Source organism: Hypanus sabinus, chromosome 5 (assembly GCF_030144855.1).
Source record: "Hypanus sabinus isolate sHypSab1 chromosome 5, sHypSab1.hap1, whole genome shotgun sequence".
Classification (NCBI taxonomy): Eukaryota; Metazoa; Chordata; class Chondrichthyes; order Myliobatiformes; family Dasyatidae; genus Hypanus; species Hypanus sabinus.
Window position 1 is genome coordinate 126,607,531 of NC_082710.1, and position 144,179 is coordinate 126,751,709.

Here is a 144,179-nt window from a genome sequence, read left to right on the forward strand (position 1 = left end):
AAGCAGTGGATGTTGTCTATATGGACTTCAGTAAGGCCTTTGACAAGTTTCCGCACGGAAGGTTATTTAGGAAAGTTCAATCAGCAGGTATTGATATTGAATTTGTAAAATGGATTCAACAGTGGCTGGAGATGCCAGAGAGTAGTGGTGGATAACTGTTTGTCAGGTTGGAGGCCAGTGACTAGTGGTGTGCCTCAGGGTTCTATACTGGGTCCAATGTTGTTTGTTATATACATTAATGATCTGGATGATGGGTTGGTAAATTTGATTAGTAAGTATGCAGATGATAATAAGGTATGTGGTGTTGTGGATAATGAAGTAGGTTTTCAAAGTCTGCAGAGAGATTTAGGCCAGTTAGAAGAGTGAGCTGAATGATGGCAGATGGAGTTTAATGCTAATAAGTGTGAGGTGCTACATTTTGGTAGGAATAATCCAAATAGGACATACATGGTAAATGCTAGGGCATTGAAGAATGCAGTAGAACAGAGTGACCTAGGAATAATGGTGCATAATTCCCTGAAGGTGGAATCTCAAATGGACAGGGTGATGAAGAAAGCTTTTGGTATGCAGACCTTTATAAATCAGAGCATTGAGTATAGGAGTTGGGATGTAATATTAAAATTGTCCAAGGTATTGGTAAGGCCAAATTTGGATTATTATATACAGTTCTGGTCACTGAATTATAGGAAAGATGTCAATAAAATAGAGAGAGTACAAAGAAGATTTACTAGAATGTTACCTCGGTTTCAGCACCTAAGTTACAGGGAAAGATTGAACAAGTTAGGTCTTTATTCTTTGGAGCGTAAAAGGTTGATAGGGGTCTTGATAGAGGTATTTAATATTATGAGGGGGTTAGATAGAGTTGACGTGGATAGGCTTTTTCCATTGAGAGCAGGGGAGATTCAAACAAGAGGACATGAGTTGAGACTTAGGGGGCAAAAGTTTAAGGGTAACATGAGTGGGAATTTCTTTACTCCGAGAGTGATTGCTGTGTGGAATGAGCTTCCAATAGAAGTGGTAGAGGCAGGTTTGGTATTGTCATTAAAAGCAAAATTGGATAGGTATACAGACAGGAAAGGAATGGAGGGTTATGGGCTGAGTGTGGGTCAGTGGGATTAGGTGAGAGTAAGTGTTTGGCATGGACTAGAAGGGCCAAGATGGTCTGTTTTCATGCTCTAATTGTTATATGGTTATATGGTTATAAATGTCTCATCGAGCAGCGATCTGAACTGGCCCATACCTCACGTCAGGCCTTCATATCTGACCTTTTCACTCTGACCTGGTGCTTAAATCTCCATCTGAACAACAAGTTCTGCCACATAGATAAGTCACCTCGATCCGGCCCATAAAGCTCTATCTGCAGATCATGTTCAGTCATGTCAATACAATCTGGGGCTTTGATTCAACCAATGCCCAGCCTTTCACACTCTTCCACACTCTTGAAGACAGGCCAACTGCCCTGCCTTACCTCAGTTCTACCACATCGAATTGCCTCCAAGTCCAAAAGGATGTTACAGATTATTACTGGAGATAATCGTTTGCCAGAAAAATGTATGGCTTACAAAGCATTTAGTTGCTATCTTTGTTTTGTTAGCCACCAGCCAGATGTCACTGAGGGTCACCAGTACCATCTTCAAACGGTATTCTACCAAATACTATAATTTAACAATTTAACAATGTAATCTCCATTATCTACTTAAAATTCCATATAGAAATGTGTGTTTGTTTAGTATTTGTGCTTATACATTTTTTCAGATTCATTTAAATTCCTCTCACTACCCTTTTATTGGGTCTTGAAGGTTTTTATAATCATTCAGAGTTTTTCTTATTTTCTGTGAGATTTGTAGGTTACAATAGAAAAAATTGTAAAGAAGTTAATGTTGCATGAAAAGATTCCATTATATCAATTTAATTTTGACGATTATTTCCAATGTTAAAATCTTAGAATTATTAGACTGTAAAAGGAACTGTTGAACATAGGTTAGTTGCAAGAATTAAAGTTACAGGTTGTTAACATCAAGCTTTGGCTTACTGCTCTAAACTGGAGACTTATTCATCTCGTAGTCATCCAATTCAACATTTAACACCAATGTTTTCTGTCTGATTTCAGGGATAAAATGCAGTGGAATAGAGAAACGTATTTAAGTCCATCTTGACAAATGCAAGACTATGTAAAAGGATAGAGCAATATCAGCCTCTGGATTCATGCAATTAGAAAAGGATTAGAATGAAATTCTAGCCCAGGAATGGCCAACCTATGGCGCATGTGCCAAAAGTGGCACTTTGGGTGATTAGAAGTGGCACATTGCACCCCAGTGATAATAATAAAAAAGTAAGCCCACTCATGCAAAAAGTATTAATCAGAAATCAATCTGTAGAAAAAAAATCTATAACAGGAATCCAAGTAGCTTTGAGCTAGAAATGGGTTTTACTGAGAATAAATCTAAAACTTAGCAATTATTTTTAGAAAATGTATTATTTCGTACACATCTTTTGGCAATGTTATCTTCTTTCACATTAACCTGTTTTCAATTAAAAAATGTTCAATGAGTCAAACTAGGAAAGAAGGACATTTGTTCTGCAGTTGTTCCATAACTGTTCAATACATGTTTGATACTTGTTTGATCCTGAGGCGCCAGACATCTGCAACAGCGGTGTGTCGCAGGTTTTTGCCAGTCAGTTTGCAATTGACACTCGTGTGCTACAGAGTTGTGTTTTGTTCGTCCTTTGCGAATATTTGCAGTTTTGTACTTTTTCGAAAATTAAGCCTTGTTTTAACACTCAGTTACCCATCACAGTGCAAAAGAAAACAAACAAAATAAAAGTAGAAAGTGATAGTAAGTGTGAAATCAATGAACAGTAGGAAAATGAGTTCTTATTTATAGCAGGTCCATCAAGAAAACTGTTATGCATTATTTGAGGAAACACTTTCTCACATAATAGAAGATGTGATCTTAATAGACAATACAAAACACAACATCAAACCGAAATAGAAGAAAAACCGAAGCTAGTATTTGGGTCTGAGTTATGGAAAGAATATGTGATCAAGAAAAATGTTTATCTTGTTTTTATATTAATTCAATATATCATGTAAAAATGCTAGATATTTTGCAAGAATTGCAAAATATTTAACATATTTTGCAAGAATTGAATGGTGGTACAAAAGTTGGATGGTGCATCTGAACTCGTGTGTGAAAATAGCCAAACAAAAAGAAAGACATTAGAGGGAGAGAAACATGATTCTACTCTAATAGACTAATGCTCTACTCTACTACAACAATATATTATGGATATAGTTAGGGATGTGGCTGATCATTTGAGCATTAAGTGACATTTGATACTTGACAATGTTATAGGCTCATATAAAAATGAGTCAGTAACCCCCATCTGGTCTGCTCCATTGTTCACTTAGATCACTTTGAATTCATGCCAAAATCCATTTTCCCGATTTTGTTTAAAATTGCAGAAATTGCTGTCCTAGGAAAAAAACGTCCTGTCTTATAAACCTTTATCAACTTACTTATAGAACTTTGTATAAAAATTAAACCTATAAAAACTAAAAGAAACTATCTATTTACTTCTTTCAGTTTTTAAGGCTCCAATTGTCCCAATGATCATAAAGTTTTAGGGAAGGTGGTACCACATTTCCCTAAATTTATACAAGTGTTCTACTTCGAATACAATAAAGAATCCAGCAGAAAGTGGTCTCAGGAATGGCCTTCAAGTACTTCAGTTTAATTGGTTTAAGTATCTATTTTTTAGGTATCTATGAAGCCTACGTGTGTATTAGCAAATGTAAAATTAAAATGTCTCTCTCTGCAGATATGCCATCGGACCTGCTGAGCAGTTTATTTTTACATTAATACAGCATAACCCCGCCATGGAGAGTACCAATCCAGGCTGTAAAAGGAGGAGGGTTGGGCATGAGGCTAGCAACCCCATCCTAAAAAAACAAAGCTGCAGAAACAGCAACAGAAGCTCCAGTGACCTCATCCCTGGAAGAGGAAGGATACACCAAGAAGATAGGCTAAACATGGAGATAACTTAAAAACTGGCCCAGGAGCGAGGACTCTGGTGATCAACTGTCCACAGCCTATGCCGCAGTCGTGGTGTTTGGGCATATTGATGCAGCATAGTAGGTTTCATTGTCAGCTAAAACCTAGTTCACAAAAAACATTATGTTCTAATTAGTGTTTCATGAATTACCTGACAATAGACAAGCCATAACTGGTTTTAAAAAGATAATAGAGGAAACAATTTACTAATTTCTTCATAGAAAAGAAACTTTTGAAAATATTGTTATTCATATCCCTCTGCTTGAATAGGGAGTTTAAATGCAAGTGCTTCATCCAAGGCTCACAGGAGGCACATTGAGTGGAAACTCATTATGATGATTCATTTGGTCTGAGTGTGATTAGAGGCAGCTCTTAGCAGAGGTGATATTTAAACTAGCACAGACATTTGTGGAAATTTAATTTCCAATGCATGAACATTCCCAGTTATTTGCACTGGTTTGGTCTGGTCTGTTGAAAATAGTTCTTTCTTCAGTCATGAAGATGACCAACTAATACTAAAATCAGATTTGGTTAATCTTGCTAGAGGAAAACATCCTCAGAAGTCTGCACTAAACGCATTGTACTCAATTTCTGAAAGTTGATCCAATTGACTAAAACAAATACTACATTTCTGAGCTAATAACTTGTGCATTTTATGGTTGTGATGTAGGATGAGCCAGCCTCCTTTCATCTCCATGCCTGTGCATTAATTCTTCCACACAGACAGGGTGAAAGTACATAGTGTTATTCCTGGGGGTGGTTGTTGTTGTATGAGTGAAGTCACCACAGAAAAGCACTGGTAGATGCAAAGCAGTTTCTTTATTTGACCACCACTGCAAAGAGGTCTGAGTGTAACTCAAGGTTAGGGTCTTCAACAGAACCCCCTTCACACTGAAAAGGAAAAAGAGAGGCATCAAAGATATAAATTAAGCTGCTTCTGCAGATGAGCTTGAAGGAGTTGCTGTTAAGCACCATTGTAGTTCTGCCCATTCAGGGGTAGCTTCTTCATACAAAGGTTGATGTATATTTGGAATAAGCTAACAGAAATAGTGGTTAAATGAGCACATTGCTAACTCTCGAAAAATACATGGTTAGGATTGATTTTGAGGAAACGTTGCTGGGTGTCCAGTTTATTTGTTCTTCGCAATCTTATACACTTCTAATAAGTCAACTCTCATCCTCTGTTACTCCAAAGAGAAAAGCCTTAGCTCGCTCAATCTTCTCTCATAAATCATATTTGTTAATTCAAGTAGCAGCCTGGTAAACCTCTTCAGCACCTTCTCTAAAGTTTCCCCATTCTCCCCTAAAACTTCCCTATATTCACCTTAAATGCTTGTACTCTCGAGACATGGAATCGTTACACTCTGACACTTCTTGCTCAAAGTTCCATCTCCCTGTCAGTAAAACTCATCCATTGTTCCCAAGCACTTCGTTTTTGTGACTGCAACATTTAGATTCCATAAATTCTCCCTCCACTGAACTCTGTACCTATCCAATTAAAAATATTGTATTACATATGGGCTGTGTTGCAACCTTTGTTTATTCATTATTACAATAATATAATTTCAATGTTGGTGTGAGCCTATTGTCCATACAGGAGGAGCACAACTTTGTCATTGGGTTTAGAGGGTTGCATGCCTCAATGACCCAGAGACCAACGTTGGCTGTATCTGGGATTTACGCTTGGGCTCTTGGTAGGGTCACCCATGCCAAACATTCATTGCTGCCTTAAATGCTAATGGTTTAATGGACAGTAAGTAAGTTCATCATATTTTCACTTTGTTGATTGAGATCACAATAGGGAATTCTCTGCACATAAATTGCAACCTTAAATATTTTCAATTTCTCCTCAATTAAGATATTAGAAAACAATTAATTCCAAAATTTCCCTGTAGCTAGTTCTATAGTCGTGTGTTATTCAGTTTTTTTGAAAAAACATTCAGTGAAAATGTACTGATGTTTAGTATTGCTGTAAGGAAATTAGTGTCAACTGTTGTATTTTATTGCTTCAAGTTTTACAGATATAATAAAGCAATCAAAATGATTGACACCATTATTAATGTGCACATCAATGGAAGGAAAGTGTATCCCCAAATTTACAATTTTCATACTTTGATGGATAATCTAGTTGTCTCTGCCATGGAAACTATAAAACTTCAACTGGGTGTCAACATCCCCAAACACGGTTTCCATGACACTGAAAACATCCTCAGACCAGGAATAAACAATAGATATTTAATCAATGTCATACTTATTCTGGCATTTCCCTCATTTTCCCAATCTTTTCTCTTTATACTGTTGATTTGACATCAAATACATTGTTCAGTCTGTTGTCTGTTTGTTTCTAATCTCAATAAATAAACATCTTGATTTGTTTACAGATGAATCTGAGTCCATCACAGAGCATTTAAGCTCAAACTTCATGAACAGGGCAACTTCCAGAGATGTGTTTTGGGGAGTATACTGAATGTTTGCATTATGGTGCGTTATAGAAACCAACATTCCCTCATTGCTCTGAGCAAGAACTATTCCTACAGCCTGGAAACTTTGCAGCACTTAATTTTTGAAAAATAATATGCATATGATAAATGTTTAGAATGAAAATGAAAAAAAAATCACTTTCATTGATTTTATTTATTAATTGAAGATATGATAAAATACAGTTCAACAAAGAAAGTCTTTCATGTTTTGCAAACTTTTGCTCATCTCTCATTATTACAAATCCATTGTCTATAACCACTTTCCAGATTAATTTCACATCCAGATAAAAGATAACATCTTAATCCTCATTAAATCATTTAAACGTTCCACTTCTAGTCTGTTTTTGGATTTCAATTTTATTGAATTCATAAGATTGAATCCACCTTCACAGTCAGCACTAGAAGCTTGAAATTTCCTAACAATGTCAACAAGAGCTGACAGTTCTTCAAATTTTTGTTTTTTAAGTAAGTAGTTCAACATAGCAGTGAACGTCTTAATTGAACCAATCTTAACTTTCTCAGAAATGACAAATTTGAAATCTAAATATTGCTGCAATATTCTTGAGGCATCACTTTTTTCATAGTTTGTGATAGTAGATGATAAAGGCAAGGCAATGGATGTTACCTACATGGACTTCAGCAAACATTTGACAAGGTCCCTCATGGGAGTTTGGTGAAGAAGATTTAATCACTCGGCATTCAGAATGAGGTAGTAAATTTGGCTTTGTGGGAGAAGTCAGAGAGTGGTAATAGATAATTACCTCTCTGACTAGAAGCTAGTGACTAGTGGCGTGCCACAGAGATTGGTATTGGGTCCATTGTTCCTTGTAATCAATATCAATGATTTGAATGATAATGAGTTTAACTGGATTAATAAATGTGCGAATGACACCAAGATTGGGAGTGTAGTGGACAGTGAGGTAAACTAACAGAGTGGGATCGGATTCAACTAATGGGCTGAGATACTGCGGATGGAATTTAGTGCAGAGAATTGAGACATGTTGGACTCCAGTAGGACTAACCAAGGTAGGTAAAACACAGTGAATGGTAAGGCACTGAGGAATGTGGTAGAACAAAGGTATCTGGGAATAAAGGTCCATGATTCATTAAAAGTGGTAGCACAGGTAGATAGGCTCATAAAGAAAGCTCATTGCATACTGACCTTTATAAATTACAGTACTGAGTACAGGAAATGGGATGTTATGTGAGGGAGAGACTGAATAGGTTAGGAATTCATTCCTTTGAATGTGGAAGACTGAGTGGAGATATGCTGGAAGCATACAAAATTATGATGGGAATAGATAGGGTAAATACATGCAGGCTTTTCCACTGAGATTGGGGAGGACTATATCTACAGATGATGGGTTAAAGGTGAAAGGCGAAAGTTTATGGGGAACATGAGGGGAACCTCTTCACTCAGGGAGCTGTGAGAGTGTGGAGTGAGCTTCCAATGTAAGTGAAGTATGTGAGCTTGATTTCAACATCGAAGAGAAGTTTGAAGAGGTACATGGATGGCAGGGGTATGGTCCAGTGCAGGTTGATGGGAGTATACTGCTTAAATGATTTTGGCATAGAAAGGGCCTGTTTCTGTACTGTACTTTTTTATTACTCTATGACTTAATGCGTACTTTTTCATCAATTCTACAATGTTCTCTTTCCCAACGTCAGAATTGGTTGTGTTTCCAACTGCAACAAGGACTAGAGCTTGCTATCCTCTTAACTTAATGTCCAGAGATACTAAATTCCTATTGAAACCTATCAAATGGTGCAAGGCATTGATAGAGTGGATGAGGAGAGGACATGGAGAGGATGTTTCCTATGATGGGAGCGTCTAAGACCAGAAGGGACAGTTTCAAAATAGAGGGGTGTCATTTTAGAATAGAGATTAGGAGGAATTTCCTTAGCCAGAGGGTGGTAAATCTGTGGAAATCTTTGCTACAGGCAGCTGTGGAGACTAAGTCTTTATTGACATTTGAGGCAGAGTTTGATAGATTCTTTGATTGGTCGGTGTACGAAGGAATATGGGGAGAAGGCAGGGGACTGAGGCTGAGAAGGAATTTGGATCAGCCATGACGAAATGGTAGAGCAGACTCGTTGGGCCAAATAGCCAAATTCTGCTCCTATATCTTCTGGTCTCATGGTCTTAACACATTGTTAAGAAATCTATTATCCAATGATTATACAGTAATTCTTCTAATGAATCAAATAATAGGTGCAGTATCGGCATCGAAATGAACAGATGCAAGCAGATCTTTCAATTTGTTGCTCCAATAAATGGTGTCGCCAAGATACTTTAAACTTGGTGTTATCTTTTGCTGTTGTATACTGCAATGCTTCAATTGAATTCAGACAGCTTTTATGAAGGAACTTACAAAGGGATCCCAGATCTTCTAAAACATCATTAAGGACAGTTAATGCTACTCTATATTGTGGATTGGCCAAAATCTTCAGGCAGTAGTTGCTGGTTGAATCATTACATTCAATAACTTGCTCTTTGCTGTACTAGATCAAAATTCCATAATCCCTCATTAAAGCAGTAACGACAACATGTCTTGACTGCCATCTTATTTCGTTTAGCGGTCTAAATTACATTAACATTTGTGACATTAGCTAATTCTGCTAGCTTTCCTTTTTTAATCAACAACCTACTGAATGATATAAATACTGTTTGTAGTAGTATTTCTATATCCTGCATAATTGATACTTTATTCTAATTATTTGCACAATTTCAAAATTATATTAACATTTTATGAAAGAAAATTCCAATTGCACTGTAACAAAAGCTTTGTACATAGGAGCATTTGAATTACTGTGTAGCTATGCACCCAATGATAGTGATGGAAACACCCTGAAGGGAAAATTCTACAAAAAAAAGCAGTGGATATCACCCTGTCTATTATGAGTAATATCCTCTCCACCGTTGAGCACATCTACATGGAGCGATGTTGCAAGAAAACTGTATCCATTATTAAGGACCACCAACATACAGGCCATGCTCTCTCCTCAGTGCTGCCATCAGGCAAGTTCAGGAACAGTTTTTACCCCTCAACAATCAGCGTATTGAACCAGAGGGAATAACTTCACTCAGCCCTGAGCTGTTCCCACAACATATGGACTCACCTTCCATGACTCTTCATCTCATGTTATCAATATTTATTTATTTATCTATCCATCTATTTATTTATTTATGTATGTATGTGTGTATTTATTTGTCTGTTTATTTATTTATTTTTGTTTGTTTATTTGTTTACTTGTTGTTAATTTGCACAGTTTATTGTCTTTTGCATAGTGGTTGTTTGCCTGTCCTGCAGGGTACGGTCTTTCATTTATTCTATTTTGTTTCTTATGTTTACTATTAATGCCTGCAAGAAACTGAATCTCATAGTTGTATCGTGGTGACATATACAGTGTGTATTTTGATAATAAATTTACTTCGAGTGTTAACAACTCCAATAAATAGAAGTTAATAGTTCTAAGAATCAAGTTAATATGACTGGCATATGCAGTGAAATTTGTGTATTGCAACAGCAGTACATTGCATTACATAACATATTTTTTAAAATATATAATTTTCATTAAGACATATTAAAAATAAATTTAATAATGATTGAGATTATATTCCTGCCAGTGACTACACAGAGTTTGTTATCCCTGTGAATGTGTGGGATTCCCATAGGTTCTCTGGTTTCTTCCCACATGGTCAGTTGGGGTTAGTGAGTTGTGGACATAATACGTTGGCGCCAGAATGATACTTGTGGGTTGCCACCTGCACAAACTTTCGTGTTAATCATTGGTGAAAAATGGCCCTTTTCACCATACATTTCATAGTGTTGATGCACATGTGACAAATAAAACTAATCTTTAACTTTGTCTTTTTATCCTTATAACCTCAAAGATTTTCTCTTTGTCTTTAATATACCAACATAGTTTTGGTACATGATTTTTTATGTATTACACAGGAGTATAATAAATTCTCCAGTGATCCAGGTGAGTGGTGGGAAGTAAGCAAGTGGAAAAAAATCAGGAAAAGATGATATTTTTTTTCTCCAATGTGTTTGAGAGGACAGTGGGAATGAGTTCTTGCGGACTTCAAGTTCAAAGTTCAAAGTAAATTTATTGTTAAAGTATATGTCACCATATACAACCCAAGATCCATTTCTTTATGGGCAATCACAGATAACACAAAGAAGCACAATAGAATCAATGAAAGACTGCACCCACCAGGATGGACAACCAATGTGCAAAAAAAACTGTGTAAATAGAAAAAGAAATAGAAAGTAATAATAATAATATTAAATAAGCAATAAATATTGAGAACATGAGAGGAAAAGCTGAAGAATTCTTGAAAGTGAGTCCATATGTTATGGGAACAGCTTAGTGTTGGGGTGAGTGAAGTAGTCCCCTTTGGTTCAAGAACTGAATGCCTGAGGCATAATAACTGTCCCCGAACCTACTGGTACCAGGCCTGATGACAGCAACACAAAGAGAGCATGGCCTAGAGGGAGGGTTGAGCGGTGGGAGGGGTGGAGTTTGGTGGGGTTCTTGATGATGGCTGAATGCAAGTGTTGGCCTCAATGGGTGTAAAGTGGATGTGGGAAACAGAACCAAGTGTTTCAGCAGCCAAACATTGGAATTTCTGGATGATCAAATGGTGGATTATCAGAAACGTGTTGCTTTGCTACAACTCTTAAGTGCCATGTCATTAATGAAATCAATAAGAGCAGGAATTTAAATTTTCTTAACGTTCTGTCAAATCATTTTTATCTTGGCACTTGGTAAGAATCCTATGACAAAAGACGTCTGCCGCATGAAATTGCATTGTGTTCCTGTGTCATTCTTTTAATACAATCTCACTAATTTTTACATGACAAATAAATTATAGGTAATAAGAAGATAGAAAAAGATGTAACTTCATAGCGTTATCTAAGCCAAGAGTATATTACAACCTTCATAAATATTGTCAAGCATCAATTTTTAATAGCTTATATATGAAACACTGCCAAAGAAAGTCTGAAACATACCATATGCAATAAAAAAATCAATCATAATGTTAGTTCCCTCACAGTCTTCATGAGTAGCATTATGCTAATGATCCCAATTGAGAGCAAAGCTTGTTTGAATATTATTTCCAAAATATAGAGGAAGGCTACCAGTGGAACATACAGTATAAAAGGAAGGTAGCAGTGTGATTGTAACAAAGCACAGAATTGCAAAAATTCATGATCAGATTCTTTTATCTCTTCTGTGTTAAACAGGTGTCAGTTACTTATCCCTCAAAGGGTCATCTGCTTATATCAACCACAATATGGCATATGCACAGCTGTTGTTGTTACTATAAGCTGTTTTGAAGCCTCATTATTGAAAGGACTTCAAAACAGTAGAAGGAACATTAGAATAATTCACCAGAATAATGCAAGCTGTGAAAATCCAAATGACTGTTGAATACCCATATCAGATTAAACCATTCTTGTAATCTCTTGGTTTGTTTTCAGATAGATAACGTAGATCAACTATTATGAGAGGTGTCAATCAATTAACATAAATGATATGTAGAATTAGTCCAGAATGGAATTATCAGTAGAATGGCTTCCAAGAAGCACATTCTGGGGATATGAGTTTCAGCTATCATTTTGTTTAAGCAATGGATGAAAAATACCCAGTAACAACAAATAAAATCCAACAGAGGTAGCAATCCAAACAATCTATAAAACAGAAGTGATATTGGAATGATAAATGCTTTTAGCCTCTTAATAAAAGTTAATGGAAAACTTAGCTTTTAGACAAGGCTGTGCAGTGTGCAAATGATAAAAATGATGGAAAAGTGCTCACATATTTGATGTTCCATCCCCTACAGAAAATGCTTTCTATTAGACCCAGATGAATTAATTCCCAAAACAGAAGTATTTTCAGCTGGGACTAGACAAGCAGGGCAATGGCACAAGTAATGGACTGTGCACCATTCATGAAGAATGGGGAAATAATCTCCTGAATCAATAAAAGTGAAATGACAGAAATATTAAATAATCAATCATGAGGATCATATGGTGGCACCAACAGGGCAGATGCTGTTAAAATGTCAGAAAAAAAATTGTACCTGCAGGCAAAGCACATTTAAAATCATTGGAGGAAATAGGCAAATTCATCGCTGCTTGCAACATGATAGCCTTCGGAAGCTGATGCAATAATTCAATGGTCCATGTTATGAAATAGCTTGTAAAAAGTTAGAGACAGTCATGTGAAAATGAAAGCAAAAACCCCATTTGAAAGTGTGCATTGAAGATTTGTTTTCCACTTTGGTCTTGATCGGTATTGGACAAGAAAATGCATTTACTGGTGGAAATAAATAATCATGGATAATGCAGCAATCATGACAACTAGGATGCTTTGTCATAAGAATAGGTTCATGGCAGATTCATTTGTTGGTCTAGTCTGAGATAGAAAATTGCAGCAACACTGGTTATAGTACAGTTGAATCAACACTTTTTCTCTTTTATATTAAAAAAACTAAATATAGATTGGGCAATCACTTTGAGGAACACTCCATTCAGCTTCCAGATGCCTGTTCCCTTGGCAACTTTGGTCTGCACTTCATCAAAGATGTTCTTCCTGTTTTCTCTGCAAAGCATTCTACATGCAAGTTCACAGGCCAATTTTCTCTTTTTTCCAGCCAATGACAGAAAGAGTTGGTAGTGTTTGTTTCCCACAGAATCTGCTTGACTGGTTGAAAACTTTTGGTATTTTCTGTGTTTTTTTCAAAGGGTTTGCCCACATTCCGTACTGTTCTATGCTCTATATTCTATGTCCTATGTTCTAATTTTCAGATTGCCAGCGTCTGTAGTTTTTTGCTCCAATTCATTTCACTCTCACTTGGCTCATTCACATTCACATATGTATTCTTGGTGATTCAAGTGCCTGCAGTTGGGCCATCACCTGTATTGCCCCAATTGGCTATGTAACTTGTATTTGGTGTGCTTAAAACAGAAGAAATTGGAAAAATACATGTAGGGCAGGACAGAATGATTACAGGCACATGATTAAAGTATCACATTGTCCAGTATTATTCAAAGATTCAGAGTACAATTGAAGCGAGCTACAACATTCAAACCAAATTGAGTCCTCAGGTCTGATCCTCAGAGCAGGCCAGAGTAGGCCCAAAGCCTCACTTATCAGATTAGTGGCAGTCTTCATACTCTCAGCACCATGGAGAGGGGAATGACCATCGCTAAGAATGAGCAAAATCATCTCTTACCTTGGATCCCAACACCCTGACTTTACTGTCCATGACAAAAAAAACATACAGCAAATTATTTCAATATTCTCAATGTAGCAGTTTTCCCTCTGTCCTGCTGGGAAATGTATGATGTGTAGAACAAGTAAGAACATAATTAAGTTTAGCTGCAATATATCCCATAATAGCAGAAAGTTAATCACAGCAAATACACATATTAAATAAACTTGGGCTAGTCTGGGTCAAATTTTATGATTCACCATTTTTTCTAATTACATTTACCTTGTTAAAATTCCTATGATCAGAAATGTATGCCTATAAATATATTCTGATTGTTTTCACTGATAACCTTTATACTTAGTTCAGTGCAGATTAAATAGGATTCCTACAAAGTTACCATGCTGCTCATGAAAGAGTGGAAATGCCATAACATGAGACTAGTGCATACAGCAGGAATGACATCAGCTTAATTCAGGAGTTACTTCATAGAAGGAAAGCAAAGTACTGGGTTATTTCAGTGTTTAAATATGATGAAAAAATCAGTTCCATAGGAAGTAATGAACATTTGTCTTCAAGGTGTTTCTCAGAGTAACATTAGCTACACTTCTAACAAATTATTCCTAATGCAATATAGCCCCTTTTCGATTAGTGATAGGTTTTTTATAGTCACATGTAATTCACCAAGAGAATACGAGGAGAGAGAGCCTCTAAACACCCTTCATGTATAAGTTAAGCCCTCCTGCACTTCTGCAATTTAGCAGCAATTTACCAAATAACTGGAGATGCTGCAAAATATGATTCAATATTTATTTAGTGGCCAGCAGAGCCAACGGGGCAGAGGAGAAATTGAAAGTGTCTATCTTTCTACACATCTATATCAATGATCTAGATGATCATGTGGCACATTGGATCAGTAAGTTTGCTGATGACACTAAGATTGGAAGCGTTGTGGACAGCAAGGAAGGCTTTCAAAGCTTGCAGAGGGATCGGGACCAACTGGAAAAATGGGTCAGAAAATAGCAGATGGAATTTAATGCAGACAAGTGTGAGGTGTTGCAATTTGGAAGGACAAGTCAAGGTAGGACATACACAGTAAATGGTAGGGCACCGATGAGTGCGGAGGAACAAAGGGATCTGGGAGTTCAGATACATAATTCCCTGAAAGTGGTGTCACAGGTAGACAAGGTTATCAAGAAGGCTTTTGGCATCCTGGCATTCATAAATCAAAGTATTGAGTATAGGAGTTGGGATGTTATTGTAATGTTGTATAAGACATTATTGAGGCCAAATTTGTAGTATTGTATGTAGTTCTGGTCACCTAGCTATAGGAAGGATATCAGTAAGATTGAAACAGTGCAGAGAAGATTTACTGGCTTTTCAAGAGTTGAGTTACAGGGAAAGATTGAACAGGTTAGGACTTAATTCCTTGGAGCGTAAAATAATGAGGGGGATTTGATAGAGGTTTACAAAATTATGAGGGTATAGAGAGAGTAAATGCGAGTAAGCTCTTTCCACTTAGGTTAGGAGGGATAAATATGAGAGAACATGGCTTTAGGATGAAAGAGGAAAGGTTTTGGGGAACATTAGGGGGAACTTCTTCACTCTGAGAGTGGTGGGAGTGTGGAGTGAGCTGCCATCAGACGTGGTAAATGCAGGCTCACTCTTAAATTTTAAGAATAAATTGGATAGATACATGGATGGGAGAGATCTGGAGGATTATAGACTGTGTGCAGGTCAGTGAGACTAGCGGAATAAAATTTCGGCACAGACTAGAAGCGCCGAATGGCCTGGTCCCTGTGCTGTAGTGTTCCACGGTTCTATCATTGGTAAAGATGCTTTGGACATCTACAACGTCTTCCAAACTGATGAGGCAGCTTTGACATTGAAACTCTGATGAAAAATTTGAGGAATATTTTGTTTCAAGTAAAAACATAACACTTGAAAGATCGAAATTCTTTTTTTGTGAACAGAGTCAAACTGTTAGCTTTGACCAATGATTAGTTGAGTTTCACACACTGAGTAAGTCCTGTCAATTAGGAGACAAAAATAGTTTGTGGAATCCCAGCTAGAGCGCTCCAAGAAAGATTGCTCTGAGAAAAAGATTGAACACTAGAAAAGGATGTGAATACGTGTTGTGCAGTGGAGACTGCACAATCTCAAGCCACAGAGCTGTACAGGGCAGAGGCAACAGTGCATGCTGTGAAAACAAAAGGGCAGAGCACAAGATGTTTCACAAAGCAACCACAAACCAAAGAGACAGGTTCAAACAGTAAATTCAGCAGATATGTAGGTAAGCACATGCCAAAGAAGTGTCCTGCTTATGGAAAGTCCTGCAATAATTGTGGGAAGAGGAATAATTTCACCAAGTGCTTCAAGGCTAAAAAGAGAAAGGTCTCCAGTGTTGCTTCCACATTATGTAGCCTTGGTTCAAAACCTGTCTCTAATCAACTTCCAGTTAAAGACTGGACATCAAAAAGATCTCCACAATCCTCTCCAAAGATAAAAAGCAACAATGAAAAGGAAGATAGGGAGACCACGCAGACCCTAAGTTGACAACGAAAGTAATAGGTCAGCACAGACCAACAGGTGGAGGTGCTATCTATGATACCAAGACAACAGAAGGAGCTCTGTGAATTGAGACAGATTCAGTTGGAACTTAAGAAAAGTCTCACCAATCACATGGATGCAGTTCAGGGCTACATTATGAGGTACATGGGATGAGTAATGGCCACACAGCAAGAACAAGAACAAAGACTGAGCAGATAGGATCTTGGCCAAAGGATGTGAAAGAAATGAGCATGTAGATCAGAGTTTCCAATAAGACATTAATGTTAGCACAGAAAGTGAAACAATACACTTGTGGGGACAAATAGCAAACCATAAATTTTCATCAAACCACTTCAGAGACTGATTGAGAGCGCTTGAGTGAATTATTTCAATCAATACAAATGCAAATATCTCTGTTAGAAAACATTATGAGGACATAATTGAGTTTGTTTTCTTTAAAGGGAGAAGATGTGTTATTATGTATGTACATTATAAAGAACTTCAGTTCCCACTGTGCAATGTGGATGATTCACCTCTTGGTGGGTTGAAAGTCCTTAATAAAATGTGGTCAACCTGAAGCCGTGACAGTAGTATTCTGTTAATAAAATAGTTCTAATGTTTTCACCCACACAAGTTAGTCTTTGTTAAAGAAGAAATATAACACTTCCTTGAGGGGAAATCTTGGCTGACAAATCTATTGGATTTTTTTGATTAAAAAAATGGCAGTGAAAGAGTCAGTGAATAATGTTTACTTGGATTTTCAGACAAGGTATTGTATTTGAGGCTGCTAAACAAGATAGGAGCCTATGGTATTATAGGGAAGTCACCAGCATAGATAGAAACTGGCTGACTAGCAGGAGGCAAAGAGTGGGAATAAATTGAGCTTTTTCTTGCTGGCTGCTGGTGACTAGTGGTATTCTACAGTGGCTGGTGTTGGGACTCAACATTTCATTTTATGTAGCAATGTTTTGGGTAACAGAATTGATGGCATTGTGGTTCAATTTTTTGATAATATTAAGATGAGTGGAGGGGCAGATAGTGCTGAGGAAGCAGGGGTCTGCAGAAGCACTGAGACAGATTAGCAGAATGGGCAAAGATGTGGCAGATGGAATTTAGTGTAGGGAAGTGGTAATGCACTTCGGTAGAAGCACTGACTATTTTCTAAATTGGAATAAGATTCTGATATCAGAATCAGAATCAGGTTTATTATTATTGGCATGTGTTGTGAAATTTGTTAGCTTAGCAGCAGCAGTTCAATGCGATACACAATATATAAGAAGTAAAAATTAAATAAGTAAATAAATTACAGTATATGCATATTGAATAGCTTCAAAATCACGCACAACCCATAAATAACATCGTTCAATGTCCATTTAGGAATCAGATGGCAGAGTGTAAAAGCTGTTCTTTAATTGCTGAGTGTGTGCCTTCAGGCTTCTGTACCTCCATCCTAATGGTAACAATAAGAAAACGGCATGCTCTGGGTGCTGTAGATCCTTAATGATGGACACTGACTTTCTGAGACACCGTTCCTTGAATATATCCTGGGTACTTTATAGGTTAATACCCAAGATGGAGCCAACTAAATTTACAACTCTCTGCAGCTTCTGTTGGTCCTGTGTGGTAGTCCCTCCATACCAGACAGTGATGCAGCCTCTCAGAATGCTCTCTGCGGTACATCTTTAGAATGTTTGAGTTTTTTTGTTGATGTACCAAATCTCTTCAAACTCCTAAAGAAGTATAGTCACTGTCTGGCCTTCTTTATAACTGCATCAATATGTTGGGACCAGGTTAGATTCTCAGAGTTCTTGACACCTAGGAACTTGAAACTGCTCACTCTCTCCATTTCTGATCCCTCTATAAGGATTGGTATGTGTTCCTTTGTCTTATACTTCCGGAAGTCCACAATCAGCTCTTTCATCTTACTGACGTTGAGTGCCAGGTTGTTGCTGTGACACCACTCCACTAGCTGGCATATCTCACTCCTGTACACTCTCTCGTCACTGTCAGAGATTCTACCAACAATAGTTGTATCATCAGCAAATTTATAGATGGTATTTGAGCTACACCTAGCCACACAGACATGCATATAGAGAGAGTAGAGCAGTGAGCTAAGCACACAGATCTGAGGTGCACCAGCATTGATCATCAGTGAGGAGGAAATGTTATCACCAAACCGCACAGATTGTGGTCTTCCAGTTAGAGTGGATGTGGAGAGAATGTTTCCTATCATGGGGAAGTCTAGGAACAGTAGGCACAGCCTCTGAATAGAAGGACATCCCTCTACAACTGAGATGAGGAGAAATTTCTTCAGTCAGAGGATGGTGAATCTGTGAAATTCATTTCCACAGAAGCTATGGAGGCCAAGTCACTGAGTATATTTAAAGTGGAGGTTGATAGAATCTTGATTGGTAAGGCCTTCAACGGTTATGGGGTAAGGGCATGAATATCACATTGAGGAGGATAATAAATCAGCCATGATTGAATGGTGGAACAGACTTGGTTGGTTGTATGGTCTAATTTAACTCCCGTGCCATATTGTCTAAAGCTTATGCCTGAAATTCACAGCCTTTCTCCAATCACATTTGTTAGCCAAATGTTTTGAGATACTGATCTGATTAATATAATCTTTTATGATGTAAACACCACATAGCTAATACTGTGTTTATTAATCCTTCTTAAACATAGGAAACTGATTGATAATAGTTATTTTGTTCTATCCATCCTTTCTCAACTTGCTACAGTGTGATAAAATAAACATTAGTTTTCTCAGAAAAGAAAGTACCACTTTATTGAGGCTACGTTGTACTCTTTCTGTTCCCTCAGCATCTTTCCTGTGATGCTAATCTCAAACCTGCACAAGCCTGTTCTGATCAAATTTTATTTAGATTCACCATAGCATCTCATTATTTTATTTCTTCCTATAAAATATTCCATTAGCTTTTTTTATGATCTTATCCACTTGAGGTGATGCATCGCCCCATTTCATCAATGTTGTTAAATTATTTCTGTATCACTCTTACTTTTCCTTAGCAATATCTCTTTAAATCATGCTATTTAATCACCACCTGTTTGCTACTTAAGCACCTTACAGCGCATTTTATTTCTTCCTTTGACTGCAGTCTGTGAAGTGCAGATTTTCATTCATCTTTTTCATTTTTCCTTCCTTTTGTTTATTTCTTGTTTCATTGCTATTCAGTGCCAAGGCCCAAGGCTGAAAATAATATTTTTCATGCTCCTGTCATAGAAATGAGCACATGTGATGCTCAGGATAAAACAGAGAAACATGGAAGTTCTTATCAGCATGGACAACATCTGTAAAGAAAGAGATGGAGTTATTGTTTCAGGTCACTGAAAAGTTCTGATGAAATTGGCACTGCCTACATCTAAAGTGCGTATTTTATTTTATTTCAGTTTTCAAGTCTAAGACTTGAACAACACTTAAAAAGGCCCCTTAGCGTATACTTATCTATGCTGACCAAGATGTGCGTTCAAACTAATCCCATTACCCAGCATTTGAACAAATAGCTCTAAACTTTTGTCACCTATACACCTGTCTACTTATAGTTCTATGCAAAAATCCTTAGGCTCAAATAAATAGCTCGGGTGCCTCAAAGTTATGCACAATATGGTAATAATTTTATGTATTGGTCTGTACTGTTGCCGCAAAAAAAAGAAGCAAATTTCATGATATATGTGAGTGACGATAAACATGATTTTGATATGGGTTTCCATTGTAGATTGAGAGTGGGAATGTGGCAGTGAGAGGTGTATCACGGTTGGGAAAAGGGGAAGGAAGAGGGTCAGGGAGCAGGAAGTACCGGAGAGACATTCTGTAATAATTAATAAACAATTGTTTGAAATCAAATGACCTTGCCTAGTGTTTCAGGGCTGGGTGTGTCTGCACCTGCACTACCCCACCCCTGGCACTCCTTTTTTGCCACGTGTCCCACACCCCACCTGCCGGTGCTCTACCCTCACCATTCTGAATATCTTTTGCTCCCACCATATTTACAAACTCGCTCTCTGCTCCATATTGACAAGTACAGTACTGTGCCAATGTCTTAGACACATGACCTACATTTAAGTGCCTGAGACTTTTGTACAGTTCTATATATCTTAAAAATATCTCATGTACCCACCTCAACCACCTCCTCTGTCAGCTGGTTCCATATATCTACCACCATATATGTAAAAAAATGTCCCCAGAGAACATATTTTAAGTTTAAAGGTTAAAATAGTGTCATTAGTGTTGGTGTGTGGCCTAGGGGATAAAGACATTGGTCTAGTGATTTGAAGATCACTGGTTCGAGCCTCAGCTGAGGCAGTGTGTTGTGTCCTTGAGCAAGGCACTTAACAACACATTGCTCTATGATGACACTGGTGCCAAGCTGCTTGGGTCCTATTGACATTCTCTTGGACAACATCAGTGGTGTGGAGAGGGGAAGGCTTGCAGCTTGGGCAACTGCCGGTCTCCCATACAACCCTGCCCAGCCTGCCCCCTGGAAACCTTCCAAGGAGCAAATGCATGGTCTCACAAGACTAACGGATGCCTAATAATAAAGGTGAAAAGCTTCCTATTAAACCATTCACCTTTAACCTTAAAATGATGTCATCTAGTTTTTAATTCCTCAACCCTAGAGAAAAGACCTCTCTCCTTCATTATTTTATACAACACACACACATACACACACACACACACACACACACACACACACACACACACACACACACACACACACACACACACACACACACACACACACACACACACACACACACAAAATTAACAGGTCCGGCAGCATTTCTGGAATGGAATAAGTGGTCAATGTTTACGATCAGGACCTTCTCACCCCAAAACCTCTCTCTAGATGCTGCCTGAACTGCAAAGTTCCTTCAACATTTTGGTGTATTACTCTGTATTTCCAGCATCTGCAGAACCTTTTGTAATCATGAGATTACTGTATGACAGGGTTTCACAGACAGACAGATATACAGTCTTTATTGATCCCGCAGGAAATTGGGTTTCATTACAGCTGCACCAACCAAGAATAGTGAAGAAATATTGCAATATAAAACCATAAATAATTAAATAATAATAAGTTAATCATGCCAAGTGGAAATAAGTCCAGGTCCAGCCTATTGGCTCAGGGTGTCTGACACTCTGAGGGAGGAGTTATAAAGTCTGGTGGCCACAGGTAGGAATGACGTCCTGTGACGCTCAGTGTTACATCTCAGTGGAATAAGTCTCTGGCTGAATGTACTCCTGTGCCTAACCTGTACATTATGGAGTGGATGGGAGTCATTGTCCAAGATGGCAAGCAACTTGGACAGCATCCTCTTTTCAGAAACCACCATCAGAGAGTCCAATTCCACCCCCACAACATCACTGGCCTTACAAATGAGTTTGTTGATTCTGTTGGTGTCTGCTACTCTCAGCCTGCTGCCCCAGCACACAACAGCAAACATGATAGAACTGGCCACCACAGCCTCAGAACAACCTCAGCATCGTCCGGCAGATGTTAAAGGACCTCAGTCTCCTCAGGAAGTAGAGATGGCTCTGACCCTTCTTGTCAACAGCCTCAGTGTTCTTTGACCTGTCCAGTTTATTGTCCATTCATATCCCCAGGTATTTGTAATCCTCCACTATGTCCACATGGACTCCTTGGATGGAAACAGGGGTTCACAACTTTTTTTATACCATGGACCCTTACTAACTATCACTTCACCTTGAGAACTCCGGATCTATGAGATGTTTTTTCAGTCCGCTGCACCTCAAGGTGAAAATCTCAGTCCTTCAAGTTCCAGCAACATCCTTATAAGCCTTTGTTTGAACTCTTTCCCATTTAATTACATTCTTCCCATAAGAGTGTGACCATACCCACCAACGTCTTGAACAAAGAAACATCCTTCCTCCATTACCATCCACTTTTACACCATCCAGCCAATTTTGTACCTAGCTTTCTAGCTCCCCTTGGATGCCTTTAGATCTAGTGTCATTGATCACTTGCTTTTTCAGTTCTTCACTAAAACTGGGTCATATTAAATTCTTCATTGTCTTCCACCAAAAAAAATATTCTGCATCAATAAAAACAAACTCACTTGCCCACCTGTCATGGTCCGGATCGGATCCCCTTTAAATTTAGATAAGTTGCGTTATGATTGGGACTATTGACTCTTTGTTCCCTTCTAATTCTGTTTCACATGTCCCTTGAGCTTGGCAATTAAGGTGATCTAATCTCGACCCGAACTGGCAGCTTATAAGCCCCTGGCTTTAGCCATTCGGGGTGAGAGTGTTAAGAAGCCTTAGCAAGTTGCCATCGCTATGACAAGCCAGAGTTATCCAGCCTGCATCGGAGTACCAGCAATTTGCCTTCCATCGCCAGAGTGGGTCCAGGCAATGTCAATCTGCCAGGGGTGAGTGGAAGGCGGAGTCCTGGCTCGACTTTCGTGCCCCTTGTCTGTGTCTACCCCTCGAGGAGTCCCGGCTCGATGTTCGTGCCCATTGTCCGTCTCTACCCCTCGAGGAGTCCCGGATCGGTGCCTGAGTGGAAGGCGGAGTCCTGGCTCAACGTTCATGCCCATTGTCTGTGTCTACCCCTTGAGGAGTCCTGGATCGGTGACTGAGTGGAAGGCGGAGTCCTGGCTCAACGTTCATGCCCATTGTCTGTGTCTACCCCTTGAGGAGTCCTGGATCGGTGACTGAGTAGAAGGCGGAGTCCTGGCTTGATGTTCATACCCTGTGTCTACGTCTGTCCCCTTGAAGAAGAGCCCTGGCTCAGTGCCTGATCTGAAGCAGGAGTCCTGGCTCAAGGTTCCTTGTCCTGGGTTTTGGTGTCCACATTTCTGGCTGCAGTGAATCAAGGTCCTAGTCTCCTAGTCCAGGGTCCATGACAATCCAGGTTCCACGTTGCCGGCTGCGGTGATCCATGGATCCCAGTCTCCAAGTCCAAGGGCCGTGGCGGTCCCAGTCCCCAGGGTCCCAGTCATGGCTGCGGCTGTCCATGTTCCCACTGTCCAAGGTCCGTAGCTGTCCATGTTCCCACTGTCCAAGGTCCGTAGCTGTCCATGTTCCCACTGTCCAAGGTCCGCAGCTGTCCATGTTCCCACTGTCCAAGTCATGGCCGCAGCAATCCCAGTTCCCTGTTTCCAAGTCCCAGGTCTGCGGCAATCCTAGTCCCTAGTCTCCTAGTCCGAGGTTCATGTTCCTCTTTGTCCTCCTTGATTTCCCAATTTTCTGTGTAGCGAGTAATAAACGCTATTTTATTGAACCTAAGAAAGACGTGTTTGTGTCCTGCCTGTGGGTCCTCTTCCAGCACCCTTGTCCCCACCTTGTGACACCACCAAGGCTGTGCCAACAATTGAGTATGCATTTGCACTAGACATGCATTAACCTATTGTATACTCACACCATTCCTATTGACTCCCATACAGATTCCACCATTAACGTACACATGAAGAGAAGAAAGCATTTCATTATTTAATACACAATGATATTAAAGTTATATAATCTGAGCTATAAGGATAGATTGAATAGGTTCAGACTTTATTCCTGGGAAGATGAAAGATTGAGAGGAGACTTGCTAGAGCTATACAAAAATTATGAGGGGTATAGATTTACTAGGACATTATCTCGGTTTCAGCACCTAAGTTACAGGGAAAGGTTGAACAAGTTAGGTCTTTATTCTTTGGAGCATAGAAGGTTGAGGGGGGACTTGATAGAGGTATTTAAAATTATGAGGGGGATAGATAGAGTTGACGTGGATAGGCTTTTTCCTTTGAGATTAGGGGAGATTCAAACAAGAGGACATGAGTTGAGACTTAGTGGGCATAAGTTTAAGGGTAAAAGGAGGGGGAACTTCTTTACTCAAAGAGTGGTAGCTGTGTGGAACAAGCTTCCAGTAGAAGTGGTAGAGGCAGGTTTGGTATTATCATTTAAAGCAAAATTGGGTAGGTATATGGACAGGAAAGGAATGGAGGGTTATGGGCTGAGTGCGGGTCAGTGGGATTAGGTGACAGTAAGCATTCGGCACGGACTAGGAAGGCCGAGATGGCCTGTTTCGTGCTGTAATTGTTATATGATTACATGGTTATAGATAGGCTAAGTACAAGAAGGGCAAGCTTTTTCCACTGAGATTGGATGGAGCTACAACTAAATGTCATAGGTTAAGGGTGAAAGGTGAAAAGTTTAAGGGGAACACAAGCAGAAACTTCATCATTCTGAAGGTCATGAGAATGTGGAACGAGTTGCCAGCGTAAGTGGGGCATGCAAACTCTAATGCAATATTTAAGAGAAGTTTGGATAGGTACATGGATGGCTATGGTACTAGTGCAGCTCTTTGTGAGTAGGTAGTTTAAATGGTTTGGCATGGGCTGAAGGGCCTGTTTTTGTGCTGTATTTTTCTATGACTTATGACTGTAACATGGAAACAAATACTGACCATTACACATCCGTTACACTAATGCTACACTAATCCCAAATTTCCCCACATATTCATTAACTTCCTGTTATTCAATCCCTCATGAACCCAACATGGGAAATTTACCTGTCTTCACACAGGTTTTTGAGATATGGGAAGAAACCGGAACACCTGCAGACAATCTACACCATTACAGGAAGAATGTGAAAACTCTACAGAAACTGAGCTGGAGTTCTGGGTGAACTCAGGTCACTGGTGTGATGAAGAATTCTTTCTCTGTGTGTAACTATGCCACATGAGTTGCCATTTCCGTGACCCGGTCAAACTGGCTTCCAACCAACTTCCCATTGAATTGTTCTTCCTGTCCTTAGCTGCTCCAACGGAACAGAAAATCAAAGCAATGTATGTTCTTTCAATAGAACTGTGATAATACTTTCAACAGTCTCATCGGCTTTGCTACCAGTGAGAGCACCTGAATGAGCAGAACTCCAGACCTGATGAGCAGCTGTACAGGTTTGGTTTAGTTTCTCTCAAGGTCTTAACTGAATACAGATGGTACTAAGGCATGGCAGAGTCACCAAAGAGTGTTCATAAGCCAGATGCAATCCACTGCATCTAAATGTGGCTGGTCTGCATGCAAGACAACAAGAAGTTCTAAGGAGTAACTTTTTTTGTCTGGAAAGCAAAACAATTAGTCCTCTGTTTGATGTGTTTGACCCTGTGGCTGGCCAAAGGAACCTGTAGAACTCTCTTGGGGAGATCCTGATACAGAGATTTTGACAGTGTAGACGCAACAGACTGGAATCTGGATCAACAAAAATCTGTTGGAGGAACTCAGTACTTTAATCATCATCATATGTCAACATTTTGGATTGAAACCCTGCATCCTTTCCTCCTATTCATGCCACTCGACTCGTCGAATTCCTACAGTGGAATGTTAGTTATTTTGAGAATATTGTGATTTTGACTACCATTGGCTCTGGGTTCAGCAGTACGGGATCTTGTTGAAGTAGAATGAAAATATCTGCCAATAGCAGTCATATCGGGTCCCCTCGGATGCTGGTGATGAGGAAATCCAGCCTGTGTACAGGGCATTAAGCTCCTGCCAGGTAGACTTCCATGATGACTTCTTCCTTCCCATGCATCTGCAGTTATGTCAGCAGAAGTCAGCTTCAATCTCGTGATGCTTGCTCTTGTGATCCTATAGTATTGCAACATAAGCAGTAACCACACTGGTGATGGGACAATGGCAATCTGCATGGAAAGTTAAATGTATCTCCAGAAAAGAGAGCTGAAAAGAGTAATTTTCCCATATGCAGCCTCCATTAAATTTGGAATTTGTGAGTTGGCTTTGGGATGCTGATGGCTTACCACTTTTATCCACCATGCACTTATTAAACCCACCACTCATGGGAGGCAAATTCCTCCTGGTATTGGTGTTCTAGCAAATAATATCACTGAAAGTTAATATGGACAGTATGTTAACAGTCAACCACTGCAAGCATCCAAGTGATCTTTCACATTTCAATTATATTCCAAATTAAGTTAAATGACTGCAGCCAGGCATAGCATTTTATTTAGGGCAGTGATAAATTTCAAATAAATGTGAACTTGCAAGAGTTCACTAGAAAGTCAGGTCCAACATAATGATTCACACTTCACTCTAATTGCAGCTCTGTTTCAATTTTTCCACAGCACTGTGTGACAAAAGGAAAATTGGAACTACAGACAATGAGCCAGAGGGTAACTATCTACCTGACATAACATGAGGCTCCATGAATATTGAGGAACAAAATAAGCGTTGTTTCATTTAAAGTATTTGCTTTTTAATTATACGCTTCCTATTGCAATCATTTGAGTAATTGATACATCTCAGCCTTTAAAAATGCATTTTTTCTCTAAGTAAAGGCTAGCAATGAAAAATACATTGGAAACGCAAATTGAACTCTGCAGAAAGTTTTGCTTCAAGTGTGAAGCGTTCATTTTCAGTGTATCTGAAATTAGATTCTGAAATGTGATTTCCAAACAATGTTAAAAAAAAAGTTTCTCAGATTTGGAAACCTTTCGTAATTTATGTATTCATAGATTCACATGAGATTCTACAACACCATAATGCTGCATGCATATTAATGCAATTTTCCATTGAGATTAATACGTGGATATGTTGGATCACTCTGATTAATTATTCTAATTGTAGATTTATTAATTAATAGACATAAATTTTAGTGGTTTAGCACTAAAATTAAATGTAACAGTATTACCTTACTGTTATGATGGAAACTCACTGATTTTAAACAGAAGGCTCTTCACTTTCAATGGATGTTCGATGAGCTGTTCAGTATTTCCAGTACTTACTGATTATATTTTGTACAGCTATCAAATTCAGTTTGACATGACTTTTCAAGACTGTTTAAGTACAAATATGGATAGTATGGTTTTCTTCAATGGGAACATGAATTGGTCAGAGGATCCCTATGTTATAGCATTGTCAGGCTGTAATAATTGAAATTGTTGAATTTGGTGTGAAACATGTTCATTTAAATAGTACAAAATAGCTTTTTTAATATGCTGTAATAGTAGCAATATTCAGGAAATTAATGTTGTAATAAAGTTTGAATAGTTCATTTTGAAGCAGAATTTGGCATAATTTAGTAAAAAACAATCCATTATTTTTCTCAAGAAGATTCATAGATTAAAATCAAATTATTGGTTTTAAAGTTATTTCTTTTCAAATAAATCCAATTAGCCAAATTGCAATATAATGGAAATGGTAATGAGGAGAAATAGAGTTGAAGAAAGGGGGCAAGAAGACAGATATAGGAAAAGTAATGAGGTGTAAAATAATTAGTTTCAAAGAAGACATGATGAAGTGGCAGAGGCAATAACAGAACAAGACAAAAGCAGAAAGGCTCAGAGATCTTACGAAGAATACAGGCAACTTTGCATGACCTTGAGGATGCTTGAATGGTTGAAGACATAAATCAGTTGGTGAGTATATCCTTGCGATATCCTTGGATTTATCCTTTTATTCCAGGCATGTTAAGGTAATACCATCCATTCTACAATGTAACTGAGCATGAGAGACTAGTGACTGATATAGCTTAAACATAATCTTCAAAGTTCAAAGCCCATTTATTATCGAAGTATGTATACTTTATACAACTTTGAGATTCATCTCCTTACAGGCAGCCACAAAATAAAGAAACCCAAATGAGCCCATTAACAAAAAGGCATTCAAACACCCACTGTGCCGAGAGACAATAAAAAACAAATTGTGCCAACAATAAAATCAAGCAAATAGCATTCAGAACTGAAGTCCATGAAAGAGAGTACATCCACAGCATAGCATCAGTTCAGCGCAGAGCAGAGTAAATGTCATGGAGCAGAGGACAGAACTGTCCTGCCCCTCGCCTCTGGCCCCAACTCCCTGACCTTTACAATCTGGCCCAGAACCTAAATCATCATCCAAACTTCAGGTTCTGTCACCTTGATCCTCCTAATAGCTTTAGAAGGATTCATTGCTTGGGTTTGAGGCACAGTGATCATGTGTAGATCAAGGATAGTTTGGAAGTGTCCATTGATAGCATGACCAATAAAAGCCCGCTTGGCTGACTGTTGAGACAGAGGGAATACAATGATTGATTTATGTTTGCATGGATCTTCAATTTATTTTCATTGAATACATTGAATCAAAGTGTTTAGGAAAGATAGATTATGATGAATACCTTACGTGCACTAGTCTATGGATGTGAAGTTAGTGGAGAAATTTAGCTGGTAAGCTCCTTCTGCATTTATGTTGTAGAAGTGAGGGTAGAAATCGTTATAAGTTATTAACCACTAAAATGCAATAGGTACAACTTTGGATATTGCAGTGAGACCCATAGTTTGTTGTCCAAGATTGATGATTGGATGCTTCCATGAAAAGAGTTTTCAATGATTAGGATTCAAAGTATGTATAACCATATAACAATTACAGCATGAAAAAGGCCATCTCGGCCCTTCTAGTCCATGCCGAACGTTTACTCTCACCTAGTGCCACTGACCCGCACACAGCCCATAACCCTCCATTCCTTTCCTGTCCATATACCTATCCAATTTTACTTGAAATGACAATACTGAACCTGCCTCTACCACTTCTACTGGAAGCTCGTTCCACACAGCTACCACTCTCTGAGTAAAGAAATTCCCCCTCGTGTTACCCTTAAACTTTTGTCCCCTAACTCTCAACTCATGTCCTCTTTTTTGAATCTTCCCTGCTCTCAATGGAAAAAGCATATCCACATCAACTGTATCTATCCCCTTCATAATGTTAAATATCTCTACCAAGTCCCCTCTCAACCTTCTGCGCTCCAAAAAATAAAGACCTAACTTTTTCAACCTTTCCCTGTAACTTAGGTGCTGAAACCCAGGTAATATTCCAGTAAATCTTCTCTGTACTCTCTCTATTTTGTTGACATTTTTCCTATAATTCAGTGACCAGAACTGTACTCAATACTTCAATTTCGGCTTTACCAATGTCTTGTACAATTTTAACATTACATCCCAACTCTTATACTCAATGCTCTGATTTATAAAGATCTACATACAAAAAGCTTTCTTCATCACCCTATCCATATGAGATTCCACCTTCAGGTAATTATGCACCATTATTCCTAGGTCACTCTGTTCTACTGCATTCTTCAATGCCCTACCATTTACCATGTATGTCCTATTTGGATTATTCCTACCAAAATGTAGCACCTTACACTTATCAGCATTAAACTCCATCTGCTATCTATCAGCCCACTCTTCTAACTGGACTAAATCTCTCTGCAAGCTTTGAAAACCTACTTCATTATCCACAACGCCACCTACCTCATGATCATCTGCATACTTACTAATCCAATTTACCACCCCATCATCCAGATAATTAATGTTAATGACAAACAACATTGGATCCAGTACAGATCCCTGAAGCACACCACTAGTCACCAGCTTCCAACCTGACAAACAGTTATCCACCACTGCAACACACACAAAATGCTGGTGGAACAAAGCAGGCCAGGCAGCATCAGCACTTCTCCCTATAGATGCTGCCTGGCCTATTGTGTTCCACCAGCATTTTGTGTGTGTTGCTGTTTGAATTTCCAGCATCTGCAGATTTCTTCAAGTTTGCTAGTTATCCACCACTACTCTCTGACATCTCCCATCCAGCCATTGTTGAATCCATTTTACTACTTCAGTATTAATACCTAACAATTGAACCTTCCTAACTAACCTTCCATGCGGAACCTTGTCAAAGGCCTTACTGAAGTCCATATAGTCAACATTCACTGCTTTATCCTTGTCAACTTTTCTGGTAACCTCTTCAAAAAATTCAATAAGATTTGTCAAACATGACCTTCCATGCACAAATCCATGTTGACTGTTCCTAATCAGACCGTGTCTATCCAGATAATTATATATACAATCTCTAAGAATACTTTCCATTAATTTACCCACCACTGACGTCAAACTGACAGGCCTATAATTGTTAGGTTTACTCTTAGAACCCTTTTTAAACAATGGAACCAGATGAGCAATACGCCAATCCTCTGGCACCATCCCCGTTTCTAATGACGTTTGAAATATTTCTGTCTGAGCCCCTGCTATTTCTACACTAACCACCCTCAAGGACCTAGGGAATATCCTGTCAGGACCCAAAGATTTATCCACTTTTATATTCCTTAAAACTGCCAGTACTTCCTCCTCTTTAATCATCATAGTTTCCATAACTCCCCTACTTGTTTCCCTTACCTTACACAATTCAATATCCTTCACCTTAGTGAATACCGAAGAAAAGAAATTGTTCAAAATCTCCCCCATCTCTCTCGGCTCCACACATAGCTGTCCACTCTGATTCTCTAAGGGACTAATTTAATCCCTCACTATCCTTTTCCTATTAATATAACTATAGAAACACTTTGGAATTATTTGCACCTTACTTGCCAAAGCAACCTAGTATCTTCTTTTAGCTTTTCTAATTTCTTTCTTAAGATTCTTCTTACATTCTTTATATTCCTTGAGCACCTCATTTACACCATGCTGCCTATATTTATTGTAGATATCTCTCTTTTTCCTAACCAAGTGTCCAATATCCCTTGAAAGCCATGGCTCTCTCAAACTTTTAATGTTTCCTTTCAACCTAACAGGAACATAAAGATCTGTACCCTCAAAATTTCACCTTTAAATGACCTCAATTACTCTAATACATCCTTCCCATAAAATAAATTGTCTCAATCCACTCCTTCCAAATCCTTTCACATCTCCTCAAAGTTAGCCTTTCTCCAATCAAAGATCTCAACCCTGGGTCCAGTCCTATCCTTCTCCATAATTATATTGAAACTAATGGCATTGTGATCACTGGACCCAAAGTGCTCCCCAACACATACCTCCATCACCTGACCTATTTCATTCCCTAACAGAAGATCCTTCTCTAGTCGGTACCTCTATGTATTGCTGCAAAAAACTATCCTACACACATTTCAGAAACTCTAAACCATCCATCCTTTTTACAGTATGGGCTTCCCAGTCTCTGTGTGGAAAATTAAAATCTCCCACAATCACAACCCTGTGCTTACTACAAATATTTGCTATCTCATTGCAAATTTGCTTCTCCAATTCTCGCTCCCCAGTAGGTGGTCTACAATACACCCCTATAAGTATTACTATGCCTTTCCCATTCCTCAATTCCACCCAAATGGCCGCCCTAGATGAGCCCTCTAATCTATCCTGCCAGAGCATCACTGTAATATTTTCTCTGACAAGCAATGCAACACCTCCCACTCTTGTCCCTCCAATTCTATCACACCTGAAGCAATAAAATCCAGAAATATTTAGTTGCCAATCACACCCCTCCTGCAACCATGTTTCACTAATAGCTACAACATCATATTTCCAGGTATCAATCCATGCTCTAAGCTCATCTACCTTTCTTACAATGCTCCTAGCATTAAAATAAATGCATTTACGAAATTCTCCACCTCTTCCTCTCTGTTTATCTCTAACAGTATAAAGAACTTTACTGTCTTCTTTTTCTTCCTTCTCCCATACATCTGTTCCTACACGCTGGTTCCCCTCCCCCCTCATATCTAGTTTAAATCCACTGGAGCCTATCTAGCAAACCTACCTGCAAGAATATTTGTCCCCCTCCAGTTCAGATGTAAACCGTCCCACCATAACAGGTCCCACCTTCCCTGGAAAACTGCCCAATTATCTATAAATATGAAGCCTTCCCTCCTGCACCATGTCTTCAGCCACGTGTTGATCTGCACTATCTTACTATTTCTAAACCCACCTGCACGTGGCACTGGTAGCAATCCTGAGATTGCAATCCTGCATGTCCTATCCTTTAACTTGGCACTTAGCTCCCTAAACTCACCTTTCAGGACCTCCTCACTCTTCCTACCCACGTCATTGGTCCCTACATGGACCACAACATCCGGCTGCTCACCCCCCCTCTTGAGAATACTGAGAACTCGATACAAGATATCGCGGACCCTGGCACCAGGGAGGCAACAGACCATCCGAGATTCTCGATCTCTTCCACAGAACCTCCTATCTGTCCCCCTAACTATCCAATTCCCGTTTCACTACTGCTCTCCTCTTTTCCCTCCTTCCCTTCTGAGCTGAGGGTCCAGTCTCGGTGCCAGAGACGCAACCACTGCAACTTGTTGCTGGTAAGTCATCCCCACCAACAGTATCCAAAACAGTAAACTTATTGTTGATGGGAACGCCCACAGGTGTGCTCTGTTCTTTATGTCTATTCCCCTTCCCTCTCCTGACAGTCACCCAACAATCAGTCTCCTGACAGTCACCCAACTAACTGTCTCCTGACTTCTAGGGGTGACTATCTTCCTGAAACTCCTGTCTATTTCTGCCTCTGCCTCCCGAATGATCTGAAGTTCATCCAGCTCCAGCTCCAGTTCCCTAACACGGTTTGTCAGGAGCTGCAGCTGGATGCACCTTTTGCAGGTGTAGTCATCCCACATACTGCAAACGGTTGTATACATTATACAACCCTAAGAATTGTCTCGCAGCAGGCAGCCACAAAACAGACACATGAAAAACGAACCTATATATATCCTATATATTCTTAAAATAAATAAAGTCTGTCTAACTCCCTATGTGCAGAGAATAAAAAAAACACATCATGCCCACAACAAATAAAAGAATACAATAACCCATAAAAAAAGACTGTTGAACACCCAATAAGCAATGATAAAAAATCATGCAAATAGAGTTTCTGAACTGAATTTCACGAAGAGTGTCACATAGTTCAGTGTAGAGCCAAGTAAATGCATCATGGAGCAGCAATCTGAAGTGGCCCCCAACTTAATCTCACCTTGGGCCCCTACTTCCTGACGTTTGAAATCAGGCCCTCTGCTTAACTTTCTGTCTGAGCATCGAATTCTGCCACTTCATGGAGCAACCTGAACTGGTCCCCATCTCCCCTTGGGCCTCAGCACCCTGCCCTTTCAATCTGGCCCAGTGCTTAAGTTTCCATCTGATCAAAATGTTCTGCCACTTGGAAACACTGGACTCTGCTGCCCCAATTCAGCCTGTAAATGTCCATCTGAACGGGTACTGCTGCTTGGATATGCCAGACTTGCTGCCTTGCTTTGACCTGTGAATCTCTATTTGAACATCATATTCAGTAGCATCGACATGCTCTGGAATCTGGACCCCACGGCTTTGACTTGCCCTGTGCCCGACCTTTCACGCTCTTCCACCCTCTCAGTGACGGGCCCATTGCCTCATCTTGTCTCAGTTCTGCGACATCAAATTGCCTCCACGTCCAGAGGGGTGTTACACACAATTACTTGCGATAATTGCTTGCCAGAAAAAGTGTGAGTAACAAAGTATTTAGTTACTTTCATTGTTTTTTTAGCCACCAGGCAGAAGTTGCTGAGATTCACCAGTACTGTCTTAATCGGAAGATGTACTCAGCAACTAACTAACAGGGTGCTGCCATGGTGTGGCTAATAGAGCCACTGCCTCACTGTGCCAGAGACTTGGGTTCAATCCCAATGTCGGATGTTGCCTATGAGGAATTTGCACAATCTTCCTGTGACATGCAGATTTCCTCAGGGTGGTCTAGGTTTCTGCCATGCCACAAAGATATGTAGATTGATAAGTTAATTAGGTACTGTTAAATTGTCTGTAGGTTGTGGAAGGATCTGTAGGGAGCAGAAATGTGCAGAAAATTAAAGCTACGATTTGTGTAAGTTGTTGATTGTTGATGCAAATTTGATGGTTCAAAGGGACTATTTCCATGCTGCATCTCTCTATGCATTGAAAACCAGCTGAGGGTGGAAGCTTTAATATCACAAGCAGTGCCTGCAAGAACACTTCCCGACTTGCTGACTGCTTCCAGTGCTTTATGCTCTTATTTCAATTTTGCAACCCCTGCAACTGCATTTTATTTTTTGCTTTAGCATGTTCTTATTGTTACTTTGGAAACTGCTTTCTTGGAGAGTGACAGTCGGATGACAGCAGTTAAACCGGGTCAGTCTGAGAGGTTGAAGTGATCGCAAGCTGACATTTAGCAGCTAGCAATTAGAAGTCATGCAGATGGAAAACACTTGCATTTCTTTTTGGAGTTGTTTGGCTGTATGTGGTATTTTAGGCAGGTCTTGGACAAAGAGGGAGAAATCTCCAGAGACTTTAGAGTGATGCAAAACTATAGTTGTCAATGAGAATGGTTAACATAGAGAGGACATCTTGGAAGGGGCATAGGTGAGACAACATCAGTAGAGCTCAGGAATAAGGAAGTTGCATTCACTATGATAGAGTTGTAGTACAGGTCTACTCATTGCTAGCAGGAAATAGAGGAACAAATACCTGTAGAAGCAACTGGGTTGCTTTAGTGGGTAACATTCCTAATATTTGCAAGGATTAGTCCCAAAGGCTTAGAGAGGGCAAGAATTGTTTTGTGTATCCAAGAAGAGTTCTTGGCACACTATGTAGATAATGCAACCAAGGAAGGAGCCATACTAGACCTTTTATTGGAAAATCAGCCTAAATAACTCATTAGAATTTCAGTGGAAGGGCTCTTTAGGGGCAGTAATCATAACTTTGTAAGTTTTCACATAGTTATTCATAAAAATAAGACTTGTCCTTAGATGCAATGTGCTAAAGTTGAGGCAGACTGATTGCAAGAGTAGTAGGAAGGGGCTGAGGAGGGTAGATTGAGAGCAGCTATTATTATATTTGAAATACGGGGGTCATTTAAAGATCAAATGGTCAGAATTCTGGGCAAGTATGTTCTAGTGAAGAGGAAAGACAAACATGGCAAACTTCTTGGATTAAAAGAGCTGTTGTACATTCAGTCAAAAGGAAATAAAGGAAACATAGATAAAATATAAGAAGTTGCAAACCAGCAGTTTTCTTGAGAAATAGTGAGAAAAAACAGAAATAACTTAAACTGAGAGTAAAGAAAGGTAAAATAAGTCATGAAGTGTCCTTGATGGATGAATTAATGAGAATGCCAATCATTGACGGCATACATTAAACACAAGAGAATAGGTAAGGAGAGGAAAGGACCACTCAAAGACAAAAGAGAAAAAATTATTTTTGGAGCCTGAAGAAACAGGTGAGATACTAACCGAGAACTTAGCATCAGTACTCACCAAAGAAGAAGGACTTGTAGAATAGTGAGATCAGAGAGGGTTGTACTGATATTCTAGAGTATATCGGTATCAAGACAATTGATATCAACCTGGGAATCCTGAAGAAAATAAAGGTGGATAAATCTCTAGGGCCTGATGGAATTGATCCCAGGTTACTCAGAAAGCAAGAGTGGAAAATGCTGGTGCTCTGGTAGAGATCTTTTTAGCCTCATCAGCCACAGGGAAGATTACAATGAATTGTTGCATAACCAACATTGTTCCTTTGTTTAAGAGGGGCAATAGGGGCAAAGCAGGACATTATAGGCCAATGTGCCAGTGATAGAGAAATTATTGGAAAGATTCATAGGGATAGGATTAACTCCTAGGGATAGGATGGCTTTCTGCGGGGAAGGTCATATCCTTGATCAGGCTTTTTGAGGAGGGGATAAAGATGTGGATATTGTATACAATACATGGATTTTAGTAAAGCACTCAACAATGTTCCTCATGTTGAGCTGATCCAGATGATTTATGCATGGAAATGAATAGAAACTCAGTTGCCGCATTATTAGGTACAGGAGGTACTTAATGAAGTGACCACTGAGTGTATTTCGGCACCTCTGTGGTCTTCTGCTACTGTAGCCCATCCACTTCACAGTCTAATGTGTTGTGCAATCAGAGATGCTCTTCTGCACATCACTGTTGTAACATCTGGTTATTTAAGTCAGTGTTTCCTTCCTGTCAACTTGAACCAATCTAGCTATTCACCTTTCATCTCTCTCATTAACCAGGCATTCTCAACTACAGAACTGCCGCTCACTGGATCATTTTTGTTTTTCACATCAATTTCTGTAAACTCTGAAGACTGCTGTGTGTGAAAATCCCAGAAGATCAACAGTATATGAGGTATTAAAACCTCTCCATATGGCACCAACAATCATTCCATGGTTAAAGTCACTTCGGTCGCATTTCTTCTCCATTCTGATGTTTGCTCTGAGTAACAACTGAACCCCTGGGTCATATCCACAGAGTGTGTGTGCATTTATATTTAGCAATATACTTACATATTTATTGGCCGATATACCTTTAGCTTTTAGGGCAGCAATAAATGTCCTCCATCTCTCTCTATCCTTGGTCATCTTCTCTGTTGTGTTCCAGGTATGGTTCTGAATGCTCATTTATGCCTCTATGGTCTTTGGCCTCCTGCATTTCTTCTGCTTGTCATGGGCCCAATGAAGTGCTGTCCTGATGATGGGGTTGTCCTCTCTGCTCAGCATATGCCCGATCCATCTCCAATGTTTCTTCATGATGATCGTGGCCAAGTCCTCTTGATGGCACTGAAGGAATACAATATGGTTTAAGATCTTTCTTGGCCTGAAAATAAGGAGAATCTTCCAGAGGCTCATGTTGTGGAATGGCCACAGATATATATGACTTTGTTTCACCAATTTTCATGCACTTTTTAATAATTGATTTAATAAAATAATAGTTGATTTAATAAAAGATTTTAAAAATTGCATTAAAATTGGTGGAAGTTTGGAGAGTGAAAAAGGTTGCTGAAAGGTGCACAGTATACAGATTTGGAAATTTGAGCTTGCAAATTCCAGAAAAAGTTTAATCTGAATACATTTGCATTCTTCACTTTGGGAGGTCAATTATGCAAGGAAAATATACAGTAAAAGGTATTGCCCTTTTGGAGGCCTTATATACTGTACAGAAGGATCTTGGAGTGTTAGTCCATAGCTACTGTACCTGAAAGTGGCAACACTGGTAGATAAGATGTTATGGAAGTTGCATAGCATGTTATGATGGTGACCAAGTCAGCAGAGACTAAGAACGGATAGATATGGAAGAGTTGTATTCATCACAACAAGCAGTCATTCTGGTGGAGACATTCTCAGTAGAATCTCTCCAAACTCAAAATACATCATTTTTTACGTTCTCTGCAGAACAACGGTAAAGCAGACAATTCAGTATAATTTCACTAGCTACGCTCCACATTGTTTACATCAATATTGTGGGTCTGACTAATGGATCCATTCAATTATGTACTTGTAATGGGAGCAAAATGTAAACGATGGTACATGTCTAAATGTTCAAACACACTGTCTGCTAATTCACGGGGATGGTCTAAGAGCTTCTGAGGATGAGAACACAGTCACCCAAAATTAGTGTTGTGAAGCCTGACACCGGGTCTTCAAATATCCTGATTATTGATAAGCCGAGCTAATATGCTAATGATCACATTTGATGTGCTAAATAAATCAGGTTTAGAAACTTCATTTATCTTAGTCACAATTATTCAAAATAGCTTAGTTGAAGATGTCTGCTGCCTGGTTTGATGTAGGGCAATTAACATATCCCCATTGTCTTAAGTTTGATGCATAAGGGTGGTACCCGTGTGGAACAAGCAGCCAATGGAAGTGTTAAATGCAGTTTCAATTTTAACATTACAGAGAAGTTTAGATAAATACATGAATGAGAGGGATATGGTGGAATATAGTCCAGTTGCAAGCAAATGGGACTAGGTAGAAGGTTGGGTCAGCATGAAGTTGATGGGCCAAAGGGTTGGATAGATTTTAAGAGATATTTTCCTCAGACTTAGTCACTTACAGCATCAAACATGGGTTGAAATATTAAAGAGGAAACATTAATGTACATTTGAAAGTCAAGGATTTTACGCAAGAAATGATTGGTGCCTGGAACATGCTATGAAATGTAGAAACATAATAAATCTACGGCACTATACAGGCCCTTCGGCCCACAATGCTGTGCCAAACATTTACTTACTTTAGAAATTACCTAGACTTACCCATAGCCCACCATTTTTCTAAGCTCCATGAACCTATTCAAAAGTCTCTCGAAAGACTCTATTGTATCCATCTCCACCACCATCACCGGCAGCCCATTCCATGAACTCACTACTCTCTGCATTAAAAAAAACTCCTCTGTTCCTACTTCCAAGCACTTTAAAACTGTGTCTTCTCGTGTTAGCCATTTCAGCTCTGGGGAAAAAGCCTCTGACTATCCACCCGATTAATGCCTCTCATCATCTTATACACCTATATCAGGTCACTTCTCAACTTCTGTTGCTTTAAGGAGAACAGGCCGAGTTCACTCAATCTATTCTCATAAAGCATGCTCCACAATCCAGGCAATGTCCCTGTAAATCTCCTCTGCACCCTTTTTATAATTTCCACATCCTTCCTGTAGTGAAGTGACCAGAACTGAGCACAGTACTCCAACAGCATCTCACAGCTACCTGGACAATTCCTTTTCCCACCCTGTCTCTTGAAAAAAGGTTATCCCCTTCTCACAATTCTTTCATCTCCGCCGCATCTGCTCTCAGGATGAGGTTTTTCATTCCAGGATGATGGAAATGTCTTCCTTTTTTAAACAAAGGGCTTCCCTTCGTCCGCCATCAACTCTGCTCTCAAATGCATCTCTCCCATTTCCCGCACATCTGCCTGTGGTGAACTACATATACTTGTCTGGACACGCCTCCCCCGCTGACTGCTCCTGTGGCTCCTCCCACTGACCGTGGTTCCTTCCACAGACCCCGGTATAAAGGAGACTGGGGACTTCGCCCCGGCCTCAGTCTCCAGGATGCAGTGTGGTGGTCAATTGCTGCTTGTTCTTTCTTCCAGCCAATAAAAGCTTATATCTCGCCTCACGTCTCCAAGAGTTATTGATGGTGCATCGCTGCCCTCACCCCATCCACCCGCCACCCCACTCGGGATAGGGTTCCCCTTGTCCTTACCTACCACCCCATCAACCTCCAGGTCCAACGTATAATTCTTCGTAACTTCCGCCACCTCCAACGGGATCCCACTAACAAACACGTTTTTCCCTCCCCCCCCCCTTCTGCTTTTCGCAGGGATCGTTCCCTACGCGACTCCCTTGTCCACTTGTCCCCCCCCATCCCTTCCCACTGATCTCCCTCTTGGCACTTATCCTTGTAAACAGAACAAGAGTTACACGTGCCCTTACACTTCCTTCCTCACCACCATTCAGGGCCCCAGACAGTCCTTCCAGTTGAGGCGACACTTCAGCTGTGAGTCAGCTGGTGTGGTATATTGTGTCCGGTGCTCCCGGTGTGGCCTTTTATATATTGGTGAGACCCGACGCAGACTGGGAGACCATTTCATTGAATGCTTACGCTTGGTCCGCCGGAAAAAGCAGGATCTCCCAGTGGCCACACATTTTAATTCCACGTCCCATTCCCATTCTGATATGTCTGTCCATGGCCTCCTCTATTGTCAAAATGATTTCAATCTCGGATTGGAGGAGCAACACCTTATATAACGGCTGAGTAGCCTCCAACCTGATGGCATGAACATTGACTTCTTTAACTTCTGTTAATGTCCTGCTCCCCTTCTTACCCCATCCCTGACATATTTAGTTGTTTGCCTGTTCTCCATCTCCCTCTGGTGCTCCCCCACCCCCTTCCTTTCTCCTCAGGCCTCCCATCCCATGATCCTTTTCCCTTCTCCAGCTCTGTATCACTTTCGCCAATCACTTTTCCAGCTCTTAGCTTCATCCCACCCACTCCAGTCTTCTCCTATCATTTTGCATTTCCCCCTCCCCCCCACTACTTTCAAATCTCTTACTGTCTTTCCTTTCGGTTAGTCCTGACGAAGGGTCTCGGCCCAAAACGTCAACAGCGCTTCTCCCTATAGATGCTGCCTGGCCTGCTGTGTTCTACCAGCATTTTCTGTGTGTTGTTGTCTGAATTTCTAGCAACTGCAGATTTCCTTGTGTTTGCACAGTACTCCAAGTGGGGTCTGACCAGGGTCCTATACAGCTGTAACATTACCTCTCGGCTCTTAAACTCAATCCCATGATTGGTGAAGGCCAATGCATTGTATGCCTTCTTAACCACAGAGTTAACCTGCTCAGCAGCTTTGAACGTCCTATGGACTCAGACCCCAAGATCCCTTTGATCCTCCGCACTGCCAAGAATCTTACCATTGATACTATATTCTGCCATCATATTTGAATTACCAAAATGAACCACCTCACACGTACCTGGGTTGAACTCCATCTACCACTTGTCAGCCTGGTTTTGCATCCTATCGATGTCCCACTTAACATCTGACAGCCCTCCACACTATCCACAATGCCCCCAACCTTTGTGTCATCATCAGATTTACTAACCCATCCCTCCACTTCCTCATCCGAGTCATTTATAAAAATCGCAAAGAGAACTGGTCCCAGAACAGATCCCTGAGGTACATCACTGGTCACAAACCTCCATGCAGAATATGACCTGTCAACGACCACTCTTTGCCTTCTTTGGGCAAGCCAATTCTGGATCCACAAAGAAATGTCCCCTTGGATCCCATGCCTACTTACTATCTCAATAAGCCTTGCATGGGGTACCTTATCAAATGCCTTGCTGAAATCCATGTACACTACATCTACTGCTCTACTTTCATCAATGTGTTAGTCACATTCTCAAAAAATTCAATCAGGCTCGTAATGCAAGACTTGCCTTTGACAAAGCCATGCTGACTACTCCTAATCATATTATATCTCTCCATATGTTCATAAATCCTGACTCTCAGGATCTTCTCCATCAACTTACCAACCACTGAAGTAAAACTCACTGGTCTATAATTTCCTGGGCTATCTCTACTCCCTTTCTTGAATAAGGGAACAACAGCTGCAACCCTTCAATCCTCCAGAACCTCTGCCATCCCCAATGATGATGCAAAGAACATTGCCAGAGGCTCAGCAATCTTCTCCCTCATCTCCCACAGTAGTCTGGGGTACATCTTGTCTGGTTCAGGTAACCTCTCCAACTTGATGCTTTCCAAAAGCTACTGCACATCCTCTTTCTTAATGTCTATATGCTCAAGCTCTTCAGTCCGCTGTACATCATCCATACAATTACCAAGACCATAGTGACTACTGAAGCAAAGTATTCATTAAGCATCTCTGCTTTCTCCTCTGGTTCCATACACACTTTCCCACTGTCACACTTGATTGGTCCTGTTCTCTCATGTTTTGTCCTCTTGCTCTTCACATACTTGTAGAATGCATTGGGGTTTTCCTTAATCCTGTTCAGCAAGGATATTCTCATGGCCCCTTCTGTCTCTCCTAATTTCATTCTTAAGCTCCTTCCTGCTAGCCTTATAATCTTCTAGATCTCTATCATTACTTAGTTTTATATACCTTTTGTAAACTCTTTTCTTCTGGACTAGATTTTCAACAATCTTTGTAAACTACGGTTCCTGTGCCCTACCATCCTTTCCTTGTCTCATTGGACCGTATCTATGCAGAAATGTACACAAATATATCCTGAACATTTGCCACAGAACCACATTTCTGCCATATATTTCCATGAGAATATCTATTCCCAATTTATGCTTCCAAGTTCCTGCCTAATAGCTTCATATTTCCCCTTCCTCCAATTAGATTCTTTCCTAACTTGTCTGTTCCTATCCTCCAGTGCTATGGTAAAGGAGATAGAATTGTGATCACTATCTCCAAAATGCTCTCCTATTGAGAGATCTGACAACTGACCAGGTTCATTTCCCAATACTAGATCAAATACAGCCTCTCCTCTAATAGGTTTATCGACTTATTATGTCAGGAAATCTTCCTGAACACACCTAACAAACTCCACCTTATCTAATCCGATTGATCAAGGGAGATGCCAATCAATATTTGGGAAATTAAAGTCTCCCACCATGACAACCCTGTTATTATCACAGCTTTCCAGAATCTGTCTCCCTGTCTGCTCCTCAATGTCCCTGTTACTATTGGATGGTCTATAAAAAAGCATACAGTGGAGTTATTGACCCCTACCTGTTCCCAACGTCCAACCATAGAGAATCAGTAGACAATCCCTCCATGAGTTCCTCCTTTTCTGCAGCCGTGACAGTATCTCTGATCAACAGTGTCACGCCCCCACCTCTTTTACCTCCCACCCTGTCCTTTCTGAAAGATCTAAAGCCTGGCCTTTGAAGTAACCATTCCTGCTTCTGAGCCATCCAAGTTTCTGTAATGGCCACAACATCATAGCCCCAAGTACTGATCCATGTTCTAAGCTCATCTGATTTGTTCATAATACTCCTTGCATTAAAATAGACACATCTCAAACCATCGGTCTGAGCACATCCCTTCTCTACCACCTCCTTATCCTTCCTCTCGCACTGTCTCCAAGCTTTCTCTATTTGTGAGTCAACCACCCCTTCCTCTGTTTCTTTAGTTCAGTTCCCACACCCCCAGCAATTCTAGTTTAAACTCTCGCCAAAAGCCTTTGCAAACCTCCCAACCAGGATACCAGTCCCCTCTTGGATTCAAGTGCAACCTGTCCTTTTTGTACAAATGATGCATGCCCCAAAAGAGGACCCAATGATCCAGAAATCTGAATTCATGTGCCCTGCTCCGATCTATCAGCCATGGATTTATCCTCCATCTCACTCTATTCCTATACTCACTGTCGCATGGCACAGGCTGTAATCCCGCGATTACTACCTTTGAGGTCCTGCTTTTCAGCTTCCTTCCTAACTCCCTGTAGTCTGTTTTCAGGATCACATCCCTTTTCCTACCTATGTTGTTGGTACCAATATGTACCACGACCTCTGACTGTTCTCCTACCCACTTCAGGATATCGTGGATGTAAACAGAAACATCCTGGACCTTGGCACCTGCATCCACAGAATCGCCTGTCCAACCCCCTAACTATGGACTACCCTATTACTGCTGCTATCCTCTTTCTTGCCCTTCCCTTCTGAGCTACAGGGCCAGACTCTGTGCAACTGTTGCTTCCCCCAGGTAGGTCTTTCCCTCCAGCAATACTCAAACAGGAGTACTTATTGTTAAGGGGGATAGTTATTGGGTTACTCTGTAGTATCTGACTCTTGCCCTTCCCTCTCCTGACTGTTACCCACTTATCTGACTCCCGAGGCCCTAGCGGGACTACTTGCCCATAGCTCCTCTTTATCTCCTCCTCACTTTTCCTATCAAATGAAGTTCTCAAGCTGCATCTCCAGTTCCCTAACCTGGTCCCTAAGGAGCAGCAGTTCAATGCACCTGGCGTAGAGGTGGCCATCCGGGATGCTGTGAGACTCCTGGGCATCCCAGATCTGACACCCAGTACAGAACAACTGCCTCACAGACATACTTCCTATTTCTATTCTTCACAAATTACTTACATCGCCTTGAACCATTATCGTCGAAGCCCTGTTGAGTCAAAGCCCTCCTACTCTGTCTCTCTCTTTTCTGGCACCCACTCTATAAATCTCTCTTCCTTTTAAATGCTTCCTGGCAGTCTAACTCGCTGCCGTCCATGTGCCTGCGTAATCATCATGCCTGGATCAAATCGCTGAAGAAAAAACTGGCTCCTTTTAAACTCTTCTCGGTGGTCTAACTCGCTGATAGCCATGTGCTTATGCAGTTGTGCCTTGATCAAGCAGCTGAAGAAAAAACTGTCTCCTTTTAAACTCTTCCCGCTGGTCTAACTCATTGACATCCATGTGCTTTTGCAGTCATGCCTCGATGAGTTAAGATGATGGAACCACACGGTTTCAATATTTAAGAAGCATTTACACAGACATATGAGCAGGTAAGGAATGGCCGGATATTGTTAGCGGGGATTAGTTTCAAATGGCATCATGGTCAGCATAGTCATTATGGGCTGAATGGTCTGTTCCTGTGCTATACTGTTCTATGTTCTATTAAAAATACTCTACTGTTTTCCATGGAGTAATCATCTTCATCTCTGTAAACCCTAAATCCCTCATTAATACATTCCATCAAAAAGAATCTATGAATAGCTTAAAGTCAATATCACTTCAGAGGAGTCTCATGGTGTGTAGTGGAAATTAACCTTTCATTGCTTGATTCTACATTAAGCTTGATTGCATCTGTAGAAGAGTAAGGATGAAGAGCATATAGGATGGAGAAATAATGTGTCTATTAATGAAAAAATACTGTTGTTCATCTAACCTGCTTCCTCTTTAAAGGTAGATAAAGTGTAAAGTATACAAGATTACCGTAAATCAGTGGTTTCCAACCTTTTCTATGCCTTACACCCCTAGGAAATGTTTGATTAATGTTCGCACCCACTGCAAAAGTAATATCACATTTGAAGATGAAGAAGTCTAATTTCTAATTTTTGAACCACATACAATACTGCGGATGAACAAATTGAATTTTAAAAAAAAGCTTAATTCAGTGCATAAAATGCAAATATAAACTGAGCAATTAGATTGTAATTTATTCAGAAAAAATTGTAAACAGTAAAATCAATCACAATTGTGAACATAAAATTCAATGACTTCTTTGCTTCTGCTTCTCATTCATGATTTTGTCAAAACGTGGAACTTTCTTGCTGATTGCGATCCGCAGGTCTGCCTGTGGATTCAGGTGATTCCTAGATTTTGTCTTGATTGACAAAAGCAAACTGAATCCAAATTCACACAAGTATGTTGTTGCAAATGGAATGAGGACACAGAGTGCTTTTCCACCAAGTCTTGGAAACATATCAAGTGCTGCACACCAAAACTCCTCCAAAGTCTTGCTTTCAAATTGTATTTCAAGAGCTCGATTTGTCCGCAAATCAATAAGATATACCTTCAGCTCTTCATTATCTGACATTTTCTCTAAATTGTAGGAATATGGATTCATGATCCATTCTTCTGAAATCTTCAGATCTCCAGCAGCAAAATATCCATCAAATGATTCTGACAGCATTTCCAAATGAGCCACAAATTCTTCACGCACAGTAGGAGTTATGGATCCAGCATCATCAACCATCTCTTCTAGTGAAGGAAAATTTGAGAGACTGCCTCTTTCCATCCTTCGACCCCAAAGACGTAACTTTTCTTTGAAGGCATTCAAATTTTCACAAGCCTTCAATATGTTTATCCTTTTTCCTTGAAAAGAAACACTCAGGTCATTCATACGTGTGAAAATGTCAGCTAAGTAAGGCAGCATTTGGGCGAATTTCTGTGATTCCATTGCCCCAACCAGATCACATTCACGCTCCTCCAGAAAAACTTTGGTTTCTTCCCGCAGTTCAAAGAAGCAGGTTAAAGCTTGTCCTCATGACAACCGACGGACAAAGTGTTGAAAAGCAAAACTGAATGCTCATTTCTCAGATTGTCCAAAGCACGCCCCCTGATCCAGTTGATGATCTTCACAAGGTATCAATGACTTTCTTCAAATTTGGAGGCAACGTTTTTGATGCCAAAGCATGCCGATGAAGAAAACAATGGGTAACTTGCAAGTCTGGAATCTCCTTTTTCATCAAAGCAGAAAAGCCAGCATTGCAGGTGCCCCATCAGTGCACACAGAAACAATGACTTTGATATCTAAATCATGTTTGGCAAAGACGTCTTTCACTAGCTGCATCACATACTGTAAATTCCGGACTATAAGCCGCTACTTTTTTCCCACTCTTTGAACACTGCAGCAACACTGCGGCCTATACTACGGTGCGGCTAATGCATGTTTTCTTTTCATGCCGCCAAAAACATTTTGCTTCGTAACAGTAGACCAATAAAATTGATGAGTAGTTCACAGAGGTCCAATGAAATTGTACGAGAAATCAAGCGCACTTTCACAATTAAATTATTGTAAATCAGTCATTTGTACTCACCCTCATCAACATGGAAAACACTCGAAGAAAAGCATATGATGCAGCTTTTAAGTTAAAGGCGATCAATCTGGCGGTTGAAGAAGGAAATCGAGCTGCTGCACATAATCTTGGCATAAATGAATCGATGCTGAGACGGTGGAGACGCCAGCGTGAAGAACTGAGTCAATGCAAAAAGACGACAAAAGCTTTCAGAGGTAATCATAGCAGATGGCTTGAACTTGAAAACTTTCTTGAAGACTGGGTTAACACACAGAGAGCAGGCGGCCGCGGTGTTTCCACCGTGCAGATCAGACTGAAGGCTAAAGCAATCGCCACCAAAATGAAAATCGAAGATTTTAGAGGTGGGCCATCGTGGTGTTTTAGATTTATGAGACGAAAAGGCCTGTCCGTCAGGGTACGCACGACTCTGTGTCAGCAGCTCCCTCCCGACCACCCACGAGGAAAAACTTGCTAACTTCCGCACATTCACTCAAACAAAGAAAGCGGAGAATTCCATCGGGCCAGATGATATCATAAATATGGATGAAGTACCTTTGACGTTTGACCTGCCTCTCACTCGGACTGTTAATGAAAAAGGTGACTCGTCCATCACACTGAAAACAAGTGGCCATGAGAGAACGCATTTTACTTGTGTTCTGAGCTGCACAGCATCCGGACTAAAGCTTCCACCGATGGTGATTTTTAAGCGGCTGACAATGAAAGTTCAGTGAAAGCTGCCATCAAGAGTACAAACTCAATTCCAGCTGTGATTCCTGGGGGCACCACGAAGTATTTGCAGCCACTGGACATCAGCGTGAACCGGGCATTTAAAGTGGCGCTGCGCATTGAGTGGGAGGCTTGGATGACGATCGGCGAGAAATCCTTTACCAAAACAGGACGCATGCGAAGAGCATCTTTAACTCAAGTCTGCCAGTGGATCCTAAATGCGTGGAGCCGTGTCACAACATCCACCATCACCAACAGGTTTCAAAAGGATGGACTGCTGCGTGATGAAGAGGACCGCGTGCGCTCAAGTGAGAGCGACAACGAAGAGACTGAAGTGAGTGACGAGATCCTGAGGTTGTTCAATTCGGACACTGAAGGACTTTGATGGTTTTAGTGCGCAGGAGGAAGATGAAGAAGGCGATCAATAACTTTTCCTGGTAGGCTGCAGTATATATTTTTTTTTACCAGTCTTTAGGAGATATTGGAATGTTGTTCGTGCACTGTTCAGTAAAAAAGTATACGCAATGTAATTTGTGTGTTACCGATACGTATGTATATTTAAAAGTAGCTGTGTTACAGGCACTGTTTGAAAGAAAGCATTTGCAATATGTATTTGTTTATGTTACCATACGGATTTAATTAAAAGTTAAAAAATCCTCACGTGTAATATCTTTCTGTGTAAATATCTCATATTACAACATGGGACACCTGTGAATTAAAATCCGGTGTGGCCTGTACAAGTAAAAAATTGATTTTCTTTCTAAAATTAGAGCGTGCGGCTTTTAATCAGGTGCGCTCTGTAGTCCGGAATCTACGGTACTTTGCAGTTGTGTTTGTTTTCAGATCTTTACAAAACAGGAAATCTTCCTTCACAGCACCTTCATTGACATGCCTCACTAATGTGATGAGTTGACTACAAATGGAGACATCAGTTGACTCATCCAACAGAATAGAGATTTTAAGAGGGCTAGCTCTGTCATCTGAGATGACTTGGTCCAAAATATCTTCACTCCAATCACTGATTCGGTTGTGAAGGACATTATTTGATAGGGGCACCTGTTCAAATTTTTTTCTTGCTTCTTTTCCCAGAATAATTGTTTCCATTTCCAGTGAACATGGCTTGATGAGATCTTCCACAATTGTATGGGGTTTCTTGGGTTTGGCCACTTCATTTGCCACTTGGTATGAAGCAAGAGGTAATGGTTTTTCAACAGAAATGGAACCTAATTTTGGAAGAGTTCCTTGTGAATCAAAATGAGCTCTTTTGATTTTGAATGACCCAACATCATGTCCTTCAACATCAGCTCTGCCATGCTTGTTCTTGAAGTTCTCTTGAAGCTTGGATGGCTTCAGATTTGAGTTGGAAAACACAACGCTACAAAGAATGCACTGTGTTTTTTGCAAGCCATTATTTCCTGTTGTGCAAGTGAAACCAAAGCACACATAGTCATCATTCCATTTCTCTCCGTTTGACGTGATGAAGGGTTAATGAAGGGAAAAGTATAAGCTAATATGAGAAAAACTATCTGACTAAGTCAGGGATGACCGCTTTACTCAACCAGACACGCCTATAGCAAAGTATCACGAGAAATACACTTTCGAATATTATATTACAATGTTATCTGTGGTTAAGCCAAGATAAATCATCAGGTGGAAATCTATGGGGACGCAACGCGAATTATTAGGCTACTTTCTATTGAATTTACACACCTATTTCCAATGATTACTGGAGATATGAACTCCCATCACACAATTCAAAGTCCTCGGTGCTAACCTCCTCAACTAACATAATTACCTCCTCAACTAACATAATTCAAAATTATCAACGATTCAAGAAAAAAACCTTTTAAGAGAAAAAAACACATTTGAAATTCAAAAACTTCTTTAATGCTTTGAGACAAATATGAATGAATGACTTCAGCTGCTACCTACTGTCTGCGGGTTTGGTTTTAACGCAAAGTCGTTACTTGATGGTTGATTTGGGATATATAAAGATTTCGGCATTATGAGATGACTTTTAACTCTGAGGTGTAACCTTCTAGCTAACAATGATGAGACTCCTAAATTCTGAGGTGTAACTTCCCAGGTAACACTAATGAGAATCCTCAATGCTGACTTGGGCAGTGGGAGACTGGAGTGAGTTTACGTCTCTCTCGACTCGGGCAGAGGGAGACTGGAGTGTGCTTGGGACAAACGTTACTACCACTTCTCAAGGCACACTGACAGCTGGCTGAGTGATGACTCGTGACTTGTCACTCAAGGACACAAACCACTCTCTGTCGCACCCCCTGAAATTCCATCTCGCACCCCAGGTTGGGAACCCCTGCCATAAATAATTAAAATATGTATTTATTTAAACATATCTATTTCATATAGATAATTGTGAAAAGCCTTATTGGTAATTTCAACTTCTCAGAAATTTTTGGTAACACAGAGTATTTAGGGCTTCAAAACACAACAATGGGTTGGATTCTGTGTCAGCAAAGGGTGACAGGTTATCAGCAATACTGGTTGAAATAAAGAGGAATGTAGTATTGGTTTTCTCAGCAGAAATAACTAAGCTGTTTATCTCAAAGTTCAAAGTACATTATCAAATTATGTACATATTATATAACCTTGAGGTTTATTTCCTTATAGGCAGCTACAAAGAAACTCCAAAAGAACCCATTTCAAAGACTGTCAAACACCCTGTGCACAGACAGAGAAAATAAATTGTGAAAAAACTAAAATTAGGCGGATAGCGTTCAGAAATCAAATCAAGTTTTAATTATCATTCAGACCATACATGGATACAATGGCATGAGACAGCATTCCTGTAGGGCCCCATCTGCATAACATACATTCAAAATGGCAAGAGAGAAAACACACACTAATAGACATTACATTACACAAGAAAACACAAGTATAGCCAAACATTCAAACTGATGGTACAGCTCCTGGTAATCCAGCCTGTCCTTCTGCCAACGGAACACTAGAGGACAGCACTGACGGTGAGGTTGTAGCGATGTGCTACACACAGCGCTGTTTGGGAGGTCTGTCTCTGTGCCATGGTGCTTGAACCTCGACCGGCTGCACCAAGTCCACATGGGCTGGTTTGAGTCGTTCCACCGTGAAAATCTCCTCTTTCCTCCCAACGTCCAGAACGTACATGGACCCGTTGTTGTTGATCACCTTGAACGGCCCCTCGTACAGCCGCTGTAGTGGTGCCCAGTGTCCGCCCCTTTGCACAAACACAAAGTTACAGTTCTGCAGGTCTTTGGGTACATGGGTTGGGGTCCGTCCGTGCTGTGAAGTCGGTACGGGGGCCAGGTTGCCGAGCCTCTTGCGTAGTCTGTCCAGGACTGCTGTGGATTCTTCCTCTTGCCCCCTTGGGGCTGGTATGAACTCTCCTGGGATGGCCAGGGGTCCGCCATACACCAACCTGGTCAAAGAGATGTGCAGATCCTCTTTGGGCGCTGTGCGAATTCCAAGCAGGACCCAGGGAAGCTCGTCCACCCAGTTAGGTCCTCTCAGGTGGGCCATGAGAGCCGACTTCAAGTGACAGTGGAAGCGTTCCACTAGTTCGTTCGACTGTGGGTGGTAGGCAGTAGTGTGGTGTAGCTGCATTCCCAACAGGCTGGCCATAGCCGACCACAGGCTGGAGGTGAACTGGGCACCTCTGTCGGAGGTAATGTGGGCCGGTACCCCGAAGCGTGCTACCCAGGTTGCAATCGGTGCTCGGGCGCAGGAATCGACAGATGTGTCAGTGAGCGGGACCGCCTCTGGCCACCTTGTGAACCGGTCTACCATAGTTAGGAGGTACCGTGCTCCTCGGGACACTGGTAGGGGGCCCACAATATCCACATGAATATGGTCGAACCTCCGGTGGGTGAGTTCGAACTGCTGCGGCGGGGCTTTAGTGTGCCGCTGCACATTGGCTGTTTGGCATTGCGTGCACGTTCTGGCCCATTCACTGACCTGCCTGCGAAGTCCGTGCCACGCGAATTTGCTGGAGACCAGCCGGACGGTTGTCGTGATAGATGGGTGCGCCAAACCATGTATGGAGTTGAAAACTCGCTGCCTCCAGGCTGCTGGGACGATGGGGCGAGTTTGGTCGGTAGCCACATCACACAGGAGGGTCCTCTCACCTGGGCCTACGAGAAAGTCCTGCAGCTGCAAACCCGAGACTGCGGTCCTGTACCTGGGCATCTTGTCGTCTGCCTGCTGCACCTCCGCCAGTGCTGCATAGTTCACCCACAGGGCCAGGGCCTGGACAGCTGGTCTGGAGAGTGCGTCCGCCACGACGTTGTCCTTTCCTGAGACATGCCAGATGTCCGTTGTGTACTCGAAGATGTAGGACAGATGTCGCTGCTGGCGAGCCGTCCAGGGATCGGACACCTTCGTGAACACAAAGGTCAACGGTTTGTGGGCCGTGAACGCAGTGAACAGCCTGCCTTTTAAGAAGTACCTGAAATGCCAGATTGCCAGATACTGTGCCAACAGCTCCCAGTCGAAAGCACTGTACTTGAGTTCAGGTGGTCATACGTGCTTGGTGAAGAATGCCAGGGGTTGCCAGCGCCCCTCGATGAGCTGCTCCAGCACCCCACCGACTGCTGTGTTGGATGCGTCCACCGTGAGTGCGGTCGGATCGTCTGTTCTGGGGTGCACCAGAATCGCGGCATCTGACAAGGCTTCCTTGGCTTTAACGAAAGCGGCCACGCCTCCTCGTCCCAAGTAATGTCTTTGCCTTTACCCGACATCAGGGTGTACAAAGGGTGCATGATATGGGTTGCTGAGGGGAGGAAACGGTGGTAGAAGTTCACCATACCAACGAACTCCTGCAAGCCTTTGACCGTGTTGGGCTGGGCAAAGTGGCGGATCACGTCCACCTTGGCGGGCAGAGGTGTTGCCCCGTCTTTGGTAATCCTGTGGCCCAGGAAGTCGATGGTATCGAGACCGAACTGGCACTTGGCCGGGTTGATCATGAGGCCAAAATCACGCAGGCAGGAGTAGAGCTGGCGGAGGTGGGACAGATGCTCCTGATGACTACTGTTGGCTATAAGGCTGTCGTCGAAATAGATGAACGCAAAGTCCAGGTTGCATCCCACTGCATCCATTAGCCACTGGAACATCTGTGTGGCATTCTTCAGGCCGAATGGCATTCGGAGGAACTCCAACAGGCCGAATGGGGTGATGAGAGCAGTTTTGGGGATATCTTCAGGATGCACTGGGATTTGATGGTACCCCCGGACAAGGTCTACTTTGGAAAATATTCTTGCCCTGTGCAGGTTTGCTGCAAAGTCCTGTATGTGTGGCACGGGGCAGCAGTCTGGAGTTGTAGCCTTGTTCAGTCTATGGTAGTCGTCGCATGGTCTCCAACCCCCGGCTGCTTTGGGCACCATGTGCAGGGGGGAGGCCCATGGGCTGTTGGACCTCCATACGATCCCCAATTCCTCCATTCTCTTGAACCCCTCCTTTGCCAGGCGGAGCTTTTCCGGGGGGAGCCTTTGTGCGCGGGTGTGGAGGGGTGGTCCCTGGGTCGGGATGTGGTGCTGTACCCTGTGTCTGGGTATGGCTGCCGTGAACTGCAGTGCCAGAATCGATGGAAAGTCCGCCAGGATTCTGGTGAATTTGTTGTCCAACAGTGTGATGGAGTCCATGTGTGGGGCCGGCAACTTGGCTTCACCCAGGGAGAATGTCTGGAAAGTCTCGGCATGTACCAGTCTTTTCCCTTGCAATTCGACCAGCAGGCTGTGAGCTCGCAAGAAGTCTGCCCCCAGGAGTGGTTGGGCCACGGCGGCCAGTGTGAAGTCCCATGTGAACCGGCTGGCGCCGAACTGCAGCTGCACTGTGCAGCTGCCATAGGTCCATATTGTGCTGCCGTTTGCAGCCCTCAGGGTGGGTCCTGGCTTCCTGTTGCGGTGTTGTACCCCGTTGGGGACAAGACGCTGATTTCCGCTCTGGTGTCGAACAAGAAGTGGCGTCCCGACTGTTTGTCCCAGACATACAAGAGGCTGTCCTGGTGGCCAGCTGCCATAGTCATTAGCGGCAGCTAGCCCTGGCCCTGGCAGGGCGGGCGGCAACGGCGGGCTTCTGTGCCCCACCACTGGTGGTAGAAACACCACTGTTCACTGGCCTCCTCACTCCTGCCTCTGTGCTGTGTGCGCCCCCCTGCCGGGCCTGGTCTGGTCCGCTGTTGGGCGCGTGGCCTGGTAATCTGTCCGACAGATGTCCCGCTCACCCTCTTGGCTTTCCACAGCACATCTGCCCGGGCCACCACCTTCTGGGGGTCACTGAAATCTGTGTCGGCCAGCAGTAGATGTATGTCCTTGGGCAGTTGCTCTAGGAATGCTTGCTTGAACATGAGGCAGGGCTTGTGTCCGTAAGCCAGGGCCAGCATCTCGTTCATCAATACTGACGGCAGCCTGTCTCCTAAACCTTCCAGGTGAAGCAGGTGAGCACTCCGCTCACGTCAAGAGAGGCCTGATGTCCCAATGAGCAGTGACTTGAATGCTTCATATTTGCCATCTTCCGGGGGCAACTGTATGAAATCTGCAACCTGGGTGGCCGTCTGCTGGTCAAGGGCACTCACCACGTGGTAGTAATGTGTGGAATCAGAGGATATCTGCCAAATCTGGAACTGGGCTTCTGCTTGGCTAAACCACACGCGTGGTCGCAGCGTCCAGAAAATCGGCAGTTTTAGTGAAGCTGTGTGAACAGATGAAGAGTCGGTCATCTTTGGTCCAAATCCCATTTGGACTGTCGGGGTCACCAATGTAGCGATGTGCTACACACAGCGCTGAAACAACGACACGCAGTCGGTAAGTCGTTTCGAGACTAGTTTATTCAGACTTCGCAGCGCTGGTATTTCAATCCCTAGCGCCCACCCTCTCCGGGCGGAAATGACATCAGAGGTGCATTACCAAAGTCTCTCCCCGCGCGCTGGCTATTTGTGAGCCAGTTCGCCTGCGCAGGAAGTGGGTCAGCACAAGGCCAGCTCAGAACCGGGCACAGAGTCCACACTACAGTACACCGTCTCCGGTGTCGTCTCACCTGGATGACCGGCCCACTAGAGGCCTTGTCCTCTCTGCACTCAAGGCGACGTTGTTGCTCTCCTCAAACAAGGGAAACAGGCCTGCTGCATCTCACGTTATCAACATCCAACAGGGTCTTGCAATCGCAAGAGAAACATCCAAGATAGTCACTCACGGTTACACTGCGCGCTGCGTTCATGCACCAAATCCGATGTCGTTGAGTAACCAGTAGCAGCACTGTCTGTACCCAGGTCAGCTCCTCCAAACCTTCTCCCAGCCCATACACCAGCTTCTCCTTTCCCTGCCCCCCCACTGGTTTCTCCTTCTCCTGGCACCCCGCCAGCTTCTTCTCTTGGCCAGGCACCAGGCTCTCTTTCACCTGGCCAAGCACTGACGACCCAGCGGCTTCTCCTACTCCAACTCCTCCACTGACTCCGTCGACACTCAGGCCAGTGGCTCCGAGAAACAAACCCATCACTAATGCAGTTGACCTGTCATGATCGTGGAGTGGAGTATAGTCTTACAATCATAAAATACACGTTTCAGAAAGAAAAGTGCTCCTGAGTGGCCGCTGTGTTCAAACACGTCGACATCTTACCGGAAGATGAACTGAAATTTATCAAAAGACGTGAAGGCAGGCATCTGCACAGCCGGAGCAGGCCACAGTTTTGGTTTATCACAGAGCCACGTTAATGTCACTTGACCACAGACGCGAAGCTGGGTATCACTGCAGCCAGAGCAGGACACTGCCTCAGTTCAATGCAGAGCTGTGGAAATGTCACAGAGCAGAACCAGGCTGAACCGGCCTGTCTCTAACCCCTCGGTACCAACACCCTGACTTCTTCAGTCTAGTCCAGCACTTAAATCATCCGAACATTGGGTCATTCCTCACTCTCAAACACCTCTGAGGCCTTGATCCTGCCATCACAGCCCATACTTGACCTTTTCAATTCAGTCTGGTGCTTAAATTGATCAGACTTCTGGATTTTCCTTGCAGCCGCCTCCGCTTTGCCTCCCCTTAATCCCCTCCTCCTCCTGCCTCCACTCAGTAGGCTCACCTCTGCATGCCACTGCCTTGTTAGCAGTGATTGTTATTAATAAGGTGTTATTAAAAGGTGTTTAATTGTTTTCTTTGTTTTGTGTTTTGCCACCGATAAGTAGTCTCTGGACATCTCCAACACTATTTTAAACCGAAAGGTTTATCTTCACAGCAATGCAGAGATAGGTCTTACACTTCTGTTTAGCAACAAATGTCAGAATTAATTTGAAATTATAAATAGATTTGATAAAGTATAAATACAAAATGCTATCACTGAGATTCATATACGTGTACTAAGCTCTGCAGAGCATCACTGGGGAAACAAATTGAACTATGGTTGATTATAACAAGTGTATTATTGAGATTAAAGTTCCTTTGTGATTTCAATATCAATTAGGAAGTGTTAAAATTAGGTTGCATCACCTGCTCTCCCCATAGTTTCACAAGGATGTATCTATATTACAGAGAAACCGAAATTTAAGATGTCACTCTCCTTGTTAGAGAGAATTTACTGGATATGTTGGGTAAAGCCTCTATACTCAGACATGAAACAGATCCAAATACAGAGTCCCAACAAAACCCGAATCCAAACAGGGAAACTCCAAGCATTAATCTCATTGGACTCACTCTTGTGTCATTTGATGCAGTCTTAAGTCCTGGACTTGGCAGATGATCTTATAGGAATCTAGGACTTCCTGAAACATTGACAGTGATTCTTCAGTCTGCATGCTTTCGGTGAAAACCAGCACATCAAAAACCCTTCTGATTTGGAAAAGCTTTCTAGGTCTGTAAATGAGCCCAAGCAGGGAACACATGAAGTATTTTCTTAATGTAATATTTTATTTATTTCAAGATATATATTTATTAATTTTTAATTTATTGAGATAAAGCACAGAGTTGGCCTTTCCAGCCCTTCAAGGTGCACTGCCCAACAACCCCTGAGTTAAACCTAATCTAATCTTGGGACAATTTACAATGACCAATTAACCGATCAACAGGCATGTCTTTGGACTATGAGAGGAAACTGGAGAACTGGGAGGAAACCCCCACAGTCATTGGGAGAACATACAAGCTTCTTAAAGACTCCGTCAGGAATTGAACCTGGGTTGCTGGTACTGTAAAGGGGTGTGTGTGTGTGTGTGTGTGTGTGTGTGTGTGTGTGTGTGTGTGTGTGTGTGTGTGTGTGTGTGTGTGTGTGTGTGTGTGTGTGTGTGTGTGTGTGTGTGTGTGTGTGTGTGTGTGTGTGTGTGTGTATGTGAAAGAACTATTTTAATGACAGAGATTTAATGACTTCAGATAGAAAAATCCACAAGGGATCTGAGGTTTACCTTCAGAATAAACTTTCTGTATTAAAATCTGATGTCAACAGAGGAGTCACTCATTCCCAAATTTATTGTGGTTTTATATTATTTCATACATATTCAGTGAAAGCAATGAGCCAAGTAAATGATTTACAATGCCAAACTTCAATGCTCAGTAAAGTGTGTGGGAAGATGCATTTCTGCTTTCTCTTGAAATGTGCCATGGCTAGCTGCCCTTCCCAGAGTTTACGGGATAGTTGTTATGTAGTATCTAAGCATGGGATTTCTATAGCTCATTGGAGTCAGCAACTTGCTTTTAAGGATTTGAACTGGTCCCAATCAGTTCTATCTGTCTCAGCACAGAGCCAACCCCATTGTCTTCCTATTGCAATACCATTAAAACTAAAGGTGACAAATTAAAACTGGATATGCTTCATGGATGGAAGAGTTGCATCCTCATCATTGTCAGCCATTAGGGACATTTTATTTGCGATGGAATTCCCATTCAGACCTTGGCACTGGACTTGAGGGTTTCCAGTGAATGGGAGCATAACTGGGCACAGAGCAATATCAATTTATTTCAATAAACGAATATCAATATTGGTGGGAAGACAAATTTCAGGCTTGTAAATGTATAGAAGGCATCTCAGCAAGACAGTGGTGAAGGTCAAGATGTGTGATAAACTTCCAACACACTGGCAAGTTCCTTACGTGGAACAGAAGTTACAACTCCAGCGTTTCAGCTTTTTCAAACTCTAGGTCAATAGTGGAGCACACGCTCTGCAATCACAGATCACCCAGTTTAACATGTCAGGACTCACCAAGCAGCTCAGTTCTGAGCCGTGTTGCCATCCTCCGTTCCTCCCGCCCATTTCATAGCAGTTTGCAGCAAACCTGCCTCTGCTGAGCCATTTGCTCAAATGCACGCCTGCATGTCCCACACTGCAACACCCTTTGTAAAGCAGACCGCTACTGCAGACGTAACAGAAAGAAATGTGGTTTCTGCCAAGTACACACTCTGAATTATGAACCTCAGTGAGCTTTATTCTAGATTAGGTTTGTGATATCATATAAATACTTCTGTACGATGAAAAGTCTTTGTGCAGTCAAACAGGCCCACGCTTGAGGCCGAGCCCTCAATACAACATGAGGCCACACTGCTTCCCCACCGTCTGTTCCTTCAATAAACAAGGGAAACAGACTTGCTTTCTTTTAATGTTACATATGTCCGAGAGGGTCTTGCAATCACAAGAGATGCATTCAGGACTGTCACTTGCAATTAGATTGCACTCTGCCCTTGTGCACTGATGTGGAGGCTTCCTGTAGCAGGCAGTAGCACAGTCCACACCAATTCCAGCTCCTCCAGCTCCTTCAGCTCCTCTCCCTGTGAGCTGATGGGGTAGACCTAAAGTACCTGCAGTTGTTAATGTAAATATAAGATGTATCTCCTATCACCTGAGGGAAAAAACTCATCTATCACAACAGCTGTATATTTTACCCCACTACTTGAAATTAAGTTTTAAATGGAGTTAAACTTCAGAAGTGTACCACAGCAGACAAATACCAAGGAGCAGAGAATAAATTCCAAACAGAATAAATGCATAAGTATAATTTTTTAATACCCAAATGTGTATTGTTGTCTTTGTTATAGGTAGATTGGATACAGGTAAATACAAATTACACTGCAGATGCTGTGGTCAAAGCAACACTTACAAACAAGCTGGAGGAACTCAGCAGGTTGGGCAGCATCCGTGGAAACGCGCAATGTTTCAGACTGAGACCCTTCATCAGGACTGAAGAGGGAGGGGGCAGGGGCCTTATAAAGAAGATGGGGGGAGGGTGGGAAGGAGAAGGCTGGTGGATGTCAGGTTAAAAACCTATCAGAGGAAAGATCAAGGGGTGGGGGAGGGAAAACAAGGAGGGGATAGGCAGGAAAGGTGAAGAAGGAATGTAAGGGATAAGCACTGTGGGTAGTAGAAGGAGGCAGAATCATGAAAGAGGTGATAGGCAGCTGGAGGAGGAGGCAGAGTGAAACTGGGATGGGGGAAGGGAGGGAATTACTGGAAGTTGGAGAATTCAATGTTCATGCCAAGGGGCTGAGACTACCCGGACGGTATATGAGGTGTTGCTCCTCCAACCTGAGTTTGGCCTCATCATAACAGTAGAGGAGGCCATGTATGGGTATATCCAAATGGGAATGTGAAGCAGAGTTGAAGTGGGTGGCAACCGGGAGATCCTGTCTGTTGTGGCGGACGGGGCATAGGTGCTCGACGAAGCGGTCCCCCAATCTGCATCGGGTCTCGCTGATGTAGAGGAGGCCGCACCGGGAGCACCAGATGCAATAGATTACCCCAACAGACTCATAAGTGAAGTGTTGCCTCACCTGGAAGGAGTGTTTGGGGCCCTGAATGGTGGTAAGAGAGGAGGTGTAGGGACAAGTGTAGCAATTACACTTGCAGGGATAAGTGCCAGGTAGGAGATCCATGGGGAGAGACATGTGGACCAGGGAGTCGCGGAGGGAATCCTCCCTGTGGAAAGCGGAGAGGGGTAGAGAAGAAAAATTGTGCTTAGTGGTGGGGTCGTGTTGAAGGTGGAAGAAGTTGCGTAGGATAATATGCTGGATCCAGAGCCCAGTGGGGTGGTAGGCGAGGACAACGGGAACACGGTCCCTGTTGTGGTGACGGGAGGATGGGGTGAGGTCCAAAGTGCGGGAAATGGAGGAGATGCGGTTGATGGCATCATTGATGACGGCAGAAGGGAAACCACGATTCTTAAAGAAAGGGGACATCCGAGATGTGGATACAGGTAGTTTCCATGTTAAAATGCACTGCTTATATACTGTATATCTGAACATATGAATGAACTCCCAAACCTTTATTAAATCCATAATTCTGATGAGCATACTGACAGTATGCTTGTTCATATGAACAACAGAACTAGATTTTTCCCTCCCCACTATTAGTAATTGTTCTTTCTATCAGTCTTGTGTTCTTTTGATGCCATTCAGTACATTACTATGGAGCCATGGCAATCATATTGTGAGTGACTTCTGTGGATTTTCCGAACTATAGACAAAATTGACACACGGATGTTTGTTAAAATGGAACTCATTGATTACTCTGGGAATCTCTGAACTGTTAATTTACCCTAGTGCAGGCTGATGGTAAGAAAATTGTGAATGGGGAGTTGATAGAAAATATAGGGGAAAAGAGGGGACACAGAAATGATGAGAATGTTGAGACTTAACATCATATCAATTGGCCATATGGCTTCCTTTATATAATAAGCAAACGAGAAATAGAAATATATGAGAAAATATCAGATGAGACTGAAAAGGCACGCAATGCATTTTGACTTGAGAACAAGTTTGTTTTTCAACTCCTCTTTTAACAGATCTTGTCAATTTCTGTCTCAGTCAAAATCATTACCTACTGTGTTTCCAATATTTCCATTTTTTGAGTAATGGGCACAAGGTTAGGTTTACGCTTATTAATTTGGCGAATTGTGCGACATGTGGTATTTGCACCTTTCCAATCACCCATGTTCAGTGTAACTTCCAAAGTAACTGTAATCTAGTTTTACCAATATCACCAAAATAATGTGTATGTGCTGTGCAATAACAGATGTGTCTTCATCTCTCTATCACCTTTAATCTGTTACTGAAGTCTTTTTGTATAGAACTTGAGAGTTCTTACTTACAGTGATAACCACGTAAATATTGCTAAACTTTGACTTGTGAATCTTATTAATATCCATAAATTCTGTAGAAGGAAAACATTGAGATAATTGCTGACTATAAATGTACTAGACAGGACAATAAAAATTCCATGACAGCATCTTATCAATGCATCTTTTGATTTGCATCTTGATTGAGATTCAGCCCGCTACAAAATTTCATGGATTAGATCAGTTAAGTAAATTGTGAATTATTCAATGGAAGAAAAAAATAGAGAAATTCAAACATCTAAAATTACTATTTAGATGCATCTTCTTTCTTGCTATGATCAAAGGTCCTGTCCCTGCACTGATCACAATTTATGATATACTTCACTTTGGAACTAATCAGCCTGTGAGTAACTCTATATTAATACAAATCTTCCTTCTCAAGGATCAATTGAACAAAATGCCAATGATCGTCAGCACCTTTCTGACAACCATGAGATGTATGGATCCTTCAACACTCTCAATGAACATCTACATTTCCAACATCTACTGATTGAATCCCTGAGAGCCAAGGCAAGCTGAAAGCTTGTCAAGAGCAGAGAAGTATTTAACACCTGAAAGGAATATTTCAAAGAAACATAACATTATTCTTAACGCAAGTGTCCTTGTCTTTATTTCAGACTCACTACCTCCTTTGACAGACAAGTTTAAAATAATAGTTCAGAAGCTTTTGAAGGAGGTAGAGAATGTACCTGTTGAAGCACTAAAGCTTCACAGAGAGGAGCTTCAGTCACAAGTTCACAGCCTGTTTCAACATGACTGAGAAGAAGCAAATACGCCATGAGATCTCAATGATGTTGCAATCATGACTATCTTCAATAAGGGACAGGAATTTGATGGGGCTAAATGCAGAGGAGTTTCCCATCCTGTCTGTTGTGGGAAAAGTCTTTGCCAACATCCTTCATGGTGGTTGCTGAATCATAGTGTAAACATTGTCTATTCATTAGAAAATCAGTCGACACTAGGCATCAACTCCATGAGAAATTCACAAAGCGGCATCAAATGCTATACATATTCTTTGATAACCACAGAAAAGCCTTGGTTGACTTCAGTAAAGCTAGCTGTTCGCATCAGTATTAATCACATGGACAAATAGATCATATATATTACTGATCGGAGTGACAAAGTGAATTGTGGGGAGGATGCAGAGACACTTCAAGGGCATTCTTCTCCTTGGGCCCTTAGTTCGCAATCGAGCATAAGCTGTCAGTGACCTCTCACCACCAAGGTCAATGGTAGAGTTGGAGTTCATAAATGTTTCTGTAATCCACTGTACAAAGGATTGACCTCTACAGCTTCACTACAACCCTGTTGGCCAGACTTACCTCTTTCTACCTTGCATATTGGGGACGTAGGGTTGGTCTTTGGGAGGCCTTCAAGGGAATATTGACAGGTTAAGTGAATGGGCAAAGAGTTAGCAAATGGAACATAATGTGCTTGAGAAAGAAGAAACAGAGCACTTTAAAAAAAAAGACTTAAGGGGATGGTGTTCAGAGGCATCTGGATGCCCCTGTTCACCAGTCACTGAAAAGTAACATATAGAGCCAGCACGCAGTTTATAAAAGAAATGATTTATTTATCTTTATTGCACGAGTGTCTCAGTACAGAACTGGAATTGTTTTGTTCCATTGTATGAAGTGCTTGTGAGACAGCATCAGAAATGTTGTCACAGAATCTTGGAGCATTAAAACAGGCCTCAAGCCCAATGCGCTGCTATTCATCAAGTGTCTGACTACACTAACCTTACTCTCATCTTGTCTCTCCTCTTGGTTCCCCTATCTCTTTTCTGCCACTGACCCACGCACCAGGGCAATTTACCAATAAATCTATCAACTGCCATAATTTTAGAATGTGGGAGGAAATTGAAGCATGCAGAGAAAACTTATGCAGTCTTTGGGAGAATGTGAAAAGAATACAGAAATAGCACTGTGTTAGGAAGATGCACCTGCACTTGACGGACCACAACAAAGGTTTACTACGTTGATTTCTAAGAAGGTAGGTTTGTCATATGAAAAGTGATTAAGTAGACTGTGACTGTTCTCTGCTTCATTTAGAAGAGTGAATGGTGACATCATCTAAACAAACATACTTATGAAGTGACTTTATAGGGTAGATAACAATTTCAATTTCTCCTAACTGGAATATCGTGAACCCAAGGTCATAGTCTCAAAATAATGATTTTGAGAAGAAGTTTTCAGATTATATTTCACCACCAATAAGTTTCCCTCAAAAGCTGGCCGGTGTTGTAGTGGCATCCACACTGGACTTCAAGGCAAAAGGTTCGAAGCCAGCTGGCTCCTGCATTCTTTCCGCACTGGGTTGAGCATCAAGCTAGCAAATTGGCCTCAAGAGAAGCAAAAAAAAATGCTGAAGAAACAGCAAGGTTGGCTCCTGATGTCCTATGAGGTATGGAGAGGAATAACAACAATATTTCCCACTAGATTGGTGCTATCCCAAAAGGCAAGTGGGACACTGTTCCAAACTTGTGCTCTCCACTTCGGAGGTAAGGTCACTGCAACCCCTGTCATCAAGGCTGCTATGTGAAGATCATGTTTTTGAATGTGCACATCCACAGTCTGAGCTCCAATGTGTTCAGGTGAATATGCCTCATGCACAATATTTCCAAAGCAAGGGTCCGCTTTCATCCAGTTCTTAATACACATCACCTTCAAGGGAGACTACAGCAAGACCCTGGAATATGTGGACCACCTCTCATATCTCAGAAACCACCTCTCAGTAAAAGCAGATGTCAGTAATGACATCTACATTGAGATGTCACTTTTTAAAACTCTGGAAACAGGAGGTAATTTTTATGTTGGGAACTTTGAAGTGTGCCTGAAATAAAGCTCCCATATATCAGACAGAACTTTGGATGGTTGCCTCATTCATTTAGAGCAGGACTCTTTGTTCCAACATGAACACTTGCTGCAAGACCAGAGTTGGAGGCTCCAGGCAGTTGTTGCTGTCATCATACATGACTGAAGCCAATTTAGAACACAAGAGCTTTGAGTTGTCCTCAACGTGGCAGAAAACCCTGGACAAGGCTAGCTGCCAGTATTCTACAGACTGTAACCCACGTTTGGAATAAACAGCCTAATTTAATACATTAGTTGCTCATTATTGATTGCTTCCATTCTCATTTCATACAATCCAATATTGCTCGAAAGGCAAAATTACTTACAGCCAGTTTTATCAACTCTGCCCCTAATGCTTCATAACTTTAAAAATCACTGTACTATCATACCAGGCCATGATAAAATTACTCAAATTTAGTCTGTGTCTTTCATTCTGAAATGCTCCAAACCATTACTTTGTGAAATAGTGCTTTGGCTCATCTATCTTTGCCATAATATTGCAATTCTCTGTAAATAGCACTTCCATGTTATCTTCCTTCTTTACTTTTGATGAGGTAATGCCTAGAGTTTATTTCCAAGATATAGTTAAAGTTTGTTTCACAGAATGATTTTAAAATCATGGTTATAATTGAGAAAGTGATGCTGTTCACTGCAATTATAAATGCTTTCTCAGAAATATCTTCTCTTTTTACTTGGACTGCAGTGTAAGACATCTAACATTTGGCAAGAAACACAAAATTAATAAGCTCAGCAAATATTTTAGTCAGCCATTGTCATTCTTTTTTTTTCAGAGGCTTGTTCCCTAATTAAAAAATAATTCCATTTCCATTTATATTGGTCTGCAGAGGGATAGGCCTAGAGCCTTGTACTCCCACCGTAGTTAGCATGCTGAAACAATTCATCATAACTTCTAACAGCTATATGAAAAAGCACATCTAAATTTCTTCAATGACAGACTTAAAAGCCAGTTTTCTTGGTTTTTTTTGTTTCAAGTAAGAGGTAAATTAATAAACCATTTGGTTTTATAGAAGAACATCACCAAGTGTTCCAGAAACAAAATCAAAGAATCCATTCCAATTAAAATGGAACTTGGCTGTGAGAGCTGCCATGAACGTCAACTTCTTCCAACCCTGAAATAAAAACAATAGAGATAAAATACACCTGTGACTCTAAACCAGTGTCGCTTTTGCATGGGTTTCTTTCCATTTAATTTATGTAGTGAATGTTTGAGATCAGACATGTTATGATGGATGTATTAAATGTATCCTTAGTCAACAGATTTAGGATGGGTGATTGGTAAGTTCGTGGCCCAAGGTAGAAGGAGTCAATTTTAGAAAAAAACTAGCACTTTTATTTTTCAACATAGTCCCCTCCTACATGTACACACTTAAGTCCAGCGGTCGTGGAGCATACGGATCCCTTCTTTGTAGAAGTGGTGCACAGCAGGGGTGATTGATAAGTTTGTGGCCTAAGGTAGAAGGAGATGAATTATTAACTTCAAACTTGCTGCATTTTCAGTCAAAGAGTTGAACTGCACGTGCAGGTAACAAGAGCATCTTGGACCACCAGGTGGCCCACAGCAGGGGTGATTGATAAGTTTGTGGCCTAAGGTAAAAGGGGATGAGTTATACAGCTCTCATTACATGCACATGCAGTTCAACTCTTTGAGTGAAAGTGCAGAAAGTCTGAAGTTAATAACCTCATCTCCTTCTACTTTCAGCCATGAACTTATCAATCACCCCATGCTGTGAACCACTTGTGGAGGTCCAAGATGCCATTTTCTACAAAGCAGTGATCCATATGTTCCATGGCTGCTGGACTAAGTGTGTAAATATAAGAAAAATAAAAGTGCTAGGTTTTCTAAAATTGACTCTGTCTACCTTAGGCCACAAACTTATCAATCACCCCTCGTATCATCAAGTCAGTGGATGCCATCATGAAGGACCCCCCAACATCCAGACCATGCTCTTTTCCTACTTCTACCATCGGGAAGGAGGTAGAGGAGCCTTAGGTCCTGTACCAACACATTCAGGAAAAGTTAATGTCCTTCAACTATCAAGCTCCAGTATCAGTGTGGACTACCATCTGGAATGGGGACAGGACACTGCACATGATGGAAAAAAGCTGCAGAAAGTTGTAAATGCAATTAGATTTATTAAAGCCACTGGCTTCCCCAGCATCCAGGACATCTTTGGTGAATTTTGCCTCAAAAAAGGCAGCATCCATCACCCAGGACATGCCCTCTTCTCATTGCTACCATCAGGGAGGAGGTACAGGAGCCTGAAAGCACACACTCAACAATTCAAAAACAGCTTCTTCCCCTCTGCTATCTGATATCTGAATAGATATGGAACCATGAACAGCATGTCACTACTTTTCCTCTCTCTTTGCACTACTCATTTATTGTAACATTTTAATATACTTCTTACAGTAATTGACAGGTTTTATGACTATGTATTGCCATATACTGTTGCCACATAACAAAATAAATTCATGACATATGCCAATAATATTAAACCTGATTGTGATTCTGAACTTCACTCACCACAACACTGAACTGATGACTGGAGACAACCTAGGAGAAATGAAAGAACATGAGTTCTTTCTGGAACTCATGTTGTCAGTATTATTTATTTATTATTATTATTATTATTATTATTTGTATTTATGTAGCTTGTCTACTTTCGCACATTGGTTTCTTGTTAATCTCTTGTGTGTAGTTTTTTATTGACTCTATTGTATTCCTTTGTTCTACAGTGAGCACATGCAAGAAAATGAATCCCAGGGTGATATACGGTGGCATACACATAGCTTGATAATACATTTACTCTGAATTTTAAATTTTCATTGAGAGCACTCCTGTTAATCGAGGAGGCAGAATGAAGTTAAGATGGCGCTAAATGATGACTCCTTTGCTTGCATCTTTGGAAATAGCTCTACATCCATCTTTAATATCTTTATTTTTTCTTTTCAAAGGTTCTTTTGAAGACACTGACATGGAGTTACACACTAACTTTGGTTCTTTGCAGTAATGGGACCCGTTCTCGGGGTTTCAGAACTAGCCATTGTTCGGCAAGCCAAGGGTTCATCCTGAGAGTCCGGCTCGAATTCGGAAGCCTAAGATCTCGGGGTTCTGGAGGTGGGTGGATTGAGGGCCGGTGTCATGGCAGGAGACGCGTGTGTTGTCGGTGGAATCAGGATATCTACTGTGGGCCCGAAGGACTGGAATCTTTGTGATCTTCAAGCACAGAGCTTGAAAAAAGAGACATAACGGGCTTTTAACATCATAAACCAACAAGTTGTTTGTTGTGTCTCCCGCTTGCTGGGAAAATGGAGACACCTTCTTCTCCCTTATTAGGGAGAGAGAGAATCTGTGGTATGTCAAATGCCGGGTGTAATGCGAAGTGTTTGGGGTAACTGCAAGACTGTGCCTTTGCTATTGCTTTGCTCAGGCTTGAGTGCTCAGTGGCGGTGCCAATGCTTGCTTTTTTTTGCATTTGGGGGGAGGGGGATTGTTGCACACTGCCACTTACACGCAAGAGGGAGAGGAGCGGGAGGGGTGATTTTGGGGTTCTTACATTTACTGTCGTTCATTCTTTGGGGTACTTCTCTGTTTTCATGGATGTTTGCGAAGAAAAAGTATTTCAGTATGTATATTGTATACATTTCTCTGACATTAAATTGGACCTTTGAACCTTAATCATGCGCTGTCTGTCAGATATTTGTGGCAGAAATTTCAAAGAAGATATGATTGCATCATAATTACTGGAATCTGCATACAAATTCTGTGTACTGTAAAAAGGGAGAAGATGTTTTGAACAAAATCTTCTACAATCTTCTGAACTGCTGGCCAAATGTATGAACAATATTTTCCTATCACCAAAGCCAAGACTGATGAGAATCTTTTGATTTCAATCACTCATGGTTGGAAATGGGTTGGTTTTAGGTTTTAATCCTGTTTACATTCGATCCAATTTTCTCTCCATTGAATCAGTGGATATTTGGAAATAAATATATTGTAGCGGTGTGCTACATGCAGCGCTAAAATTATGACACGGAGTCGGTAACTGCAGTCGAAGGAAAAAACTTTATTCGAAATCCTCAGCCTCACTTTTAAGCCTCTCTCAACCTGCCCCCCATGGCGCAGAGGCTCCAAAGCTCTGTGCCCGCAAACCCCCGTAGGCTATCTAATTGTGAGCCGGTTCGGATGTGCCAGGAAATGGGTCACCACATAACCCCCCTCCCCCCCAGAACTGGCGATACACCCCCCAATGTCCACAGTCTGGGCCGGAACCTGCTTGGGAGGTCGGCCTCTGCACCGTGGTGCCGGAAACTCGGCCGGTTGCGCCAGGTCCACATGAGCCGGTTTGAGGCGGTCCACCGTGAAAACCTCCTCTTTCCCCCCAACGTCCAGCACGAACGTGGACCCGTTGTTCCGGAGCACCATAAACGGCCTCTCGTATGGCCGCTGCAGCGGTGGCCGATGCCCGCCCCTTTGTACAAACACAAACTTACAGTTCTGCAGGTCTTTGGGTACGCAGGTCGGGTTCCGCCCATGCTGTGAAGTGGGTATGGAGGCCAGGTTACTGAGCTTCTCACGTAGTCTGCCCAGGACTGCTGCGGGATCTTCCTCTTGCCCCCGTGGGGCTGGTAGGAACTCCCCGGGGACGACCAGGGGCGTGCCGTATACCAACTCAGCCGACGAGGCGTGCAGGTCATCCTTGGGCGTTGTGCGGATGCCGAGTAGGACCCAGGGAAGCTCGTCCGCCCAGTTGGCTCCTCGCAGGCGGGCCATGAGGGCTGACTTCAGGTGACGGTGGAAACGCTCCACTAGCCCGTTCGACTGTGGGTGGTAGGCAGTTGTGTGGTGCAGCTGAGTCCCCAAAAGGCTGGCCATAGCTGACCACAGGCTGGAGGTGAACTGGGCGCCTCTGTCAGAGGTAATGTGGGCCAGTACGCCAAAGCGGGACACCCAGGTGGCGAGCAGTGCCCGGGCGCAAGATTCGGAGGTGGTGTTGGTGAGCGGGATTGCCTCTGGCCATCTTGTGAACCGGTCCACGATAGTCAGGAGGTGCCGCGCTCTGCGCGACACTGGCAGGGGGCCGACGATATCCACATGAATGTGGTCGAAACGCCGGTGGGCGGGATGGAACTGCTGCGGTGGGGCTTTGGTGTCTGGCCTTGGCCGTCTGGCAGCGCGTGCATGTTTTGGCCCATTCACTGACCTGTTTGTAGAGTCCGTGCCAAACGAACCTGCTGGAAACCATCCGGACAGTCGTCCGGATGGAGGGATGCACCAAGTTGTGAATGGAGTCGAAAACACGGCGCCAGAAGAGTAGGGTCCACTCACCCGGGCCTACGGGGAGGTCCTGGAGCTGCAAACCAGAGACTGTGGTTCTGTAACTCGGAATCTCCTCGTCTGCCTGCTGTGCCTCTGCCAGTGCCTCAAAGTCTACCCCTTGGGAAAGGGCATGAACGGTAGGGTGAGAGAGCGCATCCACCATGACATTGTCCTTACCCGAGACGTGCCGGACATCCGTCATGTATTCAGAGATGTAGAACAGGTGGCGTTGCTGGTGGGACGGCCAGGGGTCGGACGCTTTTGTAAACGCAAAGGTAAGCGGTTTGTGGTCCGTGAACGCGGTGAAGGGCCGACCTTCTAGGAAGTACCTGAAATGCCGGATTGCCAGGTAGAGCGCCAACATTTCCCGGTCGAAAGCACTGTACTTGAGCTCGGGTGGCCGCAGGTGTTTGCTGAAAAACGCCAGGGGTTGCCAGCGACCTGTGATGAGTTGCTCCAGCACCCCACCGACTGCCGTGTTAGATGCGTCCACTGTGAGGGCAGTAGGGGCGTCCATTCTGGGATGTACTAGCATTGCGGCGTCAGCCAAAGCTTCCTTCGTTTGAACGAAAGCGGCGGCGGACTCCTCGTCCCAGATAATGTCCTTGCTCGGACCTGACATCAGGGCGAACAGGGGGTGCATGATCCGGGCAGCTGAAGGGAGGAAGCGGTGGTAGAAATTGACCATACCTACGAATACCTGAAGGCCTTTGATCGTGGTGGGTCGGGGGAAGTGGCGGACCGCATCTACCTTAGCGGGCAGAGGGGTTGCCCCGTCTTTAGTAATCCTGCGGCCCAGGAAGTCAATGGTATCGAGTCCGAACTGGCATTTGGCGGGGTTGATTGTAAGACCGTACTCACTCAGTTGGGCGCAGAGTTGACGGAGGTGGGACAGATGCTCCTGACGACTGCCGCTGGCTATGAGGATGTCGTCCAAATAGATGAACGCGAAGTCCAGGTCCCGTCCCACCGCGTCCATTAACCGTTGGAACGTCTGTGTGGCATTCTTCAGGCCGAATGGCATGCGGAGGAACTCGAAAAGGTCAAACGGGGTGATGAGAGCCGTTTTGGGGACGTCGGCAGGATGCATCGGGATTTGATGGTACCCTCGGACGAGGTCCAGCTTGGAGAAGATCCGTGCAGGTTTGCTGCAAAGTCCTGAATATGCGGCACAGGGTAGCGGTCCGGTGTAGTAGCCTCGTTCAGCCTGCGGTAGTCGCCGCACGGTCTCCAGCCTCCCGTCGCTTTGGGCACCATGTGCAGGGGGGAGGCCCATGGGCTGTTGGACCGCCGGATGATCCCCAATTCCTCTATCCTCTGGAACTCCTCCTTCGCCAGTCAGAGCTTGTCCGGGGGAAGCCGCCGAGCGCGGGCATGGAGGGGGTGGTCCCTGGGTTGGGATGTGGTGCTGTATGCTGTGTCGGGGCATGGCCGCTGTGAACTGCGGGGGCAGAACCGATGGGAAATCCGCCAGGACCCTGGTGAAGTCATTGTCGGACAGTGTGATGGAGCCGAGGTGAGGGGCAGGCAACTGGGCTGCACCCAGGGAGAACGTCTGAAAGGTCTCGGCGTGTACCAGTCTCTTCCTGGGCAGGTCAACCAGTAGGCTGTGAGCCCGCAAAAAATCCACACCCAGAAGCGGTTGGGCTACGGCGGCCAGTGTAAAGTCCCACGTAAACTGGCTGGAGCCGAATTGTAGCTGCACCTGACGGGTGCCATAGGTCCTTCCTGTGCTGCCGTTCACGGCCCTCGGGGGGGCCCCGGTGCCCTGCTGCGGATGTTGTAACTCGTCGGAGGTAAAACGCTGATCTCGGCACCAGTGTTGACCAAAAACCGGCGTCCCGACCTTCTGTCCCACACATACAGGAGGCTATCCCGATGGCCAGCCGCCGTAGCCATCAGCGGCGGCTGGCCCTGGCCTTTCCCGGGAACTTGCAGGGCGGGCGACAATGGTGGGCTTCTGCGCCCCACCGCTGGTGGTAGAAGCACCATTGTTCGTTGGGCCCCCCACCCCTGCCCCTGGGGTTGGCGGGCTCTGCGGCCGGGCCTGGACTGGTTTGCTGCTGGGAGCGTGGCTGGGAGATCTGTGCGATGGACGCCCCGCTCACCTTTTTGGCGTTCCACAGCAAGTCTGCCCGGGCTGCCACCTTCCGGGGGTCACTGAAATCCGCGTCGGACAGCAGCAGGCGTATGTCCTCGGGCAGCTGCTCCAGGAACGCCTGCTCAAACATAAGGCAGGGTGTGTGTCCGTCGGCCAGAGACAACATCTCATTCATTAAAGCCGAAGGAGGTCTGTCGCCCAAGCCATCCAGGTGGTGCAGTAAACGGGCAGCCCGCTCGTGCCGTGAGAGTCCAAAAGTCCTGAGGAGCAGGGCTTTGAATTCCGTGTACTTGCCGTCTGCCGGGGGTGTCTGTACGAACTCCGCGACCTGGGCCGCTGTGTCCTGGTCGAGGGAGCTCACCATGTAGTAGTAGCGGATGTCTTCTGACGTGATCTGGCGAACGTGGAATTGGGCTTCGGCTTGCTGGAACCATAGGTTCGGTCGCTGTGTCCAGAAACCTGGCAGTTTCAACGAAACCGCATGAACAGAGGCGCCGTTGGTCATTTCTGGTCCAAAAATCATTTGGACCATCGGGGTCACCAATTGTAGCGGTGTGCTACATGCAGCGCTAAAATTATGACACGGAGTCGGTAACTGCAGTCGAAGGAAAAAACTTTATTCAAAATCCTCAGCCTCACTTTTAAGCCTCTCTCAACCTGCCCCCCGTGGCGCAGAGGCTCCAAAGCCCTGTGCTCGCAAACCCCCGTAGGCTATCTAATTGTGAGCTGGTTCGGATGTGCCAGGAAATGGGCCGCCACAATATATCATTATCTCATCACATGCTCTTGAAGAAGTTGTGATAAAATCGGGCTACAGGATTTAAAGCTTTCATAACAAGGAAATTTAAAAAAACATTCTGCTGAAAAAATATCTGATGAACGTTTTGACGTTTGACCAACAGATGTAGAGGTTAAACTATCAAGTGTGTTACATCCTTTAGATACAGAGATGGAACACAGATGAGGCCCTTGCCTTTGGAGGAAATGATTGATTGTAATCAAGAGATATTAATAAATACACATGAGGAATGTTTTATTACTTAAAGAATAATTCATATGAAAGGCATGTTTGCAGTGTTTGGCTCAAGGACAAAAGATTAATTAAATTTATTATGGATATCTGAACAATGACCAAATCTTATAGACCCCAAATCTCTTGCAGATAACTTTAAACATGGGAATATTTTAGTCAATATAATCAATAGACAATTTAGATCATGATTTCTAACAGAAGAAAAATGTCAAAGTCAACAGAGACAAATGATATTTGTAAGAATTTTGATATTTGAGGCCCTGGTTAAGAAAATGGAAGAGGTCATAGTAGGTACAGGTGGATCGGAACAAATGAGGTACTTGAAGAGTATGAGAAATAAAAGAAAACACTTAAGAAGGAAATCAGGAGGGCAAAAAGAAGAGATAAGATTGCTCTGGCACACAAGAATTTCTATGGATACATTACATTAAGTGCAAAAGGATAACAAGGGACAAAGTTGGTCCTCCGGCAGATCAAAGTGGTAATTTATGAGTGGAGCGGAAAAAGATGGGAGTGATTTGTAGTTACTCAGGAGCCGGACTGTATACGTGCAAGGAAATGCAGCAGTGGAGTCATGGATCCCATACCGATTATAGAGGAGGAAATGACAAGGTGTTCCATCGAACCCTCTGGGAGGTTGGTGCAGAAATTTCAGGGGCTGTAACAGAGATATTTAAAACATCCTTCGCTACAGGTGAGAAGCCACTGGATTAGAGGACAGCTATAGTGTTGCTCTATCGTTTAAGGAAGGCTCTAACAATAAGCCAGGAAATTATCAGCCAGTGAGCCTAACATCAACAATGGGAAAGTTTTTGGATGATATGCTAAGGGACTGGTTAAATGAGAATTGATTAGGGATAGTCAACATTGCTTTGTGCATGCTAAGTTGTGTCTAGCGAACTTCTAGTTTTTCAAGCATGTTACCAGGAAAGTTGCTAAAGGAAAGGCAGTCGATTTTGTCCATGTGGACATTAGCTAGGCTTTTTAGAAAGTTCCACATGGGAGGTTGGTCAAGTAGGCTCAGTTAGTTGGGATTCAAGATGAGTTTGTACATAAATTAGGTTAGAGAGTTGCGGAATTAGGCAGTGAGTAGTTGTAGATGGCTGCCTCTCTGACTGGAGGCCTATGACTAGTGATGTGCCAGAGGGATTGGTGCTGGGTTCATTGTTGTTTGACAGCTATATCAAAGATCTGCATGATAATGTGGGTAACTGGATTAACAAATTTACAAATGGCAGCAAGGTTGGGGGGTAGTGACAATCAAAGCTTGCAATGGGATCTTGACCACCTGGAAAATGGGCTGAAATTTGGAAAATGGTATTTAATGCAGACAAGTGTGAGGTGTTGCACTTTAGGAGGACCAACCAGGGTAGGTGTTACACAGTGAGCACTAAGGCACTGAGGAGTGTGAAGGTACAGAGGGATCTGGGAACAATTCTTTGAAAGTGCCTTCACTGGTAGTTAGAGTCATAAAGAAATCTTATGGAATGTTAGCCTTCATAAATCAATTTATTAAGTACAGGAATCGGGATGTTATGTTGAAATTGTGTAAGACACTGCTGAGGCCTGATTTGGAGTATTGTGTGCAGTTGGGTTACCTACCTACAGGAAAGATGTAAATGAGATAGAAAGAGTACTGAGAAAATGTACAAGGATATAGCCGGGACCTGAGGACCTGAGTGAAAGGAAAGGATGAACTGGTTAGGCTTTTATTCCCAAGAATGCAGAAGATTTAGGACAGGTGTTCCCACTCTTTTCAATGGCATGGAGTCTTACCATTAACCAAGAGATCTATGGACCAAAGTTTAAGATCCCTGATTTTTAGGGCAACTTGCATTGCATCACGAGTTTTTGAGGCAACAATGCAGCCTAATTATCTCTAAGTATTTCCTTAATTGTTTGGTATCAAATGGATAGCATATCCAATTAGATATCCAGATGATTATAGAGGAGGTACATAAAGAGAGAGAAGATATATTTTGAAAGATTGGTGAGATATATAATTATAATAAAGTATGCACAGGAACAGGCACTTCAGTGCGCATAGTCCATTCCAAAACCATTTTTAAACTGCTTACTGCCATTGACCCGCAGTAGGACCGTAGCCCTCCATACCCGTAGTATCCATGTAATTCACTTAAGCATTGAAATTGAGCTTGCATGCATCACTTGCGCTGACAGTTCATTGCAGATTCTCATGACCCTCTGAGTGAAGGTCTCCCCTCAAGTTCCTCTTAAGCTTTTCATCTTTCACCCTTATCCCATGACCCTGGTTGTATTCCCACCCTACCTTAGTGGAAAAAGCCTGCTTTCATTTACCCTATTTATATCCCTTATAATTGTGTATAACTCTATCAAATCTCCTGTCAACTTTCTATGGTCTAAGGATTAAAGTTGCAACCTATTCAATCTTTCCTTATAACTCAGGCCTGCCAAACCCAGCAACATCCTTGTAAATTTTCTCTGCACTATTTCAACCTTGTTTACATCTTTCCTGTAGGTAGGTGATCAAAACGGCGACACCTCTTTTTCCCTTATTAGGGAGAGGAGTCTGTGGAATGTCAAATTTCCAGGTGAACGAATACTCTTTGGGGTACTGCAAGTCTGTGTCTTTACTGATGCTTTGCTCATGCTTGAGTGCTCTGTGGGAGGTGCTGATGCTTTTTTTGCTGGTGGGGAGGGGGGTCGTTTCTTTGGTGCTGCTTATGTGTGGGGGGATAGCTGGAGGGGCTTTAGGGTTCTAACATTTACTGTCATTCACTCTTTGGGGCACTCCTCTGCTTTTGTATATGTTTGTGAAGGAAAAGACTTTCAGGATGTATATTGTAGACATTTCTCTGACATCAAATGCACTGACTGACCTATTGAAAACTGCACACAATACTCCAATTTAGGCCTCACCAATGTCTTATTCAACTTCAACGTAACATCCTATCTCCTGCACTCTATACTTTGATTAATGAAAGTCAATGCGTCAAAAGCTTTCTTTATGATGCTATATACCTGTGATGAAACTGTCAATGAATTATGAACCTTTATTCCCAGATCCCCTTGTTCTACCACACTTCAGTGTCCTGCCTTTCACTGTGTTAGACCTACCCTGGTTGGTCCTGCCGAGGTGCAATGCCTTGCGCTTGTCCGTATTAAATTGGGTTGAGGTGTATGGAGAAGCACAGGAGCAAGGATGAGATGAGACTTGGGCCAGATTAGTCATGATCATATTGAGCGGTACAGCAATGTAGACCGAATAGCCATTCTTGTTCTTATTTTCATATGCTCTTTTGATCTTAACCTTGACTAAGAAGCGGTAGTAAAATATATTTACTAGACTGCCAAAGATATGTAAACAACAGATCATTCAGCTCTGTATTTGTTACTCTGGCAAAGAACCACTGAGAACCAAGAGGCTCAAAGTGAGAAGCAATGGCATAGATATCGACTGTAGAAGCTGCATTTAGAAACAACTCAATATTGTGCCTGCATTACAGCATCCCATACTGACACAAAGAATAAATAGGTATAAATTCCAACTATAGTTTTGAATACAGATATAACTTACCTAGGAGATTATTGTGTTCTTTACTTTACTTTACTTTATTGTCACCAAACAATTGATACTAGAGCATACAATCATCACAGCGATATTTGATTCTGCACTTCGCACTCCATGGAGTACAAATTGAAGTAAATATAATAAAAATCTAAATTATAAATCATAATTAGAAAATAGAAAAGGGAAAGTAAGGTATTGCAAGTCAGGTCCAGATATTTGGAAGGTACGGCCCAGATCCAGGTCAGGATCCGTTCAGCAGTCTTATCACAGTTGGAAAGAAGCTGTTCCCATATCTGACCATACGAATCTTCAAGCTCCTGAACCTTCTCCCGGAGGGAAGAGGGACAAAAAGTGTGTTGGCTGGGTGAGTCGTGTCCTTGATTATCCTGGCAGCACTGCTCCGACAGCATGCAGTGTAAAGTGAGTCCAAGGATGGAAGATTGGTTTGTGTGATGCACTGGGCTGTGTTCACGATCTTCTGCAGCTTCTTCCGGTCTTGGACAGGACAACTTCCATAGCAGGTTGTGATACTATTCTATCAACAATAAAGTCAGAACTAACCACTGAACATCCCTGAAATGCAGGCAGCCTCTGTAAAGAAACATGGTTAATCTGCCTGATCCAATAACTTTACATCAAAATCTTTCATCTTTCTATTGAGTCCTTGAGTGTTTCCATCAGATTTCTTTTTGCTTTAGTTTTGATTTCTAGTATCTGTATTATGTTTTTAATGATACCTGTAATATTCTGGAAAAAGACATTGTTGAGATAGAATTAATAAATGCAAAGTGAGTCCAGAGCATCTCGAAGAGTCTGCTGAAGGTGGAACATTCTTTGTGACAGTTTCTTCTTATATTTATTCCCTGAGCACACTCTCCTGATAGTGATTCAGGTGGGGTAAAACTAGTCAGGGCTCAGAAATAGCAAGGAACTCTTAGAATATGTATTAAAGCAGAGCAGGTGAAGCTAATAAAATAAGTTATATGCAAACAATACAAATAATGTGGCACAAGATTCTGTGGGAAATTATAGAAGAGTTAAAATACCACCAATACCCTAATTCTTTACCTTTTGCAATTTTAATTGTAATTCAAGATATAAACTCAGGCGCACCTCCTACCTGTACACAGATGATCAATTCCATATGCAGCTCTATTGTATGCTAATCTTTAACTTGAAATATCACTCATTCTTAAGCTATAGATGAAATTGAATAGAACTCATCATAGTGATTATTCAACATATTGTACAGTTCTATCTAAGTTTTTTCTATGATGCCGACATCTTCTCTGAATCCTTCGTAATTTAATATCTCAAAATCATACTTGTGACAAGAGGAATGATATTCTCCTTCCTTAAGATTTCACCACCTTCATCCTGTTTTCTGCTACCAGGCCATGAACTGTCCATTACAGGTTTGCTTGGTACCCAATCTTAGGGTTTCTAATGTTTTAACTGTCACTCATTCTTTGGGGCACTCTCTGTTTTCCTGGATGTTTGCAAAGAACAAGAATTTCATGGTGCTTATTTGTATACATTTCTCTGATATTAAATGAAACTTTTTAACTCACAGAGAAAAAAATTGTTAAAAAGTCATTACGAAGCTTTTTTCCCCTTAATCTTTATTTTTTCAAATGACGTTTGAGGAAATAGCCAGGTTTACTGGAGTCATCTTGTTATTTTTGCGATAATATTTGGTGACATTGTCACAAACCAAGGAGCCCCAATGAAAAATGAATAACTTCAAGATCTCCTTTCAGCCTACATCCCAATAGAAATGTTCAACACTGGCACTTTGGTCCCCACAGCAACATATGATAGAAATTTTATTCAATTTTAATTCACAGTGAGTTATGTATTTCTGCTTAAGGCAACTGAGTACAGTAGGCATCACAATAATATCTTGTGTTTTCGAGAAACCTTAACAAATTAAAGATTTTCCACGACATTGCCACAAGAATTGGGCCAACAAGTACATGGAACATAATGAGTTAAGATTTATAGAACAGCAGAAATAATGCTGGCGGCACTCAACAGATCAAGGAGGCATCTATGGAGGGATGTGGGCAATTGTCAACTTGCATCAATCCAGATGAAGTGTCTTGACCCTAAAGGTTGAATGTGCATTTCCTTCCATAGATCCTTCCTGACCACTTGTGTCCCTTTAGCATTTTGTGTGTTGCTCCAGATTCCAGTATCTTCAAGCTCTCATGTCTCCAAGATTTAAAAGGTTTATGAGTCATTTTTAAGGAGGAAGCTGAGCCATAAGAAGAGGCTCATGATGATTCCATTTCTGCTGAAGGCAAAACTACCATCGAGGATGTGATGAAAACTGTGGTTTCGCAAGAGGCAATAAACTAGCGGTGTAGACATTTCAAGGAAGTATAAAGCCAGTGGAAATTTTAAACATGAAGGGAAATTAAACACAATTTTAAAAAGGCAAAGTATTGCTTAATTAATAATCAATGTATGCTAATAAGCATGGGTGATAGAACAATACCTGGTACAGAAACAGAATGTTCAGTGTATAATGTTGTGCTGAAATAATTAAAACCAAATGTCCAACTATAAGATATATACCTCCATAACCCTCCATTTTCTACACATTCAAGTGCTTATGTGTAGTCAAAGGCATTTGTTCCAAATGTAGACAAAGATATCTAGAGTTTTGACTATTATTGAAAGTAGAGAGAAGTTCAAACAGGAATATATTAAAAGATAAACACAAGAAAGTCTGCAAATACTGGAAATCCAAAGCAACACACACAAAATGCTACAGGAACATAGCAGGTCAGGCAGCATCTGTGGAAATGAATAAGCAATTGACTTGCGGGCCAAGCCCCTTCTTCTTCAAGACTGGAAAGGAAAGGGGAAGTGGGAAGGAGACTAGCTAGAAGATGAAGCCAAGAAAATGAGAAAGATAAAGGGACTCAGTCAGAAATGTTGGCTGTTTATTCATTTCCATGCCTGACCTTCTGAGATCCTGCAGCATTTAATGTGTAATACATTAAAATAGCCATGTTTCTTAGTAACAATGTAAAAACAAATCATTTAGCAGCTCATAAGCTATGTCAGCAGAGGCACAAGCAATATTGCAGAGATGTAAAGAAGCAACATTAATAATTTGTAAACAGACATGCAGAACTGATCTCAATACCAGGATGTCAAAAAGTTTCAATCGCTTCAATCTGAGGAAGGGTCTTTGTCTAGAAACATTAACTCAGGTTGCCTTACTGCACATGCTGAATAAATGGCTGAACATTTCCACAATTTTTTTTTCATTTCAGATTTTCAGCATCTGCAATTTTGTGTTATTTTAGTTTCATTATTAATTCACTTGATGTCAGTTGCTCAGGAGATACATGTAACACCTGTATAACACTTCTCTGATCACACCGCATCCGTTATGAGAGAAATCAAATTACATAGTACTACAACAAGTGCTAATACGCCATCAGAAGCTCTAGGTATCAGAAGGAGGCAGTGAATAGAAAATACCACTTCTGGAGGTAAGTTATGTTTATGAAAAAAACAAGATATGCTAATATTTACATGAATAAGAACAACCCAAAATTCCAACATTCTGTTCAGGTTCCAAATCTCAGGTAACCTAAAACAAAGTTCCTGCTCAGTTAGGATCAATGAGATTCATTAGAATAACCTTTATTACTCTGACTTATCTAACTAATTAGATCTTGTTTTATTCCCTATTTAAAGGTTTACGGACTAACCTTCCCTTTTTATTTATCCCTAGTTAGAAATTGAATTCCTATTCTTAAGTATTATGGTTAGACTCAGTTTCAGTTCCAGTTAGTATATCTACAAATACAAATTCAAATTCAAAAAGTATATATCTGCACAGCTTAACTCCTTTCCCAATAATTCTCCAACATCACAACTTTTATTAAAGTAAATCTCGTTCCATAACTTATTCAGTCTTTGCAAAAATAATCAGTTCTTGCAGTAACCGAATTCAGATCCTTCGAATGAAAATAACCTTATAGATCCAACTCTATTAAATCCTTTACGTTATTAAACATTTTGTTCCTGTACTGGTTCTTCATCTTGGGTTGCTCGCCGTCTTGTTTCTTGGTTCATCGGATGAAATGATTGATCATCCACGGAAAGGCGATGCATGAACATACAAAAAAAAAACCCTGACCAAACCCCTTAGTTTGATTTAACTTAACTAATTCCCATTTGCACGATAGAGATCTTGAACACTTGCATCTTCCAATATTGTCTCATTACAGCTGCTGCCTGTTATAGCCGTAGCTTCAACAAATCTTTCATCACTATTGCTTCTCCTCCAGGGGTTTCACATTGAGGTTTTCAAGATAGTAGGGTATAAATGCTCATTACTAATACCATTTTTGACAGTTTTATATCTTTAGTTTCTAACAATTTTCTGTGTTTCTCTCACTTCTCTGCACCGTGTCAGACATGCTTCATTCTTGCATAGCTTTTTTCCTTAAGTTCTTGTTTTTTTAATTCTGTAAACCTCGATTTCATCCCTCCACAGGTGAAACTTCGTAACATTGCAACTTTTGGCTTTAATTAAACTGTGTTACATACAAGTAGATGGTGTCTATGGGAACATAACTAGTTTTTCAGATGAGAGAAAATAGCTCCAACCTTGTAAAATTTTATTTGAAGAATTCCTTTATCAAATGAGTCCTAGATGCTAGATGATCAGTCAGACAGTTCAAAGCAGGGTCTAAGCTAAGATCATAGATAGGGAGAGTTGGGTATCATTTGTATTCATGAGAAATAATGTATTTTCCGAGGATGCTATTGAAGAGAGTATTAAAATTTACTTGAAACATCCTTGTAAAAGCCTTCAGAGCCTCCACCAGATGACATAGATTCATAGTTTCTTAGAATACAGGAACAGAGGAGTTTGCAAAGATTCAGCATGACATCTAAAACCTAGACAAACTTCCAGAGAAGTGTAGTGTAAAGTATATGGCCTGGCTACTTCATAGCCTAGTATGGAACCATCACTATCCCTGAATGGAAAACCCTACAAAAAGTAATAGATACACCATGGGTAAAGCCCTCCTCACCTCTGAGAACATCTACATGGAACACTGTCACAAGGAAAGTAGCATCCATCATCAGTGATCCCCACCACACAGGACGTGCTCTCTTCTTCCTGACAACAACAGGAAGAAGATACAGGAGCCTCCAAACTCACTCACATTCAGGAACGTTTATTACTCCTCAACCAACAAGCTCTTGATACAAAGGAGTAACTACACTCAACTTTACTTGCCCAACATTGAAATATTGCCATAGACTGTGGACTCACTTTCAAGGACTCTTCATCTCATGTTCTTGTTATATATTGTTTATTTATTTATTATTATGATTTCTTTCTTTTTGTATTTGTACAGTATGTTGTCTTTCGCATACAGGCTGAACGCCCAACTTGTTGCTGTTTTGCATTGATTCTTTTTATGGTTATTATTCTATGGATTTATTGAGTATGCTCACAAGACAATGAAACTCAGGATTGGATATGTGCTTTGATAATAAATTTACTTTGAGCTTTGAACTTATCATACAACTAACTGCTGACACACACAGATCCAAACCCACACAAACAACGTCATCTTTGCAAAATGCTGAGAAAAAATGCCCAGCTCTGGACCTTCAAATATCCATTCACACGCTTGTCAGCTCTGACATTTATTACTGCTCTCAACCACAGAATGGATCTAAGGCCTTCAAAGGTCACATTTAATATAATAAGCTCGTCCAAAATCTGCTGAAACCATACATAATATTCTATGCTTGAATTCATGACGATGTTAAGATATGCATCCAACTATCTAAAATTGATAGGTCTAATTCTAAACTAATATTTATTTTAGGAAGAGTTAAGTCATTATTACACTTATGGAAGAAACAGATAGACAGAAATAAAAGGGTAATGCTGATAAATATCAAAGGGATTGTAGGTTGACATTGGAGAATATATTCTGATCAATCATTGGTCTAAAATCAAACCACTGGAATCTCAGTGCACCAAGTCAATGTCAGAGATATTTCAATTTGTCATAGTTTTAATACTGCTTCACAGAAATAATTTTGAATATTAACTGTTTCCTTCCAAGTAGCCCAAAGATTGTCTTGCAGACAAACAGTAATCCCTCTTCAATGAATATAATTATGAATCATATGTGAAGAAACAATCTCAAAGAAAATATAATTAAAGAATGAAGAAATGCTTTTTGTTCAGATATGGCTCAAGTGCGAAGAGAGACATTGAAGCAGGTCGATAGTTCACAGACTTTAATGTGAATAGGATTTTAAGGGAAAGGAAAACAATAAACACTAGGCCAAACAGGGATGTTAACTGAACTCTGAAATGGAAGTGACTAGCAATGAGGCTGAAAAGACTAACTAAATATAAAACAAATATTTCTAGTCTTCAGCGTCAGTCAATTTGACAGTCCACTTTATCAGGCAATTCCAAAAGCAAGCTATCAGCATAATGTTGCTGTGCTTTGCTCAAGTCTTAACGAATGCTACAATAAAAAGAAGTGAGTTAAAAACCACCAGAATGCAATAATATTTAGCTCATGCATGCATGTTCATGAGCACAATTGTTGTATCTGCTGCGCTGCCAAATCGTGGTTGTGACAGGACACCCCTCCCTAGGCACAGCCCCTGAGGCACCACAGACCTTTGTCTGCTGGAAGTCCCGGATAAGCAATTGTCTAAGATGTCCTTCACTGGGATCCAAGAATGCTCTTCTGGACCATAGCCTTCCCAGTCCACAGTGAAGTGGATCTCCCTATGTACCTAGTAGATAGGAACTAGCTACCAAGCAGGGAGGAGGGGTGACTGGAGCCAGGGAAGAGGTAGTAACCAGCTTGAGCAGAGAAACAAGGAATACAGGGAGAATCTTCAGTGATGCTGGTAGACACAATCTATATGAGATCTGTTGACAGCCTTTTCCACTACACATGATCCCATGTAGCATGGACCAAGTTGCAGATCTTGACTTTCGGGGGAAGATCCCGTGATGCCAACCAGGCCTTCTCTCCTGCCTTGACTGGCCTTACTTGTCGGCCAAGCAAACCATGGCTTGTCTTCAGGTGTGTTTGTAGGGCTGGATCAGGAGTTCAGCAGCAGGAATTCCTACATCAATCTCCCGGTTAGGGAAGAGTAGGGGATGAAATACTTCTGGCATTCAAAGTGAGACATGACGGTGGAGGATGACTGGAGGATATTGTGGGTGACCTTTGCCCAAACCACTTGGGAGTTCCACGTTGTGGATTTGGAAGAGGCAAGGCTAGGGTCCATTTGACACAGGGTGGGATAAGTATATAGCCCCAAAATGACACCTAGTCTTTAAAGAACTCACATTTCTTGGGCGTGTCATCCACGTTATTTATGAGGAGCCATCTGAGAACTCTCCAGTCATGCTCAATGTGTTCCTGATGAGAGCGGGAGTAGATAAGGATGTTGTCTAAATATACAAAAGCAAACTGGCTCTTCATGCCTCCCGAACACATTGTTAACCAATGCCTGGAATACAGTGGGGTCATTGACCAGACCAAAAGGCATCACCAGGTACTCATAGTGGCCATTACAGGTGTTGAAAGCCATTTTCCACCTCATCCCCTTCTCTCATGAGAACAAGATTGTAAGCATTACACAGATCAATTTTGAAAAACATGGTTGCTCCCTGGAGATGTTTGAATGCAACACCAGCAGGGGCAGAGGGTAACAGTTCTTCACAGTGACGTTGTTCAGGGGGCAACTGTCGATGCAGGGATGGAGTTTGCCATTGCTCTTGCTCACAAAAAGGAAGCCTGCTCCTGCCGGTGAGGTTGATGGATGGATAAACCCCATGGTTAATGCCTCCTTGATGTATTCCTCAATGGCCAGCATCTCAGATCAAGAGAGGGAGATGAGCTGGCCCTGAGAAGGACGAGTCCCAGTAGGATGTCTATGGCACCGTCATATGGCCGGACTGGGGGCAGGGACTTGGCCTACCTTTGATGAATAGCTCAAAGAGATTCACATATTCAACCAGAAACCCAGACAGGTCCTCATCCTTAGCTGACACAGGAGGGGATTCATGGAACAGAGAGCTGGACCCAGACATGTAGACAGGCATGTCGATCCCAAATCTTGGAGTGCTTTCAGAACCCAAACAATCTATGGGTTATGTTGGGATAACTGGGGGAGATCCAGCACCAATGGCAAGTCAACCAGAGAGCAAGAGAGTTCTTCACTATGGTTGCCTTTGAAAGGTAGATCTGGCTGGTTCCCAGAGGTTAACCATCCAGGGCCTTGACATTGATCTTTTCTCTTAATTCCTGAATCGGAACTCCCCATCTTTGAGCTAAAGAGATGTCCATGAGATTCCCTGTTACACTGTTGATAAACACCTCATGTTCATAGGTCAAGAGAAAGTTGTGTGTGTTACAGTTAAGGGAAGCTGACTGCAAAGAGAACCAAACTATAAGTACTCCATCCCTGCTGCAGGTATCCTCTTTTCCTGGATGCTTGGAACATGCTGACTGGAAATGTGCTGGATCACCACAACAGAGACAGGAACCTGTTCTACATCACTCTTGCTTCTCCCTGAGACAGGCACATGCACCCCACTTGCACAGGCTCCTCTATGGACTGGGTGCTTGTGGTGAGGGAGAGGGAGAGGAATCAGGCAGTGCCTAGGAAACTTGAGGTGATCTTCCCCTGCGTTACTCAGCTACCGGGTTGTCAACTCAAATAGCCAGATTAATCAGGTCATCCAGACTACCCTGCTCGTCACAGACAGCGATCTCATGCCAGCCCCCTTTCAGTCTGCGCTGGAAGAGATCTGTGATGAGAGATCTCTCATTCTATCCCACTTCTACTGCAAGCATGTGGAATTTGACAGTGTAGGGTCTCACCTTCCCTTGGACTTGGTGGAGATCCAAGAGTTGGGCAGCCTCCTGTCACCGTAAATACAGACACAAATTACACGTTTAGTAGCACAGCAGCTTACTTTGACTGCAAGGACATGTTACCTTCTTTATCTTTGAGAGAACTTACCTTCTTTTTAGTTATCCTCTATTTCCTAATAGGACACTTATGATTCTCTATGACCCTGCTTGCCAAGGACATTAGCTGGATGAGTGGTGTCACAGCAACAACCTTATATTCAACACAAGTAAGAACAAAGAACTGATTTGGATTTCAGAAAGAATAAGATGAGGGAAGACGTACCTCTCCTTATAGGGGGATCAGTAGTAGAAAGTGGAAGAAATTTCATGTTCCTGGGTGCCAATATCTCTAAGGATCTAACCTGGTACCAACATATAAATGCAGCTACAAAGAAGGTTTGACAGGGACTTTATTTCATGAGGAATTTGTGGCGATTTGGTATGTCACCTTGCAAATTTCTACAGATGTACAGTGGTGAGCATTCTAACTGGCAGCATCACTACCTGTTATTACGTATCTCTAATATAATGTTTTGCATTTCATTGTACTGCTGCTGCAAAGTTAACAAATTCCATGACATACCGTATGCTGGTGATATTAAACTTGATTCTGATTCTGATTCTGATTTGTGGCCTCTTTTGCTCTTCCTAATCATTTGCTTGAGCTTTTCCTTGTTATCTTTATATTCCACAAAGGCCCAATACAACTTTAGCTTCCCTTTATCTTTCTGACTAAATTTTGGACATCTCTTGCCATCATCCTCCTTACGCCTTACTGGAACATATTGATCTGAATTCTCCACGTGTTCTTGTCCAATATCAGGTGGTCACAATCAATACCCTGAGATTCTGTTGTATCCTCTCATAATTTTCTCTACCAAAATTTAGTACCTTACAGCAAGGTCCATTTTTATCCTTACTCATAAGTACCTTCAAACATGAGTTGTGTTCACTATTCGCAAAATGTTCACTAACAATAAGTTGTCACCTCAACTGGCTCACTTCCCAAACCCCAGTTTAGTATGTTTTCTCTTCCAGTTGGACTCTCCACATATCCACCTTGAATGCATTAAAGAAATCTCACTGCATTTAAGCTTCACCTATTAAGGAAGATCCACTAAATACTAGGGAAGGTGAATTTCCCCACTAGGACAACACTGTTTTTTCTGCACCTGTCTACATATCTGTTCCTCACCTATAAGAGCCTATTCAGGAGCCCATGGTATAATGCATCAGTGTAATTACATCTTTATTATGTTGAACCTCCAACCAAATTGCCCTTGAGGACAAGCCTTCCAGTGTGTCCTCGGTGAGTGCTTATGTGGCATTCTCTCTTATTGGTGGTGCAACGTTTCTAAATCCTTTGCCACCCTAAGACCTCTCTATCACATCTAAAGTAACAAAACCCAGGACTACTGAGCTGCCAGTCCTGCCCTTCATGCAAGTAGGTCTCTGTAATAATAACAGCATCGTAATTCCAGGCTCTATGTTCATCTGCCTTACCCATAATACTAGCATTCAATCAAAGACATCTTAGCCCATCAGTCCCACCATGTTTATAACTATCCCCTGCTGTCTTCCTTTCATTCTCACTTGCCACACCATCTTTCTTTCTCTCAACCTTAACACATGTTGCCCTTTGTGATATTGTTTCTCTAACTTGCACAAAACTGGAAGTGAGTTATGTCACCATTCTCCCTTTTCTATTCAAAAACTCTTGGATTGAGAGTAGATGTAATAGAAAACTGGCCAATTAGTTGCTTTATATTTTAAAGATGATGGCCTCTGAAGCCATGACACACCGTTTTTGAGGGAGTGAATGCTCCGCTTAGTAGGTGCGGCGCTGGTCAATAGATGGCCTTGTTACGAATGGTGCTGAGATCTTCTCATGTTGCTGGAGCTGGCTCTCCTCACTCACAGAGATGAGCATATTCCATCACCTTGCTGGAATACTAGTGGAAAAATTGAAAATTTTGTAAACAAGGTATAAACTAAAAAAGTGGGAAAAAAGGGCTGGTCGTGAATGTTGATGAAAGAACAACAACTGCAATGTGATAAAATTTCATTTGAGTCATTAACGTTATCAGGGGAGAAAAACTGCTATCCTTATCTCAACCGTACTCTAGCCTTCAAATAGTTTGATCTAATCCACATGATTTTAAGAAATTACTAAGAGGTTTGGACACATCATAAGCTATAGGCCCAGTAAACAACACAGATGTGGAACTGAAGACTGCAGTTCATTTTGTCTCTTCACCCATCGTGCTTTCATGTCAGAATAGATTAAGTGACAACCTCAATGTAAACGAAACATTATGTTGCCTATTTAGTTGGTCTGTGTAATCTTGGTGACTACTCAAGAGTTCCCCACTGAGGTTAAAACACTTTCTGTTCAGCTAGTCAATTAGCATTATATTAATGAGACCTTCACACCATGCTATTAGTTACTTCATTTCCATTGGGAATGGTTATTTTGTGGTGAAATTGGTATGTTCTATTGCTGTAGTTTAATTTGAAAAAAGTGAGATATACATACTTCTTCATTGTATATAAACAATATGTTTCATAATAGATCACATAATTGATACTTCTCTGAGCATGAAATTAATTGGTAGCATTGTTATCCTGTGGTATTCTTCAAGATAATGACAGCATGAAAATTCAGGTTGGTGGTACTGTTCTTTTTTTCTTAAAATTGATGGAAATTTCAAGCAGATTTCAATAGCAACCTCCATGTTCTACTTGAAACAATATGCCCCTGTCATTTACCAGATGGCTGGGTCTGGAATTGTAGATATATTTAGTGAGCTACTGATGGTCAGAAATATCATGCCTCAGCAGGAAATCCATTTTATATTAAATTTATAGGCTATAAATTTGAAAACCTGTAAAAATAACTTAACAATGTAGCTTTGTATCACCAACTAATTTGCATTAAATCTGTTCTTTGAGAAGCCTGTAAAGTTTGAATTTCTTCATTGAGAATTTGACTTAAGACATGAGATCAAGAAAATTGAACAATGATTAAGGGAGGCTGGAAGGATGTTGGCTGAGTTTATAGTTCTCTAACTTCTTTGTATCCTGTTCTAGTAGATGTTAACTTTCAGGATTTTCAAGACTGGTATGTAAATGTTACTAATTTTCGCCAAATTAAGTAAGAGTATCAAACAATACAAAATTACTGTCTTTGGAAATCCTCCGGGTAAAAAAAAGTACAAATTTCATGAGGTAAAAATCAATATAGTGGTAGTTTCTGTGATGTGATTGTTGTAGAAGGATAGTACCTTTCTGGGGTAACAGGTTTGATCTCTTGGTGCATATGAGCCATTCCAATTAATCATCCTTGAAATCATTCCTCTCTACCTCATTACTTGTGAAACATTAGTGTAGGAAGTTACATGGCACTTTTCTTACTAAACAAGACCTATACTATCAATAAGAAAGGTTTAAATGGATAGGAAATGTTAAGTACACATTTATGTTCAAGTTTATTGCCTTTTCAACCACATACAATATGTATATATGTCCAACCAAGCAACATTCCTCAGGTTCAAGGTTCACAGCACAGTATGTACAACTCTCACAACATATCAAGTAATTTTCCCACAAATACATTAACAAATAATAAGGTGCAACTTAAAACATAAACCATATAAAGCTACTGATGCTTCATATGTGGCGAGATCTGGTGGTGGCAGGGAATTTGGTAGTTTTACGGCCTGAGTGAATAACAGTTCTTGCTGTAAGCAATGATATCTTTTGCCTGATTTTAGGTGGTCAAGAAGTTGTTGGATGGATGAGAGGGATCCTTGGTAATGCTAAGAGCCCTGCGTACGCAACGCTTCTGTTAAGTATCTCAGATGAATGGAAGAGAATCCTGATGATCCACTCAACAGTCCTCATAATTATTTGTAGGGTCTTCTGGTCAGATGCCTTGCAATTCCTTTAGCGGTAGTTTCAGTGCAGCTGGTCAGGACACTCCCAGTGGTGTTCCTGTAATCGGTTAGAATAGTGCTGCTCACCTCTGTCTCCTAAGCTAAAGTCACCTTTAGTGACTCTAGCCTTGACCATACTGCGACTCAAGTTGTTGTGTCTGCACCTGTATACCAGCCACTCTACCTCCTTTCTGTACACTGTCATCAATCTTGATGAGGCCATCTACTGCTGTGCCACTCATGAACTTGGTGACTCGGTTGGAACTGGAGCCATCAGCACCAACAGTGTGAACAGCATTGGGCTGTACATGCAGCCATGGGCGGGTAAGGGAGGTAGGTGAAGTGGTGGGGTGTGGTGTGGTGTGGTGCTGCTGCTCAACGTAATGGAGCTAGAGATGTTTCTGGAAACCCAGACTGACTCTGGTCTTTCAAAAAATCCATGGTATAATTACAGGGATGGGTGTAGAGACCCAATAAGAATAGTTTACCTATCGGTGTCTGAAGGATGATCATATTGAACACTGAGCTGAAGCTGATAAACAACATCCCAGAGGCTTCATTTGCCAGATGGGACAGGATGGAGTGGAAAGCAGAGGCAATGCCATCATTAGCGGACCTATTTGAGAGATAAGTGAACTAGAAGATGGAAGTTAATGTGATAACCAACCACTCAAAACACTGGTTAAGGTGGATATGGGCCAAATGTGGGTAGATGTTAGGTTAGCATGAATAAGTTCAAAGTCTTGTTTCCTTGCTGTATTTACTCTATGATTCTAAATAAATTCACAAAAGTCAAATGTTGCTTTACTTCCTGGTCAGCCTTCATGTAGTATAGTATTTGATCATTAATATCAAATGTGAAAATGAGTATCATCTGCACACAAATGATTCTGTAGATGCTGGAGCTCTTAAGCAACACACCCAAAATGCTGTAGGAACTCAGCAAGTCAGGCAGCATTTAAGGAGGGGGTACTTTATCAGCACAGGAAGTTAAGCATCATCTGTTATTTATCCTCCTCCTGGACAATTGGACAGGTGACGTCAACAAATCTGTCATGTTTAGCGTGAGCAAATGCTGCATATGAATTTATCTGCTGGACCCAAGTATGTATGATCATTTCATTCTAAATCTTTTAAAGTTTTCAAATACATATTACAAGCTATGTGAATTTTTTTTGCCACAGATTGAACCTCATGATGCATCAACCTTGAGTCCTTTGAATGTAGCTTATTTGCATCAATGCTGTTCACTTATCGCATACTTCTTTCAAGCAAGACTTCCTGACATAATAAGGTAACAGACCGATGATACCCAGATGGAGCCAGGCGAAGGAAGAGATTAGAAGGGTGGGGAAAGGGAGAGAAGAATCCAGCTGGAGCAGTATGTGGGCAATAGCAGTTGAAACCAGGGTGATGACAGTAACCGATCTAGGTAATGGGGGTGCAAGGTGGGATGGAAAAGGAGAACAAAGGGAGAGAGACCCTGGTTCGACCAAACCAGTAGGAGTGGAAAAAGAACAAATGGCTTTTGAGTTACTCGAAAATGGATAATATTGAGTTGTCCATTCCGAGAGTGTAATATGATGTGCTGTTCTTCTAGTTTGCATTTAGCCTCACTATGACCATTCTTCAGATAGGAAAAGTTAACTGATTTTCCTTCCACAGATGCTGCTGGACTTGTTGACTGCTTCCTGTATTTGCTGTGCTTTTAAAATTTTTGATTTCTAGTATTTGCAACTTTTTTAAATTTGCATTTTCTGCCACTAATCCTTACGAAATAAGCGATGCATTGTTGTATAGATTATCAAAGAAGTTCAAGTCTTAATCTTAATTCCCCAGGATGCTCAAACTAAAACTAGTGAGAATTTTCAATGGATCTAACTGACAGACATGATGAAATATTCAATGAATGTAAATAACTTCAATATGTGCATTTGGATTATTATATTGCACTGATAGAAATATTGTGATGCATAGATTTTTTAAATAATCCTTAGCCAGTGCTTTTGCATAATGTAATAGAACATTTAGACATGCACAAGAACTAATTGCAGATTAGTAAAAAATAATTATACATTTATCTATTCACATATGTATTTTGGGGACAATTTTAGGAGTGAATTACAATGGGAAAAATTCTCAGTTATTTGCACAGAGTTATGCCATTTTAGCAAACACTTCGAGTCATTTTTAATTGCGTTTAGTGGTAAATACCACTTTTATAAAAAGTGTGATCTTCTGATGCATGCTAGCCAATCCAGTCAATCATTACTGAAATCATCAATTAAAAAAAGGTCATGTGGATACTTCACATGAACGCCATTCTGATCCCAGGCTCACTGGATGTTGATAATTGAATTTAAGTTGTAAGATTAAAGAACAGTCTATTTCTACTTTTCAGCAGTTTTAACTTTCATATTTAATAATCACAAGATTTTTCTACTCTCATAAGAAGAATAAAAGTATAAAAGAGTATAGGTCTTTGGTTTAAACATATTGCTAAGCCTGATGTTAGCTTCATGACATTATGTTTGCAAAGCCGGTCAAATGTGTTCACCCTCTCAAAACAATCTCCTACTCATACATCCACGCACATTCATGCATAAAAAGAACAAAATGCTGATTCAAATTAATCATACGGAATATGTTTAAAGGTCCAAAAAGGCTTTGAAGATTAATTTATGATTTTGTTAGTTAACTTCAGGACAAGGATAATGAATGCAGCACTTTAATTATAGTTAGCAATTCATTATAAAAAAATTCTGTTGATGAGAAGCTGTTGTCGGTAAATATAACTATGGGGTGAAAAACCTAATTTCCTCATTATGCTTTCGAAGGAAGGAACTTAGCCATCTGCATCCAATCTTGCCAGCCTTTGACTTTGCCTTTACCAACGTTTCTATTTACCTATTATAAATCTCCTATAATAAAAAACGGAGCACATTTGGCCTATTGTGTCTGTATTATCTCAAAGAATAATTTCATTCCTCCATTAGATTTTCCATTTCATCTATTTTCCCTGCATTCCTTCAATGATCACAGATGCCACCACTCAGTTCAAACATTGGTGCAAGCTCGAGAGGCAAGTTAATCTGCCAACCTGCTTGTCCTATGGGTGTGGGAAGAAATATTAGTTGGTATCCAAAACATTCTGCCAGAGGGCATGGTAGAATCAAATACAGTAACAATCATTAAACGACATTTAGACAAACATTTAAATGGATAAAGCATGGAAAATAAATGCAGTAAATGAAATTTGTATAGACGGGTTGAAATGTAGACATAGATGTGGGGGCCAAGAGGGCATATTTTTATGTTATACAGGGTCTATGACTCTCCCCTGCCCTCGCAGTGTGTTTGTACAAAGCTATGTAGTGAGTTACTCTCTAAAATAATTTGATGTGGAAGCTTCTTTCAGCATTTTTAATGAGATCTTACTTGTGAACCTGCAGGAAGTTGAATAAAATATGTTTTAAATTCAATACAGAATCATTCCATGCTATATATACTAATAGTGTCAATTTTTCTCACCATGAGTGTTAACCAAGGTAATTCACATGTGATACTCCATAACTAAGCCTTTTAAACAAGGAAAAAACAAGTGTGGCACAAGAATGGTTAATAATGATAAACAATAAGCATTATGCTTCTTTCAGAATATATCTATCAAATGTTTACCGATGTTACCAAACCTTAAGACTCATAGACGTTGCTCTTTCAAGGGCAAATATCAAGAGAATGGAGATGGTTTTTTCCACCATCTATTCAAGTTGAAATCCAAGTTAACCCATGCAGGAAGTGAAGTTTAAAAAAGCTTATGTTCAGGAAGTGATATTCAATCAAAATGAACTAAACCTCCAGAGGCTAAACACTCCCTGCCTGGCATCAATAAGATTTCAGACTTAACTATTGAAATAGATGTCAAATGATAACCTCACTAACTCTTTGCTAAAGGAAGGATAGCATCAGAGACTGGTCTGGAAATAGGTCTTGCTAAACATTCACTAACCGTTCACACTTTAAAATTAACCACCTTGATAATGTTTCTGGTGGGGATCAGCAAGCAGTGCTGGGCCAGTTAATGAGGAGATGGTGAGGTGTTCAGATGGAGCCCTTTTGTGGCGTGATCAGCTGGGTTGAGATCAGAAGCAATATAGTTCGGTTGGCTCTTCTGAGTTGATCGCCAGATACGTTGGATCCAATTATGTACATAGACATAGAATATCTTTGTACTAAATATGTAACCGAATGCAACCTTGTTGGTAAGGAACTTTATATCATCTCGTTCTGTGTCCAGCTCTTCAGTTATCATCTGTGTCATCTCAGCTACTAAGCACTAAGTCCAAACTTTCATGTGGTGAGATCTAGTTGCCAGCAAGCTTTGCCTTGCCCAGAATGAATCCAACCCTCACTGTATCCAGCAGCATCTGTGACCTTCAGGTATGCAATAGCAGCAATAGCTTTAGTTGACACAGCACAGAAGATGCAGACCTTTTACTTTTGAGCTGAAGGGAGCATAATTTTTGGAATCCTGAAACTTTTAAGATCCTGAAGGGAAAAATATCGCTGCTGCCAGTGCCCACATTTCTCTTTAGGGAGTGGGACATCCCATCCTAAAGGGTCCAAGGTCTAGGCTCTTTATATGAAGCATCCCTCTATACTGACTGAAGCAACTAGTCCAAGGAGGTCAAATAAGCTGTTGATAGTTGATAGCACACCACAAAACTTAAAGAGTCTTTCAGTATCAGCGATCTGGAAAATAAGGGTTGGAAGCTGACAGTTTGGTCTATGGCATTCAGACGCCTCTTCAATCTGCATGCAATGCCCTTGAAGACAAGTTACCTTTTCACTCTCAGCGGTTCTTATATACAAAGCTGTGCAGTGAGTTAAACAACTTCTCAAAAATCAGCTGAGACGGAAATTTCCTTCTGGGTTTTTAATAAGATCTTAGTTGTGAAACGGGAGATATTTCAGTGAAATATGTATTAAGTTCAATGCAGAATCTTTGCACTAATACTGTTGACTATTCTGACAATCAGTATTCACCAAGATAATACACCATAATTAAGTCATGTAGACCAGAGTGAACTCATGGCCCAAAGATGCTTAACAACAATAACTGAAAAACATAATACTTCAAAATATATCTACTAAATGCTTACTGATATTAATAAAACTTAGGACTCACGGATATTGCTGTTTTAAAGGCAAATAGAGAGATGATGGAGATGGGTGTCTTTCCACTGTGTGCTTCAAATTGAAATCCAAATCCTCCACGGAAGAAATAATATAAAAAGCAGCTTACATAGGAAGTCATATTCATTCAAAACGAACAGCATACTCAACAAACTGCTCCTCTAGAGGCCAGAAAATACTCTATGCCACTCTGTCAAAACGTCACACAGACAGCAGCAGAGGTTAGGACTAGTCCAGGGCACTGGCAATGTGAGCAAACAACTATACTAACTGTGCAATTGTACTTTTGCAGGAGGCATATGCCACTTGAATTAGAAATGGCCATTAAAAGATGACCTTGATACTGACATTAAATATCAAGAAAAAATACCTCTTCATGCTTTTAAATTGTGAATGATGGGAATAAAATAAATGTCATGCTTCTGCTTAAAAAGCATATGTGTGCTATATATTAATGTAAAGCTAAATATTCAAGCTGTCATCTGATTATGTCAAATGCCACTTGTGATTATCATTCTGTGGGCTGCTGGTATTGAACAGTAATAATAATAGCCACTAAACAGCAGACAACATCTCTTGAATGGATGCCCCAGTTTGACTTCAGGTATCAAACTGAGAGATTGCTAGAAATGTATGGTTGAAGTAATTTTGAGATTGCACCCCAAGAGTGCAATGCTGCCTGGGCATCCTTATATAAGCAAAAGACAAGAACAGTGGCATTGTATTCCTCACAGAAGGAGAAAGCTCTCCAAGTAATATACTACTATCAGTGAGAAGAAGCATACAGTATGACAAACCAAGCAAATTGCATATAGAACTTGCCTATGATGCCAGAAATAAAAACTCACTTAACTGAAATTTCTATCATAAGTTCATTGCACAAGAGACTGCCAGGATTTCTTGGGAAACTGAGCATTTAATGCAGAACTGCAAGAGTAAGCACCAAGTGGGGCATAAACACAAGAGAATCTGTAGATGCTAGAAATCCAGAGTGACACAAACAACATGCTACAGGAACTCAGCAGGTCTGGCAGCATCTATGGTAAATAATAAGCGGACAATGTTTTGGACCAAGACTCTTTTTCAGGACTGGGTGGAACCTGTTGTAACGTTTTGTGGAGATTGAGATCATTTGGGCAATTGGACACTAGGCAAGAGCCCAATAAATAAAAATGCTAAGTTTAAGTGGAGCAGTCATTGTGGGTACAGCCAAAATTCAAGTAACCTGTGTGCGGGTGGGGAACTGAGGCTTTGGTGAGAGAAGCAGCGGCTATATTGAGATTTCTATGCAGTTTCTTTTTCACTCTTTATTATTGCTTCGCTAGAATAGTGAAAATGGATCCCAAGTTAGTGGTGTGCTCCTCATGCGAGATGTGGGAGATGCAGTAATCTCGTCTCCTTGACTACTGTATCTCTCAGAAGTGCATCTGGGTGCAGCTTCTTACAGACTGTGTTAGGGAACTGGAGCCGGTGTTGGATGACCTAAGGTTCATTCAGGAGAATGACAAAGTGATAGATGGGTACTATGGGGAGGTAGTCATATCTAAGCTGTAGGAGACCTGTAGCTGTGTGACTGTCAGCAGAGGGAGAGAAAGTAGTCAAGAGAGTGCAGAATAGTGATTGGTTCACTCAAAAACAAGTATACCAATTTGGGCAATTATGGGGGCCATGATCTACTAGGGGAAAGCTACGTTGACCATATCTTTAGCACTTTTCAATGAACCTTGCATTCTCATAGGCCACAAGAAGAGTACCAGAAAATTGAATCCAACAAATATTTTTGCCTTTATTCAGAAAATGTAATAGAGATAATCCTGCGAATTATACACCAGTAAGACTTATGTTAGTGGTAGGCAAACTTTTAGAAAGGATACTTAGAACTTTTGGAGAGAATTCCTAGCACTTATATCCACTATTGTAAAGTGCTTTGAGCAGTTGGCCACGAAGCACATTAACTTCTGCTTGAATCTGCTCCAATTTGCCAACTATCACAATAGGTTGACAGCAGATGCCATTTCATTAGCTCTCTGCTCAGCTCTGGAACGTCTGACAGTGAAGATGCATATATCATCAGGATGCTCTTCATTGACTACAGCTCAGCATTTAACACTATCATTCCCTCAAAGCTAGTTAATAACCTCTGAGACTTAGGCCTCCATTCATTCTCGTGCAACTGGACCTCCGATTTACTCATTTGCAGACATCAGTCAGTAAGGATTGGCAAGAACATCTCATCGACAATCACCATCAGCATAGGTACAGCTCAAGGTTATGTACTTAGCCTCCTGCTCCACTCACTTTATATTTATGACTTTAAGGATAAGTACAGCTTCAATGCCATATTCAAGTATGATGATGATATGACTGTTAGCCAAATGAGAGGTGGGAATGGATTGGCATATTGGATGGAGATTGAAAATCTGGATGAATGGTACCAAAGCAACCTCCCACTCCAGATCAGTGAAACCAAAGTGGAGATGAATGAATACAAGAAGAAGAAAGCCTATAAAAAGTGGTGGATACAGCCCAGTTCATCACAGAAAAAGCCCTCCTCAATACTGAGCACACCTAAAAAGAGTGTTGATATAAGAAAGCAGCATCCATCATCATTGGCCCCTCCCATCCAGACCATACTCACTTCTTGATGCTACCATCAGAAAGCAGATACAAGGGTCTTAGGTTCCACACTCTAGGTTCAGGAATAATTATTACCCTTCATCCATCAGGCTCTTGAACCAGTGTGGAGGACTTCACTTATCACAACACTGAACTAATCACTGAACACAGCCAATGGACTTATTCTCATAGACTCTACAACTCATGTCCTCAGTACTACTTATTTATTTACACAGTTTGTCTTCATTTGCAGTTTAATCACTCGTCCGTCTTTGTATGTAGCTTTTCTTTGATTCCATTGCGTTTCTTTGTTCTACTGTGAATACCTGCAAGAAAAGGAATCTCAGGGGAGTATTTGGAAACACATATGTACTTCAATAATAAACATTCTTTGAACTTTGAATGCTCAGACTGGATTTACGAGCATTTGGAGAAGCATAGTCTGATTAGGGATAATCAACATAACTTGTGAGTGTTTGGTCATGCCTTAAGAGACGGACTGAATTTCTTGAGGAAGTGACAAAGCAGTTTGACAAAGGCAGAGGAATGGATGTGGTATACAGAAAATGGATTTTAGTAAGGCAGTTGATAACAGTACAGCTGGAAGGCTCTACCAGAAATTTGGGGGGCATGGGATTTAGAATTGTATATTTACAGAACTGGCTTGCCCATAGATGGCAGAAGGTGGTAATAAATGGAGCATATTGTGCCTGGAGTTCAGCAAACAGAAAGGTTCTGTTCTGGGAACCTGCTCATTATGAGTTTTATAAATGGCTTTGGTGAGAAAGTTGAAAGGTATGTGAGTAAGTTTGCAGAGGACACAGAGGTTGTGGATAGTGTAGAAGGTTGTCCTAGTTTACAATGGGACATTGATAGGATGCAGAGCCGAGCTGAGATCTTTGGAGTGAAGGTTGAGTGGTAACTTGATACAGATTTATAAGATTATAAAACGCATTAAGGGAGTAGACAACCAGAAATTTCTCCCCAGGGCAGCGTGGCTATTAAGTAATGGCATAGTTTTAAGGTGATTGGAGGAGGAGTCCATGTTGGGTTGAGTGTTGAAGTAGCAACTTTGCTTCATTAAAAAAAATGCTAAAGAAACAGCAAGGCTGCCACCCAGTGTGCCACTAGGCACGGAAAGGAACAACAACAAACTTTATCAGATGTTCTCCATCATTGCAAGCATTGTCTTTATTAAATGTTGCCTCAGCAGTAACAATGACTGAAGTTCAAGTATTCACATATGTAAAGCACTGTGAAATACATTGAGATCTGTGTTAAACTGTTTTACAGGTGACAATACTTAATTTATAGAACAACCCTGAAACATAGTGCACATTGGGATATGGAGTCTATATGTTATTACACATAGCACTAGTATACCTCACCACTTAATTCAGTAGGTAAATAAGTTGTAAATGTGGAATTGCAGAATCTGATAGTGCAAGATCTCAAAACCAGCCCTTTTGTTTGATGAAAGAATGAACATTTTTTGTTCTTATGTTATGTTATGTTATCCTTGAATGCATCTTGCTGATTTTTTCCTTAAACAGTTCTATCCAAAGAAGTAAGATATTATACAAAATTAGATAACTACAAACCCAATATTGATATTTCTATTTACTTCAGGGAAAGTTTTAGTTCAAAGAATACAACTCTTTCATTTAAAATAATAATTTCTGTTTCTCTTTTTAAAGTCATTTTCAGGATACCCCAAAATACTTTATAAATTATAAAACTACAATTTAATTTTTTACAGAGAAAATTCTATCAGTCTTATAGATTTCAGGAACTCATAAATGTTAAATATTCAATAAGACACCAATTTTATCTGATTTTGATGCCACTACTTAATGGATGAATATTGGCTGATACAACAGTTCAACGCTGTGGGATAGCAGTGATTGATACGAATTTTTGAAATTTGAACTTTAGTTTTGTATGTGTTTGTGCATGCAAATATAGACACGTTGAATATCCTAGAGATGAAAATTTGCTCTTTTCTGTAAAGTTTTAAAGCCACTTTATTAATTCAATTGTTTTACTCATTGTTTAAACATCTTCTTTGTAAGGAATCTGCTGCAATTTCAATTAGTTTGTCATTAATGCAATATAGTTCCTGTGTGCTGCAATCCTTTAGTAACGTTCACTTTATATTTATTGAGTTATATTTCAGATTATTATGAATCATAAAGTTATGACTTGCATCTTAATCACTTCAATTATTTTCAATTTCTAGCAATGTTCAAAACAGCCAAATGCAAGAACTCAAAAGTTTTCAGGAAATTTGGCAATTTATTTTAACAATAAACATATGGAACAGATAGACAATTGAAATGTAATCAATTACTTAAACACTCTTGTTGCCCTTGCTCCTTTTTGTTTCTGGGAAAAAGCTTTATCATTTTGCATACAGAGATGTTTACAAGTCTTTTGGATTTTTATATTAATGAGAACTTTATTGGTTTTCTGATGAAAATCCACATGGAAAGCAGTTAGGTGCACTTTGAATAATTCCAAAAGCTATTAACTTTGTCCTGCAGGTGTGATTATAAAGATATTTTTGACTTTTGTGACTTAGGGACAGGCTACAGCTGTTGAATTTAAAAGATTAAACATACAAACTACAACTGTTTCAGTATTCAAGGTACTTTTCTGTTCATTTATGGAATTATCAGCACCAGTAAACATTGCATTGTAATATGATTTCATGAAGGAAATATCATCAAGAGCATATTAATCAGTGGAGCACACATTTTCAGAAACAAAGAGATTCTGAGTAATAAGAATATTGTCAATACATTAGAGACATTGGTGTACTTGAAAGAATTGGGCTTTCAAACAGACATATCCAGGCAATACAAAAACAATTAAACATCAATGAAATATTAAAACCTTGAAATGGCTGGGGAAATATGTACCAAATCAAAAGATGATAGGAGAAATGAAGATATTGTAGATAAATACTTCTGAAAAGTATAATACTGCTATAAAATGCAAGTTGACATTGTTGCTGTTGGATCTAAAACCAAATGTTGGGAATAAAGTTCTAAGAATGTTCCTCAACTCCTTGTACCCATAAGAGTAATTTTAAACCTACTTTCTCTGCACTAAAATCAACTGGATCTCAGATTTGGCATGTCAACAAATACACTCAAAAACTTCTATAGTTGTACTGTAGCGAGCATTCTATAATATACAATATTTCTTTTTTTCCATGTTATTTTACCTATTTGATATACGTATACTGTAATTGATTTCCTTATATATTATTATTTTTACTTTATTTTATTTTTCTCTTCTATATTATGATTTGTATTGAACTTTTGCTGCTAAGTTAACAAATTTCCACATCACCTGCCGATGATAATAAACCTGATCTTCATTTTAAAAAGCAAACACGAACAATAATTCAACCTCAGGATGTTCACAGTTCTGAGGATTGTAGGGGGGGAGTTATAAGCTGGGGATCAGGGATGGTGGGTTTGGGGCAGTCAGGGATGCTAATGATCCTTGCACTCCTGATGCACCATCAACAACTCACTCTGAGACGTAAAGGCGAGATATCGGCTTTTATTGACTGGAAGAAGGAACCAGCAGTGAGTGACCACCATACTACATCCTGGAGACTGAGAGGCCGGGCCCAGGCCTTGATCGCCTTTATACAGGGGTCTGTGGGAGGAGCCACAGGAGCAGTCAGCAGGGGGCGTGTCCAGACAGGTATATGTAGTTCACCACAACTCCAAAACATCCACTATACTCTTTTTCCGTAGGTGCTGCCTGGTCTGCTGAGTTCCTCCAGCATTTTGTGTGTGTTGTTTGGATCTCCAGCACCTGCAGATTTTCTTCTGTTTATGCTAATTGCAACACTGGTGTAGTGCTTGAGTGCTTGTCTTATCTTGTATGATTGGTTGCCACACTCTTTATTAGAAAAATCAAATTACATAGCACTAGCTAGTAGGCAATCAGAAGCTCTAGGTATCGGAAGGAGGCAGTGAATAGAAAACTCACACTTCTGGAAATAAATTGTGTTTATAAAAAAACAAGATAAAAATATATTTACATGAGTAAGAACAATTCAAAATTCCAGCATTATGTTTAGGTTCCAAATCTCAGATAACAAACAAATAGCAAATTAATATTTAGTTAGAGTCAGTGATATTTGTTAGAATAACACTTATTACTCCAATTTCTCTAATTAGATCTAGTGTTATTCCCTATTTAAAGGTTTACAGACTAACCTTTACTTTTTATTTATCCCCAGTACATTAGAAAACTAATTGAATTCCTACTCTTAAGTACCATGGCTAACTTCTGTTTCAGTTCAAGTCATTATGTCTACAAATTGAAATTGAAATTCAGAAATTATATACCTATACAGCTTAACTCGTTTCATGAAAATTCTCCAACATCACAACTTTTAATCAAAGTAAATCTTATTCAGTAACTTATCAAAGTATTTACAAAAGTAATCAGTTCTTGCCGAAGATCAAATTCATATCATTTGAATGAAAATAAACTTGTACATCCAAATGTATTAAACACTCTATGTCATGAAACATTTCATTCACACACTGGTTCTTCATCTTGGGTGGCTGTCCATCTTGTTTCTTGTTTCGCTGGATGAAATAGTTGATCATCCACAGAAAGTCTTACACCCTTACGCAAAAAAGACTTGACCTGTATACAACAGGAGTGCAATCTGTAAGTTTTATATACATTCTACTTTCTATTACAAATATTTCTCAGTTACAACACTACTCAACATATTTCACACATAAATTTATACACTGGAAACAATAGAAAATGCTTTAGTTCATCAAATCCCTTGCTATGACTTAACAGAACAAATTCCCAGTTACACGATAGAGATCTCGGACACTCATCTCTGCTGATATTGTCTTGTAACAGCTGCTGCCCATTATAGCCATAGCTTCAATCGATCTTTTATTGCTATTGTCTCTCCTCCAGGTGTTTCTCCCTGAGATTTTCAGGTAAGTAGGTAGAGATACTCACTTCGAAGTCCACTCTTAATAGTTTTTTTTCTTCAGTTTTTAATAGTTCTTTTTGGTAAATTCAATAAATTTCATTTTCATCCCTCCACAGGTGGAGCTTTCTAAAATTACGTCTTTGGGTTTAATTAACATGGGTTACATAATGATGATGGTTGCTTATGCTGCGGGCCTCCAAAGCTGTCTCTATAGGACTGACATCCTAAGAGTACCTTGTAAGATGAAAAGCAGTAAGATATAGAATAGGAACAGATTCAGCCCATGGAGTCTCTTCTAGATACTTTCAATTTTATTTTCCTGTTTTCTTCCTGTTATCCTTAACCTCCTTGCTATTCAAAGACCTACCAACCTCTACTTTAAATACACTCAACAATCTGGTTTCCACTGCTCTCCGTGCCCAAATATTCATCACCTTCTGGCTGAAGTATTTCTTCTCCCATCTCAGATTCAAAGGGAAATCTCTTTTTTCTGAGGCTGTGTCCCTAAATCCAAGACTCTCCTACTAATGGAAGCATTAGTCTTCCTAACTGGACTTTTCAGTGTTCCTGTGTGTCTTCCTGAGTTAATATGGGCCAACAATTCTCCAAAAAGTGCAACACATGAAGGATATCACCATGTTGTATAGCCTTAATGTGGTTTTGCAGCTTGACAGACACTGCAACTGCCTGATTGAATTTTCAGAGCTAAGTGAAATGACCCAGAAGTGGTCATTATCTTGCTTTTCTCATGGAGAAATTGATTTTCAATTGCACAACTCTCTGAAAAAGAAAACAGTGAATTGCAATTGAATTTGCAGACACAGATGCTCTCAAGTCAACTTTCGAGCGATTAAAGTGGTGTTGATCTTTCTCTATTCAACAACTAACTTTTCTATAATAATTCAACATAAAAAGTGATCCTGAAGCTCTTTATTGGAGTGTAATCAAAAACAAAACCTGATACTGAGTCAGAGAAAGTATGAAGTATTGCAAAAATATGGATCAAGACATTGGATATAAAACAGGCTTGAAGTTAGATAGTATGGAGAAGTGGACAGAAGTTTAGCTTGGAAATTTCAGAGCTGTGCAACTAAGAGTTCAGAGATTAGCTTTTATTTGTCACATGTACACAAACCAACCACATAAATAGTGAAATAGATCATTTGCGTCAAGAGGCAACACAGTCAACAAGGTGCTTCTATGCCAATGTAACTCCTCTGTCTTTGAAATGTGGAAGGAAATGTTACAGCTGGTGGAACCCCATGCAGTTACGGGGAGTACATACAAACTCTTTGAAGACAATAATGGGAATGGAACAGCAATCGATCAGTGTTGCTGTAAAGGGTTACGCTAACAGGTTGCTATTACGTACAATGTTGGAATGATTAAAACTGGAAATGTGATTTGCAACTCACCATAAGAAGTGAGCACAGATCTCAGTGAACTGTAAAATTATAGAAGATACTAATCAAATAAAATGATCTTAAACACTCGAATCAATGCAGAATCTAAAGACCATAGTGCCTATTTATATTAAGAATAGCAATCACATTGATCTCTAAACTGCTTCAAACTGTTATAAGAGAGCAAAGCATTTTCCAATGAGATAGAGTCAATAGTGGAAATATTAGGTGCTGCCACTGAAGAGTGACACATTGAAAACATCTGGGAATGGAAGTGGGTTACTAAATTGACTAAAGATGGTGAACATCACAAAGCCAAGAATATCAATTTTCATGCCCAATGGGTCAGAATGTGCAGTTGGGGAGTGAAAAATACAACCCACTGAGGAATGACTGGAAGAAGTATTTCTCTCACCTTTCTACACCTTCAGCAAAGTAAAATAAATATATGCAAAATAAAATGTTGCTGGCCATTGTTCTATCTTTGGTCCCTGACAGCTTTTATTTATACCACTGGTAAGCATCAGACACATGTTGTTTCAGCTTCTGGCTTTCATCTTTTCATTTTGTAGCAACGTTTGTGGTAGTTGAGCTTCGGCCCACAAGAAGCCATTCAGACAAACACAATGATAAGATGAAACACAGTGCTTCTAAGAACTAAGCTACATTCCAGCAGGTCAAGGAGTTTGTAACAAGAGCCAATAAGGGAGCTGAGTCTCAGGCTTTGGTGAGAATAAGATATACCCAAGCTAGCACTAAGTTTGAATCCAAAAAGAAGACATAGATCAAGAAAACTGAATCATCCAGTCTCCAACATTTATTTTAATTATACTCCTGCATTTCTGCCTATACATTCAGTTCATTGATAGGCTAAAATCAGTACAGAGAATAAATATTACTCTTAGAACTAGAAGAACAGATTTTGAGCAGGAATTGATTTTTGCTTACAGACCGCTGAACAAAGTGTGAGTTATAGAACATTAATGAATTCAAAAGCAAGCATATGACCATGTTTTTTTGCAAAACTATTTCAGGAACAGTAGGATCATTATCAGGCACATGGAATGCTTACAAATGTCATTTTAATTCTTAATATTTTACATGTTTGAATTGCAGGCATGTTTTATAATCTTCAACTCATTGCTTATATAAGACCATAAGACTATACGATAAAGCAGTAGAATTAGACTGTGGCGACCCATTTCCTGGCACATCCGAACCGGCTCACAATTAGATAGCCTACGGGGGTTTGCGAGCACAGAGCTTTGGAGCCTCTGCGCCACGGGGGGCAGGTCGAGGGAGGCTTAAAAGTGAGGCTGAGGATTTCGAATAAGGTTTTTCCTTCGACTGCAGTTACCGACTCCGTGTCATAATTTTAGCGCTGCATGTAGCACACCGCTACAATTGGTGACCCCGATGGTCCAAACGATTTTTGGACCAGAAATGACCGACGCCGCCTCTGTTCATGCGGTTTCGTTGAAACTGCCGGGTTTCTGGACACAGCGACCGAACCTATGGTTCCAGCAAGCTGAAGCCCAATTCCACGTTCGCCAGATCACCTCAGAAGACACCCGCTACTACTACGTGGTGAGCTCCCTCGACCAGGACACAGTGGCCCAGGTCGCGGAGTTCGTACAGTCGCCCCCGGCAGATGGCAAGTACACGGAATTCAAAGCCCTGCTCCTCAGGACTTTTGGACTCTCACGGCGCGAGCGGGCTGCCCGTTTACTGCACCTGGATGGCTTGGGAGACAGACCTCCATCGGCTTTAATGAATGAGATGTTGTCTCTGGCCGACGGACACACACCCTGCCTCATGTTTGAGCAGGCATTCCTGGAGCAGCTGCCCGAGGACATACGCCTGCTGCTGTCCGACGTGGATTTCAGTGACCCCCGGAAGGTGGCAGCCTGGGCGGACTTGCTGTGGAATGCCAAAAAGGTGAGTGGGGCGTCCATCGCACAAATCTCCCAGCCACGCTCCCAGCAGCAAACTAGTCCAGACCCGGCCGCAGAGCCCGCCAACCCCCGGCCCAATGAACACTGGTGCTTCTACCACCAGCGGTGGGGCGCAGAAGCCCGCCGTTGTTGCCCACCCTGCATGTTCCCGGGAAACGCCAGGGCCAGCCGCCGCTGATGGCTACGGCGGCTGGCCATCGGGATAGCCTCCTGTATGTGTGGGACAGAAGGTCGGGACGCTGGTTTTTGGTCGAGATCAGCGTTTTACCTCTGACGAGTTACAACACCCGCAGCAGGGCACCGGGGCCCCCCCTGAGGGCCATGAATGGCAGCACAGTAAGGACCTATGGCACCCGTCAGGTGCAGCTACAGTTCGGCTCCAGTCAGTTCACGTGGGACTTTACACTGGCCGCCGTAGCCCAACCGCTTCTGGGTGCGGATTTTTTGCGGGCTCACAGCCTACTGGTCGACCTGCCCAGGAAGAGACTGGTACACGCCGAGACCTTTCAGATGTTCTCCCTGGGTGCAGCCCAGTTGCCAACCCCTCACCTCGGCTCCATCACGCTGTCCGACAACGACTTCACCAGGGTCCTGGCGGATTTCCCATTGGTTGTGGCACAGCAGATCACAGCTGCCATGCCCCAACACGGCGTACAGCACCACATCCCGACCCAGGGACCACCCCCTCCACGCCCACGCTCGGCGGCTTCCCCCGGACAAGCTCTGACTGGCGAAGGAGGAGTTCCAGAGGATGGAGGAATTGGGGATCATCCGGCGGTCCAACAGCCCATGGGCCTCCCCCCTGCACATGGTGCCCAAAGCGACGGGAGACCGTACGGCGACTACCGCAGGCTGAACGAGGCTACCACACCAGACCGCTACCCTGTGCCGCACATTCAGGACTTTGCAGCAAACCTGCACGGCGCACGGATCTTCTCCAGGGTAGACCTCGTCCGAGGGTACCATCAAATCCCGATGCATCCTGACGACGTCCCCAAAATGGCTCTTATCACCCCATTTGGACTTTTCGAGTTCCTCCGCATGCCGTTCGACCTGAAGAATGCCGCACAGACGTTCCAGCGGTTAATGGACGCGGTGGGACGGGACCTAGACTTTGCGTTCATCTATTTGGACGACATCCTCATAGCCAGCGGCAGTCGTCAGGAGCATCGGTCCCACCTCCGTCAACTCTGCGCCCGACTGAGTGAGTACAGTCTTACAATCAACCCCGCCAAATGTCAGTTCGGACTCGATACCATTCACTTCCTGGGCCACAGGATTACTAAAGACGGGGCAACCCCTCTGCCCGCTAAGGTAGATGCGGTCCGCCACTTCCCCCGACCCACCACGATCAAAGCCTTCAGGAATTCGTAGGTATGGTCACTTTCTACCACCGCGTCCTTCCTTCAGCTGCCCGGATCATGCGACCCCTGTTAGCCCTAATGTTGGGTCCGAGCAAGGACATTATCTGGGACGAGGAGTCCGCCGCCGCTTTCGTTCAAACGAAGGAAGCTTTGGCGAACGCCGCAATGCTAGTACATCCCAGAATGGACACCCCTACCGCCCTCACAGTGGACGCATCTAACACGGCAGTCGGTGGGGTGCTGGAGCAACTCATCGCAGGTCGCTGGCAACCCCTGGCGTTTTTCAGCAAACACCTGCAGCCACCTGAGCTCAAGTACAGTGCTTTCGACCGGGAACTGTTGGCGCTCTACCTGGCAATCCGGCATTTCAGGTACTTCCTAGAAGGTCGGCCCTTCACCGCATTCACGGACCACAAACCGCTTACTTTTGCGTTTACGAAAGCGTCCGTGTCCCGCCAGCAACGCCACCTGTCCTACATCTCTGAATACACGACGGATGTCCGGCACGTCTCGGGTAAGGACAATGTCGTGGCGGATGCGCTCTCTCGCCCTACCGTTCATGCCCTTTCCCAAGGGGTAGACTTTGAGGCACTAGCAGAGGCACAGCAGGCAGATGAGGAGATTCAGAGTTACAGAACCACAGACTCCGGTTTGCAGCTCCAGGACCGCCCCGTAGGCCCGGGTGAGAGGACCCTACTCTGTGACGTCGCCACCGGCCAGCCCCGTCCTGTCGTCCCGACAGCCTGGCGGCGCCGTGTTTTCGACTCCATTCATAACTTGGCGCATCCCTCCATCCGGACAACTGTCTGGATGGTTTCCAGCAGGTTCGTTTGGCACGGACTCTGCAAACAGGTCAGTGAATGGGCCAAAACGTGCATGCACTGCCAGACGGCCAAGGTGCAGCGGCACACCAAAGCACCACCGCAGCAGTTCCATTCCGCCCACCGGCGTTTCAACCACATTCATGTGGATATCGTGGGCCCCCTGCCAGTGTCGCACAGAGCGCGGCACCTCCTGACTATCGTGGACCGGTTCACAAGATGGCCGGAGGCGGTCCCGCTCACCAACACCACCTCCGAATCTTGCGCTTGGGCCCTGATCACCATCTGGATATCTCGCTTTGGTGTACCGGCCCACGTTACCTCCGACAGAGGCGCCCAGTTCACCTCCAGCCTGTGGTCAGCTATGGCCAGCCTTTTGGGGACTCAGCTGCACCACACAACTGCCTACCACCCACAGTCGAACGGGCTAGTGGAGCGTTTCCACCGTCACCTGAAGTCGGCCCTCATGGCCCGCCTGCGAGGAGCCAACTGGGCGGACGAGCTTCCCTAGGTCCTATTCGGCATCCGCACAGCGCCCAAGGACGACCTGCACGCCTCGTTGGCCGAGTTGGTATACGGCGCGCCCCTGGTCGTCCCCGGGGAGTTCCTACCAGCCCCACGGGGGCAAGAGGAAGATCCCACAGCAGTCCTGGGCAGACTACGCGAGAAGCTCGGTAATCTGGCCCCCATACCCACTTCACAGCACGGGCGGAACCTGACCTGCGTACCCTAAGACCTGCAGAACTGTAAGTTTGTGTTTGTATGAAGGGGCGGGCATCGGCCACCGCTGCAGCGGCCATATGAGGGGCTGTTTATGGTGCTCCGGAACAACGGGTCCATGTTCGTGCTGGACGTTGGGGGGAAAGAGGAGGTTTTCACGGTGGACCGCCTCAAACCGGCCCATGTGGACCTGGCGCAACCGGCCGAGTTTCCGGCGCCTCGGCGCAGAGGCCGACCTCCCAAGCAGGTTCCGGCCCAGACTGTGGACATTGGGAGGTGTATCGCCGGTTCTGGTGGGGGAGGGGGGGGTTATGTGGCGACCCATTTCCTGGCACATCCGAACCGGCTCACAATTAGATAGCCTACGGGGGTTTGCAAGCACAGAGCTTTGGAGCCTCTGCGCCACGGGGGACAGGTTGAGGGAGGCTTAAAAGTGAGGCTGAGGATTTCGAATAAGGTTTTTCCTTCGACTGCAGTTACCGACTCCGTGTCGTAATTTTAGCGCTGCATGTAGCACTCCGCTACAAGACTATTCAGCTCATTAAGACTGCCGCACAATTAATGATGATTACATATTTTTCATTCCATTCTCCTGTCTTCTTTCCGTAATCTTTAACTTCTTTACCAATCAAGAACCTATTAACATCCACCTTTAATACACCCAATGACCTGGCTTGCATAGCCTGCTGTAATAATGAATTCTTCAGACTCATCAGCCCCTTGCTGACAAAGTTCCTCCTCTGGATGATATGAATTGCTCTTTGATAGAAACATGATGAAGGCTGGATTTCTGGCAACTTTAATTGTGGAGGTACAGCAATCCAGAGAAGAATTTTCATATATTTATCTGCTGGATTCAAACTGCAGTACTAACCACATTCAAATCTTTGGGCAATGCCACCAGAAACTTGTCTGAAGTTGATGGCCACAATTTTGGTAACATTAGTTAAACACATTCAATGTAATTGGACAGGCCACTCATCTTTTCAGAATCAGAATCAGAATCTGGTTTATTATCATCGGCATGTGATGTGAAATTTGTTAACTTAGCAGCAGCTTTTCAATGCAATACATAATCTAGCAGAGAAACTACTACTAATAATAAATAAAAATAATAATAATAAATAAATACATAAATCAATTATGTATATTGAATAAATTTAAAAACATGAAAAATCAGAAATACTGTATATAGCAAAAAATTATGTAGTGTCCAAAGATTCAATGTCCCTTTAGGAATCGGATGGCGGAGGGAAAGAAGGTGTTCCTGAATCGCTGATTGTGTGCCTTGAGGCTTCTGTACTTCCTACCTGATGGTAACAGTGAGAAAAAGGCATGCCCTGGGTGCTGGAGGTCTTTAATAATGGACACTGCCTTTCTGAGACACCGCTCCATAAAAATGTCCTGGGTATGTTGTAGGCTAGTACCCAAGATGCAGCTGACTAGACTTACAACCTTCTGGAGCTTCTTTCAGTCCTGTGCAGTAGCCCCTCCATATCAGATAGTGACACAGCCTGTCAGAATGCTCTCCCCAGTACAACTATAGAAGTTTTTGAGTGTATTTATTGACATGCCAAATCTCTTCAAACTCCTAATAAAGTATGGCTGCTGTCTTACCTTCTTTATAACTACATTGATATGTTAGGACCAGGTTAGATCCTCAGAGATCTTGACACCCAGGAACTTGAAACTGCTCACTCTCTCCACTTCTGTTTCCTCTATGAGGATTGGTATGTGTTTCTTCGTCTTACCCTTCCTGAAGTCCACAATCAGCTCTTTTGTCTTACTGGCCTTGAATGCCAGGTTGTTGCTGTGTCACCATGCTACTAATTGGCATATCTCATTCCTATACACCCTTTCATCACCATCTGAGATTCTACCAACAATGGTTGTATCATCAGCAAATTTATAGATGGTACTTCAGCTATGCCTAACCACACAATCATGTGTATACAGAGAGTAGAGCAGTGGGCAAACCACACACCCCTGAGGTGCACCAGTGTTGATCGTCAGTGAGGAGGACATGGTATCACCAATCTGCACAGACTGTGTTCTTCTAGTTAGGAATTCAAGGATTCAGTTGCAGAGAAAGGTACAGAGGCCTAGGTTTTGGGATCTGGATTGTGGGAATGATGGTCCAGAGCACAGGGTCCAATGCTGTCCCAGATCCTATGCTTCCAATTACTTGCTGAGTTCCTGATCAAAACCTTGCATACCCATGCTACTCCAAAGCCCATCCATTAGTCACTGCACACATACTACATCAATGACTGTTCTTTGTCATACAACATGTTCCTGCAGAAGTTCATATACACAGGGAGGATGTTGCTGCTGTGTGCAGGTAAGATGCTTTCGCACCTCACTACAATTGTCACAACTACGGATTTGGTAATGCAGCAGGTACTACAATTGCGCTTGTGAATATGCACATGTCAACTGATTACTATTTTATTGTGATGCAATTAATTCCATTCTTTTCGTCATAGCGCTTGTTGAGACTTGAGGAAATTGTGTTTTCCTTAAGGCATTCGTTTAGTTTATTATATTTTTGCTTTAGTAATTCATTTGTAATTGTTTTCTAGTTAAAGATAAGGTTGTTGAAAGTAAATTCATTGTCTGTGATATATTGTGGCATGCGATGACGTCACACCTGGTTTTGCTGTGTCTTGTGGGAAAATAACGGTTTGGAGAAACAGGAAGGAGGGGTCTTGTGTGTGCAGGATCAGCGTGAGAAAAGTTTTCTTTCTACGCACTAGTAACATCATAGAAGCAATGCCGTAAGTTCATAAGTTAATGGATATGTTGAAGTAAAAATGTTAACGCTAATTCTGTTAAAATTAATGATGGTTGATAAAGTTTATGTTCTTTGTTATTTAACGAGTTGCAGATAGTTTGTGTTGAAGTGTATTTAAAGCAGTTGATGGTGTAGGTAGATTCTGAATGTATGTTGTATTTTAATGTAATATAGTTTGTTGTAGTTTTATTTTTGCAAGTATTTATGATGTAAATGTGATGCCAAGAAGGAAACAAATACTGTATATATTTTGTATTGTTTTACCAACAGTTTTCACTATACGTTAATGTGGAAGAGTGAACAGTAAATGGTTAATCTTACTGGGAACTCGCCTCACTAACTCCGATTTATATTTGGTGTTTAGTTCAGAGCTTTTACACCTGTGCGAGAACGCTACAGTGAAAAGACACATGATCAGGTGTTTCAAGTGCTACAATGGCATCACGATCCAGTGTCAAGTTGTTGTCATCCAGCGCCAGGAGCAGTAGGGCATCAACAAATAAGACTGCCCACGCAAGAGCTAAAGCAGAAACCGCTAAGGTGCGAGCGTCATTCGCTGACCAGGAAGCAAAACTGAAAATGAAAAAGGCTGCCAGAGAAGCCGAAAACCAAAAGGAAGTGGCTGCCAGAGAAGCTGAGAACCAATTGGAAAGGGTAAGGATAGAAGCAGAGTTTGAAGTGCTGAAGCTACACCTAAAAGCCGAAGCTGCCAGGATGGAAGCAGAGATATTAGAAAATGCTGAAGAAATGCATGTTCTGGAAGAAGTAAAATCTACTTCAGAAAGGACCAGATTGGAATGCACAAGAGACTACGTCCAATCTCAAATGGACCTGAAGATTCATTCTTCCTCTCCATACTTATATGCTAACATCCCATTTCATGAGGAGTCAAAGAGAAGTCCAATTGCATCACATCCATCTGAGGAATACAATTTACCCTTGCAACTTCACGATGAATTCAAGAATGAAAGGGCTGATGAGAAATACTTCTTGACACCAACCTTAGCAGATTTGGTGAGAGGAGATGCAAAGGCTGAGTTCAGAACAGTAAATCCCATAACAAATGTACACCCTCAGTCATATACCCACCGACATATTCCCCCAGCCAACATGCCACTTGCAGTTGAACCTATGGCACAGTATTTAGCATGACGAGATCTCATCAATTCAGGAATATATCAGTTTGAAGATAAGCCTGAATATTACCATGCACGGTACTCCTTATTCGCCAACGCTATCCACGGAGTCCAGATTGGAGCAACCCAAGAGTTGGACCTTATGACAAAATGGCTGGGAAAAGAATCATGCAGCCATTAGATTGGGGAATTTGCCACAATCTTTTTATAGAGCTTCCATTTCTCTAATATTGAAGAAAGATAAAGACCCTACTAACTGTGCTTCTTATAGACCTATATCTTTATTGAATGTAGACTCCAAGATTTTTTCCAAGTTACTGGCATCTAGATTGGAGAAGGTATTACCCAAAATTATTTCAGATGATCAAACCGGTTTTATTAAAAATCGTTATTCTTTTTTTAACATTAGGAGATTGTTGAATATTGTTTATACTCCCTCACATGACACTTCAGAATGCGTGATTTCATCAGATGCTGAGAAAGCATTTGATAAAGTTGAATGGCCTTACTTATTTAATGTGTTGGAGAAGTTTAATTTTAGTCTGATATTTATATCATGGATTAAATTGATTTATCATACTCCAGTAGCCTCAGTGTTTACCAATAATCAAAGATCTCCATTTTTCACCTATTTCGGGGCACTAGACAAGGATGTCCTCTTAGTCCATTACTATTTAACATTGCCTTAGAACCTTTGGCAATTGCCATCAGACAATCACAGGATATTTTGGGTATTAATCGTGGGACAGATATTCATAAGTTATCTTTGTATGCAGATGATTTATTACTATTCATTTCTAACCCGGAGAAATCCATCCCAGCAGTTTTGTCATTATCGGCTCAATTTAGTGAGTTTTCTGGGTATAAGTTAAATCTCAAAAAAAGTGAATTATTTCCTTTGAATAAACGGGTCCCAATTTATGGAAATTTACCTTTTAAATTAGTTAATGATTCTTTTACTTATTTAGGGATCAAAATCACAAAAAACCATAAAGATTTATTTAGATTTAATTTTTTACCCTTAATTGATCAGATTAAAGGTTTGTTTACTAAGTGGTCACCTTTATCTTTATCCCTAATAGGTAGGATTAATGCTATTAAGATGGTTATTTTACCTAAGTTTTTATATATTTTTCAAGCGATACCAATTTTTATCCCGAAATCTTTTTTTACTAATGTTGACTCTAAAATTTCTTCATATATATGGCAGAATAAAAATCCCAGGTTAGGTAAAATATATTTACAGAAGACAAAAAAGGAAGGCGGGTTAGCATTACCTAATTTCAGATTTTACTATTGGGCAGTTAATATTAGATATTTGTTATGTTGGTTGAAAGATGGGGGTGGATCTTTTGGCCCTTGTTGGGTCAGTTTAGAAACTAAATCGGTATCAGCTTATGCTTTGGGTTCTATTTTAGGGACTTCCCTCCCTTTTGCTCTTTCTAAATTGCCGAAACGAATTGACAACCAGATAGTTAAACATACTTTGCGTATATGGTTTCAATTTCGGAGATTTTTTGGGTTGACTCAATTCGTTTTAAATAGTCCTATTGTATCTAATTGTTTTTTCCACCCTTCCATTATAGATCAAGCTTATTCGGCGTGGAAAACTAAGGGATTACTAAGATTTTCTGATTTATTTTTAGACAATTGTTTCATGTCTTTTGAGCAATTATCCAACAAATATAACTTGCCTAGATTTCATTTTTTTTAGATATTTACAGATTAGACATTTTTTATGTTCTGTACTCCCTACGTTTCCAAATTTTGTGCCTTCAGATATTTTGGAGAGTTTATTTGAATTAGACCCTTTTCAAAAAGGGCTTATTTCAAAACTTTATAATATAATTATGAAGATACGTTCAAAGCCTCTTTATAAGACTAAAAAGGATTGGGAAAGAGAGCTTAGTCTTAGTATTTCTAGTGAGAATTGGGATAGGATTTTTCAATTAGTTAATACATCATCGTTATGTGCCAAACATTCATTAATACAATTTAAGGTTGTACATAGGGCCCATATGTCCAAGGATAAATTAGCTCATTTTTACTCTCATATTAGTCCTATTTGTGATAGATGTCATTCTGAAGTTGCGTCTTTAACTCATATGTTTTGGTCTTGTTCATTTTTGGAGAAATATTGGAAAGATATTTTTGATATTATTTCTGTGGTTTTGAATATTGATTTACAACCTCATCCTATTATCGCAATTTTTGGTTTACCAATGTTAGACTCACTGCATTTATCTTCTTCTGCCCGTCGAATGATTGCATTTCTAACTCTGATGGCTAGAAGATCTATATTGTTGAATTGGAAGGAAATTAATCCTCCCACTGTATTTAATTGGTTCTCTCAAACTATGTTATGTTTAAATTTAGAAAAAATTAGAAGTGGTACTTTTGAGACTTCTATTAAATTTGAAAAGTTATGGAGACCATTTATTCAACATTTTCATATGATGTAATATGACCCTGCGCCAAGTTCATTTGATTTCCCAGCTTTTAGCTTATGTATGTTCAGAGGACCTGAAGTGACGGCATGGATGAATACTTATTTTTGTGAGATATTATAAACAGCCCCCTTTTTTTTCTCTCTCTCTCTTTTTTTTGCTTCTTTTTTCTTCTGTATTAGTTTTAGTTATTAGATTAGATTAGCTAGTTTTGCATTATATATATATTTTTTAATTTTTTTTCTTTCTTTTTTCTGTTTTCTTTATATCATATATTACGAATTATTTAGACTTACCATGTTCATACATATATTTTATGGCTTATGTCTTGGTAAACTCATTTATATTGTAACTATTATGTATGTTTTTTTTCATATGTAATGGAATTTGTATGTTGGTAATTTCTTTATCAATATATCATTTGTATTCTGTTCATATTGCTAATATTAATAAAAAGATTTAGAAAGAAAGAAAGAAAGAATCATGTGAACAGGTGAGACGCATACGTTCAGCGTACATCAACAACCCCAAGCTAGCTTTATGCAAAGCATGGGAGAGACTTTGGGAGTGCTATGCGGCCCCTGAAATTACTAAAACGGCACTATTTCGATGTCCTAAGTTTTCCTAAGGTGTCAGCCAAAGACCACACTAAGCTAAGAGAGCTTGGAGATCTACTCATGGAGATTGAAGGCGCTAAAGAAGACTGCTATTTAACTGGCCTGTCATATTTAGATACTTCATACAGAATTAGACCAATCACGGACAAACTTCCATTTGGGCTGCAGGAAAGGTGGGTGTCTGTTGGCTCAGAGTACAAGGAAAAGAATGATGGTCGATTTCCTCCCTTTGAGTATTTCACTAGGTTTGTGTGCAAGGAGGCGAAGAATCGAAACAACCCTAGCTTCATGAGTCCAGGTAGCAGAACAATTTACACCAAGCCAGTTAAATCCACTTTGAATAATTTCAACATTAATAAACCTGTCTCAGTGCTTAAGACTGAAGCCTTTACAACTAACAATGACCCTAGCAAGAATTGTCCATTGCATAACAAACCCCACCCTGTCAAAAAATGCAGAACGTTTAGGAAAAAAACCCTTGAAGAGAGGATGGCCCTTCTCAAGGAGAAAAAAATATGTTTTAAATGCTGTTCCTCTACCTTTCACCTTGCTAGAGAGTGTACGATCTCCGTGAAGTGCCCGGAATGTAATAGCACTAATCACGATGGGGCCATGCACTCCAGCCCGTTACCGCAAACCGACAAAGCTCCTTCACCCTCACAAGAGGGCAGCGGGGAGGGAGAGTATCACTCAAAGACAACTGTTGTCAGGTCGAGCTGCACAGAAGTTTGCAGTGAAGGTCAGTCAAGCCGTTCTTGTTCAAAGATCTGCCTCACTAATGTGTACCTTAAGGGAGCCAAAGACAAGGTCATCAAAGCCTATGTAATCCTGGATGACCAGAGCAATCGCTCACTAGAGTTCAGACTAGAGTTCTTTGGCTTGTTCAACGTAGAGAGTAATCAGTTCCCATACTACCTTAGAACTTGCTCAGGCAGCATGGAAGCTTATGGAAGGAAGGCAGAAGGCTTCCAGCTCGAGTCCCTGGATGGTAAAGTCGTCATCTGTCTCCCTCCGCTCTTAGAGTACAATGAAATTTTGAATAACCGCACTGAGATCCCGACGCCAAGTGCAGGGCGACACCAGCTGCATCTCCACCACATCACCAAGCACATCCCAGAACTGGATCCAAAAGCAGAAATACTCCTGCTACTAGGAAGAGACATTCTCCAGGTGCACAAGGTCAGGCAGCAGGTCAATGGACCACACGATGTCCCCTTTGCCCAACGCCTGGATCTGGGCTGGGTGGTGATAGGAGAGATGTGCCTTGGCAATGTACACAAACTGACAGTTAACACACTCAAGACCAATGTGCTAGAGAGTGGCCGCCATTCAATTTTTCAACCCTGCACAAGTTTCATGTGTATCAAGGAAGCACGGCAGGGTTTTAACAAGTGTACTAAAGTAACTGACAAGACACTTGGTCAGTCAGTCTTCGCTCAAACTGAGCATGATAATAATCTTGCTCCATCAGCACAAGATGCCATCTTCTTAAAAATAATGGACACCAAGGTCTTCAGAGACGAAGCAAGTAACTGGGTTACCCCACTACCTTTCAGAGAACCACGCCAGCGACAGCCAAACAGCAAAGAGCAGGCAGTCAAGCGGTTCACGTCTTTGCAAAAAACCTTGAAAAGGAAACCTGAGATGCAGCAACAATAAGTAGCATTTATAGATAAGTTCTTCGCTAATGGACATGCTGAAGTAGCACTGCCACTGAGAGGAGGTGAGGAGTGCTGGTACCTCAGAACATTTGGGGTTTGCCACCCATAAAATCCCAATCAGATCAGGGTGGTCTTTGACTCCAGTGGTCAGTGCACTGGTATCTCCCTTAATGACCCTTAATGCTCCTCACAGGGCCCGAACTTATCAATACCCTTCTCAGGGTCCTGCTGCGCTTCCGAAAGAAGAAGTTTGCAATCCTAGCGGACATCCAGCAGATGTTCCATTGCTTCTTAGTACAGGAAGACCATCGCAATTTCCTCCGTTTCTTATGGCACGAAGACAATGACATTAACAAGGAAGTCATTGAGTACCGGATGAAAGTCCACGTTTTCGGCAATAGTCCATCACCTGCCGAGGCCATCTATGGGCTGCGAAGAGCCATCAGAGAGGGCGCACAGGAGCACGGCGATGACACCGTTAAGTTTGTAGAAAGGCACTTCTATTTCGATGATGGCTTGATATCACTACAGAAAGAAGACGAAGCAATCGATCTGCTCCGAGGTACACAAGCCTCACTTGCTGAGTCAAACCTCCGCTTCCATAAGTTCGCATCAAACTGTCAGGCAGTAATGGAGGCCTTTCCACATGATGACTGTGCTCTGGTGATCAAAGACCTAGACCTAGATCTAGATGGAGAAACCATACCCACACAAAGGAGTTTGGGTCTCCTTTGGGAGATTTCGACTGACACATTCACATTCTCCGTGCCGACTGTGAACAAGCTATTTACCCGCCGTGGAGTTCTCTCCACTGTCAACAGTGTTTTTGATCCCTTTGGTCTACTGGCCCCAGTTATGATCCAGGGAAGAGTCCTTCTCAGAGAACTTACCTCCGAGCTCTCTGACTGGGATACCATCCTACCAGAAGACAAGCTAAACAGATAGGAGGCTTGAAGAGATTCACTTCAAGATCTAAAACAGCTTAGTTGCACTGCGTACGAATTGGCCCAGGTAAAGGATGTCATCCTTAAAGCAACTCAAAGAGCAGCTTTTGCAAGGGAGTTTTCGGCCTTCCAAATTAATAAACCAATACCAAAGGACAGCCCTTTGAGGAAACTCAACCCGATTCTGAAGAACAATCTCATTTGCATTGGAGGCTGGTTAATACACTCTCGGCTTTCAGCTGCAGAAAAGAGCCCAGTAATCTTACCTAAAGACAGCCATGTGTCCTTACTGCTTACTTGCCATCACCATGAACAGGTAAGGCATCAGGGCTATCACCTGACAGAGGGAGCAATCAGGGCAGCGGGACTGTGGATCTTGGGAGGCAAAACACTGATCAATTCAATACTCCACAGATGTGTAACCTGCAGGAAACTGTGAGGGAAGATGAAAGCTCAACGTATGGCGGACCTCCCACCAGACACCTCAATGCTTGTCCTCCTTTTACATATGTGGGGCTCGATGTATTTGGTCCCTGGACTATCACCAATAGACTCACTAGAGGAGGACAAGCAGAGAGCAAATGGTAGGCCATCATGTTTAGCTGCATGAGTTCGAGAGCGGTACACATTCAAGTCATCGAATCTTTGGATATATCCAGCTGCATTAATGCTCTCTGGCACTTCTTTGCACTGAGGCCCTGCAAAACAGTTAAGGTCTGATTGTGGCACGAACTTTGTTGGAGCATCCAAGGAGCTTGGGATAGACAAGACGGTGCAAAGGTACCTCAGTTATCAGGGATGCAACTGGGAGTTCAACACACCACATGCCTCTCACATGGGAGGCTCATGAGAGGGGAAGATTGGTATTGCCAGAAGGATCCTTGATTCAATGTTTCTGCAGCAATGCATCTGACTGACCCACGAAGTACTGTGCACACTAATGGCAGAGGTCACAGCTATTATAAATGCACGACCACTCCTACCTGTCTCTTCTGACCCGGAAAGTCCCATCATACTCTTGCCATTAATGCTCCTTATGCAGAAGACAGGAGCTCCCCTTCCACCTGGGGACTTCTCCGATAAGGATTTGTACACAAAGCAATGGGGACAGGTTCAGGCTCTCGCACATCAGTTCTGGACTCGTTGGAGACATGAATATCTACCTTTGTTGTAACATAGACAAAAGTGGACAGAACCTCACAGGAATCTTCAAGTTGGAGATTTAGTCCTGCTCAGGGACAAGCAGATTGCCCGCAACTGCTGGCCAATGGCCAGAATCACTGCCACATTCCCTGGTAGGGATGGACATGTCAGGAAGGTTGAGTTAAAAACTTCTGACTAAGATTATGTGAAAACTTACAAAAGGCCAGTTACAGAAGTCATTCTACTTCTGCCTAAGGACTGATTTAGAGACTGAAGTTTGTATTATGTTCATAGTGACCTTACAAAGGTCAAGCGGGGAGTGTGTTTCCCTTAAGGCATTCATTTAGTTTATTATATTTTTGCTTTAGTAATTCGTTTGTAATCATTTTCTAGTTAAAGTTAAGGTTGTTGAAAGTAAATTCGTTGTCTGTGATATATCGCAGCATGTGATGACATCACACCCAGTTTCGCTGCGTCTTGTGGGAAATACCGGTTTGGAGAAACGGGAAGGAGGGGGCTTATGTGTGCAGGATCAGCGCGAGGAAAGTTTTCTTTCTACGCACTAGTAACATCATAGAAGCAGCGACGTAAGTTCATAAGATAATCAATATGTTGAAGTAAAAATGTTAAAGCTGATTCTGTTAAAAGTAATGACGGTTGATAAAGTTTATGTTCTTTGTTATTTAAGGAGTTACGGATAGTTTGTTTTGAAGTGTATTTGAAGCAGTTGATGGCGTAGGTAGATTCTGACTGTATGCTGTCCTTTAATGTAATATAATTTGTTGTAGTTTTACCTTTGCAAGTATTTATGATGTAAATGTGATGCCAAGAAGGAAACAAATACTGTATATATTTCGTATTGTTATATCAACAGTTTTCACCATACGTTAACGCGGAAGAGTGAACAGTAAATGGTTAATCTTACTGGGATCACACCTCATTGACTCCAGTTTATACTTGGTGTTTAGTTCAGAGTTTTTACACATGTGTGAGAACACTACAGCAATGTTTTGCTGCCTGCTTGTATTCAGCCTTGGCTGAGAAATTGGACTGTTGTGTCAAATGACTTTGAAGACCAGCAGTTTTCATTTTACATTTAGTTATTGGTTTCATCCACAGTTTTGGCTTCATTTTCCATTTGACAGGTTTAGTTATGGGCCTGTATGGCCTAGCATTTATTGTTTTCATTTCCCTCTATCTCTGTTTGCATTGAAAACATAGAAACTGAGAAACGTAGAAAACCTACAGCACAATACAGACTCTTTGGCCCACAAAGCTGTGCCGATCATGTCCCTACCTTAGAACCTACCTAGGATCACCCATAGCATTTTATTTTTCTAAGCTCCATGTGACTATCCAGGAGTCTCTTAAAAGACCTTATCGAATCCGCCTCCACCACTGTTGCTGGCGGCCCATTCCATGTACTCTGAGTAAAAAACTTACTCCTGATATCTCCTCTGTACCTACTCCCCAGCACCTTAAACCTGTGTCTTCTTGTGGCAACCAGTTCAGCCCTGGGAAAAAGCCTCTGTCTATCCACACGATCAATGCCTCTCATCATCTTATACACCTTATCAGGTCACCTCTCATCCTCCTTCGCTGCAAGGAGAAAAGGCCGAGTTCACTCAATCTATTGTCATAAGGCATGTTTCCCAATGCAGTCAACATCCTTGTAAATCTCCTCTGTTGTGAACTACTGACCCCACTTCAGTGTCTCCCTCTCTCTCTACACACTTGGAGCATATCCGAACATAGTGACAACAATATAAATATATGCTCACAATCACCAAACCAACTGGCCTACTGATTGACCTTCAAACCATGTTCTCAGAATATGAGAAATGAACAGCATGTTCCTGAATTTTGAAATAATGACTAAATCATTTGTTTCCTGCAAAACTATTCCAATTCTCTGTTTGGGAGTTGTAGAGGAACTAAGCTATTGACCAAAGAAATATATTTACACATTATCCACAGCCAACTATTCTGTAGAACAGCCTTCTCACCAATACCATCATAAAATGGGGATAAAAAGATTATCGGCTTTGGGAAGTTTCTCAGTGCTGTTCGACATGCTTCAGTTTGATAAACCTAAAAATAAATTTCACACTGACATTCAATCCATGTTAACCTTACTAGATTAGCTATTTATCAACTTCTGCAGATTCTGCTGGAATTGCACAAATAACACTGTGCTCAACTTCAGACATCTTATTGACAGCAAGAAAGAAATGTGTGAAATATTTCCCTGAAATGTTGTTACTTAAAGCCTTTTGGAAGGATATTTATTCACGATTTCATTTTAGAGGTTAAAAAAAAAGAACAGTGAGGAATGGAGTTTATTTTCTATTTTGTAGCATTTTCCTATTTTGACTGATGTTAGGGTGAGACCATATTCTAGAATGAGAGAGCCTATCAAAAATTTTGAAAGCAAACTTATGTTCAAATCTGTCTATTCTCATTCCATGCATGTTCAAATATGCTGTATGTTATTATTCAAGTGCCTGAAGTAATTAGGTGTTGTCGTGAACAGTCGTTTTTCAAAGCTGTTGACATCCTCAAGGCAGCTCAGTTGTATATACTGCCGCACTTGTAATGAATGGCTTGCCAATTGGGTGTTTTGGATCCTTCCATCCCCAATGAGGTTGTTCAGTTATCAGAGCTTTTGATGTGATAGATGACAAGCCATGTATGTGGATAATAAGTATAGTTCTTTGGTCAATACTTTAGTCCCCCCAGTGAGAGTTGACAATATTGACAAATTGGATTCAGCTGAGTGATTCAGGATATTGTTTCAAAGGGAAATATGAACAGAAATCATGCTATTTATTTTTTGGAGATCTCTGATACAGCAGCAAAAATTTACAAATTCAAAGTGATTTCAGTGAGTTAGGTGCTAAGTTAAAGGACAGGATGTGATTGTAGGATTACCTCTCATGCCGCATGCTAATAACGCCAGAAGTAAGAACACCATACAGTTCATCTTGTGGCTAAGGAGATGGTGCAGGAGGAAAGTCATCAGGATTTTGGATCATTGGGCTATCGTCTAGGGAAGGAATGATTTGCAACTGAACTGGATGGGGTGGGATTAATATGCTAGTGGGAAGGTTTGCTATTGCTGAAAGTGGGGCGGGGGGCAGGAAATGGTTTAAACTAGAGTTTCAGGGGATTGGGAACCAGCGTGCCAGAACAGATAGTGGAGCAGTTATGGAGAAATATATTTTTAAGCCTACATACAAAGTCAGGAATCAAAAGGTTGAGCATGGTGGGTCCAATATTCTGAGCTGAATATCCTTCAATGCAAGGAGTAATGTAGGAAAGATGGATGAACTTGGGTCATGGATCATCACAGGGAATTATGATATTATAGCTATTAGTGAGACTTGGTTGCAGGAGGGACAAGACTGGAAGTTCATTATTCCAGACATCTATTGTTATAGGCATGATAGAGCAGGAAGTATAAAAAGGGTGAGGTGATGTTACTAGTCAGGGAAAAAGTGATGGCATTGCTCAGATGGAACAGGTTGGAGAGCTTGTCCAGTGAGGCTTTATGAGTAACACAAAGGAATAAGAAAGGTATGACCATGTTATTGAGATGGTATTAGAGAACACCCAGCTACCTGCAGGATTTAGAGGACCAAACTTGTAGAGACATTGCAGACTGTTGCAAGAAGCATAAAGTTGTAATAATAGGTGATTTTAACTTTTCACATACTGTCTTAAACTTCGAAACTCTAAAAGGGTTGAATGGGAAAGAATTTATTAAATGTGTTCAGAAAACTTTCCTTCATGAGTACATTAAGTCTCAGCTATAGAGGGCATGATGCGAGATCTCCCGAAAGGAAATGAGACAGGGTCAGTGACTGGAATTTGTGTTGGGTGACACATTGCATCCAGTGAACATAATACCACTTGATTTAAAGTAATTATGGAAAAAGATAGGTCTGGTCCTTGAGTTGAGGTTCTAGATCATAGAAAGGCCAATTTTGGTGAGATCAGAAAAGATTTGTCAAGGGTGGATTGTGCAGGTTGTTTTTTGCCAAAGGTGGACTTGGCAGGTGAGAAGGCTTCAAAAGTGAAATTTTGAGAGTTAGAATTTGAATGTTTCTGTTAGATTAAAAAGGCAAGGTTAACGGGTTTAGGGAACCTTGGATTTTGAAAGATATTAAGGCTGGTTAAGAAAAAGAAGGTGGTGCATAGCAGTTATAGGCAGGTAGGAACAAATGAGGTAATTGAGGATTATAACAAATGTAAGACTATGATTAGGAGGGTTAAAAGAAGAAATGAGGTTGCTTTAGCAGAGAAGATGAAGAAGAATCCTAAGAGTTTCTACAGATATATATATAGATCCAAAGAACAACAAGGGGAAAAGATTGGTCCTCTGAAAGATCAGAGTGGTAATCTATACATTGAGCTGAAAGAGATGGGAGAGATCTTAAATAGACTTTCTCATCTGCATTTACTTGCAAGACAGGCAGAGCCTATAGAAGTGAGGTAATGCAGCTACAAGGTCATGGACCCTACACAGATAACGGGCGACAAGGTGGATAAATTCCCAGGGCTGATGAGGTGTTCCCTCAGATCCTATGGGAGGTGAGTGAAGAAATTTCATGGGCCCTCGCAGAGATATTTTAAACACCTTCAGGTGTAGGAGGATTAGAGGATTGTTATTGCCATTCTCAGAATAAGGCAGGAAGTTATAGGCCAGTGTGCCTGACATAAGTAGCTGGAAAGTCTGTTTACAGAATTTTTCATGGAAAACATGTTTCTAGGAATTCGCTTGCATAGCACATGTTTGCTTGTGCCATGACTTTCACTGATGCCCAGTCAAATCCGAGCTCCTGTTGATCTTCATGGGAGAGGGTAGAGTTGGTCATGCCATTTGACAGACAGTTGATGTTCGTAGATCCTTGGTGGATATCTTTCTCCCAGTTATTAGCAGGTGGCTGCTTTTCTGACTGGAGGCCCGTGACACACAGTGCATCACAGGGACTGGTGCTGGGTCCGTTGTTGCTCACCATCTATATCAACGATCTGGATGATAACGTGGTAAACTGGATTAGCAAATTTGTGGATGACACTAAAACGAGGAGTGTAGTGGACAGTGAGGAAGACTCTCAAATCTTGAAGTGGGATCTGGAGCAGCTGGAGAAATGGGCTGATAAATGGCAGATGGAGTTTAATGCAGACAACTGTGAGGTGTTACCCTTTGGGAGGGTTGGTCTTTCAGTGTGAATGGTAGGGCACTAAGGAGTGCAATAGAAGAGTGGGTCATAAAGAAAGTTTTTGGCACATTGACCTTCATACATCAATAGTTGTCTACAAGAGTTGAGATGTTGTATTGAAATTGTATAAGATACTTGTGAGGCCTAATTTGGAACATTGTGTGCAGTTTTGGTCACCAGTCTACAGGAATGATGTAAACAAAATTGAAAGAGTGTACATAATATTTACAAGGATGTTGCCAGGAATTGAGGACCTGAGTTATAGGAAAAAGTTGAACAGGTTAGGACTTTATCTCCTGGAACTTAGAAGTCTGAGGGGAAATTTGGTAGAGCTATGCAAAATTATGAGGGGTATAGATAGGGTAAATACAAATAGGCTTTTTTTCCACTGAGGTTGGGTGAGAAGCAACTAGAGGTCATGGGTTAAGGGTGAAAGGTAAAATGTTTAAGTGGAACATTGGGGGAACTTCTTCACTCAGAGGGTGGTGAGAGTGTGGCGCAGGCTGCAAGCTCTAGTGGTTGATCAGGGTTCAATTTTAATATTTCAGAGAATTTTGGATAGTTATATGGATGAGAAGGTATGGAGGGCTATGGTCTGGGTGCAGGTCGATGTGACTAGGCAGTTTAATGGATTGGCATGGAAGGGCCTGTTTCTCTGATGTGGTGTTCTCTGACTCTACGACATGAAAACAAACCATACTGTCACATACAATAGTATTTTGGTTAGATGCTGTATATTCTACTTAAAATTAGGGGAAATTTGGAGACTACTTTGAAAAAGTTGATATCAAAGTATCTCCCAGTCCTCTTCAAATAACTGTTGTCAGCAGATAATAACAAAACATGAACACTTCCCGGTATTCGTCTAATAGAGTTAATAACTGAAAGTATATGGGTGGGATTTTTTGTTCTTTTGAGTCCTTTCCCACTCAGAATGCTCATCTGATTTCTTCAAAGAATTCCTTAACTCTGTTGTCTGATATGAGCAAGGGAAATCATAACTACCGAAGCTAGGATCAGTCATACAGAATCATCAGGGTTCAGCTCAAAAATCAATTTGGAAGCTGACACATTAGAGATTTCTTCAAGCCTTGTACTTCCTGCTCATTCAGAATCAGAATCAGGTTTATTATCACCAGCATGTGACATGAAGTTTGTTCTGTATTGTCACTACAAAAACATTTAAAATGTTTACATTTGTGTCCAGTATAAATGCTTACACTTTCTCCTTTTCTGCTGTGCTAAAATTTGTGTCCAAGTATATAATCTGCTAACATAGAACATGGAACAGTACCGTACTGTCCAGGTCCATCGACTCATGATACCTATATAAACCTACCCCATGATCCATCTGACTCTTCCCTCCTACACAGTCCTTAGCCTTCATTTCCTGTATCCAAGTATCTATTTAAAAGTCTCTTAAACATCTGTATTTTATCAGCTTCTACCACCACCCTGGCAGTGAATATCTGTGTAAAAAGAAAACTACCACTGACATATGTCCAAAGCTTTTCTACACTCATCTAACTGGACGTGTTTTGGTATTGGCCATTGCTGCCCTGAGTAAAGGCAGAAAATGTTTGTTTATTGAGGGAGAGAGAAGATATGTAAGTGGGATTAACCCATCAATAAGAAATGGATTAGACGAGCTAGTTCCATTTTCATCTTCTGAATTGATCCATATTTTTGATGTTTCTGCTGCAAAGTGATTATTTACCAAGTACCTCCAGCTTTGATGTTTTAATTTTTCAGCCTTTCATATTCTTCTGTCTCTGAACTCTGTGTTTTGCCAGTGTCCCATGGATGCACGTTATCTCATTAATATTGCGCTGATCTTTTCCTCTTGACTCCCTTCCCTTTTGTTTATTTCATTTAGGACTGGCCACTTTCATCAGTCTCTCTCTACCAACACAATCCTTTATGATCAGCTTTGTCTTCCCCAACTGTGCTGTTTCTTTTTATTCTTCAAATGTTTTAATTATTCTGGCAGTGCTGTTTTGATACAAGATTATCTCTCACAAACATAAATCTTTAATCTTGTTGCTCAACTCCTTTCTTTTATCAAGTGTCAGGTATATTTATATAATTTTAAATATAATGCAAATCTAGCAATTTTAATAGATTACCAATACATGGCCAGATGTTTTCTGCTTCAGCATTCAATATGCACTAATACTTCTTGCCAATGCCTGGAATTGGATAATAAAAACACTAACATTGTTGCATTCTATTTTCCTTGTATTCCATGCTGGAACCATGTCTCTAGAATACAGGTACATCATAAGGAAAGATAACTTTACATGATTTGATACTACAATTTCAATTGCACCTTTTAATATTCAACTCATTGTTGCACTAGATGGTGTGAAATTATAGATGATTTGATGACGAATTCCATAAGGATACTAGAATCTGAGGGAACAAGAATCTTTTTTGCTCCAAGGGCTGTGACTAAGGAATTTTCAAATTCGTTAGTCTAGAAAATTGGTGAGACTGAATGCTTGTGTATATTTCACACTGAGATTGGAAGACTTTTAATCAGCAAAGGAACTTAGCATTCAGGAAAAGGCAGAAAAGTGGAATGACGAATGTTGGATTAAAAATGATCTTACAGCATGACAAGGAAGCACTGCGGGATCAAATAGCTGAAACTTAGTCTTTTCTTTTTTATAATCTTATAGTCAAAGCATTTTCTTGCTTTTCATAGCTGTCTGGAAAGTGAACTGATTTTGTATGGTGATTAAGCTGCTAACCCTTTAAGCAGTTTAAACAGTTGTCCACTCTAAACTGTGGACCATAAACTATGAAGAGCAATCCAGGGTGCCATGTCTGTCACACTGCCTCTTGATTAAAAAAAAACTGTTGAAAAACACATTTCCCCTGAAATTTATCTTCAAAAATTTCAGAAATAATCTAATATCAGTGTACGTATTTACCCATCTTGCTGAATAAAGTTGACTTTTGTCAGGGTACTGACTTGGACTAAGTGAGGTTAAACATTTCCTTTCATTGATTGCTCTCTATAAATATGTGGCCTTCATACTTCTGCATGACTCTTATCTACAGGATTTTCCTTGCTCTCATTCGATGTACACCGTCATTCAGTCCTAGGATGAGGAGTTAATGCATTTGATTATGCTCCATGCTCGCTAGTAACAATCCAAGTTCGAAGCCTTCCCCTGTAATCCTCCACAACACTTCCTCTGCTACACTTTTCACTGCATTGGTGCTGCTTCATACCCCCATTCCGAGCTCATCAGTTTCATCATGTTTGCCTCTAAATTCCACAATGCCCTTAGTTCACTTTGTCCATCTCTGACACCACCCTCCCCTTTCTTGATCTCTCTGATTCCATCTCTGTAAATAAACTGTCATCTGACACCATTAATAAACCTACTGGTTCCCACAGTTATCCTGACTATACCACCCCCCTCCCCACCCATCTCCTGTAAATATGCTATTCCCATGGCGGTGTATATGGATTGAGAGCAAGAAAGATCCTGGAGATAGTAGTAGCTTCTTTTCAAAATTCCAGAGGCATAACTTAAATCTAAACAAATTCTCATCTTATACTTTGTTATCTCAAAGCACACCAATCTGTGTACACAGAGCAAGTTACGAGTGCTGAGATTATTAACCCTCTCTGTCAATTTCTCTAATTTGGTGCAAGGCATTAAATCTAACTCCTGTCACTATCAAAATATGGGTCAGCCCACTTCTTTATGGAATGTTTGCAGAAATTATTTTCAAATATGCACATTCCAATCTGCAATACTTAAAACACAAAAGCATATTGGCTGCACTTCCTCTGTGTTTTCTGTTCTTTCTGTTTGCCATACCTGATTCCTAGATTTGGAAATTCCACAGCTTTTTGCTTTGGTATGTATTTCTCCAGATTTAATTTTGCGCTACATGTTAGACTTTCTCCTGAGGGGAGAAAAATGATGTACGTCAAAGTTCGAAGTTCGAAGTAAAATTTATTATCAAAGTGCATACAGGTCACCACATATAATCCTGAGATTCTTTTTCTGCTGGTGTACTTAGCAAATCTATAGTACAGTATCTGTAAACTGTAAACAAACTGTGAAAATGCAGATATAACATTATAACAGAGTCCTTAAAAGGGTGTAGCAAACCCCTTTTGTTCAAGAGCCTGATGACTGAGGGGTAGTAACTGTTCTTGTAGTGGTGTGAGTCCTGAGGCACCTGTGCCTTCTATCTGATGACAGCAGTGAGAGAAGAGCGTGGCCTGGGTGGTGAGGATCTTTGATGATGCTTTTCCATGGCAGCATTTTATGTAAATGTGCTCATTCTCTGGGAGGGTTTTACCTGTGATGTACTGGGCTGAATCCACTAACTTTTTTTGGACTTTCCTCTCAAAGGCATTGGTGTTCCTAGACCAGCCTGTAATACCGCCAGTCAGCATATTTTCCACCACGTATCTGTAGAAGTTTGCCATGGTTTTCAATGACATACTAAACCTCCACAGACTCCTGAGGCAGCAGAGGCACTGTTGTGCTTTCTTCACAATAATATTTATATGTTGGGTCCAGGACAGGTCCTCTTAGATAGTGATACCCAAGAACTTAAAGTTACTGACCCTCTCCCACCTCTGATCCTTCGATGATTACTGGTTCATGGGCCTTTGGTTTCCTTCTCCTGAGGTCTACAATCAGTCCCTTGGATTCATTGACATTGAGTGAGATGTTGTTGCTATTACATCACTCAGCAAATTTTCACTCTGCATCCTGTTTGCTGATTCATCATCCCCTTTGATACAGCCCACAACAGTGGTGTCGTTAGTAAACTTGTATATGGTTTTGGAGCTGCACTTAGCCTCACAGTCACAGGTGTAAAGCGAGTAGTGCAGGGTGCTGTGGTGCTCCTGTGCAGAGGTCGTGGAGGAGATGTTTTTGCCAATCGGAATGGGCTGGGATCTACAAGTGAGGAAATCCAGAGATCCAATTGCCCAAGGGGGCATCGAGGACCTGGACTTGGAATTTACTGATTAGTTTTGAAGGGATGATGGTGTTAAATACTGAGTTGTAATCAATAAAGAGCACCCTGCTGTATATATCCTTGCTGTTTAGATTTTCCAGGGTTGTGTGAAGAGCCAAGGAGATAGCATCTGCTGTGGATCTGTTGTTTCAGTAGGTGAATTGGAGTGGATCCAATCACCACTCAGGAGCTGATATTCTTCAACACCAGCCTCTCAGAACTCTTCATTACTGGGGATGTAAGTGTTACTGGGTGATAGTCATTTAGACAGGTTACCAAGCTCTTCTTGGGCACCAATATGATTGAAGCCTGCTTGAACCACATGTGTATCACACACTGCCAGAGCAAAAGATTGGAGATATCCACGAATACACCAGCCATTTTGTTGTCACAGGTCTTCAGAACTCAGCCAGGTACTCTATCCAGACCAGATGCCTTCCTTGGATTCACTCTCTTGAAGGCAGCCTGCCCATCATCTTCAAATACTGGGACCAAAGGATCACCCGGAGGCATGGGGGTACACATGGTTCCTCCCTGTTCTAGTAGTCAAAGCAAGTATAGAAAGCATTGAGCTCATCTGGAAGTGAAGCTCTGCTGACCCTATGTCACAAGATTTAACTTCGTAGAGGATATAGCATTCAGACTGTACCAAAACTGTCAAGCATCCATCATTGATCCCAGTCTCATCTGGAATCTTATAGCCATATAACAAATACAGAATGGAAACAGGCCATCTCGGCCGTCTTTGTCTGTGCTGAACGCTTATGCTCACCTAATCCCACTAGCCCGCACTCAGCTAGTAACCCTCCATTCCTTTCCTGTCCATATCCAATTTTACTTTAAATGACAATACCGAACCTGCCTCTACCACTTCTACTGGAAGCTCATTCCACACAGCTATCACTCTCTGAGTAAAGAAATTCCCCCTCGTGTTACCCTTAAACTGTTGCCTCCTAACTCTCAACTCATGTCCTCTTGTTTGAATCTCCCCTACTCTCAATGGAAAAAGCCTATCCATGTCAACTCTATCTATTCCCCCCCCCCATAATTTTAAATATGTCTATCAAGTCCCCCCACAACCTGCTACGCTCCGACAAATAAAGACCTAACTTGTTCAACCTTTCCCTGTAACTTAAGTGCTGAAACCCAGGTAACAGTCTAGTAAATATTCTCTGTACTCTGTACTTCTTGTTGACATCTTTCCTACAATTCGGTGACCAAAACTGTACACAAAATTTGGCCATACTAATGCCTTGTACAATTATAACATTACATCCCCACTCCTATACTCAATGCTCTGATTTATAAAGGCCAGCATACCAAATGCTTTCTTCACCACCCTATCCATATGGGAACTATGCACCATTATTCCTAGGTTACTCTGTTCTACTGCATTCTTCAATGACCTATCATTTACTATGTATGTCCTATTTGGATTATTCCTACCAAAGTGTAGCACCTCACACTTATCAGCATTAAACTCCATCTGCCATCGTTCAGCCCACTCTTCTAACTGGCCTAAATCTCTCTGCAAGATTTGAAAACCTACTTTATTATCCACAACACCACCTAACTTAGTATCATCTGCATACTTACTAATCCAATTTACCACCCCATCATCCAGATCATTAATGTATATGACAAACAACTTTGGACCCAGTACAGATCCCTGAGGCACACCACTAGTCACTGGCCTCCAACCTGACAAATAGTTATCTGCCACTACTCTCTGGCATCTCCCATCCAGCCACTGTTGAACCCATTTTACTACTTCAATATTAATACCTAACGATTGAACCTTACTAACTAACCTTCCATGCAGAACCTTGTCAAAGGCCTTACTGAAGTCCATATAGTCAACATCCACAGCTTTATCCTCGTCAACTTTCCTTGTAACCCCTTCAAAAAATTCAATAAGATTTGTTAAACATGACCTTCCACACACAAATCCATGCTGACTGTTCCTAATCAGACCCTGTCTATTCAGATAATTATATATACCATCTCTAAGAATACTTTCCATTAATTTACCCACCACTGACATCAAACTGACAGGCCTATAATTGCTAGGTTTACTCTTAGAACTCTTTTTTAAACAATGGAGCCACATGATACGCCAATCCTCCAGCACCATCCCCGTTTCTAATGACATTTGGAATATTTCTTTCAGAGCCCCTGCTATTTCTACACTAAATTCCCTCAAGGTTCTGGGGAGTATCCTGTCAGGACCTGAAGATTTATCCACTTTTATATTCCTTAAAAGCGCCAGTACTTCCTCCTCTTTAATTGTCATTGTTTCCGTAACTTCCCTACTTATTTCCCTTACCTTACACAATTAAATATCTTTCTCCTTAGTGAATACCAAAAAAAGAAATTGTTCAACATCTCCCCTGTCTCTTTTGGCTCCACATGTAGCTGTCCACTCTGATTCTCTAAGGGACCAATTTTATCCCTCACTATCCTTTTGCTATTAATATAACTGTAGAAACCCTTCGGATTTATTTTCACCTTACTTGCCAAAGCAACCTTACATCTTCTTTTAGCTTTTCTAATTTCTTTCTTAAGATTCTTCTTACATTCTTTATATTCCTCAAGCACCTCATTTACTCTGAGCTGCCTATATTTATTCTAGATATCTCTCTTTTTGCTAACCAAGTTTCTAATATCCCTTGAAAACCATGGCTCTCTCAAACTTTTAACCTCCCCTTTCAACCTAACACAAACATAATGATTCTGTACCCTCAAAATTTCACCATTAAATGACCTCCATTTCTCTACGACACCCTTCCCATAAAACAAATTGTCCCAATCCACTCCTTCTAAATCCTTTCGTATCTCTTCAAAGTTAGCCTTTCTCCAATCAAAAATCTCTACCCTGGATCCAGTCCTATCCTTCTCCATAATTATATTGAAACCAATAGCATTGTGTTCACTGGACCCAAAGTGCTCTCCAACACATACCTACGTCACCTGACCTATTTCATTCCCTAACAGGAGATCCAACACTGCCCCTTCTCTAGTCGGTACCTCTATGTATTGCTGCAAAATACTATCCTGCATACATTTTACAAACTCTAATTCCAATCCAGTCTATAATGAACAAGTCATTCAAATCTGAGCTAGAACAATGATCTGTAAACATTATCAGCTTATGAATATACATTATAAAGATGTGTTCTGCTCCTAGTTGAATGCAAATAATCAGTAAGATTAAACAGCTTTATTCTTAGAGAGATTTCCTTTGCTTCACTATATCTTCCATTCTTCTGAGTCTCAATTTAAAGTCTTGATAATTTGGTACAATTTTCTCTCCCTGTGACCAATGAAATACAATAAGCAATTTATATACATCATTTCTGTTTTGTTGACCATACGTGAGTCAACATATGGTTCACAATGTTTCTAAAGCAATATCCAATCTTTGAACAGGTTACTTGCTTAGAACTTACTGCTTTCAACTCATTTCTCTCTCCCTCTCAACTGATGCTGCCGGAGGATGGTGCCAGAGTCTTCGGCCTTGGGCGAGGTTTCAGTTGATCAGTTTGTGGATTAATCTCCGTACTTCGTGTTATGAGGTGCTTCTAGTTTCTGGTTCCTCCTTATTTACTACAATTTTCTGCGATTTAGATTGGGTGGAGTGGATCTGCAGCGTGCAGTCAATGAATGACACAGCGCTAAATTTAACTGAATTGAACTAAGCTGGACATCCCTAGACCATTTCAATAACTTTGTGGTTTGATGTTTAATAATCTGTGTTTTTCACTCATTTTTCTGCAGTTGCATGGTATTCTTGTGGTGTTGGGGTTTTATTGTTTTTCTTTGAACGAGTTCCATTTTCTTTGTTCTGTGGATGTCTGTGGGAAGATGAATCTTAGGATTATATACTACATAGATACTTGGAAATAAATGTATTTTGAACTTGAATGTGAATCTCAGGCAATTTCTTTTACTCCATCCTGCACTCGATTAAGTTAATCATATAGTTTGACACATATCCATGTGCTGCCCTCATTGCAAATGAGACACCCCCCCCCCCCATCACTTTATACATTTACACTCAGGATTGGTCTAAATTTTATAATTCTGTCAACAACTGCATCTGACAATTTCTAAAATGCAAGAAGACAGAAATTTTGATCAAAATGACAAAAGACCATTTGGCCTGTACAGAGTAGAACTTCTTGCTGTGGTTTGTCTGCAGAGTTATAATGTCTGTAAGTTTCTCCATCAAAACAATAAATCAAATAATAGGAGAAGTGACTGGTCATATGTTAAATTAGTAATGTGTCGCCGAGAAATATATACTGTACTCTGCATAATGATCCAGTCATTTTCTAGTTACTTGTACATTGCATTTTGTTTCATCTAATTTGTTGAATTTAAGTTCAGCCACTACTGCAATTAATTTGATCTATTGATCCTAGATTACTAAAATGGGCAGGTTCATTGATCCAGTAATGATAATCATAATTGTGATCATGACAGTGCTTTGATATTCAGGGGGAGTTGGTTATACTTTGGATAAAATTATGCTTTTCACATAAACAGTCAAAAATAATATAATTGGGGAATTTTAATCACAAAAAATCTGAAAATGAAATTGAAGTTAACTTGGTTATATTTCAATAGTTTAAATAGCATTAAATGAATTGTTTATAGCAGTACCAAGAGCCAAAATTTATATAGAATCTGACATTGAGGAAATTGTAATTTAGTCATTAAATTGGTGGATTAAAATACTGAGTATTGAACTAATAACCCAGAAACATGAGGTTCAACCTCACCAACAAAACACAAAGCACTTAAGTGCTAACAAAAATAAATTCTTAGCATTTCTATGATTACCATGAAGAAAAAAGTTGAGTTAAAAAATCTGGTTCACTAATACCTTTAGCGAACCTTTAATATGCCTCTTATCTTTACCTGCTCTGCCTTATCATCCTGGCATACATAAGTCCAGAAAGCAGAGGAGCTGAATTAGGCCATTTGGCCCATCGAGTTTGCTCCGCCATTCAATCATGCCTGTTCCTTTTGTTTTTATCCTCCACAACCCCAGTTCCCAGCCTTCTCCCTATAACTTTTAATGCCACGTCCAAACAAGACATGCCAGTGTTGGGCCCACTTGATTTTATGCTGTGTATGTAACTCTCACTTCGGCGCGCAGCTAAATATAGGGGGTGATAGCCCCTGGCCCAGCCAAACTTAAGAAATCTCATTTGATTGGATGCTGCTTGATGTGTCCCTTGTTACAAATCAGCACCCCAAAATAAGAAACAGTATACAATATGTGATTAAACAATTAAGCTTTATTTGCCTTGCTGTATTCTTCGACTTCTGACTTCATTTGGGGCAGATAACTCGGGACTCTGAGCAATCCATAGGTCTTTTCCACCACCAAATGTCCAGGATCATCATGAAATGATCTCAACGCCATCCTCCAATACTTCTCGGGCAGAACCAGCTGGCAATGCTGGCGTCGGTCTGGGGGTGACGTGACCCGGTATAAGATCTAGTTCTTCAACTGCAACAGAGGCCATTCTCGCAGTAATGGAGGCACTGACGCGTCTTTGGTCCTCTCCGCCTGAGCCACGTCTCCCCTTTCGACCACCGGCCAAATGGTACCAGTGCCCGGATCATCTCGCCGAGCAGCGGCCACTTCCCCAGAGCTCAATTCCAGCAGCTGATTTGTCTTCAGAGCAGTCAGGTTACAATAAACCTGGGGGTCGGTGTCATCAGAAGACCCCAATTAATCTACCGCTCACTCCTGCCCCTCCTTTTTCTCTGCATTCACGTTGATGGCAACTGACACATGGCCTTCACCCCTGGGGCAGGAACGCTCTCCCACACCTCGTCCCTGTCCAGTCCCTCATGTGCCCGTTGAATCAAAGCATCAGCATCAATGTTTCTGCTCCCCGGCTGACAAATGCAATGGGCCTTGACCCAGAGCCCTGATCCTGATACAGGATGCCCCCCAAACACTCTCAGCTGACTTCTGTGTGCAGTACATACGGTAATTGGGGGTCCACAAAAGCCAGCACAAGTGCCTGGATCAGCAGCTCCTTCAGTGACTGAAAGGCCTCCTCACATTTTGCATCCCACTTCAGTCCAAAGGGTTCTGACAGGCTAAGATACTCTCCATTCGCCAGTCCTTTTCTCCCCTTCCCTTTCTTCCCCAAGGGAGGGTAACTGCACAGAAGCTGATTCAATGGGTAACTCACTTTTTTGTAGCCTTTCACAAACCTCCGATAGTAATCACAGAACCTGAGGAACGAGCTCACAGTCTGGGGTTTTGGCCAAGTGCTAATCGCCTCTATCTTAGCTGGGTCTGTAGCTACCCCATACCATGAGACTTTGTGCCCAACATAGCTAACAGACGTTTGGCAGAACAGTTTTAACCCTTCAGATTTCAGGCAGCCCAGCACCTTCAGCAGCCTCGCTTCATGTTCCTCCAAGGTGGATCCAAATACTATGAGGTCATCCAGATACACCAACAACTCAAGCAATTACATATCCCCCCCACCATCTTCTCCATGACTCGCTAGAAGTTTGCAGAAGCTCCCGAGATGCCCTGGGGCATCATTTCGAACTGGAAAAATCCCAGGGGACATATAAGTGCTGCTTTCTCTTTGTCAGCCTCACTCATGGGGATCTGGTAATATCCACTCCTCAAGTCAAGCACACTGAACCACTTTGCACCACTCAGACAGGCCAGCACGTCTTCGATCCTCAGGACAGTGTACCGGTCAGGGATGGTGAGCCTGTTCAGAGTCCCAGAGTCCACACACATCTGTACATTCCTATTCTTCTTTTTGGGACACTACTATTGGGGGCATCAGGACTCGGTCCTGATCCCAGCTTCCTTCAACTTACACAAATGCTGCCCAACGTCCTCCACCTCTGCAAGGGCCAGTCGCTGTGACCTTTCTCTGACGGGGCATCCTCAGTCACCCAGATTGTGTGGCACATGCTCTTGGAACAACTCATGTCAAATTCGTCAGTGGAAAAGCCACCGTCCAGTTTCAACATCTTCTCTACCAACCTCCTCTTCCAACCCGCAGGAAGTGGAGAGTCCCCGAAGTTGAATAACTCAGCGGTCAACTTTCCCCCATTTTCCAAACGTTTCTCCCCCGGCTTGTCTCACAGGGACACTAGGTATTTCCATCACCAGGAGGAAATGCACCAGGGGCATCCCTCGCTTGAAGGTGACTTCCCTCTTCGTGGTGTTCCTGACAATCACTGCCATCCTGCTTGGCTGTACAACCGAGGGCTTCTGCAGTTCGGGCCTCAGCAGGAAATCCAAACTCCCCGTCATGGTCTTCTGGAGCGTCCACTAAGGGGGCTTCTCCCTCACGCACTCCAAGAAATGTGGGGCTCCCCATCACTCTCACTACTTCCCCAGGCCGTATCGACATTGGCTTTGATTGGTGAACCACACATTCCATCTAAATTCGGTATCTGGTCTGATGCAGTCACGCACTTCCTCAAAAGCAGCTTGAAACACCGGGTTCACAGACAATGCTCCCAGAAAGCTCTCCTTGCAGGCCCCCATGAGCCTCTTTAAATGAGGGGTGTTGGTCCCCACCAGAATTGAAATGCCAACCTTCTCAACAGGGTCTGGACAAACCAGCACCAATGAATCAAGCACCTCAGACACTCCCACGTCGGCCTCCGAGAACTCGAACTTCACCCACAAAATAACCAGCATACAGATAATCACTAGCACTAAGCCCCCAGATCTCCAGTGCTCTGAATGGGGTCAATGGTTGGAAAACGAAAGATACAACAATGTGACCTGCAACCCAGTGTCAAGTATGGTTTTAGCACAAATACTCTCTAATCATAGTGACACACTGGAGCATTACCCCACTAAGCTCTCAGGAATAGGGTCTTTTGCTTTCAGTGGTTCTTTGGTACATTTCTGGGAATGTGTTCCCTCAGAGACACCAGGCTGTTCCCTCACTGGGTCTCCTCTAAGTTGTCCCAATGACTCTCCCTGCTGAGGTACCCAGGGGCTCACTCTCCTTCTTGTGTGACACCTGCTGCCAGCAGCCCTCCGCATTGTTTGTCCCCTTGGGGGAATCTGCCCCCCATCAGTTCCATCATATGCTCCATCTCTGTTCTCAACTCTGCCACAACCTCCTCTACCACACCCCGGGGTAGGCTATCTGTGGTCACTTCACCGCAGGGGACTACTACTGAGGACTGTACTCTGCTGACGGAGTCTGCCCGCACCTCCGCAGCATTCTTCTCTTCCCGTACCTCTCTGATCAGCTCAACAATAGATGGAGGGGGCGTGTCTTACGAGATTGTTGGAGACCTCACGCAATCCGGTCATGGGACTGGGCACACATGGCTATCTGGTCAATTCTCAACTGATTCACCTCAGCCGCCTGAATGACCCCTCTGCCCTGCAAGCTCTAGCCGAAAAATAAAAGCAGAACACTTCTCCTCCTTCTCCTGACGCATGTTCTGAAACCCCACCATGAGCTCCATCGGGCTTCCAGTCGATATTGTCCAGTCCATGCATGTAATTGACTGCTGTCGCTACCAGATATTTCAACCTGACAGCTCTCACAACGTCAGCGGCCCACCCATTCAAACTTTCAACCAATCTCTGTCGCTTTATGTCATCGGAGTACTGCCACTCATCTAACAACTGAGAGGTCTGCTCCACCCAAGTATCATGCTCTTCCTCTCCTTTAGGGGTGGGATTATGCCAGAGAATAGGTGGAGCCTGCCAGTGCTGGGACTTTGAACCTGATTGTTCCATTTATTCGCCAGAGAATTAAGGGCGGACACTGACTCAGAATTCACACTCTTCACCAGGGGACGTGGACTAATTAGACATTCCAAATTTGACCACTCTTACCCCTCACTCCTCAGAAACGAGAGAACTCTGTCTTTGAAATCTCCACCCCCAGCTACCGCTACCTCAGCACCAGTCTGCATTAAAATGAGAGCTGCGCCAGGCATTTTATCAAACCTCCACCCACAATCGCAGCTTCAACAGTACTTAACAGTGGAATTAACAATTCAGTAGGAGAAATATCCAGATACCGAAATATCAATGCTTGGGATAATCACACAGCATCCAACAGAATCAATCCTGAACATAGTCCCCATAATTGTAACTCTTACTTCAGCTAGCGGCTTAATATAGGGAGTGATAGCCCCCGGCCCGGTCAAAAATCTCATTTGGGTGGATGCTGCGCGATGTGTCCCCTATAATAAATAAACCCCAAAATAATAAACAGTAAACAACTGGTGATTAAACAATTAAACTTTATAATTCTTAATTGGACTGTATGTTCAGTATAGAAAACAAAAAAAGAGGGTCCAGTCTTATGAAACAGTCTATTGTGCAATGTTGGAGCTGGCTGATAAGCTGATTGTCACTGCCCTTCGGACCCTCGCTCCAAGTCCACCCCATCTGATGGTCGACTAACTCTCTCCATTCGCATCTTCTTTTCTCATCTCTCCCCGGCCAAAGACCGCAAAAATCTCTCTTCCAGACTCACAAGAAAGAATAACAGTATTCCAAAGCCCTGTTATCTCTAGTCATAACCTAAACATTGCTGCTACAGAGAAACCATTACATTATCAGTGAAATCTTACAGTGCATTACACAACAGTGAAACCCTACGGCATGTTACATGTATAAATGATTTAGATGATGGAGTAGATGGCTTTGTTGCCAAGTTTGCAGATGATACAAAGATTGGTGGAGGGGCAGGTAGTGTTGAGGAAACTGGTAGGAGCAGAAGGACCTAGACAGCTTAGAAGAATGGGCAGAATGTGGCAAATGAAGTACAGTGTAGGAAAAGGCATGATCATGTACTTTGCTAGTAGAAATAAATGTGCAGGATATTTACTAATTTCACCACCGCAGTTTGAGTCAGTGGTGAGGAAGGCAAAAGCCACGTTAGTATTCATTTCAAGAGGTCTAGAATACAAGAGCAAGGATGTGATCCTGAGGATTTATAAAACACTGGTGAGGCCTCTCCTTGAGTATTGTGAACAGTTTGGGCGCGTCATCTTAGAATAAGATGAGCTGGCATTGCAGCGGGTCCAGAGGAGGTTCACAAGGATGATTCCAGGAATGAAAGTGTTATCATACAAGGACACGTTTGATGGCTCGGGGCCTAGATAGAGTAGATGTGCAAAGGATGTTCCCCGTGGTGGGAGAGTCTAGGACAAGAAGGCACAGACTATGATAAAGGGGCACCCTTTCAAAACAGAGAAGCAGAGAAATTTCTTTAGCCAAAGGGTGGTAAATTTGTGGAACTTGTGCAACATGCAGCTGTGGAGGCCAGGTCATTGGGTGTATTTAAGGAAGAGGTTGATAGGTTCTTGATTGGACATGGCATCAACAGTTATGGGGAGGAGGCCGGGAACTGGGGTTGAGGAGGAGATTAAAAAAAGGTCCAGATGGCCTAATTCTGCACCTATGCCTTATGGTCTTATGGTATTACAGACTTATGTACCTTTAGGTCTTTCAGATTTTTGAGTACTTACTCTCTTGTAATAGTAACTGCACCCACTTCTCTTCCTTACAATATCAGGCATACTGCTTGTGCCTTCCACAATGAAGACTGATGCAAAATACTCATTTAGTTCATCAGCCATCTCTTTGTCCCCGTTGTTATTTCTACTGCCTGATTTTCTAGTGGCCTTATATCCGCTCTCATTTCTCTTTTATTTTTAACATATTTCAAAAAACTTACTCACTGTTGAGTCCCCTATCACTACCACTCCCTTCTTCTCTCTCTGTCCACTCTGCAACACGGACCCATGCTCTGTGCCTGTGAACTGGTTGCTGTGGCATTCTCCTAGGACAGGGGTCAGCAACGTTTACCACTGAAAGAGCCAATATGGACCCATTTCCCACAGAAAAGAAAACACTGGGAGCCACAAAACCCGTTTGACATTTAAAATGAAATAACACTGCATACAACGTTTTTTTTGCCTTATGCTATGTATAAACAAACTATAATGTGTTACATTTATGAAATTGATGAACTCCTGCAGAGAAAACAAAATTACATTTCTGCATGCAACAAAAACATTTTGAACTCCGAAAAAAAGACATTGGGTTGAAGGTTACTCCATAGGTAGCCTACCTTGGATCGAAGAATTAAAAGAAAGCACGCACTGGTGGGTGTCAGGCATTGGCAGTGGTGATGTATATTAATAGCAATAAAAAACACGTTGTAGCGGTGTAGCGCTACACGCAGCGCTAAAATAAAGACACTGCAGTCAAAGGTAACTTTATTCGAACTAAACAGCCTTGATTTAAAGCCTCCCTCAACCCGTCCCCGTGGGCGCGGATGCTCCAAAAGACACATACTCACAAACCCCCGTAGGCTATCTCCCTTAGCCGGAACGGTGGCTAATTGTGAGCCGGTTCGGATGTGCCAGGAAATGGGGTCTCCACAACATTTTTAGATTGTACAAGATCACCATAATCTTCAAATTTCGAATTACATTTCAAAAACTAACAAACTACGGGGAGCCGCAGCACAGAGATCAAAGAGCCGCATGCGGCTCCGGAGCCGCGGATTGCCGACCCTTGTCCTAGGATGTCATTGCCTACAAAAGTATCCAAAGCGGTATACTTACTTTTGAGGTGAATGGCCACAGGGGTGCTCTGCTCTGACTGCCTACTTCCATTTCTCCTGACAGTCACCCAGCTAATTGCCTCCTGCAGCTTCGGGGTAACTACTTCCCTGTAACTCTGATCGATTATCTCCTCACTCTCCCATACAAGCTGAAAGTCATCCAGTTGCCGCTCCAGATCCCTAGCACGGTCTCCATGGAGCTGCAGCCGGATGCAGTTCATGCAGATGTAGTTCCCTGAGAGACTCTGGGTCTCCCAGTTCTCCAACATCTGGCACGAAGAACACACCACAGCCATTTAAATGGTACAGTAAGAGAGGAAAAATACAAAACGGAAACCTTAGCAGACGCTTTACACAGAGCTGACGCCTTTTGAGCCAAAGCCTGTTGCTTCTACTCTCACCACTGGTCTTCTCCGTTTATCTCTTTTGTACATTTATTTGGTTCACAGAGCTCTGTTGATGCTACTGATAGGCTCTCTTTTTAAAGAATTGCCGCCGACCTGCTAGAAACATCTCTTCGTAGATGTTGATGATCGGCCCCATTCAAGTGACTCTGTGTCCATGGTTTATTCTTAACTGCCCTTTGCAAAGCTTCCAGAAAGCCAGATTAAATGATAGACCACAAGTGATGTTCCATATCCCAGGAACTAATTAAAATATTAGAGTTATAATCCTCATTGGGAGTTAAGTAGTGTCAGGAGAATGACTCCAGGGGCAGAGGTTCGTACTGTCTGCGGGATGTGGGAAGACTGGGAATAAACACAACTTCATCAGGTGCACCAAGCTGCAGCTCCCGAGAGAACATATTAAAGAACTGACCTTCGGACTCATATGGGAGAATGAGGATGTGATAAATAGGAGCTACAGAGAGGTAGTCACCCCTGGATCACAGGAGACAGGTAACTGGGAGACTGTCAGGAAAAGCAGGGGAAATGCACAGCTAGTGCTGAGTATACCTGTGGCCATTCCCCTCAATAATAAATATAGAAATTTAGATATTTTTGAGGGGGGCAGCCTACAGTAACTGGTTTTCTGGCACTGAGTCTGGTGCTATGGCTCAGAACAGCAGAGAGGTGAAGAGGAGTGCAGTGTTGATAGGAGATTTCACATTCAGAGGAACACAGACGCGATTCTGTGGGTGTGGTGGAGACACCTGGAATGTATATTGCCTCCCTGGTGTCAGGGTCAGGGATGTCTCAGATCAGGTCAATGGCATTCTCTAGGAGAAGGGTGAGCAGCCAGAATTCTTGGTAAATATTGGCACCGATTGCAATATTAGCACTAATGTCCTGAAGCAAGACTTTAAGAAGCTAGGCAGAAAGCTGATACACAGGCTCTCTAGGGGAGTAATCTCTGGAGTGCAGCCTGCACCACGTGCCAGTGAGGACAAGAATAAGATGATTTGGAAGGTGAATTTGTGGCTGAGGATATAACCTTCGAGACTTACGATAGAAAGTAAAACTCCACTTTAAAACAAAACTGCATCATGAGACGAATCCGCAGCATCGCGGAGTAACTGACGAACTAAACAACGAACTAACCTGCATCACAGCAAGGCTTTCCTGTTGAAACAGGTCATCACATGACCTCTCACTAGTGGGAAAATTACATCATCTGACCTCACACTGGTGGGAGAGGAGCAGGCCAGAAGTGATTGGAAAAGACCACTGGCAGGATGATGGCAGAACAGCAATGGCTGGAATTTCTGGAAGCAATATGGAAAGCACAGGCTATATACATCCCAAAGAGGAAAAATTATTCTAAAGGTCTGATGACACAACCATGGCCAACAAGAGAAGTCAAAGCCAACTTAAAAGCCAAATATAGGGCATACAATAGAGCAAAATTAGTGGGAAGTTAGAGGATTTGAAAGTTTTTAAAAACCATCAGAAGGCAACTAAAAGAAGTCATTAAGAAGGTAAATATGGACTACAAAAGTAATTTAGCCAATAGTATTAAAGAGGAATCCAGAAGTTTCTTCAGATACATGAAGTGTAAGAGAGAGGCGAGAATGGATATCAGGCTGCTGGAAAACGGTGCTAGAGAGATAGTAATGGGGGACAAGGAAATGGAGGAAGAACTGAATAAGTATTTTGCATTCGCCTTCACTGTGGAAGATAATAGCAGTATGATGGAAATTCCAGGAGTCAGGTGTCATGAATTGTTTGAAGTAACCATTTCAAGGGAAAATGTTCTTGAGAAAATGAAAGGTTTCAAGTCATCTGGACCAGATTGTATACGCCACAGAGTTCTGAAGAGATTGTGGAGGCATTAGAAATCATCTTTCAAGATGTAAAGTCTTTCAAGTCTGTAAAATTGTAGAAGTCACTCCACCCTATACAAAGGAAGAAAAGCAGAATATAAGAAATTATAGGCCAGTTAGCCTGACCTCAGTGGTTAGGAAGATGTTGGAGTTGATTGTTAAGGATGTAGTTTCTGAGGACTTAGAGGCACATGATAAAATAAGTCATGGTCAGCATGGTTTCCTCAAGGGAAAATCTTGTCTGACAAACCTGTTGGAATTGTTTGAAGAAATGACAAGCAAGATAGACAAAGGAGAATCAGTTGATGTTGTATAATTGGATTTTCTGCAGGCCTTTGGCATGACACTGCTTAACATGTTACAAACCCAAGGCATTGCACGGAAGATTCTAGCATTGATAAAGCAGTAGCTGATAAGCAGGTAGCAATCAGTTGGAACCTGGCTGGGTGCTGGTAACTAGTGGTGATCCACATATGTCTATATTGGGGCTGCTTCTTTTTCTATTATGTGTCAATGATTTGGATGACAGTATTGATGACTTTGTTGCAAAGTTTGCGGACAATATGAAGTTAGCTGGAGGGGTGAGTAGTTCTGTGGAAATAGAGAGGCTACAGTAGAACTTAGATTTGGAGAATGGGCAAAGAAGTGTCAGGAAGTCATGCACTTTGGTAGAAGAAACAAAAGGGTTGACTATTTTCTAAATAGGGCAAAATATATTTCTTTAAATGACCACAAAAGGAATTGGGTGTCCTTGTGCAAGATTCCCTAAGTGTTAATTTACAGATTACGTCTGTGGTGAGGAAGGCAAATGTGATGCTAGCATTCATTTCAAGAGGAGAATAATATAAAAGCAAGGGCATAACGCTGAAACATTATAAAGCACTGATGAGGCCTCACTTGCAGTATTATGAGCGGTTTTGAGCCTATTATCATAGAAAGGATGTGCTGAACCTGGAGAGGGTGCAAAGGAGGTTCATGAAAATGATTCTTGGGCTGAATGGCTTGTTATATGAAGAGCATTTGAAGGCTCTGGGCCTGTATTCACTAGAATTCAGAAGAATGAGGAGAGACCAAATTACAACCTATGGAAGGGTGAAAGGCCTGGATAGAAAGATGTGGAGAGGATGTTTCATATGGTGGGAAAATCTAAGTCTGGAGGACACAGCTTCAGAACAGAGATAAAGAGGAAAGTCTTTAGGCTACCTGGGTTAAATTCTTGATACTGTCTAGAAGGAGTTTGTACATTCTCACTGTGACTTTGTGGGTTTCCTCTTACATCCCAAAGATGAAGGGGTTAATCTGCTAATTTGTCCCATGTGTATAATTATGTGCACAGTCTCATTTGGATGGAAGGACCCATGACTATGCTTTTTTTTACAATAAAAAAAGATTAAAAATACTCAAAATTTTCATGACTTGAAAAATAGTTTTATTGATTTGCACTTTTAGGTAAAGGATTCTTGGTATTTTTATTCTGAAGCACCTAGATTTCAGAATTACAGATTGTTACAGGATATTTAATTTCTCATGTTTCCTTGAAGGAAGGAAATTGAGTATCTGTAAAATTGGAGACTGCATTAATGTTTCAGGTTGAAGACACTTCATCAACACCTCTTACAAGTTTCCTTGACCTAAAACAATACCTCCATTTCACTTTCCTTATATGCTACCTGACATGCTGAACGCTCCACCATTTTCTAATTTTATTTCAGATTCTTAATATTTGAAGTCCACTGACTTTGGAGAAGAAATGAGTTACCTGAATACTTCTGGCTTCAGGTTTTGGTTTAAAAAATATGAGTACAATCGTTATGCTTAAAGAAATTAGAGAAGATTCACAAACAAGAGAAAATCTGCAGATGCTGGAAATCAAAGTAATACACACAAAATGCTGGAAGAACTCAGCAGGCTGGGCAGCACCTATGGGAAAGAATAAATAGTCAGTATTTTGGACTGATACCCTTCATCAGGACTGGAAAAAAGAGATTAAAGTCAGACTGTTTACTCTTTTCCATAGATGCTGCCTGCCCTGCTGAGTTTCTCTAGCATTTTGTGAATAAATGAAGATTGTCTAAATTTAAAACATAGTAAAATATTTCTGATGAGGAAGAGCAACACAAATTTATTTTTTAATCTCACTGATTCACAGATCCTTTGAATCATAGGGTTCCAAATCACATTTCCAAACCACAGTCTTCATGTGAATGAGAGGCTCAGCTATAAAATGCACCTGAATGAGCATAATAGACACTGCTTTGGAAATGAGGTGGGGGTGGTAATTATGCCACTTCCTTGAAGCTGTTAAGTAACTGCCATTTGCAAAGAGATGAAGATGTGAGATATGTAGGACTTTTCAATGTAAACCATAGTTTTACATTTGTTCTGCTAGTTGTGCCTGCACAAATTGCAATTAAGTGCTGCTAAAGCGTGGCTTGATTTGCAGATGGCAAACTAATGTTTTCTTATATTCTTTGATTAAGTATTTCACTGTGTCTGTGTGAATTGTTGCAGATACACTGTGTACATTATTACGACTTTCAAGGAGCATTGAGGGATGAAATTATTGAAGTCAGCATTACCATTTTGTTGCAAGAGAATTATGATTTCAATCTTGTGAGCAAATTGTTATGCAATATCTAGCTGCAGAATACAAAGTGATTAATTCCAGTTTTAATTGATGTGCCAAACAATATTCTACAAAATATATACTTTGTATAATAATTATTTCTAAAATTAGAATAAAAGTGTATG